This window comes from Tachypleus tridentatus, chromosome 13 (genome assembly GCF_004210375.1).
Source record: "Tachypleus tridentatus isolate NWPU-2018 chromosome 13, ASM421037v1, whole genome shotgun sequence".
Classification (NCBI taxonomy): domain Eukaryota; kingdom Metazoa; phylum Arthropoda; class Merostomata; order Xiphosura; family Limulidae; genus Tachypleus; species Tachypleus tridentatus.
Genome location: NC_134837.1, coordinates 144234411 through 144378589, shown reverse-complemented (window position 1 = coordinate 144378589; position 144179 = coordinate 144234411). Strand labels below are relative to the sequence as shown.

At 33.6% G+C, this 144179-nt stretch overlaps 2 protein-coding genes and 1 long non-coding RNA gene across 11 annotated transcripts; all 3 read right to left on the bottom strand.

Moving 5' to 3' along the window:
• Positions 1-45419: 45419 nt before the first annotated feature.
• On the bottom strand, positions 45420-55775 carry LOC143240742 (uncharacterized). Of its 9 annotated transcripts, none has more exons than XM_076483693.1 (4): positions 55540-55765; positions 52882-52961; positions 51630-51757; positions 45420-48301 (listed from the first exon to the last, which is right to left on the bottom strand). In XM_076483693.1, exons 1-4 carry the CDS (start codon positions 55757-55759, stop codon positions 48259-48261), a joined length of 471 nt encoding a protein of 156 aa, XP_076339808.1. In that variant the 5' UTR covers positions 55760-55765; the 3' UTR covers positions 45420-48258. The 9 variants fall into 9 exon arrangements, with proteins under 9 accessions (XP_076339808.1, XP_076339816.1, XP_076339815.1 ...); XM_076483701.1 differs by having other exon boundaries at positions 52882-53215; positions 55540-55743; XM_076483700.1 differs by lacking the exon at positions 55540-55765 and adding an exon at positions 55382-55532.
• A 6074-nt stretch (positions 55776-61849) lies between these two features.
• Positions 61850-76345, bottom strand: LOC143240741 (stomatin-like protein 2, mitochondrial). The gene is made up of 8 exons (XM_076483691.1): positions 76212-76345; positions 72708-72840; positions 72502-72558; positions 71538-71630; positions 68477-68789; positions 63519-63706; positions 62508-62600; positions 61850-61949 (listed from the first exon to the last, which is right to left on the bottom strand). Exons 1-5 carry the CDS (start codon positions 76227-76229, stop codon positions 68773-68775), a joined length of 318 nt encoding a protein of 105 aa, XP_076339806.1. The 5' UTR covers positions 76230-76345; the 3' UTR covers positions 61850-61949; positions 62508-62600; positions 63519-63706; positions 68477-68772.
• A 4749-nt stretch (positions 76346-81094) lies between these two features.
• Positions 81095-107076, bottom strand: LOC143236328 (uncharacterized). Its single transcript, XR_013019534.1, has 4 exons — positions 107071-107076; positions 106031-106074; positions 104366-104434; positions 81095-101724 (listed from the first exon to the last, which is right to left on the bottom strand). It is a non-coding gene; the product is annotated as an uncharacterized LOC143236328 (long non-coding RNA).
• Positions 107077-144179: the final 37103 nt, after the last annotated feature.

The window sequence follows — 144179 nt, the reverse complement described above, 5'->3', positions numbered from 1 at the left end:
TGAAAAGAGCTAGAGATCCAGTCTAATTGTCAGATTCCATATTTCATGATATGATTAGTAGTCAGTGCGGTTATGAACTATCTCACATATTACACTGATTCCCGTTCTAAGCATTTTGTAAACACGAATGGAAAATTGGACTTTACTGTATCTTTTAGACCTAAAGGTTTTCTGACCAGTATCAGTGCCCTGCTATATATAAGCTGCAAATTTAACAGCACTGATCCAGAGTTTCTATTTTATTGCAATAACAATCTAATGATGAAAGTAGCTGTGTTTAAATCTGATAGACAAGCCTTCTTGTTATAACTTTCTTAGAGATCACACAAGTGATGTTTTGTAAGAAAAGGATTCTATGGTCTATAAAGCCAAGAACAATCTTTTATGGGTTTGTGTAAGGATTCGATAAAGGTACCAGTCCACATTTCAGGGATGCTACTTGTTTCCCACCTATAAGATACCCAACCTTAACTTCCTTCAGACTTAGAACCTTATTTGTAGATGTATATACAACTTTATGTATCTTATCCAAGCTACAGATGACTTAAATATCCATAAATAGTTGTAGCTCAGCTCTTGTCAAGATACTTAATATTACTGTAAACTGGGCCGAGGTTTATCAATAATCAAAGAAACGTTTTCCTTCATCCAAGTGTACAGCTAAAACCTGCTGAAGATGGTTTACAAAGTAGGGCAATTATTTTTCTTGTCCCTTGAAATGCAGTTGACTTACCTGCTTTTGCTTATTACTTCCTATCTATGGTAGGAAAATTATGTCCTTAGTTTATCCTGTTGTTCATAGGTGTGGTACAAATAACAACAATGGCAGAGTATGTTTTGGCCTATCTGGTGTGTATGCTTAAAAGCTTTTTCTCTTAAATTCAACTAACTATATGTCAATGTAGCAAGATAGCTTACTTCCAACTCAACGTATTCATGGTCACTAATATGGTTCCTAATAATAGTAATGTTCCTCTTCATCCAAGAAATCTATGAACAGACCATGTTTTCTCTATTTCGTATGATATAGTTAGCAATACCTCCTTGCGAACAGTTCAGCTCAAACTAGAAGTGGTCATTTATACTGTTTTTACATCTTTCCATTATATAGTTTGATGCAAAGGTGTGATAGATGCTCAGAGCTTTGACAAACATACCTCTTCATGATGTATTTGCATATTCAAGTGTTTTGACACCTAACATGCAAAGTCCTCACTCATACATCAGTCTAGTTCAGGGGTCACCAAACTACGGCCCTTGAGGTCATTTTGCCCGGCCCGCCAGCAGCTAGCCTCTTGGAAATAAAAAGTGACATTTCATCAAATGTCCGACTGTCATAACAAAATAAATCTCACAGAAGTTCGCTTTAAGCTGGCAAACACAAGACGTTATGATAAAAAAAATCAAGGCTGTCACGAGCATTTTTAACCAATAGGAAAATTCTTCTTTCATCCTTGCTGCCTGTTTATTTATATCGAGGCACTTTAAAGCATTAGGATTTCGAAAACAAGTACAGACTTAACCCTCATCCAATCGACTCGTCTTTTAAATTCTACTGCCTAGGATTACCGCTTCAGCAAGCTCATTTCTCTTAGTATTCGGGTTATGCACTTTTCGTAACTCGTTCTTAGGTAAGTATCGTGGCAAATGTACGTTTCAATATATTTTGTTTGTGCGTCATTGGACCAGTACAATACTTTTCTCACAGCGTTCTGTGTTTTTCATTTTCAGATCCTGTTGGTTTTTTTTCACCCATCGTTATGACTGCTTTTAAAAGAAGAAAAGTGGACTCTGAGTGTCGTGCTTTCAATAAAGAATGGGGAGAAAAGTACTTCTTTGTGGAAACAAAAAACCAGAAAGCTACTTGTGTGATATTCACCGAAAGTGTTGTCGTTTTGAAAGAGTACAATCTTCGGCGTCACTATGAAACAAAACATCTATTAACATATTTGAAATTTTCAGAAAAGTTTCGTTCTGAGAAATTTGAATTCATGAAACGTGTTTTTGAATCTCAAAGGAATCTCTTCACGAGAAAGTTTGCTGAAAATGAATCTTTCACTCGTACAAGTTACAAAATAGTGCATAGGATAGCAGAACGAGGAAAATCTTTTACTGACGAAAACTTCATCAAAAAGTGTATGATGAAAGCAGCAAATGAGCTGTGTCCTGAAAAAGCCAATTTCTTTGAAAGTATCAGCCTTTCAGCAACTTCAGTTGTACGGAGAGCAGAAGAACTTGGAGAGAACATCGCATTATAGATACGCCAAAAAGCTAGAAACTTCCTATGGTATTCTCTGGCACTGGATGAGTCTACTAATCTCTCGAGTACGTCACAACTTCTCGTGTTCATTCGTGGAGTTAATTTGGACTTTCAGATCATGGAAGAGTTGACATTAGTTTGCAGCATGCAGGGAAGAAGAGCTGGAGAAGACATTTTCACGGAAGTGCATAAAACTTTGCAAGACTATTACCTTCAGTGGAATCAGCTTAGAGATGTAACAGTTGATGGAGGAAAAAACATGGCTGGAGTAAAGAAGAGTCTGGTGGGGCTGATCAGGAAACAGTTGGAAGATCTTCAACTCCCAAGCGTTCTGTTCATACGCTGCATCATACATCAGCAAGCACTTTGTGGAAAAGACTTAGATATTTCTTGCTTACTGAAATCAGTTATTTCTGCAGTGAACTTCATTCGGGGTCATGTACTTAATCATCGCCACTTCAAGGCGTTTCTTGAAGAAATTGATTCGGATTTCTGTGACTTGCCTTATCACACGGCAGTGAGGTGGCTCAGCTGCGGTAAAGTCTTGTCTCGTTTTTATAAGCTGAGAAGAGAAATAGATATATTTCTTATCGAGAAATATGGAGCCAATCAACTTCTGTCGGATCCAACCTGGTTGTCAAAGTTGTCATTTTTGGTTGACATCACATCCCACATGAATGAATTGAACTTGAAACCTCAGGGAAGAATAACCTTGTCTGTGATCTCTATAGAATCATTAAAGGATTTCGGAGAAAGCTGTCATTGTTTGAAGCACATTTAGAAAGAGGAAACCTCTCTCATTTTCAGTGTTTCAATGAGTTTCATGCTGGAATCATAGATGTTAACCTGGAGTTTAAGAAAAAGATTATTGGTGATTTAAATAAGCATGTTTCAGAGAGATTTTCGGATCTCAACAAAATCGAAAGTGACTTTCTCCTTTTGCAGAATCCTTTTGATTGTGTCATTGATGACGTGCGAGTGGAACTTCAGCTGGAGGTCATCAATTTGCAAGGAAATGACTTGTTGAAAGCAAAACATATAGAGGTGCAACTTATTGAATTTTACAGCTGCATACCTGAAGATGATTTTCCAAAGCTGAAGCAGTTTGCATCTGGTATGGCACAGTGTTCGGAACAACTTATGTCTGTAAACAAGCATTTTCAAAAATGAAGTATGTGAAGTCGGTACATCGATCAAGGTTGACTGATGAACATTTGAAAGCAATTCTAATGATTGAATGCAGCAATTCAAAACCAAACATTGAAGATATTTTGAAAGCCAAACGCCAATTTCATAAATCTCATTAACTTTTTTGCAGCTTAGCGAAATTCAGATATGTACTCACTATGTGCGATGTGACAATTGTTTTTACTAATGTCACCTTCTTTGATAACCTTTTGGTAAATAAAAATGTTGGTTGTATTTCTGTTTGTTTTTATTATATGTGTGTATTGCATGCTACTCCCACATGGCCAATGTGGCATCCTAAACTTAGTGTTAAGTCTTTTACAGAGAGCTTTCGTTCTAGCTTATGAGTATTGAACATAATGATCATGCGGCCCACGCTTCTCATTCTCCAATCTGGCCCCCTGTGAAAAAAGTTTGGTGATCCCTGGTCTAGTTCATACTGATGACTGTCAAGAATGGTTCAGGCAGGGAGTCAGAGTACTTAATCAAGTGACCAAATAATCACCATTGTAATGTTGTCCTCATGCAAAAGAGCGTACAATATCTATAAAGGAACTATTGTGACGAGCCCTTGTAACATTTCCATCTTAGTCTAACTCTGATTCACATATGCTCAACGTTATGCTACTGGTACTACTTGTATGTGAAAAAGATAGGATTTCCAGCAGTTGTAAAGAAACTGCTAAAAACAGAAATAAAATAAACAATCCTTATTAAAATACAACACAGAATGAGCAATTGTTTAACATGGAATGCACGTGCTTTTACAGATCTAAACTGTCTAATATATCTCCAAATTCTACTGAATGAAGTATCTACCAGGTTGTTTAATTTTAAATAATATTCTAATATGTTACAACATTGCATTGAAACAGCACTGTCATAGTCCCCCAGAGTGATTTCTGCCATTAACTTGACTGGTAATTACGAATAGAAAATAAAGGGAGGTTGTAGCCCTAAAAACATCTGAACTGCTGTTGAAGAAAACTGCTCTTTACTTTCATACAAAACTACAGACTGTGCAATAAACAACTGGAGTAAAAATTAATTTAACTTTTTTGACTACGCATTGGCCCGGTATGGCCAGGTGGTCAAGGCACTCGACTCGTAATCTGAGGTTCGTGGGTTCGAATCCCCATCACACCTAATATGCTCGCCCTTTCAGCCGTAGGGTCGTTATAATGTGATAGTCAATCCCACTATTCATTGGTAAAAGAGTGGCTCATGAGTTGGCGGTGGGTGATGATGACTAACTGCCTTTCCTCTAGTATTACACTGCTAAATTAGGGACGATTAATGCAGATAGCCCTCATGTAGCTTTGCGTGAAAGTTCAAATCAAACAGACAACGTATTATATACAAACTGCACACTACCCTGAACAACTGGAAAGTTCTTAAAAGTTCTATATTACAATTAGAAGATAAAAAAATGCACGACATGCTTGCACATTACACAGACGTAAAAGTGACCAAAACGAAGCAAAAGAGAAAGATTTAAAATACACAGTATGCCAAATTGAATGTAGTGGTTTGACAAAAAACCGCCAGATATGTAAAACATTTTACAGCAGCAAAAAATTACATTTTGGATTTTACACAGTGTTTAATAAATGCAATAGAAAATAAATAACATTCCAAAATATCTGATATTTTAAAAATGGAATTGATGAGAATAGCAGCTAAGTATAGTAAATTCAAATGTATAAAAACGATTAAAATATTTAAAATACATAATTCAATTTCAAATATCACACTGGAACCTAGCACAAAAAATTACTGGCCTGGATGATATCTTGGGTACATAATTAAGAACTGGAAATGAATATACCTTCTAACAGTAATATCTTTCATGCGTTTATCTTTATAAGTATTGTTACGTTATCTCCAAAACCAACAATGGTAACGTCGCAAGACACGATGTGGTGTGATTAGCAACCGACAAATCAAGGATCGGAAAACTAACGAACGAGTAGCTGATTGTCGTTACAAGCTCCGTAAAGATACTGAATTTCAAAACACAACAAAAGAGTAAATCCTAATTTCCTAATTTAAATAGTTTCTTCACATAAGAGAAAAACAAAACAAAAATATACTTTATGTTTAGGTACATCAACATTAAGATATGTTGTTGTTTTCGGTTATAAGTAATCACAGTTTAGCTAACTTGAGCTTCAGCAGTGTTAGTTAGCTTTCATAAACTAATGCTAATGTTTGAAACATCAATGGTTCTAGAAAAGATGGTTACTTTAACAGTACTTATTTGTGAAAAGATTTCCTTCAAATTTATTTTTTCATATTTGAAATTTGTAATTGTTGTTTGAAGCTAATTCTAAGTTGTCAAAAAACTGTAACATTAGAACTGATGACAAGTAAAGGTATTCAGTGAAGACGAAAACGCATTTGTAGAGAAAAATATACATGTAAAAACAGCTGGTTTGGGTTGTTCGCTCCTCTACATAAAAAATTTTCTCAACCCAAACCAGCCGTTTTTTTTTTTTTTTACATATATAAGTAAAGGTTTTGTCCCAGGGTTTAGCCTAACTCCTAACTCAAGTTCTAAAATTTAACAAAAGATGCTAAACAAGTAGTTTAAAAGCACATAATTTAGTGTCCTCTTCTTGGAACGTTAATTTGAATCTAGGTTACGGTTAGACCTACCTCAGACTTAAGGAATCTTGTTTAAGCTTATTTAAATAATTATGTGCAATAACTTTACTGTTATATCGTTGCTGTATTAAAATACCTTGACAGAATATTTATGATTTTGATCTATTAAACAAACATAAACCTACCATAAAAACATAACAAAAACTTTCTTAGGCACTACTTTAGCTTAACAGTAACGCATGCAACCGAATTTTAGTTAACCAAAAGACGTCTTTTCTGACCAAAAGAATTACGCTTATTATCTTCACAGGTGTTGTGATTTTTTTAAAACGAATAGTGGGATTGACCATCACATTATAATGCCCCCATGGCTGAAAGGGCAAGCATGTTTGGTGTGACGAGGATTCGAACCTACGACCCTCAGAAGACGAGTCGAGTGCCTTAACCACCTGGCCATGCAAGGCCGAGACATTTTAGCTTGTGGTCATTTTTCTAATTAAATTAAAGCAGTAAAAAATAATAATAATGCTATTGCAATACTTCAATATATTGAAATTCGTAAACTATGTGAACCAAACCCAAGAAATTTTTTGTTTTTGAATTTAATATATATTTTGAAGATAAAATCGTAGCTGTGTTAATGGATTAACACCTGCTTAGGAATTTTATAATAATTTATGGATATTTTTGAGTTGAGTTTTAAAATGACTTTTTTTAACACACTGTATCATTTGAATTATAATCATTTTTCAACCTTACAATTTTAAATTTTGAGTTGATGTTGCAAATATCAGTGTCCTGTTTCAAGGTGGTTAGTTTTGAAAGGAACCACTTATATTTTTTGTCCCTCCAAAAGAGTAGAGAAAAGTAGGGTAGAGTCTACGAAATGTGTAGCATTCTTCTATAAAACCAAATTTTTGTGACACCAAATCGTTTTGGTTTTTTTTTGTGATAGGCGAGATTGTCCAGCACTCTCTGCCTTATGTATGGATGGAATACACATAATACTTTAGTATTCTTTTTTTATTATTGTAACTGTGTTTATACTTTGCTATTAAAAAAATTCCCTCCACTTGTCTACAAAATTCATGTTAAACAAGGGATTTGACTGGATAATAATTTTTAAAAGAAAATGCACTCAAACTTTCAAACAAGTTCTTTCTCATTATTTGATCTACAATGCCACCTCGTGATTTTATCTTTCCACAGCATTGATCAACTGTGGCATCATTGGACAGAGAACAGATGTTACAATGTTAATCTTTAAAACATGAAGCTACATTTCCTATTGTAATACCCCACGAGCAGATGATAATACCAAAACAAAGAGTTGTTGTTTTGAATTAAGCACAAAGCTACACAATGGGCTATCTGTGCTCTGCCCACCACGGGTATCGAAACCCAGTTTTTAGCACTGTAAGTCCACAGACATACTGCTGAGCCACTGGGGGGGGCAAAACAGAGGGAAAGAAAAGATAATTCAATACCAGAAACTTAACTCTTAGTGGGCCATATGTTGCCACAATGAAAGTACAAAAAGCCTAATAACTGAAAATATTTTAATTACATTCATATATTACTACAGAAGTTGAAATTTCTATGATAGGACCACAAGATGATTCTGTTTGTTTTAGTTTCTGAATTTTACGCAAAGTTACTCGAGAGCTATCTTCGCTAGCCGTCCATAATTTAGCAGCGTAAGATTAGAGGGAAAGCAGCTGGTCATCACCACCCACCTCTAACTCTTAGGGAACAGTTTTTTGCCAATGTACAGTGTGACTGATCACCACTTTATATGCCCACACAGCTGAAAGGGCTAGCATGTTTGGTGGGAAAAGAATTCGAACCAGCTGCTCACAGACTGCGAGTCTAGTGCCTTAACCACGTAATTATGCATGGCCTAGACATTGAAAGAGTAAAAACCACATTGATCATACCACTACGACATTAATCTAATTTTTCGAGAGTATATTACTTTTTCTGAAAACAGCTTACAAGTTCTTCCTTTCGTCATTACATGTTCTACGAAACTCCAATCTTATTAAGGTATTGCACTGACGTTAAAAAATCATGTGGTCTTAAGATTACTCTGTCATTTTTTAATGTGAACATGGAGTTTGTTTTTTTCAGTATATCAGACCATTCGGTCTTCATAGGCATAAATGTATATACAAGCTGTGAACAAAGAGAAATTCAAATTTGTTTAGTCAGAAGAAATCTTGTGTGTATGATATGGGGTTAAAACTAATCTGGAGCTAACACATAATTTGTGAGTTATAAAAAGTCTTTACCAATCACCCATTGCTCTGTATCTTTTTTTAACCTTTTGATCTTTTAATACACCTGTTTTTTATCCATCCACAACTTGTTAGCATCTTCCTGGCTTTGAATGCACACACTCATATCAAATTTTAAACTTTAAGTAAAAAATAATTATAAATCTGTAAGAACAGTTTTACTCAGATATACTTTATAATTTTGTAACATTTAGTGAGTGTAAGTCACAAAGAAGTGAGAAACCAATCCCAGACTTTCATGTTTGTTAACATGTAAATGTGATGAGTTTCTCCAGTAGACAATTTACCTATTGTTTTTTAACCCTGATGCCAAAGCCTATGGATATGTTTGTTAAAAGTGGACAATTTACCTGTTACTTTTTAACTCCAAATCCCAAAGCCTATGGTTGTATTTGTAAACAACTTTTTATTACTTAACGTATAAATTAATCATGTCTTGTTTTTCCTACAGTTTTCTTAATGGTTCACTTAGAAACTTTTTATTTTACCATTTTGTGATACTGCAGAATTCGATCTGAACAAAAACAATGAAGACCGACTTTGAAAGTAGCTGCAGACAATATTTGAATGTGACTGGACAGAGAACATTATGTACTACTCTTTTTACATTATGAACCGTGGTGTCTGTCCATCCGTTCATCTGTCTCCTGTTTATGACGGTCACTTCTCTTGTTGAGTGTGAAAATCTATGGATGAAGTCAAAGATCAACATTAACTTTTTTTAAATAATGGAAGAACATGTATGAATAATGTTGACAGGGAACACGTACAAAAAATGAACAGCACGAGCAAGATGGTCTATCCAGCTAGACCATTGGTTATGTGACCTTGGACCAAAAGAGCTCAGGTAACCAGATACTCCATAATTTGCAAATAAAGTGAAAATGGATGAGTCCAAATAAGGAGTGGAGAGAAAAGGAACAAATATAAGAGTCAGAAACAACCCAAAAATTAAGACATGCCTTTCCAAAGAAACTTTCTCAATTAATAATGAATGCACCTGTAGAAAAGGTAGAAGCAAAATGCAGCAATGTATCCAGAATGGAAAAGAAACAAGGCCAAGACTGTGAGTGTAGCAAGTTAAAGCCCTCATAACATGGCTGGAAACATAAAGAGCAAGAGTCATGCCAAAAAGTAGAACCTCAAAATAGTAGTGTGTTGTGATGATGGGATTATTGGAAGGTGATGAAAGGCATCCAAGACATACACCACCTTAATTTAAAGGTTGGGGGAAAACAACCTATTAAGACAGTGAAACTCCTTTATTTGGAACAAGGAAATCACCAGAAGTGGTTTAGAGAAGTACAATGAGAAGATATGTCTCCAGGATTCAGGGTTCAACAAAGAAGTGGGAACAGTAACCCAGAAAAGGAAAAATAACATTTTATAAGGCATTTAAAGCCAAGAGCTCTGACATTGTGTCATTGGGAAAATGGTGCTGAGGATCAGAAAACAGAAGAAAAACAAAAGGGAAAGAGGAATAGGAGGAAGAGATGACAGACAAAGGGTAGAAACCAAAGTGATGCAAAGGTCAATTATGAAGTTAGTAAAAAAAAGCAATTCAACAGGAACCAAGTAAACTAGGTTCAAATGTTAGAGGTAGCTGCCAGTAGAATCAACAAAGGATAACCCCCTGGGAGGAGAGTATGGTCAGAGGAGGCAGAGAAAGTGAGAAGAGGAAATTATGAAATAACAAGTGTACATGGGTCAAGGAATGGTAAAGATGATAAAGACATGATAAAATGATGGCAAGAAACTTCCACCCAAGATTCCAAGGAAAGAAGAGCATCTTGAAGACCTCATAGCAAACAAGTGGAGGAAGACTTAAGTCATGCACAGAAGACTGGGGAATGTAAATGACAGAGAAAAGGTGTCACACACAAATAGATCTCATTTGTACCATGAAAAGAAACGATTATAAATTTCATGAAAGTCATAAGGTTAATAAATCAATCACAAAGATTGCACAAATTATTTCAAAATTAAAAAATGAATGTGCCTAAATTAAGAATAAAGATAATTTCAAGTGCAAGTTTTTGTGGGGACCCATGAGCATGGAGGATGTATCACCTTCCTACTGGTGGAGGGATATTACTACACGATGACTACATTATGTACTCGAGCAATTCATGTCAAAACATGTGATTTAGGTGGGAAGTAGTTCAAGGAGTTGCATGAGCAAAAACTCAAGAGTAGGCACACAAGAATTACTACTGTATGCAGAGTTAAGTGGATTGTTTAAAAATATCACTCAACAAAATTAAAATAAGTTTTTATCATATATGCTCTCAGTAAAAATTCAGAGCAACAAGACAGCAACAATAATTCTCACAGCTCTAATAGTTGGTTGTTGAGAAACGTAAAGCATTCTAAACATATCATTCATGATAGAAAAACACATAGGTTCAAGAAGTCTTGATAGAAATGAAATGGAGAATCCTATAACCTAAGTGGGTTGGTAAAAGTTTTGAGCAACTGAGAGATCATTTTCAGTGTTAACAGAAGATTTATGGTTGTTGAAATGATCTCTGAAGGTTAACAAAGGGCTTTATTGCATGGAAGACAATCATTTTTGAGTAGAATGATCTTCACTTTCCTGTGAACAAGGATACCTTTTAGAGTTCTGTTTTTTTGGAAGTAGGCAACAAGAACTTCAGGAAATGTCTGTTTACGACAATGATTGAGTTGTAGAAGATAAAAATGTTTCTTCAGAATCTGTGAAATGTTTGAGTTTAAACTGATAGGTAATAATAAGAGAAATTCCATTTGAAAGATTAGTATTACTTGGGATTGCTCATCTAAATACTGTTGAATATTTCATAATTAACATAGATCCTGGAATCAGTGATCTACATTCATTGGTTTCATCAGAAAAATAACTTTATTCATTAATTAGTTTTATAAAGGCCAAATTTCCTAAAACTTACTATTTTTTAAGATAATTTTTCAAAACTGTTTTTGTAAACTGATTAGTATATTTTTATCAGTCAGTCACCAGGTGTCATTTATTTTACTTAAACACCAAAGCATAATTTTATATATACACATATTTAGCCATTTCTAAACTAAAATATCCATAACACCTCATTGCATACATTTTTACCACGAAGCTACATTGTACCAGAAATGAAACACAATAGTTCATAGAAAAATAAACTTTTCCTGGAAAACCAAATATACATATCACTCTTCGATTATACCACCATACCCATTTTGCCCCTGAGGAAGAAATGCCAACCTTTCAAAAGTGCTTGGGTTACAGGGTTTCTATTTCAAAACTATTACCATAATAGTTAGAAGCCTTTTATGATGAGATACTTTTTTGGTAAGTCAATCTTGAAGATAATACTTCTTAAATACAGTCAGGTTATTAAATTAAACAGGTATTAAATTTATGATACAACATAATGTTCTGTTACCAACTGGAGTATAGAAAGTTTAATAACTAAAATATCAAAACTGAAGATTTTGATGAAACGGTACATGATGAGCATATTTGGATGCGATTTTCGTGATCAGCAGCCAAATATCTATAAGGAACATCCAACAGTGTTCAAGAAGCAAAAACTTTGTTGTGCAGTGTTATCTAACATTCACTTTATTCTCCACAAGCAAGGAAAGGTGAGAGAAAAATCCTATTTCATAATATAGAGTAGTATTTTACCTTTCTGTGTTGTTACAGATTTGAATATTAAGTTCAGGTCCTCAACTTCTTTCTTTTTTCTCATCTTTTTCTTCGTACTTGTTGATCAACCTGAGGTAATATGAGTAGAGTGTGATTACTCTGCTACCACCAACAATTTGTTTGAACCTTTGTATGAATAACTTTAATAAACATGGCACACTATTTCATTGATTAAGTAAACAAATTATGTATTACAAAGATAGAGTTTTATAACATTCAAAACATATCATCTAATACATGTTTATTAAAAATAAACAAAATGTGACAGCTGTTGGGATGAAAACTACACTTTACGAATTTGACTTTTAATGTGGTACTTATAAGTTTACTACATGGAAGTGCCATCTTACAAAGCCCTTCATATTCTGTTTTTCTTTCTACTTCCTACAGACAATGTTGATGATAATTACAAAGTGTTAAAGATTGTGTAAAAAGGCCAAAATGTTGGCTTTACATGGCTCATGTTTACTTATAAAGTGCAAAATTTTCTGTTTATATTTTCAAACACTGGTAAAAGTTAAGGTAGCCTTTAAAACCTTGTTAGACTGTGATATTTTGAATGCTAATGCACTGTCTTCCTCATGAAGTTTATAAGAACTGACCACACCTTTTCAGCATGATATTAAAGCAGTAAAATGAGATAAATAACACCCAGAATTTGCCTTTACCAGACCCAACTTAAATACAACTGATCTATTTAGAATGTGTGGGTGGGTGTGCATCACCACTGAATATACCCCAAATCAGTCATTTTCTGATCTCAACAAAGTATTTGGTTATTTCAAAAACAGATTTGACACACTAGCCAAAGAATACTATAAAAAAACAGAGCAAGAAACAGTCTCACTTCTGCCTTACACACCATCTCATATGCACCAGACAAAACAATATGACCAAACAAGAAGCATCACAATGTAATTTGAAAAACAATTAGTCAACATGACTATAATCCATCATTACTACACAACCTGTGAGAGAAAATTACTCACTCACACAATCAGCAGAAATTCACAAGTAGCATGGAAATTTCTAAGGCAGAAATAGAGAAGACAGTTTTCTGTGCAAGATGTGAATTGCCTCTAAAAAGATTAATTTTTGATTACTGAATAATTGAAAATAGTAATAATTGGACACACAAGTTGATTTTGTTCATAAAATTAACTGATTACTTTGCATGAAACTGATATAATCAATTTTCATAGGTGTACAATTGTATTTCATTCTGATTAAAAAATTTTGAAACTTAACCATGAATCTTACAATAATAAGTTATTTTTTTGATCTGGCCTAAAACTAAGCAATGTAAATCTAATTCAGACAGCCAATGTGAGAGAAAAATAGTGCTGCCATCAATACAGATACCCATTTATTTTAGTTTCTGGTCAAAGACATTAAAATTAGAATTGGTTGACACAAAGAAATCAATACTTTTCTCAGACTGTTTGCATATCTTTAATATTTCTTCCACAAGCCAAGCACCCAGGATTTGTGTTGTATGGCAGCTCTTAATAAATAACATCATTCTAAAATGAGCTAAAACTCACCTTTAGAGTTTTCAGGTTGAACAAAAATCTCCCACAAAGTTTTATGAACAAATTTGTCGATTTAATGATGCTATTGCAAGTTTTTGACTCCCATAGTACACAGTAGTAAACTTGGAAGATGTGTATGTTGTGTTGTGTTATTGACTATTTGTTCTCATTCTTGTTTTTTGTTTTCAGAGTAGATACAAAGGCCTTGACCTTCGTATCAGTGGGATAATTCTCATCTAACTATTTCAAAAGTCTGTTCTTCAGTCTATCTTTCATTTCTTTAAACATCATTGTCTAACATATCAGTGAAATTATAACTTTCTCTGACAAAACTTGTTGCACATTGCTGGTATATGAGAATAGTTTTGTATAATCAGATTTCTACAAATGTCATTTCCAGTCATGTTCATAAGATCATCTGGATCTCATGGGAGTAACATAGTACAAAGAATCCTTAATCCTGCCATGCAGAATGCAAACAATCAACTGACACTTGATGCTTTTCATCGAGCTTCTTGATTTGGAAAGTTTAATGTTGTTGTGGATTCAAATCCAAGTTGAATAGACATTACTCCTATGCCATGTTGAAATACCACATCAATGCTTTGCTTTTACTCTTCAGTTATTAAATTATCTGCATCATTCATTCAGTGTCACAAACTCCATGGGATCCTCAGAAGTACTGCTAGGCATTTCATCTTCATCACTCTCCAGTGGAATAGATGAATCAGTCCTTCATTTTCTATTTCTTCATACTTTTAATTTACCTTGCAGCTCTTTCACACTGACACTTTGAACTTACAAGCCATTTTTTTCTTTTCCTGTATTAATGTTACTTTACCAATAGAAGATCACTACACTTAATCACTGAATGTTGTAGTATATTGATATCTGTTTTGTGGCCAGCTGTAGATCCACTTTTCACAAACGGTGCAGCAGTTGCCTTTTTTTTTTTTTTGGCCAATCAGGTTTTGATAAAGTCATCAGCCAATAAACAAAATATCCAGAATGACTGCAAAGTACAATTATCTAGACAAGCTGTTTCTGGTCTTGTATATGAATTTGTTTTAATGAAAAACTATTTAATATAATAAAAACTAGTTTTTCATAGTTTAAAACTTTCACATAAAGAGTCACTAAAGCAATTAAGTTATAAGGAAAAGTACTTGCCCTTTTAAGTGCTGTTCAAGCTTTACTAGTTGCTTCACTTGGACAAGTGCCAGTAAGAATAAAACCATAATAATCTGTAGGACTCACTCAACCAATAGAAAAGTCTTTTTTCTGATTACGATAGAATCACAATTCAAAGTGATAGGACATGCACTTTTTTCGCCATTGCCTTTAAAGTTTAAGAATCATAAATTTACAATTTATGTAGTCCCTACTTATGAATTGTATACCAATAATTTCATTTTAAAATGTTATCCAAATCTACTTACATTGAACATAACATTTGTGATAATATTTAAGATACTACTTATAATTAGCATGAACAATTATTAATTATGTGGTTAACTAACTCATTTTTGTATTAACACTCACAGACTGGCATTAGGCTTAGCTGCAACAGTAAATTCAAGTTACAGTACATTTCAAGTATAAATATTGCACTGGTTACAATTTACATAATTCAGAATTTCAGTGCCTATGTATACAACAATAAAATTTAAAATTGTTTTAATTCAATATTTTTTTTTCTTCTAATCAACTTTCTTTCCTGGTTTGTTTGTTGGTTTTTTTTGTTTGGGGACATTGCTTCACTAAAATAAAACTATAAAAATTTTACCACATTAGATTTTTCAGACCCAACATACTGAATGCAATACTTCACTTGCAAATTGTCAGTGACCTGGGAAGTTAGCTATATGTGTTATCAAGCGACCTCTACAGTTTCGAACAAAGTTCCAACCAAATCTGCAAGAAAGTTCTCATCATATTAAGAAAATAAAAAATCATATGTATGTTTATATTCTTATCATTGTAAGTAGAATGGAATATTTTGTAATTTTAGTTGTATTATTAGGTTAAAAGGTGAGAAATAGGACTTGACTGATATCATAATAGTTGTCTCCAGATCCTAAGATAAGTAATTAATATGATTTTAATCTGTAATTTTTGATATTGCATTACAGCTAGAACTAGAGCTCATGCCCACGAAATATGTAAAGCTAAATTTCTATGTCGGATGCTAATCAAACTCAAAGCTGGTAGTAGCTGTTGTTGTGAGTTTATTATTTCAATTACAAATTATAAATTAAAGTACTTCAAAGTGTGTATGAGATTGGGATAAATGGCTCATTTATTATCTGAGTTCATAATATTTTGTGACACAATAACTTGTAAGTTACTCAAAATATCGAATAGAAAGACCTGCATTTTCAAAGCAGTATATTTTAATTTTAGATTATAACATAGTTTAGTGATAAACTTTTTAAATTCCTAGTGAATAGTTATTGAACATCAGTTTGTTTGTTTAGAATTAAGCACAAAATTGCACAATGGGCTATTTGTGCTCTGCCCACCATGGGCATCAAAACCCGAATTTTAGTGGTGTGAGCCTGCAGACATACTGCTGTACCATTACAGGCTTGAACAGCAGTATGAGCACTTTTCTAAAATCTAAATTGTATTTTATCATGTGTCAATTAAGTCCTCAAATGTAATCTTAAGAGTATTAATAATAGACGTAATACATTTAGCAGATTAAGTAAAAAATATTAATTCTTAAAGCTTTTGTCTTTGATTGATAATGCAATACCAAAGAAACTGCTGTTGTGGCATATAACATGACTCATTAAAGATATTCATTTGAAGCATTCTTGGAAATTTCACACACACACATATACATATATTCTTTTGGGATCACTGGCCATTAATAGGAAGCCAAAGGGTCTGATGTTAATGAAGATGAAAACATTTCTTAAATTGTTCAGTTACTTATTTTGCTTGTGCTTGTGACTTTTTTGGATAAAATACAAATAATTTTCACAATAAAATGTTATCACTTAAATTTCAAATATTTGCATATTTTATATAAATTTAATTTAAAAACATTTTCACCATTTAAGTGTTAATTTGATAAAAAATACACATATACTGAATATATTTTATATATGTATAGATACAGTCATAAACTATAGTAGTTTATAAAACAATTTTTAAAAATATTTTATCATTTGAGTTATCTATAATTATACAAGATAATGTGTACTCTCTTGCATAATTTTGAAAGGTAATTTTTTTGAACATTTAATTATTTTCCTATTGTAAATAATATGATATGATGATGGATTTTTAATGAATCTTTGTATGCATTGGAGCCTTTTTAACAATAAAATGTTGTTTTCACTGCAAAATACTCCTGTCTTACAGGTAAATATCAGTTATTTTCTTTGAGATTAAACATCTGTTTTCAACTGCCTAACTTTAAACTTCATACAACATTTTGAACCACTTACTTAATCAAATGAGATTCTGGTTCTTATTCCATAGTATCAACTATTATTTGTATCTTAATAAAATTATTGCAAATATTAACAACAAAAAACACCATATATTAATATGTTTGGAATCCCATTGGAAAATAATGGTTTAAAGGTTTAAAATTATTTAAGTATGATTATTTACATACATTGAAAAATCTTCAGTAGTCTAATGTATTTGACTGAGGTGAAACAAGCTAAAAGAATTAGGAATTTTTTTATAGAGAAATTTATGATTTGAAAATAAGAAGGCTATTTTAACCTTGATATAAGATCCTGATGTGGGCTACCATTGCATTTAACATCTTATAAAGTCAGCTGGCATACAACAACTACAGTAGTGGTTGGAATACTATTGATGTAAGTAGTTTGTTATAACAACAGTTTTTATAATATGAAGTTTGTGAATGCTAACTTAGAAAAGACATTCACTCCATGACAGCAGTTATACAAGTGTTCATTGTCTGTTCCCTAGTAAGACAGATGAAAGTCTTTGAATTCACAATTCTAAAATCAGGGCTTTGATTCCCCTTGGTGGACACAGCAGATAGTCCGATGTTGCTTTGCTATAGCAAAACAAACATATTCTGTCTAATATGTCTAAAATATTATCTACCAACCACTCACTATATTGTCTGACTGAAATTATATATGAATGAAATCATTAGATTGTTAATGCATGTAATAAACCTTTGAAGTATAAGTACACGTAATTTTTATATTAATTCATTCAGAGGGATTTTAAGTTTGTAGCTTGTTACATTATATTCTTAAAGTTTATTTGCAATTTTTCTATATTTTGTTTCACACAACTATTTGAATTTTTTTTTTGTCAGAATATCTCACCTTTATGATTGAACCTTTATATTTATATTTATTATTCATGTAAAATAATAACATTTGGTCAATCTACAATCTCTTAAAGCTGAAAAAAATTATATCTAAGCTCGTATCCTTATGTTTTCATTATCAACTTTGAGGATTATTTTTAGAAGTCACAGGACAATGAAAAAATTCCATACGTATAAAAAATTTACTAATGTGTTCATGGGCTATGTAGCAATGGTAGTGGATTTATCAAGTGAGAGCTGATGTATGCTCTCCATAGAGAGCCATTGTATGGGTTTTCTGTACATTAAAACACAGCTGGCCACAGTACAATGTTTTATCTCATTAGACAGGACTTAGTGTACAAACAGTACTGGTGTGTATTTTTTTTCTTGTTATAATCAGCTAAGTTTTTTGAGTAGTTGTGATACATGCTTTATTAAATAATGGAATTTAACTACATTGCTTTGGTAATTATGTTGTGAATTTCATTTCCTGAAGAAAGGTAATTATAGCCTTTAGGTGTTAATGATCTTCCTTATTTGGTAAAACATAACAGAAGTGATCATGTTGTATATTTTGTTATTTAGTGAGGTATGAGTTTTGTGCATTATGTAATCATAGTATTTGATTTTTGACTTGTTGAGATGTAGATGCAGTATTTTGGTACCATGAAAATTCTAGTCAAAAAATAATATCTAGATATTTTCAAACATTTGTTAACTTTTCATAAGTCTATACAATCTCTGTCTTCAGCGATTTTTACTCATGAAAAACTTTAAAGGAACTCAGCATTAACAGTTTTTATGCCCCTGTAAAAGTGTTTTTTGTGCATAACATCAGGGTCATAAAAGCAAAAACTTGTTTATCCTTTTTAATGCTACTAAAATATTAGGGTATAAACATTTGACAATTTTTTTAGATTTTGTAATGTCATTAAAACTTTGAATTACTTTTCCATTATCTACAATTTTTTACCCTCTTGTAAGTTACAAAAAAAAATGTGCTCATTACCTTTGAAGGATTTTCAAAATGACAAGGTTTATAATTTTGTTTTCTGACAATAATTATATTTGCTCAAGCTGCAGGCTAAGAAGTGATGCATTAAATTAATTTTGATTCTCCTTTATTATGTTTATAAAGAAAACTTGATTATGAGTTCCAATAAAAATTGCTAGGTTTATCAGCAGCTTTACTTGAAACCTCTAGATACTTACCTTGTAGCTTAATATTGGAAAATGTCACTACCACAGCAACTTCTTGGATATAAAACATGGCAATTGTCAGTCCGGTCTTCAAAGAAATCTATGCAGTCTTGATGACATTCTGTAAGCCCTGACATAATGAGATTGGGATTAACCTGTTGCTGCATGCTGGTAATATCAGCAGCAGGTTATCAGAGAGACTTATTGTTCTTACCATACATACACAGTAAATGCCATTGAAATAATGCACTTTATGTAATTCCAGATTACTGTACCTATTTGAACAGCTGTTTTATATGGGGAGAAATTCTCCTGTAGGGTTAAAAACCTAAAAGAACAAACCAACATTTACTATTATGGAGTATATATAGCTGCAAATTTACAGTGTGGCTTAAATGAGTCTTACAAATCATAAATGATCAAGTCTGATTGTGAGCACTTGTCTGTAATGACAGGTTCATTGCTCTTGACTTTAACCCTCTGCCCCAAGAAATATTTCTTGAGATATCTCTGAATTAAATAGTTTAGAAATAGTAGATATTTTATTTTTACCTGAAAACATTGGATGAATTTTTATTTTTTAAAGAGTTATAGAAGTTGCTATTTAAGAGATATTTTCTTGTAGGAAAGACAAATAGAAAGTTCACTAACATAAGTTTTAGTATTAAATGATAAAGGTAAAAAAACAAACAGACATGCAAATCAGGTGCATATTGTAATGATGTAAGGAAAACACTAAGTAAAAAAATTAATTAAAGAAAAAACAAAATATAGGAGTTTGAGAATGTTTACAACAGGATAACTTATTGTTTAATTTTAAAAGTATAATAAAGAGAACAGACTACTAAAATTCATTATTGTACTGATAAATTAGAATCACTGATACAGCTCACTTACCATTTCAAACAATACAATGGTCCTCTTCCAGTCCTCTTTACTTCAAGATTTATATCTGCAATGCTAAACATTTAGCTCTTCAAAGTAGTGCATCTTTTTTCTTGATCATTTAGTGGAAGTGTGTACAAAGAAAGCATGCTCATATGAAGAATTTCAACTTACATTCTTTGTCCAGTGAATAATGTCATTCTGTGACCTTTGTTCACTGCCAGCATTGGTCATCAGACATTTTCAATCATTATCATACTTGGTCAACCAGGAATATTTTTAGTTATAATCCATTTAATCTGGACTCTATATACAGTACTAAAACATACCTAGGAGTGGAAGAGAACAAAGGATAAAACAACTAAAATAAAGCAAAGTTAATAAATTTCTGGACCTCATGTTGCATTCAAAACATTGTAAAAATCAAGTAAGTAAGATCTAGGCATAATGGTTAGCATTCCTAAGGTCTTCTGGACAAGATATGTAAGTAAATCACAAGGAAAACAAGATTTCAGGTTGCACGCAGAGAAATGCTGAGTAAAGAAGAATAAGAGGTAATCTTATGAAACCTTATAAAGTGATATGGGGGATTGTAAGGATAAAAGCTTCTGATTTCTTTGTGATTATTATTATATAAACAATAGGATAAGTGTACACATGTTCAAGATCTGACAAAGAGAGGCTAGGCTCTAGTTGAGACATTTCTATTTTCCTAACATGATGATTGACTTATGAAATGAATTGTCATCAGCAGTAGTGGAGGCCACAACTAAGTTGAAAGATCTTAACCAATCCTTAAAATCCTTTTCTGTCTTTAGAATAATCCTAGTAGCTCTCCTCTGAACTCTTACCTTTAATTTAATATCATTTCTTAGATAAGACAAAATCTGTATACAATTTTCCACAGAAAGCTGAATTAATGATGTGTATAGATAGAGAATTTCCTCTTTTGACTTGCAGTCAGTATGCCTATAAATATACCTGAAAATTCATCAGACTCTGGAATTTTTCCACCTGTAGAAGTAAGAATAACTAACCTATATTTTTCAGGACAACCTTTATTATCCCCTTTTAAAATTAAAGTAACTTGTACATACTTCCAAAACAGTACTGCTTCCTCTCACACAAAACTATTTTGATCTTGATTTGCCCTCTAAGCATTGCTAAAATTTTGTTTGCTAATAGCACACTAGTCTGTTATATCCTTTTGTTTGTGCCATTTCAGAACATGTGCATATCATGTGACTACCCATCACCAATTATACTGTATCATCTACACTAAAGCAGGTAGTTCTCTACTAATATAGCACAATTTTCACTTTCGTAATTGGCATTACACTGTGTAGATGTGTATTTACATGGCTCCATGTGCTTGCTTTTTTGTTCGGTATTACAATATATAGATGTTTATGTACTTTGCTCAATGTACTTGCTTTTTTGTTGTGATTTAAAATGTGTGCTTTCAAATTGTAGTAACTCATGGGACTGAAATATCTTTTTGGATTCCCAATAACTGGACCTTCTCCTCCTGTGGGGCTCAGATATGAAGTCTTTAATCCAGTCATAAGTTTGATGTGGTAAGGCTGTATTCCTCCTTATAGTCCCTAACATCTTGTTTGTCTCATCTGGTTGTTCCCATTCAAGCTTCACTGGTTCAAGTTCCCCAGGCCCATTCTTCCTCTCCCTGTTCCTTAGCCACATTTTCCCAATTCTTTCAGGGATCAGCAGTATAAGTGCTGAGATATATATTATAAAGTAGGTGTGGGGAAAATTGCAACATATCTCAACTGTTTGGCATATCTTCACAATGGATTTGTAAATGGGTTCTGTCAGAGGGTCTCTGTCTTCAGTTCAGGTCCTCTCCTCCTCTCCAATTTCCTTCCTTTTTTTTCAGGATCATGCCTTATCCAGTTATCTCATCATATTGCTTTCAAACCTCTTACAGAAAGGAGTTATCAAACAGGATGTGCTCACTCATCCAAAATTTTACTTCTGTCTGTTTGTTATCCCCTAAAATATGGGAAATTGAAAGCCCACAATATATCTGTCATGGCTGAATACCTTTCTCAAGACACCCCAGTTCACCATAGAGCCCTATCTTTCCCTTCAGTGGGTTTTTTTTTCCTTGGACTCTGGATGACCAAGTTTCATGAGACAGATGCCTATTTTGATATTCCCATACTTTCAGGATCACGTTGATTTCTTCAGTTTACCCATGTGGAATTTGCCTTTCATTTCTGTACACTGCTGTTTGATCTGCCTTCAGCTTGTTATGTGTTTTGTCACGTGGTTCACTCATTTGCTTCTTGTCTTCAGTTGTTGGGTTTTCGGACTCCTCATTACATAAACAACTGGCTTTTGCTTGCCTCTTCTCAGGCTCAGTCAGTCTCTCACACATGATTACTTCTTTGAGAAACTATCTGTGTGGGATTTATAATCAAGTTAAAGAAGCCCCTTCTAACCCCTTTATTCATTTCGTGGTTCTTTATAATTCCCACTTAAGTTTGGCCTAGCCTTCTCCAGTTTGGCTCAGGTATATGGAGTAGGCAGTCACAAAGACAGTACATTCACCTTCTCTTACCGCATGAGATGTTCTATCTCTTTTGGGAACCTGAACTTCCTTGTGAGCTCTCATTCCCTTGGGTTAGGTTCACATGTGTTCCCTTCAGTGGATGCATATCAACCAGTGAAACTTCTCCTACAATTCCTTGAATAATCTGTCTCCCTCCTTCATTAGATCAGGGCTGACCTTGCATGGTGAGGTTTCCATTACTCTGTCTTTTCCTGATGTTCATCTGCTCACAAATGCTTTCTTGTTAAGGTAAGGAACTTCCTTCAAGTTCAAGAAGATTTTAGGGCAGTAGTCACTCATGGAAACTACATCCCATATCAACCTCCTCAAAGTTTTAGTTGTTTTGTGGGCTATGTCTCATTTCCTCTTGCTTTTACAAAGATGGCTGGTGATGTCTCATTCTAACATTTCCACTGTTGTTGGACATATCACCAAATGAGGGGAAGCCAATTCCTGGTCTTTGTGCTTTCAGACATTTGATTTCTTGTAGTGGGTCCATGATTACAATTTAACCATTTTAGCATGTCATGTTCCCAGAACTATGAATCTGATCACTTATTGCTTGTCTCACCCTTACTAAGTTATACCTGTAGAGTGATTCATTCATTCCTTAAGTATTTAGTGTATGTGTTTGTGCTTAGGAATGCCACATATAGATGCATCTTTCACTAACTGTAATGCCACACTACCTTCTGTTCGATCTCCTGTTCCACACCTTTCAGCTCTCTGGATGGATGTGTTCAGATGGCTTTATTTATATGTCTACCCTTCTCTCAGACTACTTTCTAGGATCACTTTCATTATTCAGATCACTTCTTGCTGTGTTTTGCTGCTTATTGCTTTAAATGTGTTGGCTTATATGTGGCTCTCTCTGCTCTGATCCTAACTGGAGCAGCAACCCCTGTCCTTAGTTTTGTATAGGTTTTTCCTCCTACAACCACAATCAGACATATTTCATCCAAGTATCACCAAATTCCATATTCATGCATGGATTTTGCATTCTCTCTTACCTACTTACCCGTACCACTTGGTCTTCCTCATTGTTTGTTGTACCAGAGATATTGACCTACCTTCAGATGGTGGTACTGTCACTGTAGCTTCTGTCCTTCTCTTCCTCATCTTTCCCAATTTTTTACTTAGTTGTTTGATTATGGTTTGTCCATGTCAATGGTTGCTAGTTATTAGGCTGTTCTGTCAAATATTTCATTTCTTCCAGTTTTGTAAGGCTTTCACCTCCTTGATTATTTCCTTCCTTTTCTGTTCTTTTCAACTTGTTTGTCCTCCATGTCCTTTTCTTCTTCCAGATTGTGATCTTGGTCTTGTTGTTAATGCCCTGTCTGGTTCTCAATTTTAATCCATTGCTATGTGTTCTATGTCTATTCTTTAAGACAAATTTTCTTCTCCTTTTGGCATATGGTTAATGTTTCATTGTTTATGTCATTAATGTTTCCCATATCCTTCACCATTCCTCTTATATTATTCTTTATCTGCATTTATCTTCTGCTACCTATGAAGGTTATTTTGTTTTTTATTCCATTTCCTTACCATTTATTTTCCACATGTACTCACATTTGGATCTAGATTGTCTTCTCTGTCTTATATGTTTCTTGCATTGTTATGTGTTTTGTGCTGTCTCCTTTTGTGGCTCCCATTCCTGCCTATTTATTCCCTGAAATCCCACAGGATGGTGTATTCTGATTTGTCAATAGAATGTTGCTGGTTGCATGGTGATTCATTGCACCAACTCAGTCACTTAACTGTATCCTTAGCTGCTTGAATTGGTCAAACTTCAGAGGAGATTATTCAAGCAGGTGCGAGGTCTTTCTTGTTCACGTATTATCTTCCTCCTGTAGCAATTCTCCAGACATCTCTTACCCTTGACTGGGGTAATTTGACCTGTTATTATCTTTTTCAGTTAATATACATCATATTTCAGGATCCCACCTAGTGGTGGATGTTTCCTGATCTGATATGTTTAATATTAGGTCTTTGTACCAAATATGTGTATTTCTAAGTGCTCACTGTGGAGATGTGGTATTTCTGTAATACCACTGGATACCATTGGTATGTGTGTTTACATGTATATATCAAACTTTTATTGCCAATTTATTTTATATAAAAGACCATCACTCATGGACTTCATTACCACTGACTCATGATTCTTACAATCAGGGTCTTTCTGCTTTTTAAAATAGGGAATTGCAGACATCCATTGCACAATTTCTAGTGTGTTGTTCCTCCAGACTCCTCACTGTATTTTCACTCTCTTTCTTCTAGTGGAGAATGGTAGACTATAGAGGTTTTCTCCTGAGTAGGTTTGTACAATAGAAGAAATAAAACTCATAACTTATAAGTATTCACTCAGCAAGGAAAAGACTGTCATCATTATAATTACTGAATAAGAAATAATATACTATTCTGGATCCAAAGCACTTCCCCAAGATGTTTTATCCAGCCTGACTTCACTTGAGGATCATAATATACATGCTTCTGCAAGGAGCTTCCACTGGACTTTTCTGTCCAGTTGGACTGCACTTTACTTACTCAGTTGAATTCCAAAGTGCTTCCCCTGTTTGTTTTTGTCCAGGTGGGCCACACATGGACTAATCCTGTATATCTTAGGTGCTTCCTCCAGGGTTTTGCCTAGGTAGAACTTAATTGTGATCTCTGTATCTTATGCAAGGCCCTTCCATTGGTTGTTTTCTGCCAAGGTAGATCACATTTAGCATAATCTCATATATCTCAAGATGCTTCCTCCAGATGTATTTTGCCTGGGTAGGCATGATTAATCATAATATTATATATCCAAGCAATTTTCACAAGATGTTTCTGTCCAGTTGGACTGTATTTGACTTTCTGAATAGAATACCAAAGTGCTTCCCCTGTATGTTTCTGTCCAAGTGGACTATGCATAGACTAATCCTATATACCTTAGACACCTTCCCCTGGGTCTTGCCTGGAGAAACCTTACATCTTGATCTCTGTACCTTATGTAAGAGACTTCCACTGGCTGTTTTGTGCCCAGATAAACCGTACTTAGCATAATCTGACAAGGGGAGCACCTTGTCTTCATAAATGTTATTTGTTTGAAGCCATATATACACCTTGATTCTTTTAAGTCCTCAGATGGATAATACAGTAGCGTATTATACGCATGTTTGTGTTTTTTGGAATAAAATACTCCACCACCTGCTCATTTACTACTTGCAAAGTCCCGAGAAAACAACTCGACCAGTTTGTCAAGCTTACTGGGTTCGTTAGGGACTCGTAGCGAAAGAGACCAGACAACATACGCGAGGTGAAATTTTCATTTAGCTTGATTGATTTAGCGTTTTATGGCACAAAGCAACTAGGCTATATGTGCCTTTCATTTAGCTTCGTATTTCGAAATCATACAAATACTTATGTGTAAAGGGAAATCACAACCTCAACATCTATGGAATCCGCCTACAGTTCTTCATCCTACACAAGGTAAAACCTTTACATTTTATACTGAGTTGCTGACGTTTGTTTAGGCCCAAATGGGGTAATGTTATCTACGTGAATGTGATAATAAATGCCATTCAAGTAAACAAAGTCACTAACATTGCAGGATCCCTTAGTTGGAGTAAAAAATAAACTTAAGGCGACCAAAACAAAGTACTGATCCAAACGAGTCCATTCAGAGTCGGGGATGGCCGATGTCTCAAGGTACCCTAATTGGGATCTATGGATACAATGCCTCAAACTTGAGGTGGGGAAGTACCCCGAAAAATTTACTTTCATTAGTTGGGACCGAGTATATCACCTTCCATTAGTCTCTTTATCCTTCACGTTTTAAGAAGAGAGTTTCGTGCACAATGCGCAGAGTATCAGGTGCTCGACCAATGAAAGTAGGTTTTCCGAGGCACTCCCCCATTACACGCACAAGCAGTTTCTGGTTATGGAATCTTTCCTTTCGAGCCAGATCCATTACTTAATTTATATTTATATGCATTCAAGCTTATCACTTTTAATTTTAATTCCCTTTATTCTACTTTATTTTTATTTTATTATTTAATTACTTTTAACATCTGCCGTAACATTTTTCACCCTGGAATTAGATCACAATAACATTTATTTTTAGAATTCGATCGTGGAAGTCATACAAAACGAAAGCACTAATGAAAACAATTTCACAATAAAAGGAGATATGTCTACATAAATACCGATGTATCGACGAGTATTGGCTGTGCTAAAGATGATAAATTATTAGCGCAGTGATAATAAACAGTTTCGCTTGCTATACATTTGTAAGTTATTGTATCAAGTTAAAATATCACAAACTCACTTTGGTTTCCTCTAATCGTAATTTGTGGATGATATTTTGGATTTCATTTGTTTTTGAAGGAGAATCTTTAATGAACTACGATCAGTTGAAAATAATTAGATTGTATCTCCTTTGAAGTTCATAATATCAATATTACAGTTCTCTCTTGGCCAGATGAAGCTTTGGTTCAGAAGAAATGTCATTAACAATTATTGACACAGCGTTATATTCTGTGTTGTGAAATATTACTTTGCTATCTTCAGTCTTCTTATCAGCATGTTATATATAGTGTATAAAACTGCTTATTTGTTTTACATCTCGCTCCCTTAAAAGCCCCATGTTAGTACAGCGGTAAGTCTACGAATTTACAACGCTAAAATCAGGGGTTCGATTCCTCTCAGTGCGATCAGCAGATAGCCCGATGTGGCTTTGCTATAAAAAACACACCCACACGTTGGAGTCTCCTTACTTTAGTTTTAAATCCATATTTATGTAAAAACATCTATCGGCCCGGCATGGCCTGGTGGGTTAAGGCGTTCTATTCGTAATCTGAGGGTCGCAGATTCGAATCCCTGTCGCTCCAAACATGTTTGCCCTTTCAGCTGGGAGGCGTTATAAAGTGATGGTCAATCCTACTATTTGTTGGTAAAAGAGTAGCCCAAGAGTTGGCGGTGGGTGGTGATAACTAACTGTTTTCCCTCTTGTCTTACATTGCTAAGTGAGGGAATGTTAGCGTAGATAGCCCTCGTGTAGCTTTGCGCAAAATTAAAAAAACAAACAAACTAACTAACATTGAACTCTCACGACCGGACTCATCAACATGGATTGTAACGACATGGTGAAGCTTCAGAAGTGCTCTGTTTATAATAATATTCTTCTTTATACAGACGAATTATTTTCATCGTTGTTCCCGAAGTAAAAACTCAATTTATCGAATGAACAGGTCGTTTCGTTTAATTTGTATGAGAATCGAGCAACGATAGTTTCATGAAAAATGAAAATTCAGGCGAATTTTTAAATTATTAAATATATTAAATATGTTAAAGTTTTAACATATATTCGATGTTATGTAGTAAGTTTCCTTATAAAGGATTCCGCTCAAATTCAACCAGCGAATCAAATAGCAAACCTATGGCAATTTTTTATCATCATTTATTGATGATTTGCTTATACATTCGTAATTAATACTCAACAAACAACCAGCCTTCTTTAAACACAAATCATTAGAAACTAAAGCAACTGTAGGTCAGACACTAAACATTTCGGAAACTTCTTGTGGTTGAAATGATGTTTCAGTTGGCTGTTGAATCTATCTTTAACTCTTAACTTCGGTAGTCTTATAAGGTATCTTTAATGTTTAAGGCAGCTGATTACCACTTCCTTACTTCTACTTTCGGTAACCTTATAGAGTGTCTCTGAGGTCTTTAGATGGCTATTGTATGGATTACTTGTTACTGTCTGATACATTTTCAGGTTGTTTTAAAGTAACATCCTGTCCACCTTTTCTAGCATCGTTCTTCTCTCTCTCATCTCATTTGATTGATTTGTTGTTTTTTCTTTACACTAGTTTTTATTTTTACACTTCAATTATTTCCTACATTTTACATTTTTGCGAACTTTTATTTCTTTACGTCTCTTTATTTTCACATTTCAGCTCAAGCAAAACGGCGCCGAAAATGCTCAAAGAACTTGGTCGTCTGTCAAACTACTCACGGCAAGTATTTATTTTTTGCCTGCAGGGCGCGCTTGTGTGTAGCTAATACCGCCTTACGAAAAAAAAACAACAAAAAAACACTAAATCTCAAGATATATTTTATTTTTAATAAAAAATTTCGAACTATGTTCGAGTATTTACAAGAAACGTCATTTTAATAGAACGATTGTAATAATACAACAGATGTGACAAGTGAATTCTGAGAAGGCACTCTTTGGCTGATATAGATGTTCATGGTACATTTTGGTTTCTCAAAGTTGAAAGGTTCCTTATTTTTCTTCTATTGGTTTATGGATGGCATACTTGTAAATATATATTGTAGGATTCAGATTTGGTACGCTTTGGTTCCCCGCTCTATTGGACAACTTTTTACACTAACTAGTAAGTGTATATTATCGGCAGCTTATTAAACTCATGTGAGCCTAACTTTTAGCAACTAATACAGCTTAACTCGAGATTTCAGTGTCTATAAACATTATATAAATCATATAGTGAGAAATGTTATTCAAGCCCCATCTATAGGAGGTGAAGTAAGGGTCAAAACGCAAAAATGTTCATGGAAACCTCAAGACTCAAACTTTGTATCTATCGCTCATAGACCTAATGAACCTCCGTACGGATTTTGGTGAATATCGATTTACATCATGCGAAGTAATTACATGGATATATAAGAGACAGTAATATTATATAGATATAGATATAGATAGGAAGTTATAAAGTACATTTCATTAATTGAAACAATTTTTGAGACTCATAACACTGTGACATCTGTGTCGCCCCGTTTCATCACGCATTGCTTGATGAGAGCTCGTCTTGACAATTGCCCTGCAATATAATTTCAGATACGACAGGTGCAGTCCATCTAGTATACGAGGACGACTTCGAAGCGCCTGTTTCAAAGCTTCGATTCCACATATTTTATGGAACAGAATGAATACCCTTTAATTTTTCAGGCACTTGATATATGTAACAGTTCAACCCATATGTTGTCAAAACAATTTATATACACGTGAATTGTACCGTTTTACCAAATGGAAACCGTTCTGCATATGTTGCCTGAGATATATACATGGCTTTTGTGCTAACCTATGTGTTCGTTAACGTATACTTCTAACTTCATGGTTTCTATATTGAACATCACTTTAAAATACCGTACACAAACTTCTGTATATGTGTGTATTCGCTCCGTAACAAAATTACGAATATAAAGTATAAACCCTTGTATATCTCCATATTCATTAATAAACGTCGAAAAATTATTGAATTTCTAATCTAAAAGGATAATTCCAAATTTATTATGGAGTAAACTTATTTTTACTTCCTTATTACCAGTTTTCAAATAGAGTAGAAGGAAAACGGACAACTCTCATGCCACTCGGATTGATTAATGGGTTTCGATAGTCATCGAGTGGGTGAAAGGTGTTATTGATTTATTTCCCCCTCCTTTGATAACCATTTCTAAACTAGGGTTAGTTATGCCTGAACTTTGGGGTCCCTGACCTAGCTGTTTTCCTTTTTTGTGTCACAAAACTTTATTATCTTGTTAAGATTCAACTTTTTTAGTGAGTATGATTGATCTACATTATTTATGTTCTTTGCTTTTTTATCAGGAAACATCGTCCGTACATTTTTAAATTGATAGAAGAAGATTCTTCAACAGAAATGGTACTTAACAACAGAGACTTTCATCAATATACAGGTAAACACCGCAGAGACAAGTACCGTTTATAATGTCATAATAATTTCTACTGGATGAATAATAGATATTTAAACTTTTTAATTATGGCCCGGCATGGCGAATGTGTTAAGGCGTTCGACTCGTAATCCGAGAGTTGCGGGTTCGAATCTCGGTCACACCAAACATGCTCGCCCTTTCAGCCATGGGGGCGTTATATTATGTGACGGTCAATTCCCCTATTCGTTGGTAAAAAAGTAGTCTAAGAGGTGGTGATGACTAGCTGCCTCCCCTCTAGTCTTACACTGCTAAACTAGGGACGGCTAACACAGATAGCCCTCGAGTAGCTTTGTGCGAAATTCAAAACATACAAGGACGATTATTCAAATTTTCCTGTAAATATTTATTTAATAACAATTCAAATGTTATACTTAAATTAACGTATTTTTTCGTAAAATACGAAAATTTTAAGACGATAATTGGTTGTTAAAAGTTGATGATACAGTTATAGATCAGAAGTTCAAGATGTTATACTGTCATCAAATTCTTATTATAATAAATCTCAAAACTATCATTTAAACATTTAACGAGAAAAATAATTTATTTTGATTATTTAATGCGCAAAAAAGAAGTTAATAAAACAGTGTTTCTCCAAGTGAACTGTTTTTTTAGTTTGTGATATCATCTTCAATTGGCTGCAGAATGTAAATATAGCGTAGGTGTTAAAAACTTTACTGCACTTTCAGTATGGTATCATTTGTTTGAAGTTAATCATAAAGCTATAAAGGACCTATGTCTGCTTTAATCACCACTGGTATCTGAACCCGATTTATAGCGTTGTAAGTCTGCAGTCATCCCACTGGGGCGCTGTGAAGTATCGAAATCTGGTTTTTACTGTCTGAAATTTCCAGATTATTACTGAACCATTCGTGAGACTGTGTTTCTAGTGATAATAATTTTTGTAAGTTTTCGTTTATTTCTTATTTCCAATTCTTTTCTTATTTTTTCACAAGTAAATATACGCAAATAAGTGACTATTAACAAACAGCAAAATGTTAGTTATTAATATATATTATATATATGTGGCATAAGATATGAAATAATTATATATTTTACTACTGATAAATTAAAAGCAAGAAACAATAAAACATATCACTGAAATATCAGCTTTTCATTTATGGTTCGCATTTTTCATTTTAATCTGTAGACACAACAGTATTAATGATATTTTATAACTTGTGTTCTGCAGTTGAGAAACTAAAGAATCAACCAACAATATAGCGCGTGATTAGTTTAGCGAAAAGTGTTTCAAAAGTCCACAGGCTTTTATAATTACACTATGAAATGTATACGTAGAAATAATTGTTAAGTAATAGACTTACAACAGACGTACTTATTGATAGAAATTTATGAATTTTGTTTTTCAAAATGTAAAACAAAAAATCCAGCAACATTAGAGTCAAAAGTCGCGAAGTTATTTTGTAAAACCTGAAGTTTATAGCTTGTTTCAAATTTTCATTTTAACCTATCAAGTGCACGAGAAATCTCAAGGCATTACACAATAAATTACGTGAAAGGAATCGCTGAGGAACATTTTAAAACGTTCATCGTACTGTCGAATGTTTTTAGTGCAAGCTATATATGCATGGCAATTGTGTTCTCAAAGCAACTGGTATGAAAACTTTAATTAAAATAATGAACAGAAAAATGTTTCGACCTCGTTACGATATCTTAAGTTGTTTTTTTTGTGTGTGTGAATTTGAAAATGTCCTAAGAAGAACGAAACGTTGTTTTGTTCTTTATTTTCATTAAAGTTTTAGTACCCATACCAGCCGTCTTAAGTTTGTTTGTTTCTTTGTTTTTGAAGTTTGCGCAAAGCTACACGAGGGCTATCTGCGCTAGCCGTTCCTAATTAAGCAGTTTAAGACGAGAGGGAAGGCAGCTAATCATCACCACCCACCGCCAACTCTTGGGCTACTCTTTTACCAATTAATAGTGGGATTGACTGTTACATTATTACACCCTCACGGCTGAAAGGGCGAGCACGCTTGGTGCGACGGTGATTCGAACCCGCGACCCTAAGATTACGAGCCGTCTTAAGAATATATTTTACTTCAAGTAAGTTTCTCATCATCACGAATTCATGGCAATTAGCCATACATTTAACCTCACGATTCGTTAAGTTACTTAGAACATATTAACAAACTACAAATGGACTATCTGCACTGCTTCCACGTATTTTAGCGTTATAAATGCTTAAGATTACTCCAGGTACCCATCGGTTATCAATCACATTGAATCCAGAAACCCTTCACAGCGTTCATTAAAATAACATCAGGGCAATACAGCATCGACCAGGCATGACCAAGTGGTTAAGGCACTCTACTCATAATCTGAGGGTTGAGGGTTCGAATCCCATCATACCACACCTGCTTACCCTCTCAGCCGTAGTGGAGTTATAACGTGACGGTCAATATTAGCCCAGGAGTTGGTGGTATAAGATTAGAAGAAAGGCAGCTAGTACTCACCACGAACCGCCAGCTCTTGGGTTAATATTTTACCAACGAAGAATGGGATTGATCTTCACGTTATAACGTCTCCACGGCTGAAAGGGCGCGCATATTTCGTTGGACGGGGGATTGGAACACCCGATCCTCAAATTAGGAGTCGACCGCGCTAACCACCTAAAAAGGCGGGCCCCAATGTAATTAGATTGTAATTGTGTGAGTCTGTAGACAAACCGCAGTGCCACTAAGGGCGTATTTAATGACACATTAGAATATACTGGACCATTATACGCTTTGGAACCACAATATTTCGCACAATTCCAGTTAAGAAGCATTACACGGGCTGTAAAAGGTACATATTCAGCCCTGAAAAATATGTGTACCTGAAAGTTGTAGCGAAATCATTTTATCGTATTCTAAGAGAGCGAGAGAAAAATAATGAGGTATATATACTTATAAATATACACGTTTATACAGATTAAATAATAATGGGTATGTGTAAAGAAAAGAATGGATCCAATTATTTTTTAGCAGCCAATATTTAACAGATATCATATCACAATTCGTAATTTCACGTGAACACAATATTAATGTCAAATATTCTATACAAATTACATTCCCAGTTATATATTAGTATCCTCTTTTGATGTACTATTTATTAACTACCATAACACACATTCAAGTTATGTCATTGAATTAGTTTAAAAAAAAATACTTGAAACGTCTACTGACGGTAGTGTCATTACGATAGCTTTGGTGTTTTTATATCAATATTTGTTACAGCCGTAAGTGTAAGATTTGCTCTACCACTGTGAAAATTTATTGTGCTGTTTGGTTTCAGTTTTACTCGTTTAATAATAACTTAAAGTGAACTGTAAAAGACATTTGTTATTATTAGCCTGAACTATTAGTTAAAATGTTTAATTGCTCGAGAACTTGAAATTAAAACGTTCAATGACGTATTGTATGTTTAGATACAGCTATAAAGAAGCATAATTCTACAACAGTACCTAGAAGCGAGGAAATTAATGTAAGAATTTACAAAATAAACAAACAAAACTGTGGTTTTTCTTTACCACATTCAAGAGGTGAATGAAGTAGAATGATAGTGACAGGAAACAGTGAACGAACGGCCCGCTATTTCAATAGAGTTCATTTTATTTCAGCCTAATTGTTTGGATAATTTGTATCAACACAAGTATTATGTACATTACATGTTTTTATTACCAACTCATGCTAATAGATGTCGATTAGCGACAACGTATTTTAACGTAACCTGACAAGCAGATGATTGTTCTTCAGTCAAACTTTCGGTTCAGCTGAAAGAATATTCACGACACTTGTCATGTTTTACGACAAAGTCTGCATGCCTAATTAAAAAGATGTTGGGAGGTAAATCTGTAAAAGCAGAAGTGAAAGTTTACTTCAAAATTGTATACCAGAAAGAAATGAAGAATATTTTGCTATTGGCATTTATTACGATTAATTGATAATTGGAAACTTGAATAAATAATTGAATATTATTTTTTGCCATTTTAATGACAAAAAACATACAACTACATTACTTTAATTTCATGTGAGACGTCTTTAAAATCCATCTAGTCAAAATATTTAAATACATTATGTATCAGATAAACGCAGTATCACAGAAAAAAAATAAATTAAGGTAAAAAATACACACAGTCATTACAACGGAAGTTGGTAATTACTACATGTTTTGACTTAAGATATTTCCACGGTGTCTGTTTTCTAACACTTTGACCATATACAAAAGCTGTTTTAGAAACTGGTAAAGGTTAATAAACTATAGAAATCTAAATTTGCTCTATTATAACGCACTTTTAATTTTTACTTATGATTTTAATTTCTAGTCTTTGCAAGACAAAATGTTCACAAAATTACAATATTGTCAAGAACCGGGCTGTGAAAAACAACGTAAAACTATTATTTTAATAAATGTAGTGTCTGCTCTACAATCCACAGTCTAATTAAACTTCAAACTCTCATATATTTGAGATATTAAATTACTTTATGGCTCTTTAATACATATTTTTATTGTGGGTCCAATTATATTTTCTTTACACAAATAACAAACACGGTACAAGTTCCACAAGCATATCTCAGAGAAAGATATATTTGGCAGACAATGACTTTGATAAAAACACTCTAAGTAATAGAATGCATTTACTTACTTGAATAACCATACTTGATATATCTCCCGTGTTAGTTGGAATTAACAATGTATTTCCTGTTTTAGCTAATATACTGTTCTGCTGTAACCAGAGACACAACATCCATGCCATGCTATATATAATAACCTAAATTTTCAATGTAGGAAAAAACAAGTGTATCTCAATAAAATATATATATATCATGTGCCTCTTAGTGCAAGCATTATGTGATTCTATGATCAATTGTTATTGTGTTTCTTTAATAGGTTGTCCCAAGTTTATCATGTGAACTTCAAATACCTGAAAATATATCATTAATGTATTCATGAGGGATGGGTTATTTAAAAACATCTTATCAAAAGGAACTTCTGCTTCTTACAAAAGTGATTTTTCACAAGCAAACATTATCACAGAACAGTGTACACGGATATGTTAAGTAGAATTCATTCCACTGTTCTTTGGTAAAAGAGTAGCCCAAGAGTTGGCGGTGGGTGGTGATGACTAGCTGCCTTCCCTCTAGTCCTACACTGCAGAATTAGGGACGGCTCGCACAATTAGCCCTCGTGTAGCTTTGCGGGAAATTCAAAACAAACAAACAATACTATTTGGACTGAGAGTAAAACATTGTACATACATTGTCGCAAGGAAACAAAATTTACTACATGCTTTAAATAAAAGTTCAGAGATACAGTTGGTACGTTTAACAATACATTATATTTTGCATCAAACTGTGTAACATTTGACAACAGAATTCTGTAACACATCCTTATTAACTTTTAAGATGACTTTTTTTCGCACAGTAAACTTATATTTAAATAAGATTTGAAAAAAATATTTATTCAGTTCAATAAAGTATTTCGAAGAAGAAGAAAATACACTTTTAATACCACTAAGAAATAACTGTATGTAAATACACAGCTTATGAATTAGTCCTGAGAAAACAACTCGACCAGTTCTTTAAGCTTACTGGGTTCGTTAGGGACTCGTAGCGAAAGATACCAGGCAACATTCTCGAGAAGAAGTTTTCATTTAGCCTCGTATTTCGAAATCATACAAATACTTGTGTGTAAAGGGAAATCACAACCTCAACATCGATGGAATCCGCCTACAGTCCTTCATCCTGCACTAGGTAAAATCTTTACATTTTATACTGAGTGGCCAACGTTTGTTTAGGCCCGAATGTTATTTATATATGTGTATATTTATATGATGATAAATGCAAGTCAGGTAAGCAAAGTCACAAACGTTGCAGAATCCCGATGTTGGAGTAAAAAGTAAGCTTACAGCAACCAAACCAAAGTACCGATCCAAACGAGTCCATTCAGAGTCGGGAGTGGCCGATGGCTCAAAGTTCCCTAGCTTGGATCTATGGATCCAATGCCTTACATTTTAGGTGTGTGAGTGCCCCAAAATAACTTACTTTCACAAGTTGGAACAGAGTAAATCCCCTTCCACTAGTCTCTTTATTCTTCACATTTTAAGAAGAGAGTTCTTGCACCAACGCGCAGAGTATTCGGGTGCTCGACCAATGAAAGTAGGTTTTCCCGTGTCACTCCCCAATTACGAACACGAGCTTTGTTTGTTTGTTTGTTTTGGAATTTCGCACAAAGCTACTCGAGGGCTATCTGTGCTAGCCGTCCCTAATTTAGCAGTGTAAGACTAGAGGGAAGGCAGCTAGTCATCACCACCCACCGCCAACTCTTGGGCTACTCTTTTACCAACGAATAGTGGAATTGATCGTAACATTATGACGCCCTCACGGCTGGCTGAGTCGAGGGAAGATGCTCAGAATATTCTGGGAGTTGATTCATGAGGTGATATAATTCCTCAGAAGCAAGAACAAAGACACAGAAGTGATTTCCATGACTGATCCAGCATGGCAAGCTGATTTTACCTTTCTGGTCGACATGAAACAACACTTGAATGATCTGAATTTAAAGTTGTAAGGCAAAAATCAGCTTATCTGTCAGCTTGCAAGTCACGTCTCAGCTTTCAGGACAAAGTTGCAGTTGTTCTGGCAGCAAGCAGCATCAGGCAACTTCGTGTACTTTCCAAATTTTCAGTCACAGCTACAGAAGAATCAGGACATAGACACACAAGTTTATGTTGGGAAGCTAAAAACCTTGATTCAATCCTTCAACTCACGGTTTCATGAATTTGACCAATGCAGATTGTTGATGAAACATTTTGCTGATTTGTTCAGTGTGTCAGTGGATGACTTGTCAGCAAAATATCAGCTCGAACTTACTGATCTCCAGGCATTTGATGAACTGCGTGCTATTTACAGAGAAAACAGTTTGCTTGACTTCTACAAAACGTTGCCTGATACATTTGCTAATCTGAAAGACAATGCACTTGTCCATACCAGCATGTTTGGCAGCACGTACTGCTGTGAACAGGCTTTCTCGCATATGAAACTGAACAAAAACAACACTCGCAATCAACTGGCTGATGATCATCTGGAAGCAGTCTTGCGTCTTTCAACGTCAAACATCAAGCCGGACATTTCTAAGCTCGTAGATGACATGGAGCAACATCCATCGCACTGATTTGTGACAGTTGACGTGTCATAAAATTTCTTTGAATAATGTGCAAACTCTTTGATGTAATCGTTATTTTTGTGTTCTTAAATGTGATGTCCATCTTGTGTGAAACAACTGTGGGACGATTTTAATCTTCACTTTTTTGCGGCCCCAACAGTTATGAGAAGTCTGTTTATGGCCCATGACTCAAAAAGTTTGTGCACCACTGGTTTAGATAAATGTTTAGAAAATACTTTGTTATCCATAGTAATTCCACGCTGTATTTTATAAAGACTTATTATGGAATATTATTAGACATTTTCATGTTAATAGGCGTAATTTTGTCCATAAAAATAGACAAAATGTACAACACTACATGATATTCCATTATACTGTTGTAAGGTTGTTCCTTCGTTAGCGAGATATTTTAAATTATTTGTCTGCTGAAAGTAATTTAAAGTCCAGATAACGTAAGGGTAACAAATTAGTTTATTTCTTACTTGACGTTTTTACAAGCGTTAAACACTATTATAACTTCTAAGCCTTTTTTACAAGTGGCATTCCAACGTACATACCACGCTAACTATACTATATTAATATGAAAAACAAACTTATGTCTACCAATTTACGGCTGATCCACCAAGAAGCTGTAAAAAAAAAAAAAAAAAAAAAAACATGTCTGTGTCGGATTAAGGGTCATATGGACCTGGGACCAAATGTTTACACCAACTGTTCAAAAACACACACTAAATCTCGTGATATATATTATACTTTTTCTAAAACTACGGAGGCATAACAGTTATAATTTTAACTGTCACGCTTCACAGAAATCAAAGGAATAGACCTTCAAATTCCAGATTATAACACTTTCAAAGTCTAAGATCAATAAGGCATGACTAAACTAATACACTTTCCAAAAACATAGTGAAACTTGAAATCAACAGAAACATACATTCCTGAATACCAGTAACAATATTTTTACTTGTACTGCCATTTTTTTTGTTGAAATGTCTTCAGGTGAGTCCTTCAATATTACATCTTAATCTTCCTCATGTACATAATTAATTTTATGACATCTTTTGATATTCGTCAATAAAACTGGATCTAGGGATCGATAACTATTATAATGAGAATTTTTACACTTTAATAATTTAATACGTCTTTAACAATAATATTTGAAAAAAGGTGGATCAAAACTCTTGGGTTACTAATCTTGTATTTTATTTTCATGCTTCACCAACTGGAAAAACTTTAGTAATCATCGCAGATGAAGATCGTTTTTTAATTTTACGCAAAGCTACTCGAATGATACCTGTGATAGTCGTCCCTAATTTAGATGTGTACGAATAGAGGGAAGGCAGCTAGCCCTTACCATTCACAGTCAACTCTCGAACTACTCTTTTACCATCGTGTAGTGGGATTAAACGTCACAGTATAATGACCCCACGGCTGAAGGTGCGAGCATGTTTGATGTGACAAGGATTCGAACTCGCGCCTCTCGGATTACGATTTGAGCACCCTAACCACCAGGCCATGCCAGGACCATAGATTAAGTGATTTTCACGTTGTTGTTTCTAATTGTTTTCTTACTTGTTTTTCACAAATAAATCTAAGCAGATCAGTGACTCTTAATAAACAGCAAAATGTTAGTTATTAATATATATATGTGGTATAGGATAATTGTATATTTTACTACTGATATATTAAGAGCAAGAAATAATAAAACATATCACTTAAGCAAATCGTGATCACCATCTTTTCATTTATGGTTTGTATTTTTCACTTTAACTAACTTCTACTAAAGACCAAATGTTCTTTTGCCAGCTTAGAGAATAAATTCATATTCACCAATCAAGGTGTTTCAACAATACTGTCTAAAAAGAAAAAAATTCTGGGTCCTCACTTGAAGCAAAGTTTGAGAAGAATTCATGTTAAGTTACATCAAATAATATGCCCGAATCGCCACAGCCAGTTACACATGAAAACAACATCCAATCGAGATATAAAAGGAATGAAATACGTTGTGCCAGTACCTTGAAACATCTGTTAGCAACAGTGGGGATTTTGACTCTCAAGAGTAGCAAAGAAAACGTAGTGAAGTTCAAATTAAGAAACATGATAAAGCTGATAGCGTAGGTGAGAACCTTGTACTTACCAAGAGAAAAGACTATCAACAACACCAGGAAGGAAGGACAAATGAGAATACGAAAACTCAACATAATCATTCTTCGATTACCAAGATTGGAATTATATGAAGCCAACTTTACCAATAAGAAATCCTGATAACTTAAAGCAGTCGGGAAATATGGATTTCACCACATCAAACAAAACCAACTTTTCTGGTCGTCAAGGAGAACGGCCAAACGTAACACTACCAAAGACATACAATAAAATAATAGTAGATCACCACTTTTCTACTACAACTAAGGATATCTTTCGTGGTTTGCAAGGTAAAAAAATTCAGCCTATTCGACCACAAGGCAATATCGCTACGGAAATAGGCGTTACGTCAACTGAAACAACTACAAAGACAGCTTACGAATCTTGGAAAGAGTTTGATAGACAAGACGCTATAAAACCAAAAGGAACTCTAAAACCTGTAGGTCTAATGGAATTTGGTACCACTTCAAAACATGAATTATCAGAGAAGGAAATCAGCATAATTCGTGGAAAGGGGCCAGATACAGGAATCAAAGTTGGTGGTGGAAGTTTCAATGGACAAACAACGAATCAAGAAACTTACAAATCAATAACGTCGGGAAAAATGAAAAGTATGAAACCTAATTCAAAGTACGTTAAAAGCAATAGTCCTTTTCAACAAGAAACAACAAGTAAAAGTAACTTTCAACCAATAGCACAAAGACAACGCTCTCATGCAATCAAACGTGAAGACAACTTGAAGCATTTTGTTAAAATGGAATTTTCCACGACAACTCAAAAGGCGTTTGTGGCACCTAGTGGAGAAAAGCCAAACCCTATTAGGCCCAAAAATAACTTGTATGTTGGGGAGGGCAGTCCTCAACTACAACTGAAGAAACTTTTGGTGAACTAATTGGAGAGAAAATAAAGAGTATCAAACTACAAAGTAAAACTGCTTTAACCAACTGCTGAAATGGACCACCAAAATTAGGAAGAGGGCACAGCGCCCGAATTCAGTTCGGCCAACATGTAAATCAAAATTTTGAGAAAAACTACATCTGGATTAGGTTTTAACCAATACCAACTTCTAAGAGACGGGAGGAAGCACAACGCTCAAATCCAATTAAGCACGCAGATAACTTGAAAGTCGACCAACGTGTAAATAAAAGTTAAAAAAAACTACATTTGAATCAGTACCAACAACGCTCTTATCCACTTAAACTGGTACATTATCTGAAAGGTGGAGAAACATATCATAGCATTCAAGAAAATACACGAAACTGCAAAGTGTATACCTGAAAAATCACAAAGGAGAAGTAAAACTTTTGGGAAAAGTAAATCCATCGTCTCTACAAGAAATGATTTTTAACAAATATTCAAGAAAGATAAACAACAGAAGCTCGGGATAATATTAAGCTAAACGGAACAACAGATTTTAATACTCCTCAAGTGCTAAACGATCAAATACAAATATACTCCTTTTGGATGATACGGACCTGAAAATATTAACGGCTGGTCGGACAAAGGAAAAATAAAGACAAATAAACCACAACAGGCATATAAAACTACAATGAATACTTCGTATCAGCCACGGAAGATAGAAAAATGTGCACCTTTTAAACATCCTGAAAATCTCAAATTATTAGGAAAAGTAGAATTCGAGACGAATTTACAAATCTCTTGCACTGATGACGCCAGGGAAAACGCGAAATATTTAAAGCCTATATCATCCTTTTCGTAACAATAGCTTTGGTTCCAATAAGTTACTAAAGCCAAAACAAACTAATAAACACGGAGCCAATTTCCTCGAAATGAAATTAAATCTAGAAGCAGTCGTGATAATAATGGGAATATTCTTCCAGTACAAAAACAAAAATGACGGCAAGTTGGAGTTTGATGGAAAAACGGAAAATAACAACAGCTCATTCAGTACTGCGAATACGATAAAGTAAAACTAAGCAAACCCTCAATTCACCAGGTTTTCAGTAAAGATGCTGCTTTGGAATCCAAAATTTATGGAAATAATATGAAATGGGTAGTTTGTCCCAAAATTACTGTTCCATTTTGCAGCTGGAAAAGAAATATATCCTTAAGTATGCAGTCCATGCCTGAGCATATATATGGTGAATTGTTCTCAAAGAAAATTATTACAGAAAATAGTTGGACTATTGTTATTCGTTGAAAAATGTTAAACTTTATAACTCTCAAATTAATATTATTTTTATACAGTTAACTATCGATTAGGTCCACATGTACTGCATTATATTGGTTAATTTTATGTGCTCATATATTACGACTCTAAATAATTAAAACTGGTTTTATTGGGCTAGCTGTGCTCTACCCATTACGGGTACCGAAACCAAGTTTTTGTCGGTGTGATTCCAAAACATATCGCAGTGCGACTAGGGAATAATTGATTTTTTTGTTTTTGAAAGTCGCGTAAAAATAAACTAGAGCTATCTGCGCTAGCCGTCCCAAATTTAGCAGTGTAAGACTAGAGAGAAGGCGGCAAGTCATCACCGCCAACTCTTGGGCTACTCGTTTACCCACGAATAATGGGATTGACCGTCACTTTAAAACGCACTTAAAGCCGAAAGGACGAGCATGTTTTATGCGACGAGATTGAAACCCTAGACCCTCTGATTACGAGTTGAGCACTCCAACCACCTGGCCATGTCGTGTTGAAGGCAATTGATTGTAACCATTCATCTCATTCAAACTATCCATGGAACGACATCAATCATTAATTAATTATTTTTTGCAATATTAATGATATTTTATGAGTTGGGTTATTAGAAATTCTACAGCTGAGAAGTTCATGAATCTATAAAAACATATTGGCGCATGAATAATTTAGCGAAATGCGTTTCGAAAGCCCAACGGCATTTCTATTTGCACCAGAAATGTATACGTACGAATGATTGTTAATTAATAGCCTTATAACAGATGTACGTATTGTTAGAAAATCATGAATTTTCTTTTTCAAAATGCATAACAAAAAAACCAGCAGCATAAATGTTAAAAATCGCGAGATTATTTTGTAAAACCTGAAGTCTATAGTTTATTTCAAATATTCATTTTAACACCAACTGCACGCACAATATCAAGCTGTTACCCAATAAATTACGTGAAAGGAATCACTGAGGAACATTTTAAAAGGATCACCGAACTGTCAAATGTTTTTAGTGCAAACTATATATTCATGGCAATTGTATTCTCAAAGCAACTGGTATGAAAACTTTAACTAAAATAATAAACAGAAAACGTTTCGACTGTATTAAGATATCTTAAGTTGTTGTTTTTGTGTGTGTGAAAATAAAAATGACCTAAGAAAGTCGAAACGTTGTTTTGTTCTTTATTTTAATTAAAGTTTTAATACCATACCAGCCATCTTAAGAATATATTTTTACTTCAGGTGGTTTCTCGTCATTACAAATTTATGGCAATTAACTATACGTACATTTAACCTCACGATTCGTTAAGTTACTTAGAACATATTAACAAACTACAAATGGACTATCTGCACTGCTCCTACTATGAGTAACGCACTACGAATTTTAACGTCATAAGCCCTTATGATTACTCCAAATACCCATCAGTTATCAATCACATTTAATCCACGAACCGTTCACAGCGTTCATCATTTCAACACAGTGTCGGCGAGGCATGGCCAGGTGGTAAAGGCATAATCTCAGGGTCGCGGGTTCGAACCCCATCATACCACACATGCTTACCCTTTCGATTAGTAATCTGATAGTCCCAGAGACGTTATAATGTGACGATCAATCCCACTATTTGATGGTACAATAGTAGCTTAAGTATTGGCGATGACAAGCTGCCTTTCTTTTTGTCTTACACCACCAACTCCAGAACTAATGTTTTACCAACGAATACGAGGGCTGTTCAAAAAATACGCGGACTGTTTGAATTGCGCGGCTCCAGTTGGTTCCAGGGGAATCCGCTTGATGTCGCTAGATTCGCACAGATCAGCTGATTATGACGCAATTTCCAGATTGCAGATATCTTCATTTGTATATCAGCTACGCGGTTTTATGTGAAGTGCGATTTTTTCGTTTGGCGGATTTCAGAATGAATGACCTGAAGGAGCAACGACTTGCTGTGAAATTTTGTGTTAAACTTGGAAAATCTGCGACTGAAACTTTTGTTATGCTTAACACGGCTTACGGTGATGTTGCTATGAAACGTACGGCATGTTTCAAGTGGCATGAACGTTTTAAGGATGGTCGACAGTCCATTGAAGATGATGAGCGTGCTGGAAGTCCTTCCACGTCAACTGACGACCCATATGTCGACAAAATCAACACCCTGGTGCAGGAAAATCGACGTCTGACTGTCAGGGAGCTTGCTGAAGAGTGTGGGATATCAGTTGGATCTTGTTACGAGATTTTGACCGAAAAATTGAAGATGCACCGCGTTGCTGCAAAATTCAGCCCTCAGAACTCGTGAGTTTTTGGCCAAACACTCGATCACTGTTCTTCTCCACCCCCCTACTCACCTGACCTTGCGATTTTTTCTTGTTCCCCAAACTCAAAAGACCCTTGAAAGGAAGAAGATTTGAGACGATTCCCGAGATTAAGGCAACGACGAAGGAGCTGGAGAACATTACAAAAGAAGCGTACCAGGACTGTTTCAACAAGTGGACACACCGTTGGGATAAGTGTGTGCGTTGGGGAGGAGAGTACTTTGAAAGGGTCCCAGACCTGTAACTTCTAAATAAAGTACATTTTGTTTTATGACGTCAGTCCGCGTATTTTTTGAACAGCCCTTGTAGTGGGATTCACCTTCATTTTATAACGTCCCCACGGCTGAATGGGCGAGCGTGTTTGGTGCGACGGAGATTGGAACCCACGAACCTCACATTACGTCTGGAGCGCACAAACCACCTGACTATGCTGGGCCCCGATGTAATCGGATTTTAATTGTGTGAATTCGAAGACAAAACGTAGTGCCAAAGGGGGCATATTTACTGACATATTAGAATATGCTGGACCACTACACGCTTTGGAACCACAATATTTCGCACAATTCCAGTTAAGAAGCATTACACGGGCTGTAAAAGGTACATATTCAGCCCTGAAAAATATGTGTACCTGAAAGTTGTAGCGAAATCATTTTATTGTATTCTAAGAGAGCGAGAGAAAAATAATGAGGTATATATACTTATAAATATACACGTTTATACAGATTAAATAATAATGAGTATGTGTAAAGAAAAGAATGGATCCAATTATTTTTTAGCAGCCAATATTTAACAGATATCATATCACAATTCGTAATTTCACGTGAACACAATATTAATGTCAAATATTCTATACAAGTTACATTCCCAGTTATATATTAGTATCCTCTTTTGATGTACTATTTATTAAATACCATTACTCACATTCAAGTTATGTCATTGAATTAGTTTAAAAAAACATACTTGAAACGTCTACTGACGGTAGTGTCATTACGATAGCTTTGGTGTTTTTATATCAATATTTGTTACAGCCGTAAGTGTAAGATTTGCTCTACAACTGTGAAAATTTATTGTGCTGTTTGGTTTCAGTTTTACTCGTTTAATAATAACTTAAAGTGAACTGTAAAAGACATTTGTTATTATTAGCCTGAACTATTAGTTAAAATGTTTAATTGTTCGAGAACTTGAAATTAAAACGTTCAAGTATTGTATGTTTAGATACAGCTATAAAGAAGCATAATTCTACAAGTTCCTAGAAGCGAGGAAATTAATGTAAGAATTTACAAAATAAACAAACAAAAGTGTGGTTTTTCTTTACCACATTCAAGAGGTGAATGAAGTAGAATGATAGTGACAGGAAACACTGAACGAACGGCCCGCTATTTCAATAGAGTTCATTTTATTTCAGCCTAATTGTTTGGATAATTTGTATTTACATCAATACAAATATCAACACTAACAACATTTATTAATAATATTGTTTAAAACGTGCTTTGATTAGTTATGTGTGTGTAACTTGAGACCACATTCTGTATAAGTGGAGGGTGTTTGTAAACTCTTAAACTCGTTTTTATGTGAAGTTTCATTAAAATTACACTTTAGTGAACTCTTCATCTGCATATCGTAGTTGTACGTGTAACATTTGGAAACTGCAATTATCTTGAGTACATAACAATATAGTTTTTTCTATTTTATTTATAAAAACTAGGATATTTTTATTCTGTTTTCTATCTTACGAAATATTACCTAAATATACAACTAGTAAAAACAACAACAAAGGATACACTAAGTACAGTAACCACACTAACTCTACCATGTCTGGTAGTTGGGTTCCTTGACTTGGAATCTGTGAGTCACAAGTTCAAATCTTATCGACAAATATGTTTATTCTTTTAGCCTTGTGGGGCATCATTATGTGGCAGTCAAACCCACTATTCTATTGTAGTCAACAAGATTGTAACAACAGAGTGGAACTAAACTTCTTGTGCATCTATATTCCACTCTCTAATCTTTAAATCCTTTATACAATATAACCTATTATTCCACACGTTTGTTACACAAGTCTTGCGTGTAATACATCTAATTATATATTTATATAGGGTGGTTCAAAATTGTCTCTTCTATTTTAAGATTTAATAATTAACTAATAAAGGAAATGTAAACATGCAATTTTCAACATCTTGTAGCTGAACTCAAATAATTTTCTTGATATTTCAGTAGATTTTTTTCAGTCCACGTTTGCTACAAAATGTCCACAGTTACAGTGGTGATGGCATCCATTAACCTGGTTTCCAGTTCCATGATGTTTACTATAGGTATGTGGCACATGATATCCTTAACATACCCCCATACATCTTTAAATTCTGGTGTCTGTAATTACACTGACTTTAGTCTCGTGTAAGTCAGATAAAAAATTCAGCCTTTTCTTGCACAGTTGCCACTACACATTGGAGTGAGTAAAAACAAATGTAACAATAAAAACTATGTGAGTCAGGCTACAACATGTTGCAAACTGCACAGTTCTATTTCCTTAGTTATATAATTATTAAATCTTATAATAGGAAACACAATTTTGGACCATCCTGTATTTCTCAAAATGCATATGACTTTCACACTTAAGAATACTATTTACGATTCTTATTTCTTCGATTCTGTGAAAACAATTTCTATTTATATTCCATAAAGGTATATTTTTGTCTTTAGACACTCACACAAAACAACTCAGTGTCAGTATGAGCCGTCCATTTTGAATCGTGCACTTAGAGACTAGAAAGAAGACACCAAGTCAAAAGCCGTCTTTATCAACTATGATCAAATAGAGGGATTGGATCATAATCTTTCTAATGTAAGCATGGCTAAAAGTGCAGAATGTAATTTTTTTCGTTTTTTGACTACTACGGCATCAAAATCACAATCTTCCAACTGACTACTGAACCACACTCAGCCTATTTTACATAAACAAACACAAAGAATATTCAACATTTAAAAACAAAAAACTATTTTTGTAATCCAATCTCATTGGCAGTCTTATGTTCTATTAATTTAACTAAATTGAAAAATAAATTATAATCTCAAAGGAACAAAAAAGCATTGCATAATGGTGAAGAATTTTTAAAACAGTAAAACATGAATAAAGTTAATTTATTGTGCATCTTATATTGATAGAAATATTTTCTATATAGTGTTTATGATTCCTGATAAAATATTTATTCTTATACCTAAAATGATTGATATAGTTTTAAAGAAATAACAAATTGTTTGTCATAGATATTTTGTTTTTGACTAATTTAAAAATCACAAAGAACTCACTGATGTATATATATAAATAGTTGTTGTTTCATATAGAAACTATTAACAGATGAGGCAAGAGAAAAGGGTGTCATTTCAAAGTAAAATAGCATCAAGGTCACACTCGGTATTTATGTAGGTCTAATAAATAACTAATTTCAAAGGTTTAAAAAGCAGCATAAGAACAGAAGTGTAGAATTCAAATCTTAATTTTTTAATTTTAAAAATTATAGTGACAAGAAAAAAATCTCGTAGTTAACTTTATTCACTGCAACTTGACACAATATATCGTCAGACTTTGTCTAGTAGTATAAAAAGACCTCATGAAAACAAACATAAATCTTAACTTAAAAAAACCTTAAACAGATTTTCTAAGTATATATTTAAGTAACTTATCTTTATACCTTCATTTGTTAGTAACTCCTATAAGAAGTGATGATTTATGGACTTATTACCCTTAAGATAGACAGAAAATTGTAAATGTATTTTTAACCTGATCTGAATAAAACTGAAACAAGTCACAGTTACCGAGTTTTGGGGATGTTCTTGCATATAGAAAGCAAGCTTTAAGTATTCACTGTTACACCTTCTATATATTTATAAGTTAATATAGTCAAAGAAAAAGATTAAACTAGTTATTTAAAAAAATAACAGCAAGTAATAGAAATATCCTTTTATTAAATAACTGGCAGTGAATCAGATGACATTTCTTATTAATGAAATCATTATCTATAATGAAACACATCAAATTCATAGTCTACAAACTAACATACACATGTTAGTTTCAATAAAGTTCCCATATACTTAATAACTAATATTTTGTATTTCTCCCACCAGGGCTTGTTTCTAGAAGGTTTGCAGGTGGGGCTATATACTCCTCCAGTTCTTCCTCTTTATCACTAATGTACTCTCCCCAGTCTTGAATAGGAGGTTCTATACTTTCTTCTTCTGGAATCTTAAGCTGTTCCTTGACTTCCTTGGTAGATGACAAATTCTGATAAATACTCATTGCCTACAGGAACAATTAACACAAGAAATTACAAGTTTCACATACAACTTTTAAAACATACATTGCAACATTTATCTTAGCTGGAAACGTTTCTTCTTATCACTAAAATACGATGACAAGAAATGATTCATGAAAAATGTAGACACCTAATCTTTCCTATTATTACAAGTTCAGCAAAATGCATGACTCATAAGTAATGCATGGAACAAAATGTAAATTTATTTTAGTGTTTGTTTCATGGTTTTTAGTAACACTTTCATCAAATTCTGGAAAGATTTATTGTTATCAAAAAATAAATAAAATATGACACCTTATGGTAATACACATATACTGACTGGCTATTTCATGAGGACCCCCTTCCCAAATGACCTTCCAGAAAAAACGTAACGTACTCTTTGGTTCCTTAGGTTAAATTACAAATAAACCAAATGCCAAAAATTCACTGTCTGGCTGTAACTAAACATCTATTTTGAGAAATCACTAAGACACTTCAAATTGTCACAATACGAACTACTTGTTGAAGACTAGTACTGTTAGAAATAATCATTTACTGTCTAATGTTGCAGGTGTGATATCTGTTGCACCTTGATATCTGAACTCATACTAGTGAACATTTCATTTCATATTACTTAATAAAAACAGGATGATGCACAGTTCTAAATCAGGGCTCGTGTGTTAATGAACATTTCATTTCCTATTACTTAATAAAAACAGGATGATGCACAGTTCTAAATCAGGGCTCGTGTGTTAATGAACATTTCATTTCCTATTACTTAATAAAAAACATGATGATGCACAGTTCTAAATCAGGACTTGCATGTTAGTGAACATTTCATTTCATATTACTTAATTAAACCAAGATTATGCACAGTTCTAAATCAGGGCTGGTATTAGTGAAAATTTCATTTTACTTAATTAAACCTCGATGATGCACAATTCTAAATCAGGGCTTGTGTGTTAGTGAACATTTCATTTCCTATTACTTAATAAAAACAGGATGATGTACAGTTCTAAATCAGGATTCATATTTAAGTGAACATTTCATTTCCTATTCCTTAATTAAACCAAGATGATGCATAGTTCTACATCAGGGTTCATATTGGTGAACATTTCATTTCCTATTCCTTAATTAAACCAAGATGATGCATAGTTCTACATTAGGGTTCGTATTGGTGAACATTTCATTTCACACTACTAAATTAAACAAGGATAATGCATAGTTCTAAATTATTTAATGGAAAATTTAAAATACCATAATCTCAATAATCATTCCAATAAAAACTAAACAAGTTAAAATTATGAGAGGCTCAGCAGAACACGATATTTTTACAGAGCTGACCCCCAATAAAAATCCTACATGGCATATTGTTTAGAACTAATCACACCATTATACAAATGGAAATGAGAGTAAAACATTATTCATACATTGTTGTGAGAAAACAAAATAATCTACATGCTTTAAATAAAAATTCAGAGGAACAGGTTTTGAATGTACAGTTAATGTGACTTGATTCCAACTTTTTGACCACTCATGTGGCCATCATAAAGTAACTATTCTTTACCCTCAAGATAAACAACAGTTACTTAATGATGGCTGGAAGGGGTTGAAGTGCTGTAATACAATTAAACAATCCACTCAAAAGCTGTATCTCCAGACTTTTATTTAATGTGCACATGTACCAGTAGGTAAACCTTATAATGCTCTGCTACTACACAATAAAAACTGATAGATCATGTACTTCTGAAAAATCCTTAATAAAAGCTTGCTTACTAAGCTGTCTATTGTTTTTTCCCTCTTTCAATGAATATTGAGTGGTAATTACCATCTTTAACACCACTTTCAACAAATCCTAATAGCAAGTGCCTTCAAAGGGCTGGTTAAATAAACGGTCTTTTATAATGTTGCTCTTGCCACAAAGGTATACACTATTATGCCTTTTGAAAAGTTGAAGAAATCCTTGTTTTTACCCATTGTCTAATAAACTAAGCATAATAATACTTCACTTTTGTGTACTTTAAGGATCAACCATTCATTTACCACATCTCCTGACCACAGTTTTACTCATTTCAATAAATGAAGAATCCTACAGATGTGCTTTCAGGTCTCATGAAGTGGCTATCCAGTACACATACACACTCAAACATTTATACATTTATTGTAACTTAAGTATCCTGAATGTTGTTTGATTTAGTACAAGAAAAAGAAGAAATTGCCTATTTTAACCAGTTAGTACTCTCAACTATTTAAAAAAAATAATTAAAATCTGAATATGAAAATTTCCCTTTTTGGTCATCAATGTTATCAACATATATGAACAGTTCTCCACCATTCCTAATTGTGAAATTATATCTCATTATTAAAGTATGAAAACTGGCTTCTCATAACAATCAAGGAACATTGAAATACCATGAATTAAGTACGAAATAAATTTTTAAAAACAGGTGACTAACTTATCAAAGAAGCAGCTTCAAGAAACAGAAACTTTCAGTAGAACTTTACTTCAAAATTGTATACCAGAAAGAAATGGAAAACATTTTGCTATTGGCATTTATTACAATTAATTAATATGTGGAAACTTTAATAAATAAATCATTAATAGTTTTTGCCATTTTAATGACAAAAAACACTTAACTACATAACTTTAATTTCATGTAAGACATCTTTAAAATCCATGTAGTCAAAATGTTTAAAAATATTATGTATCAGATAAACTCAATATCACAGAAAAAAGAAATTAAGTTAAAATAATACACACAATAACTACAAGGTAAGTAGAAAATAAGAACACAGAAAACATTTGTTTTTTCTCTGGTTTGTTTTGACGTAACATATTTCCAATGTGACTATGTTTTCCAACACTGACCATTTGGAAGAACAGTTTTACAAATTAGTAAATATTAATAAATTGCACAAATCTAAATTTGCTCTATTATAAGGTATTATTAATTTTTACTTATGATTTTAAATTCTAGTCTTTGCTGGACAAAATGTTCACAAAATTAGATTAGTGACAAGATCTGGGCTGTGAAAAACAACTTACAACTATTATTTTAATACATTTACTGTTTACCCTACAATCCACAATCTAATTAAACTTCAAACGCTTGTGTGTTTGAGAAATTAAATTACTTCATGGACCTTTAATACATATTTTTTATTGTGGGTCCAGTTGTATTTTCTTTACACAAATAACAAACATGATACAAGTTCCACAAGCATATCTCAGAGAAAGTTATATTTGGAAGACAATGACTTTGACAAAAACACTCTAAGTAATAGAATGCATTTACTTACTTGATTAACCATACTTGATATATCTTCCATTTAGTTGGAAGTAACACTGTATTTCCTGTTTTAGCTAATTTGCTGAAGGCATTTGCATAATGTTCTGCTATAACCAGAGATGCAGCATCAATGCCATACTATAAATAACAACCCAAAATAATGTGATTCTTTGATCAATTGTTATTGTGTTTCATTAATATGTTGTCTCAAATTTATCAAGCAAACTACCAATACCTGAAAATATATTATTAATGTATACATCATGGATGTGTTGTTTAAAAATACCTTATCAAAAAGAACTTCTCCTTCTTACAAAAGTGAGTTTTCACATGCAAACATTATCACAAAACACTGTATACAAACATTTTAAGTAGAAAGTGTCTAATAAGATCACAGAACTCGGAGAAATTTGCTCTGTATCTTATTATCTTACAAATTTGGCAAGAGAATCTTAACTTTGAGATAAACCATAATTATTATTATTTATGAAAATATAAAATGTTAGAACTTCCAGTTACATAAATTGCCTGGGAAAACATTTATCAAATTCATAAAAGTGTCAGTGAGATGAATTTCTATCATATACTGACAGAGTGTGTAAGTGTAACATCAAAGACAGTAAGCAAAAACAACAACAAAATTAACATTCAGATAAACACTCATTTTCAGTGTTCATAAATTTTCAAAGAACAGTTGTTTTTTTGTAAACATCTGGAAAAAACAAATTTAATCGATGTGAAACAGGATAACATATTCATGTGATAAAACTGGTTTTCAAATCTGGAAATCACGAACTCATTTGTTTCAAAACTTTTTACCACAATTACATTCAAGTGTGTAAAAATTATTTCACCCCATGGATACTCAGATTAATTATAACATTTCCAGATTAGCAAGTCATTGAAAATTATAATTCAACTGTCTTAAAGTAAGGGAAGAAAAATAACTTAATTATTCATCAGTAATGAAATCCAACTAAAGCAAAGTTTGGTAGTCCAAATAACATTAACTGACTGAAAGAGAGCACTTTAATTTTTCTTTGCAAAATATAATAAATAAATATTACCAAACTAAAATATCAAACCTAAAATATTTTTGAGTAAAAAATTAGTGAAACAGCACTGGAGCTATGCATTTACTTAAATTTAATAATCTGATTTACAGGTGTGCACTAGAGAACAAAATTTATACATCTTGGTTTGAAAAACATTCTTGTTTTGGAATGGTTTTGCTTACAGACAGAAAAGTAAATATATCTTACCTGCTTCTTTAATGACTTGGCAACAAAGAGTGATGACTTCAATCTGGTATTGGCTTTTGCAAGAATGGCTGCAGCTTCACCTGACATGAAACAGATGAAACTTATTCACACACGTGTGTGAAATGCTTAAAATAACAACTGTAGACATAGCTTGAAAACTTTCACTCTGATATTCTGTGGATTACTTCACACTGACAAAACACCTCATCAATCTGTCCAGTATGAACTGCTACATAATTCAGCACAATGCAAATTAACTTGTAAATGCTTAAGATAACTTTATTAATTCACAAGTTTCAAAATGATTGGCAGTATTAACTGGCACAGCCAAGACCTATATTTATAAAGATAAAACAGAGCTTCTCAGACACATTCCACAGTTTCTGTTCATATAATCAAAGACAAAAATTTGCAAAATTTATATGCATTAAAATGTTTATTGTATCTAACTTTATTTTAACTTTCTTCTTTCTAAGACGTGTTTTTGCAGATTTCATACATCAATATCAAAGACCCTTAGGAATACCAACTACACATCCATAATTAAGAATGAAGATTTTATTTATTTAAACATAGGAAATAACACAGATTATGTTGTTGTAATAAGTAAAATTAGATGAAATGTAGCATATATGTATATATATATAATAAGTAATACATCTTACATATTTATTGAAAAAATCAACAATTTTAATCTTAAAGATATATACAGCTGTCATACATCTTTTGACAAAATTTTAGGACTTGTATGCAGTTGAAAGGAGTGCAATGCTAAAATAAGAACAATGAAATAATTAGGATTATTTTAGGACTAGTCTATATTGCTATTGTACTCCTTTTAATTGTGTATATGTGTGTCTTGGACAAGTGCTGATTCAAATCATTTAATTCAGGACTTACTGTCAAATCATTTTAGGGCTATGTTTAGGAACTTATTGAGCATTTAAGATTTTCTTATGATACTATTTGACAAGCAATTACAACAGAAGCTTACTTTTTTTTAAAAAAAAACAGCAATAAATAAATTCACAGACATGACTTATTTTGTTTCATAACCAGCTTTTCCCCTGAACCTTCAGCATTGGTTAACATTGCACATATAATACTTGAATAACACAAGGAAAAAAAAAAGGGTCAGGATCAATTTATGAAATGAAAATTACAAAACTTAAATGACTTCCACCTTTATAATTAAAACCAAGTCGGTAAAACATGCCCAAAACTCAAAACAACTTTCATGTAACACAAAAAAATGGAATCTCACGTTTTTAAATTGAACACTGCAACTCAAATAAATATACAACACGTAACTTTTAAATTCCAAACAATACAACATCATAAGACGATAAACTAAATATTTCCTTGTAATACAAAAGCAAACACACGTTAAACCAACATAAAGAAACACTTTTATATCTATATTAATAAACTTCAGTAAATCTTGTTCGATGTATTATAATTTGAAGATGATACTTTTAATTTACAATATTATAAAATATTCTGAGAATACTAAGCGTAACGCAGCTAGTATTAGAAAGTTGTTAAAAACTATCATATCAAGATAAGCCATTTCAATTATCATTAGAATTAAATGATATACAAGATAACGTGTCGTTTTGTGAACGAAATAGATAAAAACGCAGTTTAATTAACGTAGATGGGAGTATTTTAAAATTCTTATTTGGTGCAGTAACAACAGTTCGATCAGCAGAGACAAATCTCGAGAGAAGTTATTTACTTTGTAGGTGATCAAATGAATAATATGAATTATTTAACAAAACCAACTGAATACCATGATGAGAAAAGTATTCAGATCATTGGTAAGTATCGCAAATATATCAATACATATCAGAGAAAAACAAAATAAAATATATAAAACAAAAGCTGAGATGTTAGTTTTCAATGACACAATTCAGGATAATTGACAGTAGTTAGCTTTTACGGTGGAAAACAGTAGATCGGAATTAGCTAAGTCAGTACAAGCACTGTTTATGACCGCAAATAGAAAGTTAAGTTCTCGCTTTCAACTCTAAGTAAGCTATCAAATCTGTTAGACAAAAGTGAAAGATTACCTCACACTTAGAGTTTAAGGTCCCAACACAAAGTTATCAGATTTTCATTTATTACACGTGTACTTATATTAATACAGTTACAATAAGAGATATCTTGAAAATGTTTAGACAAATTATATAGAACTGTACTTATTGTAGCTGTATTAATATCAGTCCACGTGTAATACATGAAAATCTGACATCTATATGTAAGGACCACAAACTGTAAGTATGAGATAATCTTCTTTCACTTTTGTCTAATAGATTTAACAACTTACTTAGAGTAGAAAACAAGAACTTAACTTTCTAATTAACTGTAGAGAATGAAAAGCTTTTCGAATGATCAAACACACATAGTTTTTTTATAGCAAAACCACATCGGGCTATTTCCTGTGTCCACCGAGGGCAATCGAACTCCTGATCTCAGCGTTGTAAATCCATAGACTTACCGCTGTCCCATCGGGAGACTTTCATTAAAACAATAACTCCATGATCATAGTTATTTAGTGTTAAGTGTTAACTGACTTTAAATGTTGTCAACCCAAAACTGGTTTCTTATCATTTCGATTATAAGACTACAATGATAAAGTTAAGAAACACTGGCTACCTAAAACTAGATAGAAATTCCTTTGGATATTGATAAAAAAATAAGCGTTCCCTCCGTTTGTTTCTCTATAGTTATGTACAAAGTTAGATAACAAGCTAGCTGTGCTCTGTACATACGGGGTTTTCAGTGTATAAATCCACTGGGAGCGAACTCTCCACCTCATCAAAACATCTACTTTGCACAATGAAAACAAATTATTTCGTACAATAAATAAATTCATTAAACTAACATAAAAAATAACATGGATCAAACCTGTCAAATTTTGTATTCAAAAAGTTGTAATTTGCACATCAGTTTACTGAAAGAGTAAGTGAAAAGTATATAATTTAATATCAGAATTTTAAAATATGGGAGGACTGACCTCGTGTGTTTCCTCCTTGTCAATTCATCTGGGAACCATATGCTATAGCACGAAATGTGTGCATATGCTTTAATTCCGCCTGAGAAGACACGTTTCATAACAATTACCATTTGAGCTTTGGAATTACGGCCCCTGTTTTCAGGCGATTATGTCCCTGAAAAAGGATATTATTTATTTTCCCTGTGAAGCCGTTAAGAGAGGGTCCTTATTTAGGATGTCAAATGTTTTGAGAGGCCTAATGCTAAAAGTCAGATTTGTTTGTTTTGAATTTCGCGCAAAGCTACACTCGGTCTATCTGTGCTAGCCATCCCTAATTTAGCAGTGTACGACTAGAGGGAAGGCAGCTAGTCATCACCACCCACCGCCAACTCTTGGGCCACTCTTTTACCAACGAATAGTGGGATTGACGTTCAATTTGTAACCCCATTATGGTTAAAAGGACAAGAATGTTTGATGTAACTGGGATTCGAACCTGCGATCCCTTGATTAAGGGGGAGTTGGTGGATGAGGTGACATCTAAAGATAAATGTAATTTTTATCACAAACATTTGAATTCATTTAATTCGTATGCTAATACATTATTTTAATAATTGTCAGATGAGGCTTGTTTTAATAAATAAATGTATGTTTCACATGTCATTGAATATTCTTCTTATGAATGATATTTCCTGAAAAAAAGAACGGTAGAAACGAAATATTATGGCAGATAATTATTTATTTTTTCTGTAGTTCATGGTCGTTAAAAGTATACAATATACTGTACTCCAGTAAATTAAAACTTTAACAAAACTTTTAAAAGACACTTTTATGTTGTTATCAACCATAATACAAGAATATTTTTATTTTGAAACTTTTTTGTATTCATTCAGATATAAGATGAAAAGCATGTGGCCATAACTTGCAAATACAACACTCTGCTGTATTTTACATTCTGTATTGTGAGAACGTATAATTCAGATCGCTAGATAAGACAATGGATTTTTAAACAACAAACAGGAAGGTTGGAGAAAATTAGGAATAAACAGTGATAATAAAAATAACAGAAGTGACAATAAGACCAACAAAAAAATAAGAGAAGATAAAACCTTAAAGGTAACTGATAACGAACATCTAAACAAAAACCAGTCAAACCTCTGTTTCAAAAAAAAAAAATTATGGATACCAAAGAATAAAATCATAGCAAAATAATTTGTCTAAATAATAGAAACAGGTAAATTGTCTGAACTTGGTATAAAGTTCATAGCATAAGTTGCTTTACTCTCTGTATGAGAAGTGGATAGTATTAAACTACATAAATAACATTACTTGTTAATGATACTGACTAGAAGTTCTAAAGCTATTTGAGAGTTGAGCACTTGCAGCAATATAGTTTCTAAATCTAACTGAGATAAAGTTGTTCATAGTGTTCATAGTAAGTATCTGATAAAACTTACGTTTACATGCATCCCGTGAAGAGGCTCCAGGGTTTGTAAATCGTCTTTCTGGAGAAGCCGAACATTTGCAGGATCCAAAATAACCACTGTAACGGTCCTTGGGACACGTTCTTCTTGTTGTTTACTTCTGAATTCTCCAGGAGGGCATGGAACTTAAAAAAAGAAATAATTTGTAACTTATATATTTAACCAAATCCTATACATCAAAAAGTTGATAAAACAAGGAAATTATAGATAAATATGTTATAGTATTTATAAGTTTTCTGTAAGAGCTGCTTTGTTTATATATTTCCCAAAAGAATCATCAGATACATGGAATGAATAGAAACAAAAATAGTAGAGAGCAACTTGAAATAATGTGTATATATGTATGAAAAATATATTTTTTATGTATTCTAAATTGATGTATTATTGTTAACTTATAAATATTACATAAAACACACAAATCTTCGGATATTAAAGGATACTCTTGGGTTTCCACAATAAGGCACTCTTTGGTAAGTTCCTTAACAATGAAAGCATATTCCCAAGATTTTTCATGCAAAAGGTTTATCTATGTTTCAAATTCATTCTGTTTTAAACTATGAAACATTTAATATGGTTTAAGATTTACTAATTAATAAAATAATTTCCATAATTTAGTTTGTTTGTTTGGAATTAAGCACAAAGCTACACATTCGGTAGAGAAAATGAATATTATTTTCAAAATCTATGAAACTGAATTATAGGAAATCATGCCACTCAACTTGCTACTGTTCTTGGAGAGATCTAACAAACACAATCTGTTAATTTTCTTGTCCTAGAATGATGCCAGTCTTCATAGCCACCATATTTCAACATGTATATTGGGATATTTGGTTTTTTGAGCTCTTAATATATATATAGTTATTACTGTTGTGGCCTGTGCTGTCTTCATTGATCAGCAACTTCCATGAACGGATGCTGTGTGAAAAATAAGAAAAACATTAGTTTAACAAAAGTGCTTATTCTACATCACATACAGTTTGGTTAATTAGTCTTTTTATACAGTACTGTGTGAAAGTGTTAGGACAAAAGAATATTTTGTCATTCTTTCTATTTTATGGGACAAATTCTTCCATGTTATTACTGATTGTAGTGATGGTAGTGATTCACTGATCACTTTTAACAATTAAATGAGCCAGGATAGGGATACTTATTATTTTTAGAATTCCCTACACTTGTACCTTGAACATGTCATAAGGGTTCTGTTTGAATAAATATGGTGCTAAAATTCAGGGCCTGAAATAAATGTCATGGTACTGTATGCAGTGCATTAACTACGTAAAATGAAGCTAGCATTTTGTACCAGTATATACTAGAAGGAATCAATTTAATTGCAATCCACAAATAAATCTTGATAAAAAACAGTAATAACACATATACAATGTTATCTTGCCATTCCACAGACCAAAAAGAGGAGAGAATTGTCAGTGGAGCAGAGAGTTTGCATAAAAGCTTTATGTGATACTAGTTGGTCTCTCCATCAAATTTATCTGTAGTGGTCCCAGAAGGCTGACCGCCACTGGTCTCAAGCATTGCATAAATGCCAAATGATAAAAAAGTGTCCAGATTTACAGTATCAAGAAGATTTGATGATAATGGAATATTTGATTGTATAGCAGTTAAAAACCTTTACCTTGTTCTCCAAATATTGCCAAGAAACTGTACTGCTGATAATTGGAAAGAAGTGATATGGATGGATCAGTCCTTGTTTGAAATAGTTAGTTCAAAGTGCACATTGTACATCCCATGGAAGAAAGGCGAAAGTTACTTCAATGCATAGCACCTGTGATAGAGCAGGGGAGAGACATTGTGATGGTTTGGGGGTGTCACCTCAGCAGGAGATTTTTGCAAACTGTATGAAATAACGACCCCAAACAGTCATCCAACCTATGCAGAAATTAATTAGCTGAGAGATACGCTGCTGAAGTCATTCAAATGATACAGTGGTTCCCACAGAGCCCCAATTTCAACCAGATTGAGCAGATCTAGGACTTGATAGACAAACAACTTGCCAAATTAAAAGTCACTCCCAATGTAAATATATGGGAGTGTATTCGACACATTTCAAGTAAAATTCCAAAGAAAATTGTGATTAAACGTCTTTCAACAATGCCTGAAAGACTTTCCATAGTTATTAAAGCAAAAGGGGGACACAGCAAATATTCACTGTTTGCTGAACTCAAACATTCTCACTAAATTTCTCTTGCACTAAATGTGAATAATAATAAAAATATTGATGTTTTACCTGTGATTTACCTTCAACTGTTCTTTGAAAGTTGCCTGAAATCTGATTTTTGACTTTGTCCTAACACATTTGCACAGTACTATAAGATGGACTTAAATGAAACTAAACATTTTTACAGAGTAAAAATTGATATCTTATGGAATTATCAATATTACAAAATAAATATCACACTATGAGATGGTGCCATAGTAAGTTTGAAGTTTTCACAAGATTAACAGTTTGTAATAACAATGAATTCCTACATTTAATGATACTGCTTTTTTGATGTATGTTATGAGGATAATAGGTTCAACTCAAACAAACATAGCCTCGTAAAATAACAGTAATTTATACCACACCTCTAAAAGTTCAGATGCAGTGTATCGTTTATTGACGTCCACTTCTAGACACCTGTCCAGGAAGTCTCAAAACACTGGAGACAGGTTGTCTTTGTTCTCAATGTTCGGTTTTCCATTTCTTGATATTAAATCAAATACCTGAAAAAGAGTGTGACTTGATGACTAAATCAATAACCTAACTTAACAGTATGTACAAATCTTTGGATAATCCTTCCTAATAATGTCTAAATATCACTAAAGGTGTACCTTTATAGTAGTTAAATACCATGGGTGAATTATTTAGTGTGTTAGTGTTTATTTATAGGGGGGTTAACAAAATGGTAGTCATACTATTGCAGAAAATATAGTTTAAGAAGTTGAAAGATAATAATATAACATGTACATTCCACAACATTCAATAATTAACTGTTTGTTACTGTATACAGTCTTGTCAAATGTTTATTGTTGCTGTCATCATTATCTTCAATACATCTTCATGTTTGAATAATGTGAACAGTGTTGTTTTTGTTTTTATTATAGCTATTCTCCATAGTTGGTGAAAGACATTCTTGACAAAGCATACAATTGGGTTTTAAAGTACAAATATGTAGCTTTTAAGAATTTGGGTACTGGTTTTAAATGTACCAACATTTACCATGTCACCATTTTCTTGATGATAAGGAGGTTGACCATTGACTATTTCAATGGCTGTTATGCCAAGGGACCAAATGTCAACCTCAGGTCCATACTCTATCCTTCTTACTAATTCTGGAGCCATCCAGTGACGAGTTCCAACCAATGATGTTCGCTTATTTTGGTCTGGGGAGAACTGAGCACTTGTTCCAAAATCAGCTATGTGATGGAAAGAAATAAACATTAAGTTACCATGTGAGAGAAAAAGAAAATATAATTAACTTGTAAATAACTGGTAGTCAGCCTTACAAGACTAACTGAACCCTAATTTAGGTTTCTTCTGCTCTTATTGTAAATTTTGAGTGAAAAATAGAAATATTTAATCATCCAAATGCACAAATAAAACTTGTCAGCATGCGAAAAGTTGATATAAATCCCCTTAAATAATGTCAAATCCAACTAAATATACAATTTGTTTTATAATTACCAAATACCTAAATCCAACACTTAAAAATACAGTCTGAAAGTGAAATTATTTCCATTTTTGCAATCAATTTGCCACAGATTTCCTTTTCTTTCTTCATATGTATCATATATTTATAAACGTTTAGGTGTCAAATCAGAAAATAATTTATGATAATTTCTTGCAACAAAGTAGGCTAATAGTTCATTTGACATAAATTGTATTGTTGCTAGTATGTACACATAAAATCTTCCTTTTATGTCAAGTTACAATCCTATTGATTAACAGTACAATAAGTAGCTATGTTACACAGTTGGATTTATTTCATTATATGTTATAAGTTTACAGAAAAAAATTGAATTAAGATTTAAAAGTATTCAGTGCTTTATACAGTTAGAAAAAGTCTATTTTTAGTTGGGAATTATTTCTTAATAATATTTTTCAAATTTGATATTGAAGTAAAAACGAAAAAAATAAAGAACCAGAGTGTAAATTCAAACTATGAAATATAACAGCAACTATTTAAAATGATAAAATGAAAACATGGATATATTCTCTTAGAAATCATTCAGAAGATGTATCAAGTTATAAAATGTACATATTTTGTACTGAACGTGAGAAATGGAAACATTTGTATATACAGGTATGTAATTTATGTTGATTAATAAGTTACTTTTTATATAATCAAGCAACCCACTGATATCACATGATGTTTCAACATCTTCATAATATATATACATTGTCAAGTAATCTATGTTAACATGAAACTGTTACAAACAAGCTAAAATACTTAAAAATGCTTGTGTTCACTAAGGCATTATATGTTTAAACACCCTAGTTTTATGGTCCAGTCCTTTCCAAGTAAAATGTTGTCACTTTTGATATCCCTGTGGACTATATTGTTCTGATGAAGGAACTGTATTGCCTGGAGTATCTGCAGTAGTTTTTAAATGTGTACTCTTGATAACTTTAATTAGTTTTGTGATTTTGGACAAAATCAATTCTATAATTGTAAATTTGTAACCCATTTTCATACCGAACCACTTTGTAAGTTTACACAGTATCTATTTTTTTTTAACTATCACTTCTTTCTTAATGTTACTCTATTTTGAAATTAACAGCTGGTGTGATAGAAGAATAAAAAGGTGCTATGCATTTAATACCACAGATATAAGTTTCTTGTGATATTTAGTGCAGTTGAAATTTCCCAATAGTAAATTAATAATAATTTTTGTACACTTGTTGAAGATGTGCTCTATATAATACACTGGAAGTGAAACTTTCTGTAACTCTAGAAAGAACTATAGAGAGTTTACACTAGATGGAGCTTCATAATTACTCTATGAAATGTTATTTAAAATTTGTCATCTCTCAAGTATCCAGAGTTTTGGCAAGGAAGTACGATGACTGTTGAACAAACGTTAAAATAAATTACAATCATCAGATCTATAAAACCTCTTAATAGTTACTAACAACAATCAATATAACTTACTTCTTTACATACTGCTGCTGTTTCATTTTCATAAAGATGGGTTTTGGAAAGAACACTAGCCATACTGCCAACTCCTAAATATTCCATTATTATCTAAACAAATAAAGTTTAAAATTTCACTTACATTTGTTAATAAAATTATACCTAACAATGAGACAAAATAATTTATTTTTCCTATTTTAAGATTCTGTCAGTAATCATACATCTAATAAAAAACAGAAAAGTTCTTCAAACAATCGTTCATGAAGTAGGAACTGAAGTAACATCAGTTGTTTAACATTTTTTAAGTGTGAGATTTTTATTGTCTAGAAAGATTTGTGGTTCAAAAAAATGTATAAACTCAAGTTCAAGTGTTAAGGAAGCGTGAATTAACAAAGACCACTTTTCTACAGTTTTGTTACTTCTTAAATTCTAACTTTTATTTTTCTACCTCAAAAGATGTTTTACATTTTATGAAATATGCTCTTTCATATATTGGTAACTAAAGCTGTAATCTGATTCCTAACATTTATAAAATATTAAATTGGATTGTATTTTGTGTGAGAAACTGAAAATTTAATATTTATTGTATTACACACCAAACAATGTTTACAGTTTTGTAAATAATGCTGCATTTGAGGGTACTGTATAAGACGCTAATAATTTAACAACTCAACCTTTCCTGAATAAAATAATTTCAATAACCACGTGTAAAACTGTGTGTGAAACATACAAGGAAGATGAATAAAGCAAAGTACAAACTAAAGAGTGCTAGTAAGAGATAACACACTGATAGAAGCTCAGAATGGAAATAGAAAGTTATTGTGTCAGAAGCAAATGTGGCTGCAACCTCCCATACTAAAACTATCAAGTATTATTTATAACTATAATTTAAAAATATTCTTAAACTTGTAGGGTTGCTTGAATTTGACCAATTAATTAAATGAAAACAGTTCGTTAGCCTACACTCTATAACAGGTAAGATTAAAAACAAAAGAGAATTAATTTGTACGTAACACTAACAACACTTACCCATAGTTCATCACCATCAAGAAAGCTATCCAAATAGTTGACTATGTTTGAATGTTTATATTTCTTCATTATTAAAAGTTCGGTGATGATAAAGTCTTTTCTGGGTTGCTTCGTTACATTGATCTTTTTTAACAGCAACTTCCAACCCAGTTTCAGTTGCTACGGCAGTATAGACAGTCCCTGAACCACTAAAACAATAAAATAAAGTGCACTACATTACAAAATTTTTACTTTTTCTTGTTCCTGGACAGAAAGTGTTATATCCCAATTGCTTATGCCTAACGTAAATGGAAAAGACCTATTTTTCTCTTCAAACTTTACTTTTGTGACCTGGGTAATGAAATATTCAAATTTACCCATTTTCCAGAACATTCCATGTAGATTCAGTGCTAAGTAGCTAGTAAAGAATTTTCTCGAACTTTCTAGAATGTGGTATGTCTTCCAAGAATTTACAAAAACCTTTTGGAATTTTCTAGAACTTTCCATGGTAATATATATACACGGGGTCACCCCTAACCATTTCAGTTTAGTTCTAGCTGCCTAAGTGAACACATAGACCTATCTGATTTTATCTAAGCTGGCATCAAGAAGCTGCTATGTATGTGGCCAGTTTATCAAGAGGAACCAGTGTGAGAGAAGAAAAGAAAGATCCGTCAAAATCATCCAAAGATCATTTCTGGAGACAAGAGTCAGATTCAAAATGCTAATGTGAGAGACAGTACCACGTCTGAACCAGGTATACTCTCCAGCCATCCAAGAAAGGTGTGATAGATACGAGCAGTAAATCAAAAATGATAATCCAAGTGGGTGTAGAGTGGCTAGAGTGTGACAAACCTCACTAAGCAAGCGAATTATATCCAAAACCCATGCTTCTGGGAGCCGACATCCATACTGTGGGAGGATAATGATCATACTCTCTTCAAGTTCAAAAGACATAGAGGATCTCAAACCATCTCCGACTTCAGAACAGAGCACATTTTAAGAATGCAAAATGATATATCAATCTGGAAACCCAATATCCAGTCTTCATAAAATGTCTACCACAGAGAAATTAACTCTCTCTCAAGAGTGAAACTGACCAGAACCAACCCAGGTGCAGCAACATCCTCGGAATAAGATACATCAATGAGAGCAGAAGATAAGGAACTGTAACATTCCTTAGCACCTCTACTACGACCCACGTCACAGATGGAGTATATAATTGAGTGTGGAGGATCGACATCTGTAATACACGTATGAGGACTTATGTTGGTTGGTTTTACTCTAAATCCAAAACTCAACAATTGGCAACTGACATCGAGGTCTGGGTAGGATGAGAGATCCAAATTTATGGGTTCAATTGAAATTTGACGTCTTACTTCCTTGGTTTTTGTATGCTTTAATGTAGAGGTTATCATGCCTTCTACACCAGCAGAACACCACCACCCTACTCTGCAGTGAATGACATTTCTATATGGAATTTTCAGGCATTAAATCATTAAAAAGTATGCCTCTAGAATCCACCACCCCACCAGCTTGGAAATGGAAGGCAGTAAGGACTCTCAATCTCCACTAAAAGAAAAGGGAAGCGCATAAAACACAGTGGAGAGTCTAAAGGAATAATAATACCTGAAACAATGCAATGGATGACCACAAAACCCAAATTTTAAAAGCAAACCATGGTGACTTTCTCAATACAAGACATGGTAGGGATGGACAGCTGTCCTATTGTTCTTTAGCTACATGGCCATGAGTGGTATGGTCAGAGACGAGCGTATTTGTAAAGAAATTCCATCGTGAGGAAAACCTTCAAGTGATCTATCCAACAGTATGGTGGCCCAGCATGGCCAGGTGGTCGAGGCACTCGACTCGTAATCCGAGGGTCGCAAGTTCGAATCCTCGTCACACCAAAAATGCTCACCCTTTCAGCCGTGGGGGCGTTATAATGTGACATTTAATCCCACTATTCGTTGGTAAAAGAGTAGCCCAAGAGTTGGCGGTGGGTGGTGATGACTAGCTGCCTTCCCTCTATCTAGTCTTACACTGCTAAATTAGGAACGGTTCGCGCAGATAGCCCCCCTTGTAGCTTTGCGCGAAATTCAAAACAACCAAACCTATCCAGCAGTATGCACTGCATAGCCATGGAACATAATAAGCAAGTCAATATGGCTGAACAGTGTGGATTTCAAACGTTAAAGAAACTCTCGTCGGGTACAATTCACTATAAAATGAGACCTAAACAATAAGAATTAGCATAAAAAAGGAAATAAGGTTCCTGAAAAAATTAAATAAGAATTAAAAAATAACTCACAAGTCAAAGTCACATGGAAATTTGAAGAATGACTACATGTGGAATACGATAGTCCAAAGAGGAAGAAATTTGATACCATGCAAATAGTGGGAGATTAATGTATTAGTAATTGTCTACATGCCTGACTGAAGAAGTTCCTCTTGGGAATAACAAAGATGAGACGACAGAGAAAAAGTAAGGTGTCAAATTTGATAAAAAGAGATCTGGAACAAACTACGAGAGAACAACAAAAGAAACGAATAAGCAAGCAAACTATATCCAAAACCCTATATCAATTGAAAAGAAGGCAGATAGACGGTAAAATGTAGAAAGAGAAATATCACAAATAGAGTATGGTTGCAAATGGATAGAGAGGCAGGAAGGAAAATCACAGATGGAAACCATGTTGCAATGTAACATTGAAGAGCACGCACAGGAAAAAAAGTCTTTCTGATTTACACGTAGGATAAGAGTAAAAAACGGAAGGAAGGTAAATCAGAGAAAAGTAGAATATACTTTCTCTAGTCTTTTAGGTTTTGGAAAATAAAGAGCAATTCAACAAAAGAAGAAGATAGTTAGATGACAAAGAATAAATGAAATATCATTGGCAAGTAAATCAGACTACCAACGTCCAAGATTAAGGGGATAATGAAAGAAATATTAAGAAAAAGTTGGAACAAGGAACACGTGGAAAGTGGTTTGAATGGGGGCTGATTGAGGCAATGGAGAACCACATTAAAATATCAGTTAAGAAAAGCCACAGAGTACGACAAATCTGAAATAAGCTTATCAATATGGAGGGAGAGGTATATATCATAGAGATTCCCTATGATACTGGAAAAAAATGAAAAACATGGGACAAAGCCAACCGATAACAGAAACCAAAGGCCATAGAGTATTCCAAATCAAAAATCCAAGTAATAATCTTAGAAATACAATGAACAACGGTCCAATCAGCTAAAAACTCCTGGCCCGGAGACCAATGTCACAAAACATTCCATTTATGTTACTAAAATTCCATGGAAGAGGGGCAAATGTAACATTCCAGAAATAACACTGCATATTCTAACAAGCTTAAAAATTCTCACAAAGGACCAGGTAAAAACCAAGGATGAAGATGGAGGACAGGAAGAGCAAGATGAGGTACTGATGACTGAGTTGCAAAAGAAGGCAGATAGATGGAGAAAGAGGAAGCTGGATAAGTCGGGGAAATCACGGCTAAAAGGCCAATGATGGACAATGAGAAGAGCCTGAGATTGAGTGGTATGGATGAAAAAATATCCAATGAAAAACTTGCATGTGATGATAAATATATAGGTATTTGTTGGTTCAGTCATAACTGAAGCACTAATAGTCATTGCGAGAGGATAAGAGACTGGAGGTGAAAATAGAAGTAGTTGGTGGTTGAGGGATGTGGTAAGGACATCAGTGTAAGGAGTATCTCACTGTAGTCGAAGCCACCAGAAAACAAGAGGATCAAGAGACCACTTCATTTGATAGTTTTTGTCTAGACAAGAAAGATGATCTGCGGCTAGACTGAAACACCGAGAACGTGACTCACAGTGATATGGATATCTTGCGTGTTGGCCAAGAAACTAAAGTCCAACAAAATAAAACATATTGAGAAAGGGTGCCACTTTGGTGATTCGGATACGCAACCACTGCAAAACTGTTGATTGAATCATGACAAACGATGTCTGATCAGATGCAGTAAATGATCCTAAATCCAAAAGCTCCAAAGTGTTGATATGGTAAGACTTCTCAGCTACAAACCAACACCCCAAAGCCTCCCTGTTGATCGACCATTTCCCTCTATTCATGAATGTAACAAGTAAATTCGAATGAAGACGATAAACTGGAATAAACTTGCCTATGTGTGGATTTTGTCCATTTACTGAAACAGTTCGTTGTTTATCGTAGGAGGAAGAGCAATAGATGCCTGCAAAGGTTCCTGTGCAAGATTACTAATTGTGAAGAGCTCAAATATCAACTCAATCACAAGGAATTAGAGCAGTCAGAGCAGACCACAACCCCAAAAGCGATAGCACCTCGTGAACTGTAATAGATGGAGGGACCAATAAGAATGCAGTGAACTGAAACGTCCATTGAATGAAGTCGGTGAGTAGAAAATTAGGCCTCACTAAGATGGGCATTGAAAAACACCCAAATGGGTCAGATATTAGGAATGTTGAAGGAAGACGTCTCTGGTATGATTAAACAGCCCACTCGACTTATCATCTGGAGAACGTTAAAAGTATAAAAGGCAAACTCCTGTTCAGAATGAGCTATCAGTAACCAATCATCCATATAATAATGAAAACGTATCCTGAGAACAGAGGAATGTCGAGAGAATCCTAAACCTATTCAATAAAAAACACAAGTGGCCAAATCAAGGATTAGTATGCAAAGCTGATAACTCACCCCAAAGATATGGTCACAACTGCGGAGCTATAAGGGAAAGATTTTTAAATGCTACTGAACGTATAACAAAAATTAAACAAAAAGGAACATATTTTCTTATAAAAACAGAAAACTGACTGATGAAGTGATATAATTAATGTAAAATAATACATTCTAATTAATTAGTTCTACGTTCCAAAAATGAAGTTTTTATCTATAATATTTTAGTACTGAGTACAAATTTACCTCTAAGCCACTATACCATTCTTTTGAAGACTTTCAAACTCACCCTTGGCCAATTTGTTTCATCTTTGTATATTTCTCATTGGGATCTCCCTCAGAAACAATACTTCTCAACACTGTCATGATTTCCTCGTCTGTCACTTTTTTTTTTCATTTTCCTTGGTTGACATCTTATTGTTGTCTTTATTTGGCTCCTTCAAAGAAACAGTAGTTCTTAACTTCTCCATATCTTCTTTATCTGTCACTTCCTTGTCATTAGATTTGGTGGACACAGTCTTCTTAATTATGATGACATCTTTCCCATCCAGTCCAAGTGGTGAGTAGTTCTTGACTTCCTCTTTTTCAACAGATATTACGTACTGGTAAAGATACGTAGTTATTAATTTTGCAACTCTGACGTAATCAAAAGGGTATTTAGGTAGAGGTTAGAGGGCTCAGCTCCAAAGCCCATGATCGTAATGGGTGCCCACTGATAATTTTATTCTATGTAAAATTACATGGGTGTAAAATCCACAGAAATTAATAGCCCCTGGGATTACACAGCCTTAAATCTGCCTCTGGAAATAATAATTCTAAACCAATGATATATTTGCAGGGAAACTGTGAATTCAGTGTACTGTCACCAGTAAAGTCATCAAAGAGATACTTTTGAATTATATAAACCCAAGACTGTGGAAAACTACAATAACCTAGACTGCCATGTGTAAAACCCAGTGAAATAACCCAAAAGTGATATTGAACACTATGGTCTGAAATTTATCATTTAAACCAACTGAAGCTTTGTGCTGTCAATTACTGTTTGTATTACAGTAGAACACTCCTGAACAAGCTGTAACTGTTTGTATTACAGTAGAACACTCCTGAACAAGCTGTAACTGTTTGTATTACAGTAGAACACTCCTGAACAAGCTGTAACTGTTTGTATTACAGTAGAACACTCCTGAACAAGCTGTAACTGTTTGTATTACAGTAGAACACTCCTGAACAAGCTGTAACTGTTTGTATTACAGTAGAACACTCCTGAACAAGCTGTAACTGTTTGTATTACAGTAGAACACTCCTGAACAAGCTGTAAAGAGAAATGTTGAGGGTCTAATTAAAGAAAAAAATAACAAATTTGGAGGTTCTCTATAGCATTGCAGGCTTATGCTGCTAAAAATCAGGTTTCAATACCCGTGGTGGGCTGAGCACAGATAGTTTTTTCTGTACAGGGTAGCCCGTAAGTCCCTACCCATCCATATATTGTGTCTGAACAACGTTATAATACTAATGATGAGTTGAAGGCAGCTGTTACCGCGGCATTTGGAACAATAACCCCTGCTATGTTGAGGAAAATGTCTCACAGAACATGGCGTCACATAATATTATGCAGCGAGCGAGAATAAGGGACAGCACACAGATACATTGGATACTTAAGATATATGGATCGGTAGTTTTGTACTTAAGCACAAACAAATTGATTTGGAGTAGTAAAGTTGTTAACCACTCGTAATAATGTCTTTTATACACCAATACGCATAACAGAAAGTAAATAATATAAAGTATTATAAAACAACTGCTAAAATATCACACGAACATGCTTTTGTCAACAAAGATTAATTATTATTTCTCGACTTTTGTATAGAATGTTATTAATTACACCATTAAAGTTACCTACAAAGTTGAATATCGTATTCAGACAAAGAATCAACCTCTCGTGTTTTTATTCTAGCACTTCTTGTTTTATTACGTTGGTGCAATATAAATCATTTAATGACAATAAAAAATAAGAAAGCCTAGATTAGTAATCCTGACATTTAGTTAGTGTTTAATCATCAATAAATAACACAATAGATAATCGTGTGATTTCGTACAAATGAAAGTTTTTGCTGTTGTTTTGTTTAATTGCCTAAGGGATTCTCAGTAAATATAATACATTAGATGGTTTGAGTTAAAATCTCACCTTTAATACCCGAAGGATCAGATGGCATAACCCAAGACCTACAAATGCAATAAACTCTGCAAAGTAGATTATAAGGTTCCTTAGGTTGTGTAAATATGAACTTTCCACTGAGCAACCTTAGTTACATCTCCTAAAATCAGGATAACTAATAATAGAAAGTAAATTTAGAATGTTAAGTAGTCAAATTATAATGTAAAGTTAGGTTTATAATAAAACATAAGACTCAGATAGCATGTACACACAGTCTCTATAATGGTGTGAAACAACGGAATTTTCTGTTTCTGCTCTTTAAAACACCTCAAATTGGTCTTCTTATCCAAAAAAAACAAAACAACAGCTTAGTCAACTAAATTATGTATCATATTTGTAGAGTCCCAGATTTAAACCCTACTTAAACTTGATTTTTATGTATTCAAAAAAGTTGTGTGATTCAATATTTTATTGGTTCCACCTATAATTAATATATATAGCATCAAAATACATACAGGAAGAGTATAAACAATGAATGTACTGTTGTTGATGGATTAGTTGTATTTTAGAAGATACATATCACTTGTTCCAAAACTATATTACTACAAAACACATTAATACTACACAAAAAAGATGAAGGTATGTAAATTATTATATATGATTTATAGTCATTTTAAAACTACATTCAATGTCAAAAGATAATATTCTTATAACTTACGTGCGTATTTAACACTCTAGAAACAAATATTTTATTTCTAACATTGTAGAAAGCACATTGTTGAGATGGCATTAATATTCATCTCTGTCAAAATATAGAGCCAATTCTAACAATAGAGCAATGCCACAGAAGCTGATACAAAACAGTTTAACATATAATGCATTAAGTGTATGTACATAGAGTTTAAATGAAATTATAATATGATAATGATGTCGTTACCTTCTTCTTCAAGTGTATGTACACAAAGTTTAAATCAAATTACAATATGATAATGATGTCATTATTCTGCTTTAAGTATATGTATACAAAGTTTAAATCAAATTATAATATGATAATTATGTTGTTACCTTCTGCTTTAATTGTATATACATAAGGTTTAAATCAAATTATAATATGATAATGATGTCCTTACCTTCTGCTTGAAGTGTATGTACATAAAATTTAAATGAAATTATAATATGATAATGATGTCGTTACCTTCTGACTCTAAAACTGCAGCACGTTTTTTCCTCTCTGCCTCAACTTGCATCTGCATTGCATCTTTTACCCTCTCAGGTAATTTTATATCCCCTAAAAAAGTAAATTATAGTAGTTAGTGTATATTTATGGATGAAAAAAAACAATAACATATACAAAAAATTATTCCATTCAGAAATAAATCCTTCCATTCTCTTCAAGGTGGTTATCCTCAACAGATAATGAATTACTTTTAACTTGAAGCAAAATTCTTTCATAAATGTTCTCATTCAATAGAAGTATGAAATTTAAATTAATAATAAAAACCTAAATTTAATTTTATTATCAATGCAGTTACACAAGAAAAAAACGTTTAGTATCATGTACAAGTCTCGTTACTGAGCATTTTCACTCTGAGTAGCAAAGATAGAGCAGATAAGTTAAGAAACCAAAGATTCTACCTGCTATGATATAACTTCCAAGATGTGACACACAAGCACATGTGGGGTGTCCCCTCACTTTCTTTCTCTGTGAGATATAGTGCACACTAAACATTCACAATTATTAAGTCAAACTTTTTTGCCCCACCCCCCCCCCACCTCAAAGTTTGGTCCTAAACCCCCTCCAGCAGTAGAGTAAACTAGCTGATTTCTCCCTTTACTTGATTGGCTTGTTTTTCTTTAACATTTAAATGCTTTAAAAAGATACTTCTAGAAATATGACAGCCAAAAATATTGTTAATAACATGGGAACCAACTGATGAGATACTACATTATAACCTTTATATATAAGAACAGTACACTGAATTAAATATTTTCATTACCAGGTTGAATTTAGGGTTTGACCTAACTTTACAGTACTTCATTCTATAGTGACAGATACAATTCCATAAGTTTTAATGGCTTCATCATCACATACACTCTTTCATAAAAATTACATTTAATTACATAACAAACAGTTCACACAAAAAAAAGAAAATACTTACTAATCTCATATTGAAGACAATCAATGCCCCAAGAGCTGCTGGCTTTATTTATTGCTTCTGTAAATAAAATAAAGAAGGAGAAATAAAAATATTATCCTAGATTTTAGAAGCACAATATCATACATTACACTTTATTTAGGTTATATTACTCTATCTAAAAATTTTCTGCAAGAATCATAACACAATAATAGTTATAGGTAACCTACCTACTATACCAATGTTAAGACTCTCTCTCTCTCTGAACACACTGTCTAGACTGATTTTATCAAGCTCGGACCTCATTCTTGTTTGAGATAACTGTGTAATGGCAAATTCTGGATCTTCCACTCCATAACTGCCCTGCAAAGATAACAATACCAAATTACTTAAGTTACATACTTCATAATGAGTCTTAAAAATGTTTTATAGACATAATTTCTAAATATGTAACAGTACTCAAAGTTTGCCATTGGCATCTGTTCAATCAATGCTGAAATATTTCAGACACCTACTTGATCAAATGAGCAAGTAAATCTAACATTTATTTGTTTGAATCATTAAGTTGTTCAAACAGACTTTTCAACACTATACATGTTGTATACTGAGAAATACTATAAAAACAGAATGCATTTAATTTTAATGTCTGACTTTGAGATAAAAACTCCATTTTGTTCAACCATGTCTGGCCGTAATGGTAAGATATTGAAATGTGGGTCTAAGATTATTAATAATGATTACAGAAACACATGCATGGAGAATTGAAAAGAAATCCATTTTTTGTAATATGATAAATGTTTAAGCTCACTCATAAAATACCATTCAACATTATTTCTTATATATTATTTTGACACTCCTGGTAATAAATTACTTTGTCACTTAGCACGAATAAGCATTATTCCTTATATTTTCTAGTTTTGTTTGTTTGTCATCAAGCACAGCACAACTGGCTATCTTTCCTACGCTCACTATGGGTATCAAAACCTATATTTTAGCATGCTAAATCAGAGTTACCACTAAGCCAGAAGGAGGCCACTTATTACGTTTTAAAAATGGACCGTTCTAAATCAATAATAAATATCCCATAGTTTTATGTAGACCTCACTGGCTTTGGCCTGTTGTTTATCATATAGTTCATACAGTTCTGTTGGTTTGGTTTTGAATTTCGCGCAAAGCTACTCAATGGTTATCTGTGCTCGCAGTCCCTAATTTAGCAGTGTAAGACTAGAGGGAAGGCAGCTAGTCGTCACCACCCACCGCCAACTCTTGGGCTACTCTTTTACCAACGAATAGTGGGATTGACCGTCACATTATACGCCCCCACGGCTGGGAGGGCAAGCATGTTTAGCGCGACACGGGCGCGAACCCGCGAAACCTCGGATTACGAGTCACACGCCTTACGCGCTTGGCCACGCCCAGTGATGTCTAGATATAAAGGTTGTCAAACAGCATGTTAACAAGTGTTTGTGTGTACGTGTTTATTATATATTTGTATATCAGTTCCAAGAAAACTCTATTTTAGTTTCACAAAAGTTAACATTTTACAAAACTATTATAAATGTCTGCCATTTTCAAAACAAAATGTATAAGTTATTAACCTTTCTATATAAAAATCGTATATTTTAATAAATATCTTAATTCTACTACACGTTTATTTTGTCGTGTTTTTAGCTTTAATGTATCAGGGAATCTGTTCCTATAAAAATGATACAAGTTTAAAGATCCTGCAGTGACATAAAATTAATTTCTAAACCAATCGCGGTTTCAACTGTCTGTGATTTTTATGGTTGGTCAGTAACAATAAGGTTATACAAACAGTGTATTTTACTGGCTGATTCACTGTGACAGTTTCCTGTCCCTAATATTGTTGTATATGTATTTTTTACCATTCAACAAAATGGAAACCAAACAATACATGAAGTAAGTTTACACTTATGTAATTTGGAGTAATTAATTTAATTGTCTGTTTAACATATATTTCGTTAAAATAATCAAAACTTTGAATATAATGATAAGAACCAAGCACTTTTCTGTCGCATATCAAATGGAAGTTAAATCAAACCTAGTGTAAAAATATGAGAACAGGGTAAACAAATATTAGAAATATATTTCTTTACCACTCATGTTGCCTATAAAACTCAAGTTACCAGTAAAAATCATTGCATCAGAGGAACCATCCCATCGGTTGATAACAGATATAAGAATGGAATAATCTATTTAGTAGACCAGGGTGTCCAACAGATTTCAGAAGTGATTTAAAATTACTTCTCAAAAACAACAATAAACAATATCCACAAGTTTCTCAGTCCAGAGTCAGTATTACATATCAAGACATAAATGTTTAAGTTCAGTTTTCATATAAAAAGGTTATATTGTTGAGTATTATGTATTATTAACGTATACACCTTGTTTCCTTTTCTGTAAACCATAAGTTAATGCTTTTATAGGTCTTTCTTTCTTTTCCTTGATAAAACTTCCTGTCACTTAATATGCTGTCATCCAGTTATCGATGGCCCAGGCCTTGCTGTTTAGTTTTTAGTTAAATTTACACACAAGGACTTAACAAAACTTGAACGCTAGCCCTTACCATTTAAATATTTATAAAGCCATTGTTTGAACTCCTTAAGTTCACTCCTTCCACTTCATTTGAAGACAAACCAATACAAAGACTAACTGACTTCTTAGAAAAACAAAATTATCTTGGCTGAATATCACTCTGAGTCTACTGTAAGTTTATATTTGTATCCACTAGTCTTATCATGAAGTAAAACAAGATAATACATCAGGAATATCCACCCCTAACAGTCTTGAACAACTCAACCAAATTGTCTTCAACCATTTTTTTTCTAAGAGAAAAACACTCCACAGATTATTGCCTGTAATTATTGGACAACTTTTACATCTCAAGTATAATTCTAGTAGTCTTTCTATGAAATGTTTCCACTAACTCAGTGTCCTTCCTAAGGTAAGTAGTCAAAGACTGAACACAATACTCCAAATGTGGACTAACCACTGACCTATACAATGAAATTATAGTCTTTTTAGACTTATATTCAGTATTTCTGTAGATACAACCTAAAATCCTATTTGCCCAACCACTAGCAACAGCATACTACTTGAATGGCTTTAGAGACTAATCGACTATAACACTAAGATCCTTTTCTTTCATGACCCTGTTAAGGTTATTCAAATTATCTTGCATTTATTAAAATTAAAACCCATTTGTAACTATTTGCCCAACTCACTAAATGATCTAAATCCTTTTATAAAGTAACAACAACACCAAAGATCTTGATATCATCATTATATTTAAGTAATTTTTTACCATTCTTTCATCTGTGTCATTAATGTAAATAAAAAAGTACAATGGTCCTAAGACTGAGCCCTGAGGTACACCACTTTCAACATTAATTGAATTTGACTGATCTCCATTTATAACAATCATTTGATAATTTCCATCATGTCTGCATCTTTTCTCTTGCCAGTACTTGCGATCCAATTGTTGTTTCGTCCTTTTGGTGTAGTGTTCTCTTCCAAGTTCACTGAAATTGGTTACTTCGTAGAAATGTGTATCTTACTGTTTTATGGGAACAATTAAACTTTTACTTTCATCAAAGTCCACGACAAGATATTAACTCTGCTATTGACTCTATATAAAGAATATAGCCTAAGAAACTTAAGACGTCTTTTGTACATCAACCACTTCTATTGTTAACAGGGTCAGTTTCACTTACATCATAAGTGTCTACCATACGGCCCTATTGGATCATAAAAGGTTGGAGTAGCCTATCATATTTAATAATCTTCAATGACCATAACGTTTATTTTTACACGTTTGGTATTTGCCATTTCTCTTCTGGGAGATACACTGCTACTGGAAATAGCAAGGTCGTCCATACACACAGCTTGATATGGTGAGTAAACAATCAACATGAGACTGACATGAATACACATTCTTCTAGATGTTTCAGACATGTTAAAGAAAGACAGATAACACAAAATAACATTAAGCCTTTTTCTCTAATAGGATTCTTTAGACTTATAAAAGACGCGAGACTCCAAGACGTACAGCTTACTCTGAGATGGTCATCGCTGTTAACAAGATAAAGTGATTAGATAATTTTAAAATAAAATATAACAAAGAGGAAGAACTGTAAACATGTTTATTTGGTTATAAACCGACATGTTTAACTGTTTTATCTCATGATGTTGATAAGATGAATATCATCCTGTACTATTAGTAACAACACTGATAACTTTACATTGTTACTAAAGTACACAAGGAACATATAACCGGTAGTATTATATACCAGTTGAGGTGATTGTTTACCATATTTATTTTCAGAAGTTCTAGATCTGGCTAATAAATAATAAGTTTCTAAACATTTGAACACAGTGAGAAGTTAATGGAAATACATTACATTGTACTTGTTTCTCGAACAAATCAGTCTAATTGAATGGTTTTATTGTAATAAAGTGTAATATCTAATGTATTTATCCAAGTCTCTTTTTGTCTTCCTTTATTAATCAATCAAATTTTGAAATAAAAAATACTCAGCTAAACGTTTTTCTTGTATTCGAAACTCCACGTTTTTTACTGGAAATGTTTAGTTGTTAGCGACGTCCAACATGACATAGTGATTAAGGTGCTTGTTTCGTAATCTAAAGATCACTGGATCGAAATCAATCTTCAAACATGTTTACCATTTCTACTTTAAAGGTGTTAAAATGTGACGGCCAATCCCACTTTAGTCTGTCGCTTGAAGAATTAGGAACGACTAAAGGAGACATCCGTGGAAAAATTCAGTAAACAAACCACCTGTAAATAATCCATGATGTATTCATGCTATAAAATTTGAAAGTTTCTAGTTATACTTTACTTTGTTTGATGGATTTAAAGCAAAACAAAAACAAATGTTTCAAAAATGATTCATTGGTAAAAGATGATTTCGGAATCAGAAAGCATGTGTTTAATACTATTTTTAATGTAACCACTTCAAAATTAAAAAAAAAAACTATAACAGTAGCCCCATCTACTGTTTAGTGTTTAAATTAGAGTTAATGTGACTGTTGTGAAACTATGATGAGGATCAGTGCAACTAGGGTTGATTATATTATTTATGTCAGTGTGACTGATTTGACTATTTTTATGGGTTTCAATGGCTAGTGCGAGACCGTTATGAATGTCAACATAACTGAGACTGTTATAGATGTCACTGTGACTGGCTTGACTCTGTATGTCGGTGTCAGAGTAACGTGTACGAGACTGTTATAAAGGTTATGCACGTGACTTCATGCACCTGGTCGGCTTTGTTTATTCCGCCACATTGGACCTAATAACAAATTAATGAAATAATAGAGACCATATTTTCAGTTAAGTACTTAGAACTGAATCGTGTAATAATACCAGTTGGTTGTGATGCTGTTGGTTAAAAACATACAGGGTTGACCTTTGATCATCTTTGTTGGTTTCTCCATGTAGAATAATGTGGCTGTTGCACCTAACACTGTCATATTCCTGTTATACACCTGCAACATACAGTCAAGTCCTGACCCTCTTGTTGAACTACAACCCAAACAAAAGGCTGTCGAACACTGGTTGTGACTGACAAAGTTACAGACATATTCGTAATATATTTAAAGTGTTTTTTTTGGAGAATGAAATTATCATGAATATTGGGCTATATGTTGTGTCTACCGAGAGGAATCAAACCACTGATTTTAGAGATGTACATCGGAAAATGTCCCACTGGTTTATCGAAGGACATCACAAATATTAATATTAGAACGACAAAAGCTTCAAAGACAGACATTTTTTGATACAGACCTAACCAAGCCCATCTGAAACAATACTCCACCCCAGCCCACAGTTATGATTATATATATAGGCTAGCATGTGAAATATAGCATTAATATATAAATTTTTTTTAATGTGTGAACTACTGGTAATTTAATAACCGTGTTGATGCTAATGTTTTTAGTAAAAACAATAATAAAATTCTATTTTATTGTCAAACAGGATCGGAAGTTCACCAATGTGAAAATATAACTTTTGTTATAACTTGTCAGTGTTGAGTCATTTTAACAAATTAATTACACATATATCATCAACACATTATATAATCTATAAGTATACTTAGCAGTCTGTAGGTGGTGATTGTTTCATGCGAAATGTGAATATTTGGATAGAATCACACATTAAAAACTTCATCAGTATATGGACTGTAAAATAAAAATGTACATGTTGCGTAACGTTAGAATACAAGCGTTGTGTAGATAAACAATTAGATCTAGATTCCAGGTCTGACTTACCGGCATAGTCAGGTGGTTAGGGTACTTGACTTGTAATCTGAAGAAAACGGGTAAAGTCACTGTCACAACAAGCATGCTCGCGTTTTCAGTCGGAGGGCCGTTGTAAAATGAGTCAATCCCAGTTCTCGTTGGTAAAAGAGTAGCCCAAGTGTTAGCGGTGAGTGATGATAACGAGCTGCCTTCCCTCTGTTCTTAAACTACTAAATTAGGGACGGCTATCTCAGATAATCTTTGTGTACCATTGCGCGAAATTTAAAAAAACAAACAATATTGGTTTGACACTAATAGATGTGGTAAACGTTATCGAACAACCTGACAAACAAGTTGACTCTCTTTGGGTAAAGAAAGATATTAACCATCAGCACACATGAAATACTGTCAAGGAAGTAAAGGTGATTATATAGAACACATCTGGGTCCAGTTTAACAATTTTTGTACCAGTTGTTTACTTTCGACTACCTTACCAAAACGAACGAGTCTGACACTATTACAAGGCATCTAAACTTTCTATATCTTCAATATGAAGCACAGAACCCTAGGTAACTGAGAATATCTAGGTATTCTGTGTCTAGAATGTCCATAACTGTGTCTCTGTGAACAAAACTAATGAATCGGTAGCTAAGTCTTTGGTTATTGTTGCAAGGTTGGAATACGAGTTCGTCATAGACATTCCAAATTACTAATATTTTATCTTATCTAAATCATCAGTCAAAACTGTAAACACAAAGTTTTCCTGTATGCAATAAACGCTACAGAAACTCGTCATATTTACACACAAAATGTCAGATAGTAAAACTAGCTCCGCTTTCACTTACTTAACCTCTATAAGTGTCACTGTGACTTCTGAGACATCAATATGGATGTCACTATGACTGAAGAGAAGCTGTTATTGGTGTGGATATCGTAAAAAATGGTATTATTACAGTAGCTTATAGTAAACACACACTTCAACGAAACTATATCGAAATAAAAAATCGTTAGATATATCCTTTACAGAATAAGGTACACCAGTAATATTGTGTTAACTGGCTTGGTGTAGCTTGAATTTTGCTCAGAGTTACAGAGAGTTATCTTCGCTAGCCATCCCTAATTTAACAGTGAAAGACCTCCAACTCTTCAGCTAGTCTTTTAGTCACGAATAGTGGGATTGACAGTCACTTTATAAGGCTTCAATGGCTGAAAAGGCAAGCATATTTGTTGGGACAGGAATTCGAACCCGCCACCCTCAAACTGGGAGTCAAGCGACTACTTATCTGGCAATACAGGACTAATATCGTGTTAATGAAGGTATACCAATAATTGAAAGTTGTTGAAAATGATGTATGTTGCCTTGTTTCTCAATTCAACTAAGTTTAAGGACTATCTCCATCTTGAAAAGTCCTTCATCTGAATACATCTTCATAATCCACGTACATGAATATTTTTCATGACCATCACATACTTTCCCAAATGTGACAAAGTCTTAGTGACATCAAACTACATACTTGCTACTGTACCACTGGAACCTTATATTCAAGATGTTGATTTGGTTATTCAAAATTATTTTAATACATGGTTTTGAACCCTGAGTATACTACTAAAATGTATAAAATGTGATCGTATTTAATCATCATATATGAACAATTTCAATATTTCAGTAAATGTAGAAATGTTTTCTTGATCAGTTTCTGAATGAATCAGGTAGAATCGAACATGTTATGGAGAATTAAAAACTTGTTTATTAGAATCTTTTAAATAGGCTCGGCATGGCCAGGCGTGTTAAGGCACTCGACTCCTATTCTGAGGGTCGCGGGTTCGCATCCCCGTCGCGCCAAATATGCTCGCCCTCCCAGCCGTGGGGGCGTTATAATGTGACGGTCAATCCCACTATTCGTTGATAAAAGAGTAGCCTAAGAGTTGGCGGTGGGTGGTGATGACTAGCTGCCTTCCCTCTAGTCTTACACTGCTAAATTAGGGACGGCTAGCACAGATAGCCCTCGAGTAGCTTTGTGTGAAATTCTAAAACAAACAAGCCTATCTAATAATAGTAGAACTATACAAAGATACGATAAAATGTAAATTAGTTAGTATTTTCAGTATATACTTATATTTAAATTAACAAATGTAAAGGCATTCCTCATGTTGGTCAAGAAACAGTGTAATGAAAATATATCAGAAAAACTGTCTGTTCACTGTTTAAAGAGTTCAGACTTTAGTTGTTGTTTTTTATAATATTTTTATACATCATACCTACAGTTTCGATAAAATCTTATTGGAAAAACATATACATGATTTCAATTATTCGTATAAATAAATAATCTGAACATATGGATATAATATCTTTGAATCTCTTCTGAATAAAATGTTTAAACAATATCCTAACAATAATTGATGTTTTGGACTACATGGAATCAAATATTACTGTACATCATTTAAATGTATCATTATATCTGTGATCTGCCTTTACAGGTTAAACATGCAGATAAGTTATGATGGCAAATATATTGCATAAAGAAAGCCAAATAATTCTACTTTTGAACTTACAAACAGAAAGACCAGTAGATAAGTTTATCTACAATTATTTATATATACACTAGATTACACACACAAAATTTGAATACAATTTTGGTAATGTCGATTTTCAGCTTTTCTTTCCATATGTAGTGTCTATATTTTTTAAAACAAAAAGCTATCGTACGTTGATTGTGATTTTATTAACACTCAATATTCTCATACACCGTAAATATATTTCCGATAGATAACACTTCTCATATGATGGCTTTACCGTTCAGTTTTTGCCAGCCACTAGTTCCACCTACCCAAGGTTTCAACACGAATGTAACTACTTCTACTGTCGCAGCTGCCCCCAAGAAAAGAAGTACCAGAAGTGTGAGTCGAGGTATCAGTGTAAGAAATTATTACGATATCTTACCTAAACCTTGACACGTGGGACCAGAGAAGTAAAAATTGTATAGAACAAGTCACAGCAGGAAATAGGTTGGAACACGAATCATTCCAAAGAAACCAGCATCTCTATGAAGTACTTGTGGCATGAGATGGAAACATAAAGTGCAAGGAGACAAACAAAGATGGTTCAGGAAAAGACAGGGTAATTGTGTGCTGGATAGTTGAACTGAACTAAATGGGTCAGCTCTCCAAATATTCAACATTTATACCACAGTTTGTGAATCTAGATAGTGCAACTAAGAATAACTATAAAAATTTATCTCATCATCAAGAATTAAGAATAACTATAGTTCTCATGGAGAAGTTCAGTAAGACTTTGAGGATCACACATATGGTCCTGGAAATGTAGTTGGTCTAAAAAAAAGAAACCAGTATGTATGCAAATGAGGAAAAACAAGTAATGCATCAGGATTAGATTTATACAAACGGAACTGAGAAAGAGAGAAAAGAGCTGGAATGGAACATACATGAGAAATTATGCCTGCATAATGAGAGGATGATCGAATACTGTCCTCAATGGGAAGGAAAGTTCACAAAGCCTGAGAAGTAGATGGACATAAACAAATAAGCTGACCTCCTGCTAAATTTCCTATTGAAATCGAAGGGATGAAAGAAGGTAAAATCTGTGTGAATGAAGTTGCAGGCTACATAATAGTGTTCACTTACATATGAAAAGTGGCTGTCACGTCATCAACACGTAACTTTCCTTTCCTCGCCACTGTTGAAATTTCACTTAAGTAAAGACATTCTTTTCTCACAAATGATAAAGAAATAGTAATATGAACTTGTAAAAATATGAGTCGAAAAACAAAGCAAATCTCTGTTATTAGTAATTAGTAAATTTACAAAACAATTTTTTTACGTTTCATGAGCGCAAAACTATAGAGAGAACTGGAAAATAGGAAGCTGGTATCTTCTCAAATTGTTGGAAGACATGCATAAAAAGAAATCTCATGAGTTAAGATGGCAACTGCCTAAAGAGCAAATCTCTAAGGCAAAAGAACAGTGAAGACATCTTAACTGTGTTAAAAGATTTGTCTTGTTTCAGAAGGAGCTGTAGCAGCCAAAGAACATATTAGTCGGCTGCAAAAGCTCCTTTCATACCATCTCCTGCAGGTTGGTTCTTTCGAGATCTGGTCTGGAAAGGAAGTGTACCAGTTTAAATGTATTGTGTTGGCTAGGATGCCCCCACTCAATCATGGGAAAGAAGGTGGACCACCTTAGATGTAATGTTTCAGATAGGATGTTTCCCACTCTATCATGGGAAAAAGATGGGCCTATTTAGATGTATTGCGTTCACTAGGATGCTCCCCACCCTATTATGGGAAACAAGGTGGACCCGTTTAGATGTATTGGGTTGGCAAGGATGCTCCCCACCCTATCCTGGGATGGAAGGTGGTCTAATTTATATGTATTGTGTTTGCTAAGATGTCCCTCCCCCACCATGAGGAAGAAGGTGGACCAACCAGCGTATCTACAGTTGAGAATGTCATTTTTACACCAAACGTAGTGACATAAAATAAACATTTTTTTCAAGTATAACATCAAATAAATTAAATGATATTATGTGTGTGTTATTTCTGTAGTAAAGCCATATCGAGCTATCTGTTGTGTTCACTGAGAATATCTTAAACCCTGATTTTAATGTTGTAACTCTGTACAATAAGTGCTGTACCATATAGGGATTTAATCATATTAAAATATATAAAACATGGTACTTGTTATATGATGGTAACCAAATGCTAGGAATAAATGTGTTCAAATTATTTGTACGTAACTAGAATCTAAAGTTGGTAAACGTCTCAGATAGAATCCCAAACAGAATTTTTCAAACAATCGGTTTTAAAGTTCTCTTTATCTCTTTGTGTGTAGTGTTTTAACAAATGACTTTAATGTCCTTACACATAAAATTAATTGTTTATTAGACAAAATTCAATATGAATTTGAATGGCTGGTATATTTTGCTGTTATTTATCAAACTTTCTAAACCTATATTCCTTACCTAATTTCTTATCATAGAGAAACATTCATATCTTGTAAAGGGAAAAGTTTAAGTTAAACTAACAAGTTAAATTACTGATATTATTAATTATGTTTCTCTCAGACACAAACCTACTTATACCAACAACTACAAGAAGTTTGATTCAGCAAATACTTACTTAAAGTGTAAAATCTAACAGTCTAATTGGCAAACTATCTAGCATAGCAAGTACCTAAAGAACATGTATCATTCAGCATCAAACAGACAAGTAAACAACCTATTTGGCACATCAAATATCTACAGTATGTGCAAAATGTAACAGCATACTAGTTGGCACATTAAGTATCTATCAAAAACATATCCGATAGCACATAACACAGTGGGAAAACTATACTCCAAAGCAAGTATATTCTATATGTGTAAATATCCACAGCAAACAACCTGGTAAACAAACTGTTTTTCACAACAAAGGTTTATTGATAATGTAAATATGTAACAACAGACACCAAGCAGACAACCTACTTTTCATGACAAAGGTTCAATTATGTAAACATTTAACAGTTAAACAGCTCGGTAGACAACCTACTTTTAACAACAAAAGTTTGTCAATTATGCAAACAATAGTTAAACAGCTCAATAGATAACCTACTTTTCATAACAAAGGCCCATCAGTTATGTAAACATTTAACAGTTAAACAGCTCAGTTGACAACCTAATTTTCAAAACAAAAATCTGTCAATTATGTAAACATTTAACAGTTAAACAAAATTTTATGGATAAGTAAAATTTAACAATAGATAGCTTGACAGACACTCAATTTGGCATGGTGAAAAGCAGCAAGTATTTATTTGCCACTGTACAGAACAAAAACTGTTGATCTACTTTCTAGGTTCATATGGCTATTGCTTTGAGTTTGTTTTATTCACCATTTGTATCCAAGTGGGGTGATACTACCTGGTCTCAAAAGTAAAATAAGCCCAGAAGTAGTAACTGGCAATCAAACATTGTGAACCTTCAAGATTTAGTAGCTGAATGAAGAAAATTAAACTACTGGGGTTGACTGGGCATGAAAATGTTTATAAAAGGTTAGCTGTATTTGTTTACAAGAAATACACACACACATACATACAAAATATTTTGTACATACATACATGTTAATAATAGATTAGTTGTAATAATTGAAGATAATAGTAAGTTGTTGGCATGGCTTTTAATACACTGTTCAGAGACTTCATACTTTATAATTTTAATTGCAGTGTTAGTACAAGTTTATATAACTTATAAACTACACCATTAAGTAAAGTGATAAAGTTCTATGATGTTTAATTCAATTTTATAAAATATTAAATTATTCCTAGTGAATATCTGTAGATATAACCTGAAATCATATTTATCCTACCACTAACAACTGAGATTGTAGATGTAAAAGTCCCTACACAAGCAAAACTTCTTGTCACTTACAAATACATACCTTGGAACATGTGAACATTTCTAACAGAACTGTAGTTAAAGTTCAAACTCCATGTAACTTTCTTATATATTCTCACAATAAAACATCACAATCAACACTTATTTCTTTAAAATAATTTTAATTATAACTTATGGATTTAATGATAACACAGTTGATGAAAGAAAGTTTACACATTATAAATGAAAGTTCAACTCAAAATAAATTCGAACTCATTCCTCTTGTATTTCCTTCTTTCTAAATTGCAAGTTTTATAACTTCCTAAACATTGTATTTTTATATTAATATTTATACTAAAGATTGTTTAATTCATTAATCTTATTGATTTGTTGAAGATGAAATATGTGTAATTCAAAAACATTCATTACAGATGTTTACATATGTTGCCATGGCTCTACTATTCATTATCAGTTTTGTTACCATGTTTTGACAGCTGGAAAAAAGTATTTTTATGTAAGATGAAAATGAGTAAAAGTACAACACACATCACAGTGTTAAGTAATGATGAAAGCTTCCTAATTACTGAAGCAGGACGTTTCTAGTCCTGATTTCTCCAAACCCGTTGCCCTGGCTGTGGTTTCGCTAGATAGTAGATAGGGACAGTGGGAATCTCGTTAATCCATTCATTAATGGATTTAAATGGCAATTTCATTTAAATACAAAATTATTAGCCTAATATCAATAACCTTTCAAGTTGCTCTGGGGCCTATTAGGCCCCACTTTTCGTAGGAGTGTTAAACCAACAAATTCTAGTGTATACACTAAACACAAACTATCAGCTCATAATAACCCATCAACTTGAGTATGTCTTGTACTACAAGTATTGATGACACAAACAGTTAAACAAGCCTCAATAAAATATTGTGTAATAAGTAAACTTTTCTAATCTCGTCTTTGTTACTAAGTCACAGAAACTGAAATAAGTATCATGATATTTAGGTCACTCAGTAGACACATGGTATCTGAAGATGTAATGTCAACACCTTAGTGTTTGGAATTTCCTTTTTTAACCATTGTTTTAAAGAATAATATTTAAATGAACATGAGTCATTGATAAGTAAATGTCACAAACCTCATAATCTAGTTTAACTTATTATAATTGCAAGTTTCCAACTAAGTTAAACATCCAAAGTATAATAATACAATTACAACAATTTTTAATACACAAATCAGTGAGTCACATGCAACCACAGCTGATATAAATATTATAAAACTGGCATTTAATAAGTGAAACTGTTTTTCCTTTGTTCTGGAGGACCAGTATTTTGTAGAATAGAATCACATTTCAGTTGTAATACATTACACATGAATATATTATTATTATTTACAAATATATCTTAAAATTTTAGCTACTTCTCTTAGAACACTGAACAGTAAAGAAATATATAAAACAATTATCTCTCCTACTTACAAAATGTGTGCTCACTTCCCACAGTTTCCTAAGGCTTGTCAAATTTTACAAGTGGAGTATGTAAACAAATTTTTTTAATATTTGTAAGATGAAAATGTCCCTATCTATTAGGTTGAGGAATAATTCGTGAGCATTTTTAAATAATTTCATTCAAGCATTACCTGCAAGACTATACAATACTTCAATGCATGAACACATTACACCCAAAACATTTATTATGATACTTTATTTCATGTAATACCTAGGTATATAGTATGCATTGTTTTAAACGAAATTGCAAGAAATTAAATGCGAAAAGCAGATGGTGTCAAAAATGCTTAATTTTGTCCACTTGACATTCCATTTAATGAGCTGAAAATGAAAGCAAAAAATAAAGACATATGAAAATCAAACACACCATCTATTAGAGCAAAAAATTATCTATCAAATGACATGAAATATTTTGTGAAAGCATTTCATTTATGAATATATTTTGTTAACTTGAAAAAACGCTCACAAATTATTCCTCAACCCAATACTATCTAGCAAAACCACAGCCAAGGGAACGGGCTTGGAGAAATCAGGACTAGAAACGTGGACTCAAATATTATAAGTTACTATATCAATACCACTGTAATTAATTGTTCTTACTAATTAAACTGTATTTGTATCTTCAAAAAATATTTTTCAAACACTATTTATCTTACCTTTCACTGAATGTCTACAACAAAAAAATAGGTTTACTCATAAAGACACTTTTCAAAAACCAAAAAATCACGCAGGAGAAATTCTGAGCTTTCAGTTGGTTATAAACACATCATAGATAGAAGTAAGTAAATGTAAATGAGCATTTTCAAAGACAGAATAGATGAACAGAACCATCTTGTTTGATTTTCCTGTACAGCTAATGTACTTATAGATACTTACTAACTCTAACATAAAAACTTTTCTCAATTATTATTACCCTCAAAATGCTCAAATGTTTCACTCACCACTAGTCTTAATACTCCCATCTACCCCTACATGTTTAATGTGAATCAGCTGTACTGTAGTATGTAAACAATCATATAAATACCCTCTACCAACAAGAGTGTGACATACTCTTGTCAGGCAACTACCTCTCATTGGAGACTAGGTACCAATAACAAAAAACACTAAGTGGGAATGAAGAGTGGGAAGTGTAAAGAGAGGTAACTATGTATCAGAAACACATTTACTGCACAAGAAAATCATAACTTCCAACATGATACCTTATCTCCACTGACATAAAGCTTGAATCCCACACTGATCTGATGTAACACTGCTAAGATCAGCTCTTTTCAGAATGCATCCAAAGAGAGCCCATGAACTGTAAAAATATCTATGTTCCAGGAGAATGATATGAAACTTGGACTTGACCTTGGACAACTGACCAGATAATTTTCAAGCATCCAGGTCAACTCCACCAAATTGACCTGTAAAAAGGTGTAAATCTGGTCTGAGAGGTGGAAGAGGTACTCTGTTGTCTGCTTAGCCATCAAGTTCTGTTTGAAGAAGGAAGAAAAGGGAAATAGGAGAATCCAGAGGTTCTCTAGCAAGTTCCTATTAATTATGTTTAATTCATAAAGAAATATCATGTGGGCCAGATCTTGGGGAATAAGAGCTTTTAAAGACAAGTCCCCAAATATGATAGAAACTTTCAAGCAGGATTGTGCTTTTTAAACTGATGGTTCCACATACTGAAGATGAACTGGAAAAAGTTGAAGCAGGAGTTTAAGAAAACCTCAATATTAACCAAGCACTGAATTGGAGTCAAAGGAAACATATCTACTGTCAACAAACAGTCGAGTGTGCCAGAAGGCTACTGTCCATGATGGACCTAGAGAATGTGATTTGTCCTTGTAATAATGTAACTGTACTTCCTGGGAGTGGTGCACCTATCAAAAACTCTGACCACCCAACTGAGAAATGGAGGTGTACTCAGCAAATGCAAAACAAAATATCTTGTAATTGATACAGACTGAAGAAAAAAAAAGTGAAAAGCTATAGTAAATTCATACATGTCAAGAGGTGTATCTACTCAACAAATCCAAACAACATAGGAACTAAGGAAAACAAATGGGCTAACATAAACAACAAAAGAGAATGACCACCTTTCAAAAAACCCCTCAGGGTAACGATAGATAACATCAGACAAAAAGAAAATGTGAAGTAACACAGGTGGGTGATTAAAGATAAACAAAGATGGAAATACTCTGCATATGAAATATCTATGTTTGAAACCAAACTTGGATTAAAATACCCAACTGTGGAGAATCTACAAAATTTGAATCTCAATGACAGACCAAAGTATGTGCATGTAAGATTTCATGCATGGGAGAGGACACAGTATGAAGGAAAAGGATGGGTGTCACATAAAAAAAAAGTACAAAACGTTACAAGCCTGTCATGCCTTCACCTTCTAATCCAACATTCCTAGATTAAGGAAGAAAGACTGATAGTCTGGAGAACCACCACACTGCTGAATGACTTTATTTCACTGTAACTGAGTACCAGATGTTCCCCTGTCACCTGTGAATACAAAAAAAAGTGGTACCAATACTAGTACCAGTTAAAGAAGTCATAACAATAAACTGCAAGTTCATAACTGAATATGAAATGAGTATATAATTCAAGATGAAAAATCTTGGTAATCAAAAAATTTTCAAGAAATAAATTCAACTCTCACATAACTGCTTTTATACTTTGAAAGTTGGAAGTTAAATACCAAACACTAAGTTCAAAACTATGAACAAAGTTAAACAAAATTTAAAACCTGAAAGCATGGCAAGAAATAAATCTAAACACTTGAGTAACAAATTAATAAGAAGTTAGACTATAATTCAGGGAGCACAACCTGCATAAGTGGGTGTCACATTCCTGTCAGTTGAAGGTTTTTGTATGATTATTTACATGATACAGCACAGTTCAACCATGTTAAACACATGGATATACGTGAGAATATGGAAAATAGTGGAAAGCAAAACTTTTGAGCATATAAAGATCAGTAATAATAAAGAAAAGTTTTTATGTGAGTAGAAGTATTGTACTGAAAGTTCTCATCACCTTCACACTTCTCTATTTCTTAATATTAGAAAAATGATTTAATGAACAAATGCATAGTAAACATGTTGTACATGTGAGGAATAAGTATTTCACCTTGTAACTAATTATTTATAAACAAATAGAACATGAACTTTAATTAAACACTGACACAGTAAATTTTCAAGGCTTGTTTTTTTTTTTATCAGGCATTAACAATTTGTCTAGACTTTGATATTTTGTTTTTCATTAGTTAATATTGTTTGAGAAACCTGCAGCTTTTATAACATTGTTACATAATCAATTTTTCATAGTTTTGAAGTTAGATTGCTTATTAAATTATTTTTTATTTTGTTGATGTTCAAGATGAACAAAAATACAAGTGTAATGTCAGTATAAGTGGAAGTATTAATAATTGAAAACATGAAGTGTAGAGTTTATCATTTTTTTGTAAATATAAATTTTAAATGTGTATCATTAACTGTTATTTTCATATAAATCATCTTAATATTAACAGAAATAAGGACAAAGCATTTCAAACCACTTACCACAACTCAAATGAGCTACTAGTAAAGTTTTTTGTTATTGAAGTCACTAGTAGTGTAGTTATAGGTAAATTAAACCATGAAAATAATATAAATTTATCATCAGTGCTAGTAAAGATATAGTTGTAACCTTACAACATCTTGAATCTGTCTCCGTCCTGAGTAACAATTTCTTAGAGTTTGGATCTATAACTTTTAACAAAATTTGAAATATTCATATCTTTATAAATGTTTAATGTAATAACTCCAGTAACATGTTTCAAGGGTAAATAACAAATGTAAAACATTACAAAATAATATTATATTCTCACAACAGATACAAATACCTGCAATATATAATTAAATAAGACAACTGTCAACTAGTTTTCATTAATAAATACACTAGATTCTTACTGGGTCTCCTTTAATATTGAAATCAATGTATTTTAAATATTCAGGATGATGTAACAGTTATCATAATAGCTCTAAATGAGTAAAAAATATCCTGTGTAAAAAAAGAAAGTTTCATTGAACTTTATAAGAAATACAAGAAAAACTGTCACAACTACTTTATATAAAGGCAGAAATCTTAAATCATGATACCTCCTTCTATTCATTTATCACCTTCAATATTTCTCTGTAAGACAATAAAAATATCAAATGTACCTCAAACCTCATAATGTAGTTTAACTTATTATAACTGCCATTTTCCAACTAAGTTAAACATTCAAAGTATAATAATACAAAGGGTTGAGTGTGTTACATTACAACAATTTTTAATATACAAATCAGTGAGCCACGTGCAGCCACAGCTGATATAAAATAGTATAAAACTGGCCTTTAATAAGGGCAACTGTCTTTCATTTGTTCTAGAGGACCAGTGTTTTGTAGTATACAATTATATTTCAGTTGTAATACATTTCACATGTATATATATTATTATCACTATTTACAAATAAATCTTTAAATTTCATAACAGTGAATAAAGAAATATAGAAAACAATGATCTTCTCTACTTACAAAATTTGCACTCACTTGTCACAATCCAATAAGTCTTTTCAGTTGTGCAAATGTAATATATAAAACATAATTTTTTTTTCATGTCTACAACAGAAAAATGGGTTTACTCATCAAGACACTTTCCAAAAGCTGAAAAATTATGTAAGAGAAATTCTGAACTTTTGATTGGTTATAGGAACTTCATACAGAGATGGGCAGAACCGACTTGTTTGATTTTCTAAATATATCTCAGACAATACATAAAATAGGAGGTTCTTATTTTATATTCTAGCTTGCCAATATTGGAAATTGAATTTCTATTTCTTAAAATAGTGCAGACTTTGTCTTTAGACATCACAAAGAAATAAGCATCCATTATATCACATGACACAAAAAAAAGTATTTAGAAAACTGTTTTATATTAGCATTTAATATTTGTAGACTTAAGCAATATAATATTTTCAGTGTTTATGATAGTATCAGCTAGAGGCATGTTTAGTTTATTTTGAAAACTGATTTTAAATACAACAAATAACTGTCGACAAGAAGATTTTCAAATTTATTTTATACAAATATCTTTAGTAGTATGTATCAATGTAAAGTTAAATTACAATAATGTTACTTATAAATATAAATACTGTACCTAAGACAGTTCTAGAATACATTACTTTTTACTTTCAAATATGCTTGCACAAAGGTGCACACACAGTCAAACTTACAAGTCATATCCACAAAAAAAGTTATTTTTCTTGAGACTTTATGAACTGTTGTGAAAGAATAACTGTGAATGTGGAATTGGTCACAAGATTTTCTAAGTTTAAGGGGTGTTACATATTTTATGATAAATGTTTATAACTGTGGTATACTTAACTGATGATTCTAAATATACAGAACAGTAATTTAAATAACAAACACAAAGCTATATAAAATGATACAAACCCTATAATCCAAGTACTTTCAAAAGGTGGACCTTCCTTCTTCAGTAGCAAACTGGGAATCAAAATTAGTATTTTATATCAAAACTTCTTAAGCCTGTGTTTTTCTGACTCAAAATTCTATAATAATGGTTTTAATTGTTGTTAAGTATTTTGCTAAATTTGTTACAGTTTATCCACATTACTCTTAAAACCACATTAATATGTAGAATTGTAAGTATCTGATAATTCTCTTTAATAAATGGTGTGCACATCATCCAAACAAAGCATTAACACTCCTTATTCAACAATCAGATTACCATACAAGTTAATAGAACTGTGAGGATCTGTTGTTTCTCTATGGTGACATCTGAACAAATAATTATCACACCTAAATTCATTAAACAAACAATAATACCAGTACAAAGTATAAGAATTTATTGCTTCTCCTTGATTAATTATATGCTATCATCTCAACAATGAATTAACACAGCTCAATCTAAGAATCATCCTTTTATGAAAGTTGGTTGTTTGGTTTGGGGTTTTATGGCACAAAGCAGCTAGGCTATCTGCACCAAACATCCAGTAAAAAGTTAAAATTAAAGTAAAATTATTAAAATTCATAAAAGGAAATTAAGGCAAAAACAAAACAAAGTTTAATTTTTGAATTAAAAACATGAATAACATAAAATCCAATTTCTACATCTAGTCTAATACAGTAAGAGAAAAACTACAGTAATACCAGTTGCAAAGGACTTTTTGTAACATAATTGTAATTATTATAACTCACCAGGATGACTAAAGGGTAAGTTCAAAAATCAGCGTTAGTCACCTGAAGTTGGCCTTTCCAGTCCTGGTTTCGAGTTATTTTATGTTATGGCCATTTTTAAAAAGTAAAGTAATACAAGTTTTAAAAGACTTGTAGAAAAATTTTAATTATTAAAACTTGGCAGGATAATTAAAGCATAGTTCAAACAGCAACATTAGTCACCTGAAGTTGGCCTTTCCAGTCCTGGTTTCGAGTTATTTGACATTATGGCCATTTTTCAATTTCAAATAAAACTAGATGTACTTTGACTCTTAAAAGGGAATCACACTAAAAAAGATCTAATGTATAAATTAAAAAACTTAAATAGCATTAAAAAGATTAATGGCTTTTTAAAAACTAAAAACATTTCTAAGGTGGACAGTGTCACCATCACCAATAACACTAATGTTATGAATAAACCTTGGGAAAAAACATGTTTAAAATGGTACTGTAGTTGAGAGTTATAATGACAGCAAGACAGTAAAATGTTACACAGACAACGCATTGGTGCATTAGTCTCAGATAAAAGAAAATGATGCTCCAAGGTATCAACTACTTCTTGGCCATCAGAGAGCAAGAGCAAGAGAGAGACAGAATTATATTGCCCACTGACCTTTTAAATCTTGTCCCATATAACTTTGGAACTGGTGATAGAAGAGATACTGGTTGTGAACTCAATCTAAGTCCTTCTGGCTTTGACGTCGTACCCGAGCATGGGGCTGCTGTGATTCAGTGCAAGAGTGTGGGATACCTAAAAAGTATCCCAAGCCCATTTTTGAGCCTTGCCTGCCATGTGGCAGGCAGGATTCTACCAGGAATGAGGATATCGTGGAAAATGTGTCAAGTTTTAGGAATACACTGAGCAGCTGCCTGCATAATATAGTCAGTTACTGCAGCCACACAGTCATCTACTGGTGGCTTACAGACAATGGCAGTTTGCATGATACAGCTTCCACTGGGGTACATAGGTCGAGTGGAATCGACCACAGCCAGTCTCTCTAAAATTTATAGGAAAATGATCACTGCCTTGTGAGTTATTGTCAACCTTCCATGAGAAATGAGAGAATAGTGAAGGAAAGCAAACTGAGAGAACAACAGCAGTAAAGGACTGACTAGATGCATGAAAATAAGTACAAGAGCTGCTACTGAAAACAGAAAGGTTGTGATCAGAGAGCATACACTCTAAGGAGCGACCCCTCTAATCAATATCAGCATTTCCCCAGAGGGGATAATATCCATTTAAGTCCCCAAAATTAAAATGGGAGACAGCAACTATTCAATGAAAACACCAAGGGCTGATTGATCATAGGTCTCTCCAGGAGACAAGTAGAGAGAAAAAACAGTGATGGTATGACTCAAGGAAACACAGATGGCTACAGCCTCCAAGAGTGTGTCGAGTGGCAAAGACAGGGTGGGCACATGCTGATAGCCAACAGTGCCACCCCTCCATGTTCTCTTCCATCACAGAGTCTATCATTTCTGTATAAACGAAAACTGCCAAAAGGTGACTGTATTGGCAGGTTTCAGAAATGTTTCTAATAAGGAAAGACATACAGGATGGTGGGAAGCAATCAGTGCTTTGATGTCATCCACATTAGAATGTAAACCTCAACAGCTCCATTGTATCAAGGTGGCCATTTTTATGTGTAGGTGAATTGGGTGGAAAGCCCTCCTGTTTATGACCACATCTTTGTTCTCTATTGTCTTTATTTGAGGGAGTTCTGTTGACCAACATGGATCCTACCCTGGATCAAATGGGCAGGTTGTTGTTGTTGGAAGAGGTTTCCAGTGACTGAGGACATAAACAAATGATCATTTTGCATCTTGGGGTGGGAGAAGAAGATGTATCCGAGGAAATGCTCATAACCAGAATCAAAGGAAGTGAATCTTGGGATTTGCTGGAATGCATTTTAGGGATAGAGATGGTTGTTGATGTTGATTCATCAACCTTTTCAACCATGGAGATCAAAAGACTTTTTATTTAGTTTGAGAATGATTCTTTTGGAGGCACAGAGAAATCTTTCTGCACTCCCACTGTAGTAGTGGAAGGAAGTGCAGCAGCATACATTTGAGATGAAGTGGTGGACAGCAACTTTCAAGCCTCAGGGTAAGTGATGTTTTGAATCATTTTCAAATGCTACACCTCTTTTTCTTCCAACCATTTAGGGCAAGAACGAAAGTAGGATGGGTGAAAACCATTGCAATTGAGGGTCAATTTCACAGTCATAGGCATCATGGTCCTTGCCACAGCAAAGAGCACACGTCAAGGAACCACAACAAGATATCTTCAAGTGACTGAACCTCTGATACTGGAAAGATCTGAGAGTGTCTAGAATATATGGCTGTATCTTGCAATTAAGATAACTTGCCTTGATGGTGGCAGGTATGCAGTGATGTAAATGTTAAAATTAGAACATTGGTTGGCATCATAATTCCATCTCTGCAAGCAGAGATACGTCTTACTGCAGAAACTCCTTGGGTAAAGAAACCAGCAAGAATCTCTGACTCAGGATGTTCTTCAAATACCTCTCAACAATAACTCCTTGTGACAAATCCAAAGTAGCATAAGGCATAATCTCAATAGGTATATCCCCAATTGTCTTTGAATGCAAGAATAGTTCACTGTGTTGAGATGTGGAAATTTCCACCAATATGTCACCAGAGCAAAGCTTTTTGACTAACTCTTGAGAGCCAGCAAGTCCCTCTAGTCCCTTCTGAATGAAAAAGGGAGACATCTGCCCTAAAGGTTTGTCTGAAAGAGAATGTAGTACAAGAAAATGAAGTACAGGTGTTACAGATGTTGAAAATTGCTGTTCAGAATCTTCAAGTCATGGTTGTTTACCTTTGTGTGTGTTTTCTTATAGCAAACCCACATCAGGCTATCTGCTGAGCCCAATGAGGGGAATTTAACCCCTGATTTTAGCATTGTAAATCCGTAGGCTTACCACTGTACTAGCAGGGGACATGTTGTTTACCTGGGGACTGTTTTTTCACTGTTTAAGTTTTGATTTGGAGGATCCATAATAAAAAAAGAATATTTCGGTGCCTACTGACCTCACTCACCATGGAGCCCTATGAGGGGATGCACTACAATGTCAAACAAGGACAATGCATCAATGCCAAGGTTTCTTGAGCACTATACCCAAACAACAGCATAAAATACAATGTCCACAACACCTGTTGAGAACATTCAGCACTGGTACTTGGTTCACCCAAGCCCAAGTGGACCAGTTGATTGACCCAAGGTGGGCCACCCCAAGGCTGCCTGTCTAGAGGAATTCAAGGCCAAAATGGTGTGTTAGATTTGAACCCCTCAACCACCAGGATCCTCTTCTCCCCTTCGTGGGTCGTCACACACAGAAAACATGTGGGTGGATATTTAGATCCCAGAGGAGGTAAACTGAAAGAACAGAATCTTCCCTGGAATGTCCCCTCACCACATTCACACTGAGGGGCCTTTTATGAAAGAAAATTTCAAAGGAGTTTACTATGGCAGCTTCATGACACTTAGTAAGATGCATGTACAAATGATAATTAAGATACTGAACCAACCTAACCTAACATGTGAACATGAGTAGAGAGTACGACTGTAAAATATTTGTCACTGAGGTGATCTCAGTGATTTATAATAACCTCATGTTCTAGTTTCACTGTAATTACCTGTAGTATCTATTTTCTTTTAACTTTTCCAGTACACAAAACTATGTAATCATGGATGGCTAAAATAAGTAATAAGTGTGCTGAACTGATAAATCTAAAATCACGGACTAAAATGTATTATTGAATGAATTTAATAAAGTTTTTTTTTTTATCATTTTATGATGTATCCAGTAAATTTTACACAAAGATTCTGATAACAGGCATATCAAACTGTAACAATGGAATAAAACCTACTCACTTGGAATCCCCTAATAATAGTTTTCACAAATATATAGTGTTAGTTAAACTTAAAATATTAAACTGACTTTGGCAGTCTTGTTCTCAGATTTTACTCATCATTCATATCACATTACAATTAGTAGTTAGTATAAATATCCACTGACAATTCTGTTCACAAAAAGTTATCATTTGACAACCTTACAGATACAACTATAGCATAGAGATGTTGTGATGTTTCAGTACTAGTTTAAATAATTGTTAATGTTACATAATAAATTACTTTTCATTTTCTAATGTTAATAAAGACTATACACACACATGAGCTCATTGTATAACTATAAAGCTTACCTAACAATAAAAATTATGAGTAATACGAAAGAAACTAAAGAATGACCAAAAAGTACCATATAAATATACAAACATTTACAAGAACATGTTTAAAACTACAGAAATTAACATTATCAGAAGTTAACATATATTGCAAAGTTGGGTATAGAATTCAAAAGTAGTTATTAAACATCTATACCAGCAACAAATTATAGCAATGTGACCTCAATGTGTACTTGTTTTTCTTACCATTCTGGGGAACTTTCTAGCATTTAAGCAAGCAATAATGGATATATATATTCCTGAATGATCTAATATTATAAAGAAGTATATTTTGGCTGCACAGTTTATACACTTATCAGTACAGTACCAAGAAAGTTATCAAACTCCCTGTATGCTTCCTAGATGATATCACTTTGTGTAACGTGGAGACCTACAGTACTAACTACCCATTCAGAAACACTCCAGACATTTTTTATGTTATCCTTCACCTTCATGCCAGTGATAGAGCATATTGTAACCAGAGAGGCACAGCTAATGACCTTCTAATTCCACATTTGTTGCTAGTTTATGATACACTTTGATAATGTTTAAATATCTTCATTATGTGAAATATGCTATTTTAATACAAAAGTCCAAAACTAAACTTTACGATTAAGAAAATAATACAATGGGATAACAAATGGGTTGATATGGATTTACAATAGTTAGCTTTTGTCTGATATACTATAGTCCCACTATTTACAAGGAAAGCAGTAAAATAAATACAAAAAACACCTAATTTATTTATATACATTTTCATTTTATTTGGAAAAAAATCAAAGGCCAACATATGTGTGTCAAATTATTACTTGTACTCTAGTTTTAGACTAGGAAACATGTGGATCCATCATTTACCTTTAGAAAAGTGGTCTGTAGAGCCAATGTAGTTTATCTAGCAATACTTCCCTAGGACAACTCAAAGTAAGCAAAAATATTGTTCCAAAGTTACACATTTATAAAGATAACAACTATAATAACAAAATTTAATAACTAGCAATGTTTTCTAAATGTCTAATCATGTATTATATATATAAATATATATATAAATAAGCATACAAACATATACACACATATACAGATATATATATATACATATACACACATTCTTACATGTTGGAATATAATTAAACAGTGAAACAAAAGTTTCACTGAATAAAACAACTACATTAAATATTTCCCCAAATTTAGTTTTTAACTGATTTCTTTTATTATCACTTTTTGTGTCTGTTGAACATTACACTTGTATAAAATCTTTCTTAAAGATTTAACTTAAAATGAAACTCACTAAGTAGTTAGTACAATACCTCCATATGCCTGGAACAAGACAGGATCTCCTTTAATATTGAAATCAATGTATTTTAAGTATTCAGAATGATGTGATAATTGTCATAATAGCTGTAAATGAGTGAAAAATATCCTGTGAAAAATAAGAAAGCTTAATCGAAATTTATCAGAAATACAAGAAAAACTGTCACAACTACTTTACATAAAGGCAGAAATCTTAAATCATGATACAACCAATCCTTCTATTCATTTATCACCTTCAATATTTCTCTGTAGAACATTAGAAATTTCAGATGTATTCTGTTTCTGATTTGAAAGAAGTAGATATGCTACAATCAATTCTATTAACATTCAAAGTTCTTTGGTGGTTATTGCAAACTAACAAAAGAACTGAGATACACAAAATAAAAGTAGATACTGAAAGTAATATTTCCTTATTTTTTAAATAATTCTTTATGAGAATAAGAACTTAAAACTTGTATATTGTTATTTCATTTATTAACTATGTTTTAACATCACATTTTTTGTGTCCCTTGATAATACCATAAATGATTTAAATTTTGAACACATAACACTGTAAAGGGTTGTGAAATGTACAAGTTGACCTACATGATACAAAAGTAGATATTTTAACACAACACGATAATATTAAAGGGATAAGTTTTATTTTGATTGCATTTTACGTCAATTAAACATCAAGATATAGCCTAAATTTTAACTTCAATCTATATCACATGATTAATACTCTTGAATTAAGTTTTTACACTGAATTTAGATTTGCTTGGTGTACATAATACAAACGGAGAGACTATAGCTAGGTTGTTCCATGAAAGTTATTATTTAAAATGACTATTTTTAGTTTAATGTGTGTATTTGTAACACTCCTCTCAATACTTAAAATAATAATAATATTTTTACAACAATTTTTAAGCCTATGTGTAAAGGTGGATTTCACATGTCATAAAGTTTTACAGAGTTACATTCAAAATTTAATTAAAAACATTATTATCCATTTATGTTAATAAATGTGGTGTCAAAACATTAGTTAATAAGATAAATTTTAATATTACAAAAGATTTAATTTCTCAATTTCAAAAGGAAGTATTGTATCACATGACACTGGTTTGCTCAAAATTGCTCATTTAAACATTCTCAAACCCTATCCGAGTTCCTTATATTTAATGAAAATTAAAAATTTCTGCTAAATATATTATTAAGACAACTTCACAGCTTCCAGTCATCTTGATATACAGAAATGTAAATCATAAAGTGAAACCCCTCTAACATATACTGTCTTTCACAAAAATAATGTTTGCTACAACATTATTAACAACATAAACAGAAAGTTTAAATTTACTGCATAATGTATAATGTTATCTCATTGTGGTGATAGCTTTTGAATTGTTCAGTCTACAAATATCACTGCATTCACCTGAAACATGGTTTGGACATTATTTTAAAGCACTTATAGTTTATTTCAAAGGACTGTTAAATTATAATAGTTATAGGACGTATCATTTGTGTATGTTGATATTTTGTGTTCTAAAGTTGAATGTTTGAAATTTAGTAAAGTGCTCACCACAATCATGCCAAAATTATGAGTAACTTTTTATCAACCTTCAAATGCCAAAAAAAAAATACATGGCCCATATGTAAGCACTAAATTCCTTTTTTTTTACATATGTTTTTCACTTATTGTTATAAAAATACATAAAATGTAAAAACTGGAGCATAGCAAGTTATGTAAGAAAACAAGAATTAAAGAGAAAACAAAATAAAAACATTTCTCACCAACATAAGAAAAAGAGCTGAACTTAAAACATGTGTGCCAACAGTTTATTTCAGTTCGAGCCATGTCTTTGCTAAGTGATTTCTCATTTTGTTCAGCAGGGTTAGTAGCCAAACAGTTCAAAGAACAATAAAATGATAATATTCAATGATAACAGGTGTTAACTATACAAGCCTGAGGCTGCTTAAGATAAATAATTATAATCTTCTATAACAATCTGTAGTCATTCAAGAAGAAAAAAAGGGTAACTTAATCTTATTTCACTTTTTGTGGTGGTTACAAGGTTGGTCAAAGAAACCAAGCTCATATAGTATTAGGGTTGAGAAAACACCAGATAAAATATAAGTTTAGACATAAATATATTTTATAATAATTTAGAAGGTTTCAGAAGTTATGTACTCAGTCTAATTAAAATGTGCATGAGGTTGACCAAATTCAAAGACAAATATTTAGTAGAAATACTTTGTTAAAAATTCTAAATTTCTTTTGTATACAATATGTTTACTAAAAGTGTACCTATTTCTGTAAAGATATGTTAAGTAAACTTAGAATTAAAAGTAGTTATATTAAATATTTAAATGTTCAAATACCTGTTTTAAGCATCAATGTTAGTTTACACATTACACCTTATTGATTGTAGGAAATTTATTGTTACATTAGATTACAGTTGTAACTATTACTAGAACCTGAACTGTTCTGTGGTGAAGAATATTCATAAGTTTATTCAGGATTTTAAAACATAAGAAACTTAACAAACCATTTTTAAAATAAACACATTAAATGCTTTTAACAATTCTTTAGATATCTCATAAAATTACAGTTCTGGGTGCTTGGTTGACTTGTTTCAACACCCAGTGAATAATTATACAAAATGTTAATGTTCAAAGACATCTATTTCTTCTTTTGAAATATGTAACTGATTCTTTTTGATGAACTTATTATTTATAATACTGTATGATGAAAATCACTATGTAACATAGCTATTTACTCGGTTGTTTTATATGCGTCTTTGTAACAGTTAACCATCAGTCAGTTTTCATGCATATAAAAATAGTTAGGCTAAGGACCCTATGTTAGATCACTATGTTAAAAGAATTAGTTCAGTTAAAAACATTATCTGATGTATCAAATATTATACAAAGAGATAGTATTTGTCCAACTCAATATATAAAATGTATTCATTATGTACATATAGTAATTTGTGTAACAGTTGTTTAAAAAACATTTTACAAAGATATTGAAGTCATGTTCATATACGTGAATGAACAATACAGTCACCAATTAAAATCAGTAAGGTTCACTAACTTCCAGTGATGATAGAAATACAGTTTTTGATATATATAAAAAATGTAACAAATAAGTTAGAATTAACACAAAAGACCAGTCTTGTGTGTTTGCAAGTGGCAAGTTACATACCTTCTTCCCTCTCAAAATTAACAAATTTTTGTCATATTGTTTCTTTCAGTGGCTGAATACAGTCCACATAAGAAAATCCTTTGATATCTCTTGTCATCTCCACGTGTCCTAAGCAAAGTAAATTAATAGTTGAAAATACATTAAATGCAAAATCAATGTTTTCAATAAACATCTCATGAAGGTTCTTACATTAAATATTACATTTTGCTACAAATAAATAATCTTTGTTAATCAATAACAAGAGGGCATCCTCAACAACCCTGGCACTTGAAATTTGTTCAGGCAGGATTAGAGTAAATTAGTCTAAGAAACCATTTTTTACCATTTCTGTTAGCTATATTTTTGTGCACCAGTAATATCAAGCATGGAACACATGTATACTCAGTTCAATTTTATTACTTATCATGCAGGATTAGAATAAATTAATCTACATGGCCTTGGACATGGTCAAATATATCAATTGAAAGGGTTTGTCCTTCTGAAACCAAAAGTGTATTTAGATCTCATATTGGTCAAGAGTTGCTGAAGATATGGGCTAAAATTTTGTACTTGATCAAACAAACAACAAACAAAAAGTCATTCTGTGAGCTGCTATGTTGTGGTGAAAAACACATTATAAAAAGACATATAAATCACTATTCATAATTAGCTATTAACATTAGAAAAACTGTACAATCAATAACATGGAACAATCACAAGGATCTACCAAGTATATAAAATTTAATAACAAATAGCCTGGTAGAAAAAACCTTTTTTAAACAGCAAATATCTACCAAATATATAAAATTGAACAGCAAAGAGCATGGTAGGTAAACTGTTTGATTAAGCAAACATACCTACCTAATGTGAAAATCTAACAGACCAAAATGATAAATTACACAGCATAGACAATACCTAAAGACCTAACATCCACAAGCAAACAGTCTAGTAAACAACCTATTTGGCACAGCAAATATCTGACATGTACATAAAATCTAACATCAAACAGGCTAACAGGCAAACTACTTGGCATGGCAAATATCTATATTGTGTTTGGCTTGAAATTCCACATACATACAACCTAATAATAGGTTAGTTGTAATAACTGAGAAGAAATAGTAAGTTGTTGACATGGCTTTTAACACAGTTCAGACTTCACACTTCACAATTTTAAGTGCAATGTTAGTACAACTTTATATGACTTACAATCTACATCATCAAATAAAGTGATAAAGTTCTATGATGTTTAATTCAATCTTATAAAATACTAAATTATTTCTAGCAAATATCTGTAGATATAACCTGAAATCATATTTATCCTACCACTAACAACTGAGATGGTACCTGTAAAACTCCCTACATAGACAAGACTTCCCATCACATATCAATACATACCTTAGAACATTTCTAACAAAACTGTAGTTAAAATTCAAACCCCACCTAACTTTCCAATATATTCTCACAATGGAACATTTTCATCACCACCCATTTCCTTGAAAGATTTTTAATTATAACTTATGGATGTAATGATAACAAACTGTTGATAAAAGAAAGTTTACACATTATAAATGAAAGTTCAACTCTCAATATAAATCCAAACTTATTCCTCTTGCATTTCCTTCTTTCTATAGTGAAAGATTTATGACACTGTTTATTGTATGTTTATATTCATATTTATAACACTGTTTATTGTATGTTTATATTCATATTTATAACACAGTTTATTGTATGTTTATATTCATATTTATACTAAAGATTGTTTAATTCATTAATCTTATTGATTTGTTGAAGATGAAATATGTGTAATTCAAAACATTCATTACAAATGTTTACATATGTTGCCATGGCTCTACTATTCATTGTCAGTTTTGTTTCCATGTTTTAAAAAATCAAGTTCTGATTGCTGGAGAAAGTATTTTTACACAAGATCAAAATGAGCAAAAATTCAACACACATCACAGTGTTAAGTCACAATGAAAGCTTCCTAATTATTAAAACCAACAAGTTCCACTGTACATACTAAACACATATTATCAGCTCATAATAACCCCTAATCTTGAGTATGTCTTGTACTCCAGGTATTGATGACATAAACAGTCAAACAAGCCTTAATAAAATATTGTGTGTAATAAGTAAACTTTTATAATCTAGTCTTTACTGCTGAGTCACAGAAACTGAAATAAATATCATGATATCTAGGTCAGTCAGTAGACATGTAGTATCTGAAGATGTGATTTCAAACAGTAGTAAACAATATTTAAATCAACATAAGCCAATGAAGTTTATAAAAAAATTTAAAATTCAATGTGACAAACCTCATAATGTAGTTTAACTTATTATAATTGTAAGTTTTCAAATAATTTAAACGTCCAAAGTATAATAATGCAAAGTGTTGAGCGTTTTAACTGATTATAATTATACATTTACAACTAAGTTAAATATCCAAAGCATACTAATACAAAGTGTTGAGTAGTTTACATTACAACAATTTTAATACACAAATCAGTGAGTCACATGTAATCACAGTTGATATGAAATAGTATAAAACGGACCATTAATATGTGCAACTGTCTTTCCTTTGTTCTAGAGAACCAGTTTTGTAGAATATAATCACATTTGAGTTCTAATACATCACATATGTATATATATTATTACTATTTACAAATAAATCTTTAAATTTCAATTTCAGTTACTTGTCTTAAAACATAGAACAATAAATAAATAAATATAGAAAACAATGATATTCTCTATTTACATAAGTTGTACTTACATGTCACAATCTGCTAAGCCTTTTGAGTTGTGCAAGTGTAATATGTAAACCAAAATAATTATTTCTTCTCTGCAACAGAAAAATGGGTTTACTCATCAAGACACTTTCAAAAAATTGAAAAATCATGTAAGGAAAATTCTGAGTTTTCATTGGTTATAAAAATTTCATACAGTGAAGTAAGTATATGTAAACAAACATTTCCAAAGACAGAAGAGACAGACAGGACCAACTAATATGATTTTCTAAATATATCTAGGAAAATAAATAATAGGAAGTTCTTGTTTTATATTCTAGCATGTGAATATTGGTAATTTGAATTTCTATTTCTTAAGGAACTAACTGATTTTGCCTTTGAACATCACAAACATAAAATTTAAACCAAATAAGCATCCAGTATACTACATGACACACAAAAACCAATATTTAGAAGTCTGTTTTAATATTAACATATAAAATATAGATCTAAGTTTACAGTGCTCATGACAGTACCAGCCTGAGGCATGCTCAGTGTATTTTTAAAAACTGATTCCAAACACAACAAATAACTGTCTACAAGATTTTCACATGCATTTTATACAAATATCTTTAGTAGTATGTATCAATGTAAAGTTAAATTAAAATAATGTTACTTACAAATACAAATACTGTACCAAACACAGTTCTAGAATACATTACTTTTTACTTTGTGTGCGTGTACATTGGTGCAAACACATTACATTGTGAAGTCTGTAACTGTACAGACAGATTCAGTGTCAGATTTACAAGCCATATGCATAGAAAGTTATTTTTCTTGAGACTTCATGAACTATTGTGAAAGAATAGTTGTTATTGTGGAATATGTCATATGGATTTCTAAATTGAAGATGTTAAAAATTTTATGATAAATGTTTACAACTGTTACATACACTGCTGGTCAAAATCTTAAGGCCAATAAACATAAAAGAAAAAAATATGCATTTTGCGTTGTTAGACTCAACCACTTATTTGAGTAGAGCTTCAAAAGGTGAAAATAAGAAAAGGGAAAATAAAAATAAAAAACATTTTTATCATTAAATAGGGAAAATGTAAACACTATGAAATCAGCCTAAATACTAGATGATCAAAAGTTTAAGACCATATCAAAAAGAAGTTCTAAACAGGGTCGGAAATGCCAAACAAGAGGTCTCAGTAGTGAGTTGCAAGGGCGTCATTGCGAATAACTTTTAAACATTCGCTTTGGCAAGGCTGATATAAGCGTTTGCAGAAGGCTGGCTAGAATTTTATTCCAAGTGGTGAAGATGGCTTTACGAAGATCATGCACTGTTTGGAATTGACGTCCATTTCTATAGACTTCCCTAACTATCTACCCCCAAACATTTTCAATGGTGTTCAGTTCAGGCGAACACGCTGGAGGGTTCAAAAGAATCACATTATTCGCCATGAAAAAGTCCATTGTCCTGCGGGCATTGGGGATTGCAGCGTTGTTCTGCTGAAACATCCAGTCATTTCCACACAAGTGAGAGCCTTCAGTCAATAAGGATGCTCTCTCCAATAAAAATATAAAAGAGACAGTTAATTCCTTTATTCGACCAAATACTCAAATATTTGGTTACGACGGATGATTTTGACTAGCTGCTCTCACTCTGATCAAGTCTAAAATAGAAGTAAACCCTACACGAGTCTTACCTGGCCTTTGACTTGGCTATTTCACTATATGTAACAAGAGGTTCCTTTTTTTAATGTGGATTTCTTACATCACATTTTAAAATTTACTCAATCCCTTATTTATTTAAATTTCGATTGTAAATGAACTAAAATATTATTTGTTTGTGTATTTTCATCCGAACTGCTACATTAGTGCTATCTCTTGCAGTAAAATGATTCTATGTATGAGATTTTATTAATATGAATATATCTTAGTCTTGAAAAAGAATTCTTGTAATTTTAGATCAACGTTAAGCCGAAGTTCAATACCTCGTGATGCCATTTACTATAAACACTTATAATACTGTTGATTAACTATGACGCTGACATTTCTTTTTTGTGTGGTTTTTCGCTAGTTTGTAGCATAAAATTTTTCTCAGATTTGCATCCGCACGGTGATAAGTAATAACCTAGACGCACACCTTCAGTGTAGGTGCAACATCTCGGGTGTCTAGGTTCTTTTTCTGGGTGCTATGGCGGTTACCCAGATGCGCGCATACGTGGATAAGTAATAATACCCTTGAGGTTCATTTAGTACGTGTGTAAAATTTTAAGGTTCTGGGTTCTTTTCTCTGGTAGTTATGGGGTCACACACAAACCAAAAGTCTCGACCTTTTATTGTTTGTTGCTGCATGACGACGCTTTAAAATACATATTTTACACTTCGCGGATTAAACATCTGATTAATTAATTCATTAAAATCGATAAATATACAACATTCATACATATATTCAGTAAAACATAGTTAACGCAAGTATATTCATGTAGCAAATGTAAATATGAATGCTATGACAGGGTTTTTTACGCTCAGCATTTCGACGACAAATCTAATAGGACTTGAGAAGTCCTGAAACATAATTAGAGGCGTCCAGAAATTGTTGTTTGTTTTCACCCCAATTACGAAATGATCATTCACACGTGGTTTGGTAAAATGTTTATACTTGAGGCTAAAACTTTAAGTAAGTTAAATGCATTTAACAGGTGGAGTGTGACTATTATTAGTATGCGTTTAAATAACTAACAGGCATGACGTGTTATTGTGATGTCAGCTTTGCTTACGAACAGTCACAAGACACCCAGGAAATCTGAGTGCCACAAGCTGAAGGTAAGAAGCTTCACAGAGAGCAGGAGAGGTTGCGAAAAGGAGTAAGGTTATGACAAGGGTGGAAATTGTAATTTGAATGAATAGATGGACTATAAAGATAAAAGTTCCATAAAATCAGGATAAATTTATAGCATTTTGTTGCGAGTCTTGTAAATATTAAAAGCTTTACAAATACTTTAATTTAATAAATTTTGCAATCGTGTGAGTGAAACAGTGGTGGCGCCAGGGGGGCTTGAGCCCCCAACATGAGCCAAGCCCCCTCAGTCCCCCAATATTGTTACCTACATATATTCATAAAATATGGAAAACACAATCGTCCTTGTTGCTTAACAATTAACATCAAAGAGACATAGATCTGTACAACTCAACGTTTTCATTAAGACGGAAGTATGTGTCATGCGTCCCATAGCAATGTAATGAATGCACTGAAACTCATGCGCTGTATTTCCGCTCCCTGTGTAATGCCATTCTATCTTGAGCTTTGACGAAGATTAGACAACCACGTTGATTTAAAGTTACAACAGATCATCAGGGATTTTACTTAATAAACCAAAGGTTTCACAGGTATTTACCCATTAATTTCATTTATCTTTTATTGAAAAGTAAAACATAGCATGCATGTATAAGTGTATTGTGTATAGGTCAAAACTATAAAGTATTTAGCCGGTGTTGTGTCCTCTGATCATTTTGCATTGTGTATTAGCCATCCAAAATTGTACTGATGATTGTGCCATACACTTAAAATTGTGACTTACAATCCAATTAATGCTATACTTATGATTATATAATAACCTTACATGTTAACTGACCAAACAATATTTCTAAACAATTCTAGAATGAATTTTGAAATTGTCATTGGGCTATTTAGAAGTGCCTAATTTAATGTAATGCAGTAGTTACATTATTGTAACAGGTGCTTGTCACACTTATGATAATAAGAACAATATCACAATCACAGTTTGGCCTGTATGAATAATGTTAACTTATGAAGAAACCAGCCTTTCTGTGAAGGTCAACTGCAATTTAGACATTTTGTTTTGGTGCTACTATGACCATTCAATATCCAGGCCGCGGGTTTGCTTTGTTTGAGCGCGCGATTCCCGCCTCGAACGCCTTAAGTGTATGATCACCAAGCCACTGACCATGGTGTACGCTCTGCGTACGGCTAACGATCGGTTCAGCCCGATCGAGATCCAGATGCCAGCTGCACGCCACCCCCACGCTCACTCCCATTAGCTGCCCATAGTTTTACAACATGCCGTATCAAAGCTGTGTTTGTGTTCCCAAATTAGCCCTGTAATTTTACATTATCACTACCCTCTAATTAAGTACTTGTGCTATGTGGTTAAAGATAAACACTTTCTCTAACAGTATTTCACGGCTATCTTCTGGATTTTCATGTGCTATTAATATAATTTGGTGATTTCAATGCCGCAGAGCAGTTGCTCGTAATGTTGAACTATGTTTAGTTGTTATTTGTTCCTTATGCATGAAATAACTCAATAGTATGTGTGTTATATCTTTTTTTCTTAGATTTTTGGAGAGAAATTCCCATTCGTTTCATATAAACTAACAAAACATGGAAGCAAGAAGTGGTACTAGCAGTCAGCCAGCTTGGGGGTCACTTTGACGTTCATGCACTCTGTATAAAAGGGAGTTATCAGTGATGTCGAGAAACCCACTTGTTGAGAAATTTATATGCAAAAACGGCTCGTTTGGGTTGAGAAAATATTTTACATAGAAGAGCGAACAACGTTTCGACCTTCTATGTAAAATATTTTCTCAACCCAAACGAGCCGTTTTTGCATATAAAAAGGGAGTTATGTTTGTTTACGTGGCTCTCGTTCTCTTTGGTACTCGGCCTCACACTGGAACACACACTCAGTTTGGATTAATAAAAGGAAATCAAAATCAGCGACTCGTTTACAAATAAGAACACCAACACACAAGAGAAGAGTCAGACATCACCCACTAAAACATAAACTGGTCATACTACATGTAGGGTTGATTGTGCAGCACTATTTGCTACCCAAGAAGAGACAGCGAGTAGATGGTCCTACAAACACATGTGATGCAAGTGAGGAGGACAGTGGTGATCGTGATGGTGAGAATGCAGACACGACTGGTGCGGAACCCCAGCCGCAAGAGGGCACCACTCCCACCCAGGGTGAAAAACTACCACCAGCACCCAAGGACCTAAGCCCGCTTCCAGATAGTGGTCTTAGTTGTCCAAACTTGAAGAGATACCCGGCCACAGAATACAGTGTCCAGTCAAGGTCATTCAACAAGACTTGGCGTGATCAGCACTCGTGGTTGGAGTACTCTGTGACCCAAGATGTTGCATTCTGCTTCGCATGTCGTCTTTTCAGTCACACACACTTCAGTAAAAGTAAGAAGTCTTTCACCCATGAAGGCTTGTGGAACTGGAAGAAGGCGACCACATCACTGAAGTCCCATGATAACTCTGCAGGACACAAGTTTGCCATGCAAGCTTGGGCAGAGTTTAAATTGCAGAAAACAAAGGGTACAAGGATCCAACATGCTCTCGATGCAAGCCATGCTAAAAACTGTGGAGGAAAACCAACATTACATAAGAGCCATGATAAATGCACTGCTCTACACAGACTGCCAGAATAAAGCACAGAGAGGTCACAGGGAAGATAGTCAGTCAGATAACAGGGACAATTTCCTGGAACTTCTTGACATGATTTCCAGATATGATGAAATCGTGAAGAAGAAGCTGAGTGTTCCTGGTAATGCCAAGTACACGCACCATGCTATCTAAAGCGAATTACTTGACATCATAGCTGGAAGGATCAGGAAGGATATCAGCAAAGAGGTCATGGAAGCTGAGCATTTTGCTCTAATGGTGGATGAAACAAAGGATGTGAGCAAACAAGAACAGCTGTCCCTTGTGGTAAGGTACCTTCACCAACAGAGCCTTCACGAGGAGTTCCTCAGCAGCTGTGAAGTCCAGGAACTCAGGAAAGTCCATTGCTCAAGAAAATCATGGAGACTCTGACTAAATGTGGTATTGACCATAATGCCTGTATTGACCAGTGCTATGACGGAGCTTCCGTCATGTCAGGGCACATCAGTGGCGTACAGGAGAAGTTCAGGAGAGAGGTGTCTCAGGCTGTTATGTCCACTGCTATGCAAACAGGCTCAACCTTGTGCTAGTTGATTGTGTACACAACGTCCAGGCTGCAGCAGAGTTCTTTGTGACAATTCAGAAGCTGTACAAATTCTTCTCTACATTGGTTGTGCATGAAGAATTTCTGAAGGTGCAGAAGGAGCTTGAACCCGTGAACCAGCACATGGAGTTGAAGCGACTGCTAGAAACAAGGTGGGTCTGCCAACATGCTGCTTGTCTGGCTGTGAAAAGAACCCTCCTTGCCATTGTGACAACCCTAAAGCATTTTGTGGAGGGGGACAATATCCACTGAATCAAAGGGCCTGTGCATCCTCCTAGATCAGCAGTTCGTAACCAGTCTAGTGGCCATAGAAACACTACTTCTGATGACAAAACAGCTATCAGACCACCTCCAGTCACCTGACCTGCAGCTGGCCTCTGCAAAAGACCTAGTACAATCTGTCATCTCTGGTCTCTCAGAAATGAGAACTGAAGCAGCATGGAAAGACTTGGAAGAGTCTGCTGAAGATATGTGTAAGAAAGTGGGAAAACGCACTGAGATGGTGCGTCAAGGTGGACAGCGATCTGCCCCAGACACCTGGACGAATTCATAATCACATCTAGTACTGGCCAAAGAGATGAACCAACACCAGATGCCAGGAGACACACTTTCTATGCCATCATAGACAGGATGCTCAACAAACTGAATAGAAGATTCTCCTCTGATGCCTGCAATGTTCTGATGGGTGCAACTGCATTGAACCCCAAACACTCCACATTTCTGGACAAGCAAGTACTCTTAGGAATGGCAGCAAGCTATGGTGTGACAGAGAATGATCTCGCAGTGGAGGTCCACCAGTTGAACTGGCTAATTGCCAGGAAGAAAGACAAGGGGCAGGAAGTATCCACACCATTGGAGCTTGCAATCATGCTGGAGCCATACAAGGATGCCTTCATGGATCTCCACAAACTTGTATGCGTCACTGTGACCCTGTCTGTCACTTTAGCTGCCTGTGAGAGAAGTTTCTCATGTCTGAAGCTTCTCAATGTCCGCACCAGCAACCTTGCTGTCATATCAGTAAACTACAGGAGGGCAAAACAACTCGATATTGATACTGTTATAGACACATTTGCTACCAATCACCAGAACAGGCGCATTGTTTTGAAGTAATATTGACTACAAACACAACATGATGAAAGACAGTTAGCCTGATAGTAACCTTACTTTTCCTCAGAGTGTATTAACTTCACATGGGATAATTCGTTTCTGCAATTTTAACTATGTCTTTATGTTATATTTATTTTCATTTGTAATTTTACTCTTAATGGTATATTAAATGTTCAATCTAAGCTAATCTTGATTTTCTTTATTATTATGTATTACCTTGGGTGGAATTTAGGTGAGCTTCCTCTTTTACGTAAATGCATATTTTCATGAACAGATTATTTCTAATTTGTAATAATAAATTATTAATCAGAGTATGAGTTTCCAATGAAAACTGCATGGAAAACGCAGTTCAAAATAGCACACCATTCTGAAATGTACCTTGGTATTTACATTATTATAATTTACCATCTATACTTCATATTGATGGCTCTTTGGGAAGCCCCTCCACAGTTTACCTCAGCCCCCCCCAACGAAAATATCCTGGCGCCGCCACTGGAGTGAAAAGGAGGCTGAAATCATAAGGTGCTGAAAAGAATATCCTGACCGTGCCCAGTGGAAGCTGAAAGTAAAAGGTTAGTATATATAAGGAATAATAGATCATTTTTAAAAATGTTCGGTGATAAGTCTCGAAACATCTGGTGGTAGTCTTTTTTGAAGACTGGTTTTTCTTCGTCGGTGTAAAAATGTTGAGAATACGATACAGTATTGGAAGATTGAACACAGCATCAGTTCTGTATATGTAGGGTGAATGAGTCGATAATGTGTAGGAATCTTCAGAAGTCGCCAACAGGTTGTTTGTCTGTCTCGGCTCTCCACGCTGTCTTGAAGATACATGTCTAAGTTTCAACGTGCTCCTTTGGAAGAAATCAGTCGATGTTTAAGAGTGCATTAGTGATGTTTAAGTTTTTTTGTCCTTCTTTGTATGGAGGGTCTGTGTAAATTTGTGTATTGACTTGTGTAGTCTGCGTGAACATGTCTTTGGAATTTGCTTCTAGTTATGGATACATTTTTGGCAGGAGCGGCTTCAATAGCGGCGGCAGGTGTTTCTGAGGTTGTCATCGTTAGATTTTTGGTGTGATGATGCTCTGCAGATTTGGCTGGAAGAACTATACGAGATTGAGGGCGTCGGCTTGGTATTCCTGGTATAAAGAAGAAAAACCGCGAATAAAGATATGTTCAGTTGTACATTTGGGAGCTGTTACAGTCTCGCCGTAGCTGGTCGGTTGTCAGGTGTTTTCTGCAATGAACTGTTTGAATGAAGCATCTGGTGTAATGACCTGTTTGAATGAAGCACCTGGTGTAATGGCCTGTTTGAATGAAGCACCTGGTGTTATGACCTGTTTGAATGAAGCATCTGGTGTAATGACCTGTTTGAATGAAACATCTGGTGTAATGACCTGTTTGAATGAAGCACCTGGTGTAATGACCTGTTTGAATGAAGCACCTGGTATAATTATTCACCAGGTGAAGAAATTTATTAAGATTCTGTTCTATGACAGAAAATGAATTAATTAAGTCCAGATAATTGTAGACTTTTTAATTTCATTTTTATCGTTACAAGGAATTAATTAGAGGAATTATACAATATATTAGAATTTTATAAATATTAATCAGCAGGCACCCAGGTTAACTAACTTGTAAAAGCTGTTGATGTTTAAATTTTTAAAATAAATCTCACAAGCGTTTAACTAGTAAAAAATAAACACAATCCGTTGTGAGATTCAAAAGACCCCTCATGATTCACAGAGACCTTAATATACCAGTTAAGTGTCACCTTTATCTTAGTTACTCCAAAAGCTACCCCAAATCAACAGTTCTTTAATTCATTTTTCTCTTATAATTTCCGGGCCCAGCATGGCCAGGTGTGTTAAGGCGTTCGACTGTGATTTGAGGGTCGCGGGTTAGAATCCCGGTCGCACCAAACATGCTCGCCCTCCCAGCCGTGGGGGCGTTATAATGTGACGGTAAAAGAGTAGCCCAAGAGTTGGCGGTGGGTGGTGATGACTAGCTGCCTTCCCTCTAGTCTTACACTGCTAAATTAGGGACGGCTAGCGCAGGTAACCCTCGAGTAGCTTTGCGCGAAATTCAAACAAATAAACACCGTTTCCCAAACTCAGTTCATTTCGGCTCTTTTTAAAAACAAATAATTTTAGTTAAGCTTTTCAGATTCGATTTGTTTTCCTTCTGTATTTTAAATTTTCATATTCTTCGAATTCTCCAACATTCTCTGATTCTCTGGTGATATTTCTAAAACTTTGTTTCCTGACAAATATTCTATTTTTAATATAAATATGGGAACTAAAACAGTTGAAGTGAACTTTCACATATTGTTAATTGAGTAAGTGAGGGAAAAATGATACTTTTCTACAGGCTTTCACGACACAAAACAATTACGATTAAGAACAATAGGTAAAAAAACTGTCCATTTTTGTAATCATATCCAACACATAGTACGTCAGTACACGTCCACAGTATTTCCTTACTATATGTGCAAAGAGATAATGTGGCCACTCAAACAAGCTACTCTTTCATTATTACTGAAAAAAAATCTATAAAATAATACTTCGAAGCACATTTGCATAATCCACTTATTATGTGTCAAAATTTCATATCTCTAGGTTCTTTCCTCTTAGCCTTCACACACACTCACTCTGACTAAACACACTAGCTATGAATATTTTAATCCTACTATAGGTTGAAAGTACTTTTTTGTAGCTTGGCAATTCTTATTACTTTAGATATATTTCTGCTAACTTATTACTTTAATTACTTTTGGTTTGTCAATATTTTTACAAGTTTCGAGTCTTTCTGATTATTATCCTAATATGTTTATGTTGTTTTAGTTTAAATACTATAAGTAGTTTAAATATTCGACTCTAATAATATTTGTATAAATATTTTAAAGGTTCCCCATTATTTCATGTATGTTTAGTATGACATAATGCATTGTGTAACTTGCTTACTTGTTTTCTCAGAAGATTAAGGGAAAGAAGAAAGATAAGACTTTTGTATTTGTGGCTAAAGAGTTGTTTGAAAAGTTAAATGCAGAAGAATGATATATTGTGATTCATAAAGAGGAAAGCTTGAAAACGAGAATATAAGAAAAATTGAGTTTAATGAAAACAGTAAAAACGTTAAAACTGTAACTGGAAATGATCACTGATAGAAAATACTTAATAATACCTCAACTTAGTCAAAACATTTTAAATATTGATGAATTAATACCAATACTACGAGCTGCAGTCTGTGAACCTAGAGAATAGCCATTGTTCACTGATACCTTCAAAACAGGTCCAAAATATGTTGTTCTTCAAAATAGTGACATATATTTATCTGTTCCTATTACTCAATCGATTCAGTTGAAGGAAACATACAAAACACTTGAACTTCTTGTTAATAAGGTGAAATACAAAGAACATGATTGATTATTTTGTGGAAACTTGAAATTCCTTTGAACGTTGTTGCATCGAAATCTCAATCAGACAATGTTTTCACGTTTTTGTGTGAAATGGGACAACAGAACACAAAATCAGCACTGGATAAAGAAGTAATGGCCACGCAAAGTCAGCCAGATACCAGGATTGAAAACATTGAACGTGAAAGTATGGTTGAAACAAAGAATATCATATTACCTCCGCTTCATATAAAACTAAGCTTGATGGCTCAATTTGTAAAGATTTTAGACAAAGATGGTGACTCTTTCAAGTATCTATATGAGCAATTCCCAGCACTTTCAGAAGCAACACTTGAAGGGATTTTGTTTAGCGTCAGATTAGGTAACTGATTTAAGATGAACATATTTTTAGGAAAGAAAAAAAGACCCAAATTATGATAATATTTTCAATAATATGCTTGATAAATTCAGAATATTGGGTTGTAATAAGAGATTGATAGTTAATTTGTTACGCTCATATATTGACTATTTCACTGAAAATTTTAGTTCTTTCAGAGGAAAATAAGGTAATAATAAGTTATCTCATTGAAACAAGATCTAAGTCTGTTTGTTTGTTATAAAGCTACTCGAAAGCCATCCCAAAATTAGCAATAAAAGAATAAAGAAAATACAGCTAGTCATCACCACCCACTGTCAACTTCTGAGCTACTTTTTACAAAATAATAGTAGGGTTCATTATAATATTATAATGCCCACTTGGCCGAAAGAACAAACATGTTTGGTTGGACAAGGATTCAAACTCGCAACTTACAGACTGTGAGATGAACTTGCAATATGTAAGACCATTACACGTAGTTTTGAGACTAAAAGACGTAGATTTCACAAAAATATCAGGATGAATCTGAATGTATATTTGTTTGACATCAACGTTCTTCTTTTTTATTCATTTGTTTAAAATTTATGTCAACAAACATAATAATAAAAAAATGTTCGTTGCAGTAAACAAAATAATAATTTGATTTAAGCACGAGTTTTGTTTCTTCCTAATTCATCACAACATTCTCACGTGATAGAGAAAATGGATATTATTTTCAAAATCTATGAAGCTGAATTGCAGGAAATCATGGCACCTAATATAATACTGCTGTTGAAGAAATCTAACAAATACAATCTGTTAATTTTTCTTGTCCTAAAGTTATGCTAGTCTTCATAACCAACATCTTTCAACATGTATATTGGATATTTGATTTTTGAAAATTAATGATTTTGACTGCATATCTGCTTATCACTATAAGGGGTTGTATTGTTTTCATTGATCTGCTACTTCCATGAACGGATGCTGTGTGAAAAAAAAAAGTTTAACAAAAGTGCTTATCTTACATCAAATACATTTTGTTAAATTAGTCTCTGTATACAGTACTGTGTGAAAGTGTTAAGACAAAAGAGTCAAATGAGTCAGGATGAAAATACTTATCATTCTGTAAAATTCTTATATACTTGTACCGAGGGCATGTCATAAGAATTCTGCTTGAATGAACACACTGATCAAATTTAGGGCCTGAAATAAGTGTCATGGTACTACATACAATGTATTAACTATGTGGAAAGAGTGTGTGTATGTTTTCTCATAGCAAAGCCATCTCAAGCTATCTGCTCAGCCCACCGAGGGGAATCGAACCCCTGATTTTAGCGTTGTAAATCCAAAGACATACTAGAGGGGGGCTATTTTGAAAGAAGCTAGCATATTGTACTAGTGTATGCTAGAAGGACTAAATTTAAAAACAATCTACAAATAAATCTTCATAAAAACAGTAATAACACACATATGGCGTTATCTTATCATTCCACAACCCAAAAAGAGGAGAGAATTGTCAGTAGAGCAGAGAGTTTGCATAAAAGCTTTATATGATGCTGGCTGGACTCTCCATCTAATTCCTGCAGACTTGAAATGTTCCCCAAACACTGTCAAGTGCATTCTAGATCGTGAGAACAATACAGATAAATTTGAAAATAGGAAAGGAAGAAACAGAACACCTAGATTCAATGATTTTGTCCAGAGGGAATGTTGCCACTGGTCTCAAGTATGATATAAATGACCATGTACCAAACGAAAGAAAATTGTCCAGATCTACGGTATCAAGAAGACACGATGATAATGGAATATTTGTAGCAGTTGAAAAACCTTTACTTTGTTCTCCAAATATTGACAAGAAACTGGATTGCTGATAATTGGAAATAAGTGATATGGATGGAGTCAAAGCTTGAAATACTTAATTCAAAGTGTATGTTATATTTCCAGCGAAAGATACTTCAATGCATAGCACCTGTAATAAAGCATGGGAGAGACATTTTAAATGAGCAGATCTGGAATTTGATAGATCAAAAACTCGACAAATCAATAGTTACTTCCATTGAAACTATATGGGAGTATATTAAAGACATTCTGAGTAAAATCCCAAAGGACACTGTGATTAAACATCTTGCAACAATGCCTGAAAGACTTTCCATGGTTATTAAAGCAAAAAGAGGCCACAGAAAATATTCAATGTTTGCTGATCTCAAGCACTCTCACTAAATTACTGTTGCACTAAACGTGAATAATAATAAAATATTAATTAAATAAGAATATCTACCTAGTGCCACTAAGGATCCTTTAAACATCTGAGAAATGGTCAGAATTACGATAAACATTTATGTACGGATGTTTTAATAACTTGTAAAATTATAAATACTTTATGTTTACACAAGTGTCACTGAGGGTCGTTAAAACATATTTGTACAGATTTTTTAATAACTTGCAAAACTATAAATAATAATATCTACCTTATGTTTACATGGGTGTTACTAAGGATCCTTTAAACACGTGAGAAGTGATTAGAACTACGATAAACATTTATGTACGGATGTTTTAATTAATTTGTAAAAATTTCTAAATAAGAATTTCTACCTTATGTTTACACAAGTGTTACTAAGGGTCCTTCAAACACCTGAGAAGTGGTTAGAATTACGATAAACATTTATGCACGATTATTTTAAATTGTCCAGTGACTTTAATATTTTACAAAGATTTCTGGAGTTTTTATTTTATTTAACTTAACCCTCGTTGTCTGTCTGTTGGAATGTCGTATATTACCACTTTCCGGAAGTAACAGTAACGTACACCTGTTTGCTTGTTGGTTTTTGAATTTCACACAAAGCTACATGAGGGCTATTTGCGCTAGGCGTCCCTAATGTAGCAGTTAAAGACGAGATGGAGGGCAACTAGTCGTCACTACTCACCATGAACTCTTAATCAACTATTTTATCGATGAATATTGGGATTGGCTGTAACATTATAACGTACACATGGCTAAAAGGGCGATCATGTTTGGTGTGACCGAGAGAAGTACACCGGACTTTTGTCCTATTTGCTGGTGTATGACTCATCACATACAAACATAGATCCCCATGAGGTTCCTTTTATTTATCTATTTAGTACAAAAGTAAGATTAGACAATATATGGGGACAAAAAACTTCTAAACAGGTATAAGAGCCTGAAGGAACGGGGACTAAAGAAACTCGACTGAAATGACTACAAGTTGGTTTATATATAAATAATTTACGTAGGTTCTCATACACTTTCTCGCTCCATTTACTACGATGTCTGTATTTATATATACTCATATATATGTATGTACATAGATGTAGACGGACGGGAATTTAAACAGAAATGTTGGTTGTTGTTTTTTTTTTTAGGTAAACACTGTATTCTTAGTTAACGTTGTATAAATATTGGTGACGAAGCTATGTATAAACAATTCTATAAAAACCGCGCATGAAAGGTAGATATTAACAGTTGGTTGATTTAATCACAAGCTCAGCGATGGTAAAAACTATTTTGAAATTTGAAGAAAAATAAGCATATGAGTAACTACAAAACTATGTGAAAATGAGAAAATATTTGCATATTTAGTGACATATTTGTTGTTTTTTTTTTACTTTATAAGCAATTCTATCTTTTTAAGAGTAGTAACATAGAAATTCAAAAATGTTCTGGTGTTTGTCCTGTTTGGAGATGTTTAGATTTTTGTTGATCACATTAATAACAACTCCTCAACATATTTTCCACCTGAAAAGTATCCGAACATTGATGATAAAACTGTAAACAGTTCCAGGTTTGTTTTGTTTTCTTTTAACCAATAGCTTAACCTTAGAAGGTGCTCCTATATATCAGAATACCCGGATGCTAAGAAATTTATAGAACTGTGCATTGCTAAAAAAAACGCTTTGCATTAAAATTTATATCAAGCTGTGACTGTTATGTAAGATTAAATATTAAAATAAATAGATAGAGCTTCAAAGATTCACCGGAGTTTTCAAAATCTAATAAATAAAATATCAGTCGTTGCCTCAGAATCGCTAGAAATGAAACGACAATCCACGAAACATATTAGGATATGTTTCGGAATCACTTATCTCATCTTCTACATCAATCCTCATAACGATTCTCACCTAGAGAGGGCGCACATGGTCACTTACGCCTTGTTGCTGTCCTCCAAGTTAGTCTTTCAAGTCTAATTTTATATGAACGGAGAAAACAAAAAATGTAGGTATGGTTCTTATTTGCCATAAGTCTTATATTTTCACATCGCTTTCAGTTCCTTGACAATGCTTAACATTAAACCTTACGGTCTATCCAGTTACCATTATTTCTGTATCTTACATAGTTCCTAAGCATTAGACAAGTTCTATTCGCCTGTCGCTTCAGGAGGTGAAATTTAAATAGCGCATTGGGGTGATACCTAGGGGGAAAACTTTTCAACTCTACGCGTGTGTGTGTGTTTTCTTCTAGCAAAGCCACATAGATCTATCTGCTGTATCCACCGAGAGGAATCGAACCCCCAATTTTAACGTTGTAAATCCGTAGAGGGACATTCCGACTCATTTTCCTTTATTTGTCAAGTTCACATCCAAGTTGATGACACGTTTACTAAGTCTTACAGTTTCAGTCAAGTAAAGGAATAGCTCGTACAGTGAAGAATTACTCTCAGTGTTGAAATAATTTAAGAGGAGCCCCCAGTCGCACAAAGGCATGCCTACAGATTTTTACTACTAAAAGAGCACAGATAGCCCCTTGTGTAGCTTTGTGCTTAATAACAACAAGTTTAAGAGAAATTGTTTACGGTATAACACAGTACTGTCCTTGAACACACAGATGAAAAACTAAGATAGACTGCAATGGTTAGAATTTGATTCCTGTTACATAAACGAAAACTGTCTGACAGAATATTTATTAATCATTTCTCTGGTATGTCAATGGAAGTATAATCACAACTATCTGGCTATAATTCTTAAGCCTCCTGAATTGACTAAAAGAACAACAGTGGGAAATTATCATTATTTAAATTTAAGTCAAATTATTTACCAACAAACTAACTTAGTGTAAAATATATCTTAAGTTAAATCTAAATTAGTCATCACCGCTCATCATCAACTCTTGGGCCACCCTTTTACTGATGAATAGTGGGATTGACCGTCACATAATGATACCTCAACGGCTGAAGGAGTGGCCACGTTTGGTTTGACGGGAATTCGAACCCGTAAACTTTAGATTATGAGTTGAATACCTCAACCACCTGGCCAGGTCAGGCCCAAGACTTAAAGAATTACAACGTTTGAATAAATTGTTTTTTTGTGTGTGTATTAAAAATCTATAAAGTAATTATAATTATTTATCACCTGAACGTTTCAGGCTTCTAATGATTATTGTTTCTTTATGTTTTGTTATCTATCAGTTTACAAGATAGATGTAAATTTTTATTTACAGTAAGCGTGCGCATGTGTAATCGTTACTTTCTGAGCTGTAATAACAAATTAGTGATGACATAACTTTTAACTTTACTACTTTATTCTTGAAAGAACCTCAGTTATACTGATAAAATATTAATAAACAAATAACAGAAAATGTAACACTGCATTGTAAGTTCATAGAAACCTGGTTTCGACACCCGTGGTAGGAAGAACACAGATTATGTATAGCTTTATTACAAACAAATACACTCTGTTACTCAAGGCTTACCTCTCATACACACAGGTCTACATCTTTCACAAATAAAGATAAATGGGGAAAAGTAGAAATTGTGTGGAGAGATGGGGAAAAATTTAGAAAGAACATAAAAGAGTCGAAAATTTTCAAAAAAATTAAATTTCCATTTCACGAAATAGAAAAGCAAACTCCAATCCTTTGTCAGTGTAAAGTGACTGAAAAATAAAATAGTTTACTTTAACTTTTGACAATGCACATTACAGAGAAACGTATAGGAGAAACCGGAAGACCTTTTCACATTCATATCTCAGAACTCATTAGTTCTTTATATACGTATGCCTAACACTAAACCACCCTTTCAGCCGTAGGGGCGTTATAATGTAACGGTCAATCCCACAATTCGTTAGTAAAAGAGTAGCTCAAGAGTTGGCGGTGGGTGGTGATGACTAGCTGCGTTCCCTCAAGTCTTACACTGCTAAATTAGGGACGGCTAGTGCAGATAACCCCTGAGTAGCTTTGCGCGAAATTCATAAACAAACAAACTCAATTATTTTGTTATTACCTACCATTTAAAATTCAGAAATATTTCACGAATTCTGAAAAAAAAAAAAACATTTTCATCTACTACAGCTTGACATTCATCTTAAACAGATATTTCCTGAAATTCCCGTTGTTTCCTTCCGAAAAAAACGGAACTCTAAAAGATATCCTTGTTCACACAAAAATAAATTACACCCGAACTCAAAATCGTTGTCGTATGTGCAATAAAGTCCGTAGTCAAACCTGCAAGTTAATAAAAACTCACTGATTCATTTTCCGACAAGCACAGTCAATAAAATTTTAAAATATCTAAAGAAATCACTTGTGAAACAAAAAACACCATTTAACTTATACAGTGTAAAAAACGCAATTATCAGTATGGAGGACATACACAAACATCTCTCAGAGAACGTTTTAACAATCACAAATCTTCTACTAACACCGAAAAAAATCTCCCTGTCGCTGAACACTTCAACCAACACGGTCATTCTATTAGGGATGTAACTCTCAGAGGCATTGAAACAGGATTCAAAACTAAAGCAAACAGAGAAATTCCCAAGCTACATACTGTTCAACCTTTCTGAATTAATCTAGTTCCAGGAATCAGTGATCTCCAGTTATTAGTTTCATCTCTGTCAGAAATATAACTATTCTTCACTTACTTTATCATGAAATAATTATTTTTTCCTCTTTTTAAATTGATTTACATAACATATCTTTCTTATCACTCTCTAGGTGTTATCTTTACTTTTCTTACTTAAACACAGTTCATAAAAACACACACGTATTTTATCCAAAGTTAAAATACCACTAGCACCTTTTCATATACATTATCACCATCGGCTACACAGCATCAGAGAAATAAACAATTCCCGGAAAGTCCGATGACCTCTGTGACGTTACTAAACTGAATCTTTATATATCACTCGTTCAATCATACTGAGCATTCCCAGATTGCGCCTGAAAAAATAAAAGTAGATCAAATACTGCAACATATTAGATAATAGTAGCAATAATCCAAAATAATTTTGTAAAAATTTAAATCACTAATGGGAGAAAAGAACAACAACAAACTCTTCCAAATGATTAAGTATTGGGTTGAGGAATAATTCGTGAGCGTTTTTTCAAGTTAAAAAAAATATATTCATAAATGAAACGCTTTCGCAAAATATTTCATGTCATTTGGTAGATAATTTTTTTGCTCTAATAGATGGTGTGTTTGATTTTCATATGTCTTTAATTTTTGCTTTCATTTTCAGCTCATTAAATGGAATGTCAAGTGGACAAAATCGAGCATTTTCGACACCATCTGCTTTTCGCATTTAATTTCTGGCAATTTCGTTTACAACAATGCATACTATATACCTAGGTATTACATGAAATAAAGCATCATAATAAATGTTTTGGGTGTAATGTGTTCATGCATTGAAGTATTGTATAGTCTTGCATGTAATGCTTGAATGAAATTATTTAAAAACGCTCACGAATTATTCCTCAACCTAATACAATAACATAACCACCAGAACTGACGTCGACAAAGCAGATTTATTTGCCAACTACTACACAATAATTCACCAACCTTTAATTAATCATTGAAACTAAGTATTGACAATCACGTGTTAAGTAGACATAGTGTATACATTCCACTGTTTCCGGCCAACTTCACTGACAACCCAACTTTTAACAAATGCTCATGATGTGTTCCGAAGATTAATCACAATGGGGGAACTAAAAACCAATCTCTCAACACTCACAAAATCCTCACCTGGAGAAGATGGCATTAAAAACATAATTTTAAAAAAAGGCATCCATTAACCTCACCGACATCTTATCAAATAACGAACCTATCCCTACTCACAGGATATTTCCCCGACGTCTGGAAAAAGGCGAAAATAATGGTAATTCCGAAAACAAATTGTTTGTTTGTTTGCTTTCGAATTTCGTTCAAAGCTACTCAAGGGCCATCTGTGCTAGCCGTCCCTAATTTAGCAGTGTAAGACTAGAGGGAAGGCAGCTAGTCATCACAACCCACCGCCAACTCTTGGGCTACTCTTTTACCAACGAATAGTGGGATTGGCGAGCATGTTTAGCGCGACGCGGGCGCGAACCCGCGACCCTCGGATTACGAGTCGCACGCCTCACGCGCTTGGCCATGCCAGGCCCAGCAAAATAGAAATGGAATAATTGTACCACATGAAAAGGATGGTCGATTGTGTAATGTTATTTATCAGTATTTATATTGTATACTGAAAGGATGTAAACATCTTGACAAACATGTAAAAATATCCGATTGATATTCATTGTTGTAATTATTATTGTTTCGCCAGAAACTATGATTAATATGTAAATTTGGGCTACACATTTCCATTAAAGAGAGAAGCTATAACAGTTTATATATATATATATAATTTTATCATTTGGAAGTTATACTTCCTATGAGCCCTACTTACTAGCACCTAGTTTTGCTTTCAACTGTGTTCTATTTTTCGCATAATTAGTATGTATTAAATAAAGTATAAAATGTAAGTCTATTAATGTCAAATTTTGAAATCACGAAGCATTAATTAACAAGTATTCGTTGTAAATAGTCAAGAATTACCTCACGTTTCTAGATATCGGAAAATAAAGAAGGATACGTGTAATTTGAGATGAGCGTTTACGGTGAAATAAGTTCATTGAAGTATGTCAAATCTGAAATAGATCTCTTTTAGTGTTTGATAAAATATAGCATTGTAAATCATGGTGAAATTGACGTAATTCTAGTGCCTATCACGATCTATCAGGACACATGGCTTATATCACTTTTATGTAAACTAAGAATTATTCATTGAATCTACGCTCAAAGCTACTCGTCGAGAACTTACTGCACTATCTGTTCGTAAAATGTAAGAGATGCATTACAGAAAAAGCTGCTATACAACACCATCCATCTTTAACTATTGGTCTACTGGAAACGAATAGTTGAATGATAGTCCCATTATCTCCCTCAATTTCTGGGTTAAAAGGTCGAGTTAAAGAGTGATGAGACTTGAACCCACGTGTTACAAGTCAAGCTCTGTAACCATGAGACCACGCCAGGATGTTATCTGACAGCGAACTTCCAACGCGACGAATTAGAACACGAAAATTCTAAGGTGAATAAATAGTTTTCTGAACTATTGGTGTAACATAGATAACGTGTGTCTTGGAGGGAAAATCTTTTTTGTTTGTTTGTTTGTTTTTGAATTTCGCACAAAGCTACTCGAGGGCTATCTGTGCTAGCCGTCCCTAATTTAGCAGTGTAAGACTAGAGGGAAGGCAGCTAGTCATCATCACCCACCGCCAACTCTTGGGCTACTCTTCTACCAACGAATAGTGGGATTGACCGTCACATTATAACGCCCCCACAGCTGAAAGAGCATGTTTGGTGCAAAGGTGATGCGAACCCGCGACCCTCGGATTACGAGTCGCACGCCTTAACACGCTTGGCCATGCTGGGCCGGAGGGAAAATTGTAATAACAGGTTATTTAAAATAGTTGTGAGGACATTTGAACGCTATTTCTTGAAACACAATTAACAATTAACAATACATAATCATCGTTTCATTTGAAATAACACAAAAAGAATCATTTTCATCATATGGAATCAAATACATTAAATAACAAGTTTCAGAAATACGTACCGTTGTTATTTTAAAATCAACACAAACTGAAGCAGACATTCCCTTGGTTTTACTGACGATCATGTTTATTTATAATATTATCTTCTCCATCTTGCTCAAAGCCTGTTTTGAATTGCAGGTAAAATTAATTAATTCATAATAACGTTTAAGAAATATTGTCTTGGTATAGTTTGTTGTTTGTTGCTGAACTAAAGTTCAAAACAACAATAAGGTAAATAACAAATTAAAGAAACTTTAGCGGACACGCATAGCTTTACGGTACGACTCAAAACCGAAAATTATATTTGTTTCAAATCATTTCTTCATGTTAACAATAAGGTGTGGGTAATTTAGCTTGGTGTAGTAATATATATCTTCTTCTTTCTTGGGGCCTGACGTAGCCAGGTGGTTAAAGCACTCTACTCCTAATCTCATGTTATACCTTTTGTTGTAATTTTTAGCAAGGTGGTATCTTGCAATGTTTTCTCTCCATATGCTAATTATTTAACTCGTGTTTCATTTGATGCACTTTTGTTTATATCCCCTCTTTGAGGTAGGATGAATAAAGAGAAAAAAAAACAAACTACCCGTAATCTGAAGGTCGCGGGTTCGAATTCTCCCTCGCAACAAACATTCTCGCTATTTCAGCCGCGGAGGCGTTATAACGTGTCGGTCAATCCAACTATTCGTTGGTAAAAGAGTAACCCAAGAGTTGGCGATGGGTGGTGATGACTAGTTGCCTTCCATTTAGTCTTATAATGCTAAATTAGGGACGGCTATCGCAGATAGCCCTTGTATAGCTTTGCGCGAAATTCAAAACAAACCAAACACTAAAATCGATGGTTTGATACGCTGTGTTAGCTAAATGTGACTTTACTTTGAACATAAAGAAGTTTGCGCGCGGGTTGCCTCTGAGACAGCGTCGATTTTCTAGACCATCAGCGTGTGTTCGCGGATACTTACCTGGACAGCGTTATAAATTATTTTTCATAAAAGGTTAATCATTTATCAGACGATATAATGATTGTTATTTAAAAAAAAAAAAAAAAAAAACAACAACTTCTTACCAGTCATTTGAAACCAATTACTTTATATTACTGGCATTCTTCTTGCCAAGTAAGTAGTTTTAACAAGATAAATGTTTTTGACAGAAAGTTCACGCTCAAACTTTGGAAATACCCGCCCCAAATCCAGATCGAACCATATCGGACATTGTTGGAACGTTTAGAGATGTAAATTAAATATCATTGAAAAATAGTTACCCACTCGTCATGAAATGAACGAGCTTAGGAAAGAATAATAGAAATATGTCACATGAAACACCTTTAAAAGCAGTACCAGTAAAATGATAATACTAATAATAGTCAAAGATGGTGTTAATATTATTTTAATAAAATTTTGACAAAATATTTGAGTTATTATCTCATGTTCCGTTAAAAATAGAAGTTGTAAGTTAATTTAAAAATATCACACTATAATCAGTTAATCGGAGATAATTTATTATTGTTGTTACATACAGCTTATTAAAATAGATCTTGTGTGTGTTTATGTATACATCTTAGTATTAAAATATAAATATAATAACAAATAAAATGTAGCGCCATCTATTACGTAGCACCAGAAATAAAAAGATTCATAAAAAAACTCACACTTTGGATATTCAAGATTCAAAGAATTACCTGCACAGCGTTGTTTCTGCTACTGATAAATAATCATTAAATATTGTATTATGAAAGCACAAATTAAAAAAAAAGAAGCGAAAGGCTGTCATTGTTTTACAACGTTTTGAACATTGTTAACAGTTATTTGAAGATAACATGCTTCATCCTTTGGTAACTAACAATGAAGTCTTACCACTCAATATTTTTAAACCACGGTTATTTACTACAATTATATATATATGTTACAAAATATTGTAATTCAGCTATTTTTTAAAAGGTTAAAATGGAAATTATGCTTAGTGATTTACCAACGGTCCTTCCCAGTGTCTCAGATAAAAATGTGAGGGCTAATAACTGAGTATCATGGTTAGATACCTGCGGTGAATATAACAAGTAAATAGTATAGCTTTTTGCTTAACAACAACAACAAATCTATCTCTAGTTTAATATTACATCAACTGACAAATATTCGATCTTGAGAAATGAAATATTTTCTAAAGTTTCACATGAAAAGCATAAAAGCATAATTATATCAAACTTAAACAAATTTTAAATTTGAACTCGTAACAAACAAATCGTATTTTCAAAACTGTTTGTTTTTTGCGCAAAGCTACACGAGGACTATATGCGCTAGCCATCCCTAATTTAGGGGTGTAAGACTAGAGGAAGGCAGCTAGTCATCACCACCCACCGCCACCTCTTAGGCTACTCTTTTATCAACGAATACTGGGATTGATCGACATATTATAACGCCCCTATGGCTGTAAGGGCGAGCATGTTTGGTGTGACGTGGATTGGAACCCGCGACCTTAAGATTACAAGTGGAATGTCTTAACCACCTGGCCATGCTGGGCTATTTTCAGAACTAAAAATAAGAGTGTCATTTCAAGTGAAGGTGACGTGTTTTCTGACTAAAACAATAACCAGTGAGCGTAAATATTATACGAATATGTATAGTATAATAAAAGAAGGTGTTGTTTTTCAATTAGAAGAGCCCCCATTGGGTCCCCCGCTGGTATAGCGGTAAGCCTACGGATATACGACGCTTAAGTCAAAGGTTCAATTCCCCTCAGTGGACTCAGTAGATATCCCGATGTAACTTTGCTATAAAAAAGAACACACACCCCCAGTGGCACAGAGGCATGTCTGATGAATCGCACTGCTAGAAACCGGGTTTCGATACCGGTGGTGGGCAAAACAGTGGGTAGCTTTGTGTTTAATTCTATACAAATAAACATAAAAATTGGAAGAATAGACTTCATTAACATGGGTAAAGTTCACCAAAATCCTAATTTATGTTGTATTTTCTTGTGATACCCCAAAACTTTACGTATCAAAGCGTACTTCCTTCTGTAAGACGTATGTGGTTTATACTTACAATAAGGTGCTTTAATGATGACATAAGTAGAAGAAAAAATATATAACTTTAATGAAAAGTAATGATCGTTGGTCATTTGTAGAATTGTTATAGGTATAGAGCAACTGCTTTAAAGAAGTAACACTAGACTTTAATCGATTTCCAATCCGTACCATGGCTGGCATTGGGATCAGTATAGTTATATGAAGTAGTCTGATTTAGGCTTTTTATTGCAACATTTATTTTGTTATAAATAATTTGGAATTTTTGCCGATCCCTGTTGTAATGATAATACAGTTCATGATGACGAGAAACCCACTTGAAGTCAAAATGTATCTCAAGACAGCTGGTATAGGCATTAATATAAAGTGGAGAACAACATTTCGACCTTATTAGGTCATCAAAATAACGTTATAAGTACTTTTTTATCTTTGTATGGCGTGGTGGTTAAAGAACTCGACTTCTCCTCTAAGTGTCGCTGGTTCGAATCCCCGCCACGCTAAACATGCTCGCCCTTCCGGCAGTGGAGGCTTTATTATTTGTCACTAAATACCCCTATTCGTTGGTAAAAGAGTAGCCCAAAGTTGGCGGGTGGGTGGTGATGACGAGCCGCTTTTTTCCCCCTAGTCTTACACAACTAAATTAGGGATGGCTACCATAGACAACCGTCGTGTAGCTTCACGCGAAATTCTAAAAATAAACTAGTCCGTCGAAGAAATGTAAACATCTTCTGTACCATTTGTTTGTTTTTTACGAAATTGTACATATGAACGGATACATTTTGGTTGCCTCCATCAGAATATTACCTTATTTCCAGATTCCATAATTATAATTGGTAATGGTTTCGTTTCTTATTTTTCAAATTTAAAATAAAAACAAACTACTCAGTAGTTATTATCTTTCAGCTTTAACATACAGTATAAATATTAATTTATATCTCGTTAAGATCGTATCTAATAATGGTTAGAAAGGGTTGTGAAACTATACATTATTACCAGACAGACATTAAACGTTCATCCATCGATGACTGGAGCTTCATTTCTTACAAAAATTAATGTCATCTATAACTATTTATAAAAAAAACTTTTGATAAAAAACGAGTCGTAAACTGATATGCTTAATTGCTGCATAACTTTGAAATTTAACTGTGGCCTGGAGGGTGAAAAAAGAGCCCCGTAAAATAGTGATGGTCATATGTTTTGCAACATTACGTGTTTAAATACAGAATTTCTTGAATAATAGAAAATAATTCTAATCGCAGACACGGAAACTTGTAAGGTCACTTTTTATAATGTTATTCTACGACCTATCGACAGACCTGTAAAAACTTCAATAAGCTTTTAATATGTTGTTGTACAAATTATCTACTAAATTATATTCGCCTTTTGTTAACATCCGGACAAACAAAAACGGAGTATTATTATTATAGATGCCTTAAAGAATGTCTCCTACTGGTTAGTTAGATAGTCTAACAATAAACAAAAATGAAAATCCAATAAAATCAATATTTTGTTTTTGCTTTTCTTTTAATATTTTACAACTAAGTCGATTAAGCAATTAGATATTCAGCTGATTTAAACACCATGGGTAACACAAAACTTGGAAAATATATAGAAAACCTAGTTTATTAATAGTTTAAAACGTTTCCCGTAAACAGATTATCGCCTCTACCCGCCCGCGTCGCGTTAAACATGCTCGCCCTCCCAGCCGTTGGGGTGTATAATGTAACGGTCAATCCCACTATTCGTTGGTAAAAGAGTAGCCCAAGAGTTGGCGTTGGGTGGTGATGACTAGCTGCCTTCCCTCTAGTCTTACACTGCTAAATTAGTGACGGCTAGCACAGATAGCCCTCGAGTAGCTTTGTGCGAAATTCCAAAAAAACAAACAAATCGCCTCTACCTTGACCATTCTTGGGTTTCAATAGAACACGTACGTGCTTGAATTCTGGCCTTGCATGCCATTGACCTTTCAAGATCAAGGTCGTGAGATGAACGCATGCGCCATCATTCCAACACCGCGCGTTAGACGTTACTTCTCTTTTGCTATCATATTTTGTGTTGTTTTTTTTCTGATGTACACAATAATTAAACTTCTCACCACTGTTTGTGGTGAGTGTTACTGTCTCTTGCTATGATTATGTATAATGGTTCAATGGCATCAAGATCGAATAAACACTCTCCTTCTAGCGTGTATTTGTGGTTTTGTTTACCAAGTATAAAACAACACAAACAAGGATGTGACAAGAAACAGGCCTTAAGAAAATTGCTTTAGGAAGGAAAAAATGCATTTTCAAGAGGTCACCACATAGTAAACTTAGTTCAATTGAAAGTGCGAATCTGACAGTATAATAATATTTCTGATATAGCTATGCTGTAGTAAGAACAAGACATATAATAAAAACCTTGTACTTGATACAGTATGCCCATTATACAACATTATAATATAGTTATCCTTATTTATGCAACTACATTCAGGGTATATATTAAAAAACGTTCCATAAAGGATACATTTACGCCATTGCTCTGACGAGAAAATACCCATCATTTTGTGAAACAGAGATGTGTGAAAGACACGAGAAAGTGTCGAAAACTATCTAAACACAAAGTTAATATTGTTCTGAAATAGTGGCTCAAAAACATTGTGTTTTAGCCGATACTGTGTATAGCCCAGTATTAGAATGTTAATATCTTATTATAATGGAGCTTGCGACGTATACGTCCAAAACTTTATATCGGAAACTGTAGCACCCATCATCACCAATCATACTTTGGTAATTTTTTATAACTAGGAAGTATTTTGTAGCTGAACAATAAATGAAACAATTGAAATTTCCACAAAAATTATATGTTTCAGATTTAACCAGTAAAAGTTACAAAAATATAAAATAATTAATAGCAAACTTACAAAAAATATTTGTTTTTCTTTAGTAAAAATGCCATGAATGTGGTAACAGAAAAGCAAGCCACTTTGATAACTGTGTGTACAATGACATACTTCATTAGAATCTACTCTGTGATATAAAGCTGTGATGTTAGTTCACTTTTAAACTAAAATTTCAGTAAAACCCTTTTCCTTATTTTTACTATCGAATGTCGATTATGAGCACATTATTGTAGACCTGTTAGACAATTCCAGCAAAGGCCGCAGGCCCAATAGCCTTCCTGAGAAGCTAGCAGTAATACTTGACAGAGAGTGGGTGTTTCTTCTAGTGTTTATAACCAATAGAAAATCTATAAGCAAAAAGTGTGAAAAGTCTGTCATTTTGACATGTGTTTGAAACATAATTCTAATACATGTTATACGTTTCAGCTAGGTTAATATAATCTGATTGTGCCATGTAATACATGTTATACGTTTCAGCTAGGTTGATATAATCTGATTGTGCTGTGTAATACACGTTATACGTTTCAGCTAGGTTGATATAATCTGATTGTGCTGTGTAATACACGTTATACGTTTCAGCTAGGTTGATATAATCTGATTATGCCATGTAATACACGTTATACGTTTCAGGTAGGTTGATATAATCTGATTGTGCTGTGTAATACACGTTATACGTTTCAGGTAGGTTGATATAATCTGATTGTGCCATGTAATACACGTTATATATTTTAACTAGGTTGATATAATCTGATTATGTTGTGTTATAGATTCACATTGAATATTTTAAACTCAAGCTATTAGGAATTTCAAAATTGTCAGGTTGAAACGAATGATTATGGTTGCACAAATATTCATAAACATAGGAAAACAGTTTGGTATACAGTATAAAACTACACAAAGGATTATCTGTGCTCTGCTAACTCACGAGTATCGAAACCCGCTTCCTAGCAGTATAAATCCACAAACATAGAGTTGTGGCACTACAAAATTTGATATGCTTATTAAGAGATGTATAAACTTGTCTGTGGGTTTCTCCACTATAAAACTAGTTCAATTTATTTGATACACGAAACCAGAGGTATCAGAATATGACATATGTTTAATAAAAGTCGTCCTTATTTCCTATCAGGGAGAAAAAAACAAAAACACACACATACAGATAAATACCTTTGAGATTTTTTCACAACTTTCCTCACAAAATTTTCTGATTACATGTGACACTTTGGGGTGAGAGGAAGTGTTCAATAAATAGGGCATTCATTATAACTAAACTTCACATTATAACTTCACTACGTATGTTTAATTAAGTTCTAGAAGAAAACCTTTCTGGTTTACTAATTCTGATTTAAGTTTGTCTAGGTCCGTCACTGGAACAAACAGTATTGATAGAATGATAAAGAGTTTCTACGATTCCAAATTTTTGAGAAAAGTCATTGTAGGAGTTAGAAGGTACACATAAACCTGTGTGATCACTAGAAGTTATTCTCATGTTTTCTAACAAGAGCACTCAGGAATGGAAGTGTATGATCTTCAGGTTCACTGATAAACTTGATGTCAGGATGGATCAGATTCATGTGCGAAACAAACCAGTAAAGCCAGGAAACATCTCATCAACATGTTGTCCAGACGACTGGTGTATAAAGACAATTAAACAAATCTAAATCTTTGTTTTTGATAAAAAAAAAAAATAAGTTTCAGTGAACGAAATAAATAGGATTACATATGCTTGGTTTTTCAATCTGATCACAACCGAAACCTTCAAGTTGGAAGTTTTTGCAGAAAATATTGAAATTGAGCCATTTTTTTTTTCCAGATTTAACAAGAGTGGGGACTACGTCAGATTAATAGTTCTTAGTACTGACTCGGATAATTCAATAAACTCCAATTACCTGATTAACGTAAAGTGGTTAAGGCTAAGCAAGCATTAAATTAATGATATACTAGACTTAGCTGTGGTAGATAAGACAGTGAAAGATGTACGAGACTTCGGTTGGGAGATAATACGTCAGTGAAAGATGTGCGATAATTAGTTTGGAAGATAATACGTCAGTGAAAGATGTGCGATAATTAGTTTGGAAGATAATACGTCAGTGAAAGATGTGCGATAATTAGTTTGGAAGATAATACGTCAGTGAAAGATGTGCGATAATTAGTTTGGAAGATAATACGTCAGTGAAAGGTGTGCGATAATTAGTTTGGAAGATAATACGTCAGTGAAAGATGTGCGATAATTAGTTTGGAAGATAATACGTCAGTGAAAGATGTGCGATAATTAGTTTGGAAGATAATACGTCATTGAAAGATGTACGAGATTTATTTGACAATTCCTCGAAGTCGAAGTCCTTGAAATCTTTAGTGTTCTTCTTAATCCTTCGAAATGTATTAAATCCTTGGGTGTATTCGTAAAAAAGATTGCACCGTATAGAGTCTGGGATGGCTACGATATTATGCAGATGAAAATGTCCATTAAGCACCTTACTTACATTTACATTTCTCTTAACACTGAATTATTTATTTATTATTCTTTTAGGAAAACGATTATAGCTAAATATGTAATATTGAATCCATTTACACTGTTAATAAGCATTAACTCTCTTTCGACATATTCTAACTTGTAAATACTATAATTGTTCTTATTGAAAACACAATTAAAATATTAAATAATACAGAACTAATGCAAAATAGTAAAGAAAAAACAACTCAAGTAAAATTCCGATTATCACCAGGTTTTATTTATTTATTACTTGCTCTTATAAACTTAGATTCATCGATAGCACGTGTGGCAGGCTCAGTAGCAAGTTTAAAAGACAATACAAAACAACAGTTGAGTTTGTAGCACAGCGTGCTGGCTTATGGTTTCCATTCGCAATTTGAGGATCGAGGGATCCGGTTCCCGTCACTACAAACTCTCCTTTTCAGCTGCAGAGGCGTTATAACGCGCCAGCCACTCCAACTGTTCATTGGTAGGGACGACTCAACCTCGTGTAGCTTTGTGCGAAATTTAAAACAAACCAATTACACGTTGTGAGCATTGTACTGATAGTCCATTGTGAAGATTTGCCAATAAATATCCATTAGTAACAAGAAATACTACCTGTTACAGTAACGTTTACATTTTATTACTACGTTTGTACTTTAATTTCAACTTGAAGACTAATATTATTATAATTAATTTTCTGTCAGTTCAAGATCGTCCTCGAGTTGCTCCGCGAGGAATATTTAAAAGTGTTTTGAACTTCTTACTCAAACTTAAAAAACAAATTCAAAACTAATGGTCATACCACTAGTGTTGACGCTGTAATTCAAACGTTTTTGTCACGTCATAACAAATAATGTAAACTATCAAAATCAACAATTATTGCTTCGATATTCAGAAATAATTTAGATAGACTGACGTAACTTCGCGCCTAATCTCCTTCAAAGTTCTCGCCACATGTTAAATCTTATCGTCACTTAACTGAAATCAGTTTTAGTGAGTTGTCCAAAAGCACTAGTTCGTTATTATTATGATTCAGATAATCGTATAGCACAAAATTATAACCACTCTATTATTGAAACGAATCTATATGTTACATTAAATATATACCACAGTACAAAAAGAACGTAAAATTCGGATTCTGCGCATTCCAGCATAAAAATACATAAACAAGAGTAATATCAACGAAACGTCATTTGAATTTTTTTTTTTTTGGAATTTCGCACAAAGCTACTCGAGGGCTATCTGTGCTAGCCGTCCCTAATTTAGCAGTGTAAGACTAGAGGGAAAGCAGCTAGTCATCACCACCCACCGCCAACTCTTGGGCTACTCTTTTACCAACGAATAGTGGGATTGACCGTAACATCATAACGCCCCCACGGCTGATAGGGCGAGCATGTTTGGCGCGATGGGGATGCGAACCCGCGACCCTCAGATTACGAGTCGCACGCCTTAACACGCTTGGCCATGCCATTTGAAATCTCTAACACAAATGAATAACTACAAGTTGAAGTAAGTCGAAAAATGTATCTAATGTTTTCAAAGAATCGGCTTTAATAAAGGTAATATACAACCATAATGAAATAGTAATCACAAGTGGATTAGTGGGGTGAAGTCGTTTTATTTGCCAAGGAAACTAGTCTGACGTGGTTGAAAATAGAGATTACCATAGGGCACATACTGTGGGGGTTAAAATATTCTATATTTTTCCAATAGAATCCAGTATGAAGTTCCTGTTTTAAACTTCCTACAAAAGGAGAAAGGGAAATAAAATGTTTTTTATGTCTTGAAACGTAGGCCCGGCATGGTAAAGTGGTTAAGACACTCGACTCTTAACTGAGGGTCCCGGGTTTGAAACCCAGTAACACCAAATATGCTCGTTCTTTCAGCCATGGGTGCGTTATAATGTGACGGTCAATCCCACTATTTGTTGGTAAAAGAGTAGCCCAAGAGTTGGCGGTGGGTGGTGATGACTAGCTGCCTTCCCTCAAGTCTTACACTGCTAAATTAAGGACGGCTAGCACAGATAGCCCTCGAGTAGCTTTGTGCGAAATTCCAAAACAAACAAACAAAACAATCAAGTTGCACGGAATTTACTGAAAAACACATTTAGAGGAATCGCGTTTGTAGCTCTAATCAATATTGTGCGCACACGTGGGTAAAATCGGACTAGTGGGAAGGCAGCTAGTCATCACCACTCACCTTCAACTCTTGGGCTACTCCTTTACCAACGAGTAAGGGGATTGACCGAAAATTATAACTCCCCCACGGCTGAGAAGGCGTGCATGTTTGGTGTGACGGGGATTCGAACCCGTGTCCCTCGATTACGAATCGAGTACCTTAACTACCTGGACATATGAAAGCAATAAGACACAAATACTGTGATATTAACATTCACTCATTCATTTCTTTAGGACCTTGATAGTCTAGTCGGATAGTTCGGATTGAAATATATTTCAATATTTATTTCCTGGTATGATTGAGTGATGAACTTTCCCCTAGTGTTTTTAATGTGACTAAATATTGGGAATCACAACTGTTACAACAGTATCTGAAATTGAACGGACTTTGCAGTTTCCTTTTATAATATAATTATCGACTGACCCGGTTACCACCTGACCTGAGATTCATATTACTGATTCTTTTAAGTGTAGTGACTGAGTTAATGTTGCAATAATCTGTATAACGTTTAGTTGTCCTCTGATTTAAGTTCAGTTAAGTCCATAAAAAAGGTTACTTCTAAGAGAGATTAGCTTTTGGTTGTAGGTCAACATCAGTGCACTCAAACACTAAGCCCCCGTGAAGATTAACTTAATGACGTATGACAACAGAAATGAAATAAATGTATTTTCTATGCATATGTTATACAGAAAGATGCTGGTCATAACTTTAATTATTTTATGCCTACTAACTTAGTGCTGATACATCTTACCACTTTCACTGTCGTACTCCCAGCGGCACAACGGTATGTGTGCGGACTCGTGCCGCTAGAAATCGGGTTTCGATACCCGCGATGGGCAGAGTACAAATAGCCCATTGTATAGCTCTGTGCTTAACTTACAAATATGAACACAATATTCACAATCATATATATATCAAATAGCCAAACAGTGAGTTAACGTCTCAGCTAGACATTGATTGAAACTTTAAATGACTCGTTATAAATCTTTGCAATTGAATTACTGCTGATGTTACTATCTAGTGTAAGATGTATCAGAGTTATTGCTTAACTTCACGGGAATGGCTGAAAACAAAACAAACTCACAGTACAAGAGTTTTGTTAGAAAGGTTATTACCAATGCTATTATAATATCTGTTATTTTCTTTAATTTAAATATATCTTTAGGCCTCATTTTATTGACCTATTTCATTCTTTTGTCAAGTTCTATGATATTATTATTCATATCGTTTGTTTATAGAGCGATCAACGGTCATTGCCTGTAATTCTGAAGTGTTAGGAGGAAGGCAGCTATTTAACAAAGTTCATCATCAAGTTTTGGACTGTTCATGTCACATTGAATAGTGAGATTTGACAGTTACTATTATGGTTCACCTATCGTTTTAAACTGCGTAGCACGATTTTTCTGTTTTTGGCGCGAATCAAGGAACCTCACATCTACAAAGTGGCCCGGCATGGCCAGGTGGTTAAGGCACTCGACTCGTAATCTGAGGGTCACGGGCTCGAATCTCCGCCACATCAAACATGCTCAGTCTTTCTGCCGTGGGGGACGTTATAAAGTGACGATTAATTCCACTATTCGTTGGTAATAGAGTAGCCCAAGAGTTGGCGGTGGGTGGTGATAACTAGCTGCCTTCCCTCAAGTCTTACACATAGCCCAGCATGGCCAGGTGGGTTAAGGCGTTCGATTCGTAATCTGAGGGTCACGGGTTCGAATCTCCGTCACAACAAACATGCTCACTCTTTCTGCCGTGGGGGACGTTATAAAGTGACGATTAATTCCACTATTTGTTAGTAAAAGAGTAGCCCAAGAGTTGGCGGTGGGTGCGATGACTAGCTGCCTTCCCTCTAGTCTTACACTACTAAATTATGGACGGCTAGCGCAGATAGTTCTCGTGTAGTTTTGCGCGAAATCCAAAACAAACCAAACTTAACGAAATCTACAATCCTACAAAAAAAGCACAACCAGAAATCTGTATGAATGGAGCACTCATTCGGACTGCTACATTTGCAAAACTAACATTAGACTTTAAATTCAGATGGATAAACTACATTAATAATATTAAAACAAAAATTTGGCGAAGAACAAACTATGCGAGGAGTCTACCTGGTGGAAACAGTAGAGCAACGGAAGACAATATTTTAAAAATATATAAAATATACATTAGACCCGTAATTGACTATGCGGTCCCTGCATGGATAAATGTAAGTAAAAAACTAGTACAAGCCAAACTACAAACAATACAAAATACACAACTTACAACAGCTTATAAAGTCCCCAGAACAACCTCATCAAAATTCATACACAAGTACGCACACATAACAACAATAGCAGATAGACTCCTACATAGTACAATAAATTATTTTGACAAAAATTGGAGAAAACACGGACTAGTAAGCGAACTAGAGATACTGTATACATGATGAGGATAGTCCTAAACACCTTTCCTCAGTAAATATATATATGTATACTCAAAATAAAACAAAAAGGCCATCTATAGATTAGACTCCACATCAGTTTAGGGATCAACTAATAAACATTTAAAGGGATTTATGTTGTGAATATTTTATGGTTACTACCTATCTAATAATAGTGTAAATTGTTACGGAACTATAAAGAGAAATGATATATTTGCACCAAGTGTTTACGTAGACAGTGCATAGACATTGCCGTGATAGGAACCTGAGTAAGTGCGGGTCACTCTGGCCCTTGTGTAAAATTTTTAAATATACGTGAGAGTCGTTAAAACAAATACAAAGGAAGAAAGAAGAGGTCGACGAAATCTGACACTTCCGGGTATATAAACACAAATACTGAAATAACCATAAGAGAGAGAGAGAGAGAGAGCGATCTACGATCCGAAAAGCTAACAACTTACCCAAATTAGGCCTAAATTCATTTAACCGTTAGTTCTAGAACAAACCACTTGACAATTTCTGTAAGTCCAATTTTTTGTTCATTAAAGCATCCATATGATATCGTATTTTACCTTGATATGCGTGCAACTTTCAACAAAAACAAACAAACAAACAATTTTTTTGTTACTTTTTTATATCAATAAATCACTGAAGAATCATAGATCTGCTTTAGTCACTATACATGAGTATCTTACCTTGCATAGTTTCTGAAAAATGAGCTGTAAGCTTGAAGGCTTATAATGCTAAAATTCTGGGTTTAATCCTTGCAATGTGCACATTATATAGCTTAACAATAGATAAACAGACCAATCTCCATAACAAAACATGTATCATACTTTGAATTTACTTTTCTATTGTGAGCCAACACATTCGTTTTCCATAACAAGACTATTTATGAATTAATTCTTGCCCTGAATGGAGGATTACTTTCTATATGATTAAAGTTATCAAAATAACAATTTTTTAGCAGTATGGTCAAACACTTCTTTTCTCAAACGTAATTTGTGGAACGTCATAGTCAACAAATAAAGTTTATTTTACCCATTAAAATTCTTGATTTATGGCATACACACTATTTTATCTTGGACAAACACACTCAGCATCCAATGTAATAAAAATATATTGTGTACTGGAAAAATAACATCATACGTATAATTTCATAGTTAAAGTAAGAGATGAGAATGAGGGAAAAATATATCAAAAGTTTTTATATTATTATACTTTTTTTCCTGACCAGTTAACACTCGAGCAGTTTCTTCAAAGTGAATATTAATAATAAATATTTTTAACGTTTCTTGTTTGTGCCAATTATAGGTGTGATTTTTTCCACCTTTGAAGACAGGTTATAAAACCGCAATGTCTATATACTCAAGACTTTGATCCATGATTGCAGTATCCATATTTTAACATTAAGACGTCATTATCAAAATAGCCAGCAAAGTTTTATTTCGCCCTAAGCTAGAAATTTGAATTTTAAGCAGGCAATTGTGTACACAATATTGAAAATTATTCTTAGAAAAAAAACCTAATTAGTCTGGAGTCTTGTTTTACTTACAGAGTGTTTTTTAAACATTTATAAATGTAATCTCTAAAGTTTTTATCCCTAGTGTTCTCATAAAAATCATATATAAGCCATGAATAAACGTTGGAGTAACATCAGTCGCTCTTGGAAACATAACTTTCTATTAGCAAGACATTAACAGTAGAATCCTCTTCCTTATTTGTACTAAAGCCTCTATAACCAAAATAAACTAAATATTTGATTCCACTGCATTATAATCTACTTTTATGAAACACGTTTTTTTTAATGTTATAAATGAAGGTTTTTAAAGTCTCCTTTAATGGCGTCCTCACAAAAATCATATATAAGGTATAAAAAATGGTATAAAATGAAATTTAATATCACTTTACTTGGAGCAGTTAAAAAACAAATAAGATTGATGACCTTCGTATTTAATATCTATACCTTCATTTACTGTGATGGTTGTTTATCTAAAGGTCGGGTTTAAAAAGTAATGCAATAAAATAGGGTGTTAGTCGCCACTTGCACTATTTTAAGTCATAACACAGGAATCATACATCCGATGCTAAGGTCTACGAGCTACGCACGGCAGTAAACGTCGTTTTAGAATGGCGTTGTATTTTTATATTTCTTTCTTTCTAATTTGTTCATTAAGGTGACATATCTAATATGTGTGTAAGGTTCAGTCTTTTGGGAGATAATTTATCCATTTAAAATCGATATTTAGAAGCCCACTTGACTTCATCTATTGTGCTCCATCGTAACTAGTTTAAAATTTCTGAAAACAATTTGTATACGTAGATAATATAATCATTATAACACAGCGATTTATAGCCGTTCATTTTATTATCAACTTTTTTCAGACCTGGCCAGGTGGTTAAGGCACTCGACTCGCAATCTGAGTGTCATGGGTTCGAATCCCTGTCACACCAAACATGCTTGTCTTTTCAGCCGTGGGGATTTTACAATGTAACTGTCAATCCCACTATTCGTTGGTAAAAGATCAGCCCAAGAGTTGACGGTGGGTGGTGATGACTAGCTGCCTTCCCTCTAGTCTTTCAGTGCTAAATTAGGGACGGCAAGCGTAGATAGCCCTTGAGTAACTTTGCGCGAACTTCAAAACAAATCAATTTTTCAGAACTAAACTTTGACTTTTGATGTATATTTTAATACTTGTTAAAATAGAGAAGGGTTCCTGAAGAAGTTATAAAATCAAGTTGTTGTTGTTTTTCACAGAATAATCAGTTGTGAAGGCCAAGTCAAATGTGTCTAAAATAATCCAAGCTACAATTTTAGACATGACTATTTAGATTTGAAAATACTTCACACTCTCTGAACTTTTTTATCTTCAGCCGAGTTCCCCGCTAGTACAGCAGTAAGTCTACAGGATTTACAACGCTAAAATCAGAGGATCGATTCCCCTCGGTGGGCTCAACAGATAGCCCGAGGTGGCTTTGCTATAAGAAAACACACACGTTAACTATTTTATTACAGGCAGAGTCAATGGAAACGCTCGAGCAAAATATATATTTGAGCATTATGACACAATATAGTTTTAATTTATGAAGCTGTTATTTATATTAACTACATTCACTAATAATTTGTTCAATCACTTCTTAAACTCATCTTACTTCATTCTTCAGTGACCTTGTTCACCTTGACCTTTTGATGTCATTGCAGAGCTAATTTCACAATGTATCATAATTTTCATTGTTATTTTCTGAAGAACACATCATAGTATCGATGTACTGATTTTTACTACCTGGCTTTTGGCTATGCTGCTTGATGAATCTCAGGAATAATTCTCTCTTCTCCTAAGACTTGGCAAAATTATTTACACCTCGATAAGTATTTCAGTAATGTGCAACGTCCTGTGGTGAGCTCATGGATCTACTAAATTAAGGACCAGACATCCAAATACGTTGTTTTAGAGACAAGGCTTACCTTCAAAGTAGCACCTCTTTGTATTCTGAAGACAGATAGTACAGGTATTGAAACTTTAGTTAAAATGAAATACAAAACAACGTTGCTAGTACAGGTATTAAAACTTTAGTTAAAATGAAATACAAAACAACGTTGCTAGTACAGGTATTAAAACTTTAGTTAAAATGAAATACAAAACAACGTTTCGACCTTCTTATATCATCTTTACGTTAACAAAAAACCTGAAGATGACCTAAGAAGGTCGAAACGTTCTTCTGTACTTTATTTTAATTCAAGTTTTAATACCCACACTAGTTGTCTTCAGAATATATTTTTACTTCAAGTGGGTTTCTCGTCATCACGAATTACTGGCACTTGTTTATTCTTATTTTAGTCAAACGACGTGGTTTCTCCAATACTAAACTTCTTAACAAAACTTTATGTTATATATGCTCATAAATTAGTATAATTTCAATGTTTCTTGGTTTTGATAAGTTCTTTACAACTTATTTCATAAAATGGATCAATGATAACTTCTAAACTGATAGCATAATACTTGAAAATGAATTATCTAACAAACCACTTTGTGCCACGTGATAAGTCAGAGGATTATTACATTAATATTTGTGTTAAGGTATCTGTAGCAGGCAAAGCACAACTAACTCATTATACAGCTTTGTGCTTAACAGCAAACAAACAAAGAAATGACAAAGCTGTTTCTGTTTCTTTCTGATCGAGTTCTTTAGCTTCCTTTTTGAACTTTTAATTTTTCATCATTCAATATATAGAAAAATTCTGTGATCCGAAACGTTCCTTCTTTGGTCCAGAAATGTCACATGTTATCTATGAGTAAAAGTTTCATCAATGAACGAAGTGTTTTAGGCTAAAAAAGTTAAAATCTTTGAAACACAATTTACAAAAAAAAACAAACAAACACGCAGATGCAGCAACAAAAAACACAAAGCTCTCTGTCCAACTATACCTTCTGCTCGTGCATGTGGAACTCGAATCCCGGTCACACCATACATGCTCGCCCTTTCAGCTGTGGGGGCGTTATAATGTACGGTCAATCCCACTATTCGTTGGTAAAAGAGTAGCCCAACAGTTGGCGGTGGGTGGTGATGACTAGCTGCCTTCCCTCTAGTCTTACACTGCTAAATTAGGGACGGCTAGCGCAGATAGCCCTCGAGAAGCTTTGCGCGAAATTCAAAAACAAATAAGCATGCGAAACACAATTAGAAAAGCAAAACAGCCCCGGCATGACCAGATGGTTAAGGCACTCGATTCATAATCTGAAAGTCGCAGGTTCAAATCCCCATCACACCAAACATGCCCGCCCTTTCATTCGTGGAGGCGTTATAATGTTACGGTCAATCCCACTATTCATTGGTAAAAGAGTAGCCCAAGAGTTGGCGGTGGGTGGTGATGATTACCTGTCTTCCCTCTAAAGTAGGGACGGCTAGCGCTGATAGCCCTCGTGTAGCTTTGCGCGAAATTCAAAAACAAAACTTTAAAATTATGAGATTTAGTTAGAATGAGGAAACGTTTCATATCAATGATTGTTTACAAATTTAACTGCATTAACCAAGTCCGAACATATATTAGTATGTTTCACCGTTAAGGTCGAAAATGTGAGTCGTTATCATCGCAATATGAACTTTGGACTTTGACTTAAAACCACTGAACTTCAAATATCTGATGACAGCGATATAAATTGTTGAAAGCTTGAAAGTAACGATAAACGAATTTTGTTTTCTGTTATTGATGTTGTTGTCCGATTCAACGATGCTATAAGAGTTATGTTTATTTAGGTTTATTTTCTACAAAAATGTGACTTTTGTTTTGTAAAACATACGCTATTTGACCAGTGACATAAAGGCTTGAGAGTTGCAAAATGACGTCACATGCAAGGGCCAATACTTTCACATTGTTACTGTATATTTCGTAAAGTTATTGCATTTAATTTTTCAGCTAAATAGAATGCAGTTTATGTAATTTGTGGCCGAGTCTAATATATTTTTAAACCATTTATTGAAATGGACATAACACAAAATTAAAATAAAATAATTAGGAATTACGAAACGTTGAGTTACCAAATACGAAAAGTATTTTGTTTATGATTGTGTCATAAAATATAGATTAAAGTGTTTCTATCTGCCCAAAACATTTATCAAATAAAATGTACAAGAGAAAAGTTTTACTATTTAATATATAATGTAGGCATATTGCAATAGAAACATGTACGTAGTATTCAAAGGTATAATCTACATGTCCAAAATTTAATCTATCCAATGATTGTTTGACGTAAACTTATATATATATATGTAAAGACCTAGAAACTGTCAATAGATACATCTATATTCACAAGCGTAAAAAAAAAAAATATATTTGTTTATCCATGAACCACTCAGTAGTCTTTGTACCATTCTGTTTGTTTGTTTTTGGAATTTCGCACAAAGCTACTCGAGGGCTATCTGTGCTAGCCGTCCCTAATTTAGCAGTGTAAGACTAGAGGGAAGGCAGCTAGTCATCACCACCCACCGCCAACTCTTGGGCTAGTTTTTTACCAACGAATAGTGGGATTGACCGTCACATTATAACGCCCCCACGGCTGGGAGGGGTAGCATGTTTGGCGCGGCTCGGGCGCGAACCCGCGACCCTCAGATTACGAAGCGCACGCCTTAACGCGCTAGGCCATGCCGGGC

Bases quoted from the DNA above. Each gene is read 5' to 3' on its own strand.
- LOC143240742 (XM_076483692.1), bottom strand. From the start codon at position 55,759: ATGAATTTATTTATTGTACGAAATAATTTGTTTTCATTGTGCAAAGTA. The intron at 52,962-55,539 runs GTAGCCAGTGTT...GTTTCATGTCAG, and splicing joins GAATTTCTATCTAGTTTTAG to GTGAAGCTGCAGCCATTCTT. The intron at 48,338-52,881 runs GTAAGATATATT...TTGTTCCTGTAG, and splicing joins CCAAGTCATTAAAGAAGCAG to GCAATGAGTATTTATCAGAA.
- LOC143240741 (XM_076483691.1), bottom strand. The intron at 72,559-72,707 runs GTAGGTTACCTA...TTTTATTTACAG, and splicing joins TCTTAACATTGGTATAGTAG to AAGCAATAAATAAAGCCAGC. The intron at 71,631-72,501 runs GTAAGTATTTTC...TTACTTTTTTAG, and splicing joins TTGTCTTCAATATGAGATTA to GGGATATAAAATTACCTGAG.